At 23.9% G+C, this 144,179-nt stretch overlaps 5 protein-coding genes across 11 annotated transcripts; 4 read left to right on the forward strand and 1 right to left on the reverse strand.

Moving 5' to 3' along the window:
* The first annotated feature begins 3,162 nt into the window (after nt 1-3,162).
* On the forward strand, nt 3,163-14,563 carry LOC122507761 (Hermansky-Pudlak syndrome 1 protein homolog). 2 transcript variants are annotated; one of them, XM_043620642.1, is made up of 8 exons: nt 3,163-3,549; nt 4,862-5,127; nt 6,374-6,837; nt 9,603-10,230; nt 10,813-10,957; nt 13,907-14,020; nt 14,152-14,237; nt 14,325-14,563. In XM_043620642.1, exons 1-8 carry the CDS (start codon nt 3,430-3,432, stop codon nt 14,500-14,502), a joined length of 2,001 nt encoding a protein of 666 aa, XP_043476577.1. In that variant the 5' UTR covers nt 3,163-3,429; the 3' UTR covers nt 14,503-14,563. The 2 variants fall into 2 exon arrangements, with proteins under 2 accessions (XP_043476577.1, XP_043476578.1); XM_043620643.1 differs by having other exon boundaries at nt 10,837-10,957.
* A 761-nt stretch (nt 14,564-15,324) lies between these two features.
* Nucleotides 15,325-20,007, reverse strand: LOC122507763 (BRISC complex subunit FAM175B-like). The gene is made up of 6 exons (XM_043620648.1): nt 19,857-20,007; nt 19,182-19,272; nt 18,791-19,100; nt 18,487-18,624; nt 18,104-18,419; nt 15,325-15,790 (listed from the first exon to the last, which is right to left on the reverse strand). Exons 1-6 carry the CDS (start codon nt 19,980-19,982, stop codon nt 15,434-15,436), a joined length of 1,338 nt encoding a protein of 445 aa, XP_043476583.1. The 5' UTR covers nt 19,983-20,007; the 3' UTR covers nt 15,325-15,433.
* Nucleotides 20,008-22,611: 2,604 nt separating this feature from the next.
* On the forward strand, nt 22,612-75,785 carry LOC122507762 (hexokinase type 2). Of its 4 annotated transcripts, none has more exons than XM_043620645.1 (7): nt 22,612-22,851; nt 65,747-65,909; nt 68,286-68,641; nt 69,143-69,242; nt 71,235-71,589; nt 72,322-72,592; nt 75,032-75,785. In XM_043620645.1, the coding sequence occupies exons 1-7, from the start codon at nt 22,795-22,797 to the stop codon at nt 75,107-75,109; spliced, it is 1,380 nt and encodes a 459-aa protein (XP_043476580.1). In that variant the 5' UTR covers nt 22,612-22,794; the 3' UTR covers nt 75,110-75,785. The 4 variants fall into 4 exon arrangements, with proteins under 4 accessions (XP_043476580.1, XP_043476579.1, XP_043476582.1 ...); XM_043620644.1 differs by lacking the exon at nt 22,612-22,851 and adding an exon at nt 27,757-27,906; XM_043620647.1 differs by lacking the exon at nt 22,612-22,851 and adding an exon at nt 33,823-33,969.
* Nucleotides 75,786-75,992: 207 nt separating this feature from the next.
* Nucleotides 75,993-93,773, forward strand: LOC122507760 (FHF complex subunit HOOK interacting protein 2A-like). 3 transcript variants are annotated; one of them, XM_043620641.1, is made up of 7 exons: nt 75,993-77,330; nt 82,380-83,471; nt 85,942-86,392; nt 89,276-89,639; nt 89,726-90,226; nt 92,052-92,230; nt 93,646-93,773. In XM_043620641.1, the coding sequence occupies exons 1-6, from the start codon at nt 77,301-77,303 to the stop codon at nt 92,161-92,163; spliced, it is 2,550 nt and encodes an 849-aa protein (XP_043476576.1). In that variant the 5' UTR covers nt 75,993-77,300; the 3' UTR covers nt 92,164-92,230; nt 93,646-93,773. The 3 variants fall into 3 exon arrangements, with proteins under 3 accessions (XP_043476576.1, XP_043476573.1, XP_043476575.1); XM_043620638.1 differs by lacking the exon at nt 75,993-77,330 and adding an exon at nt 79,942-80,290; XM_043620640.1 differs by lacking the exons at nt 75,993-77,330; nt 93,646-93,773 and adding exons at nt 79,942-80,290; nt 92,672-92,793.
* On the forward strand, nt 92,721-95,955 carry LOC122507819 (DALR anticodon-binding domain-containing protein 3). Its single transcript, XM_043620741.1, has 5 exons — nt 92,721-92,996; nt 93,646-94,264; nt 94,885-95,018; nt 95,402-95,569; nt 95,836-95,955. Exons 1-5 carry the CDS (start codon nt 92,721-92,723, stop codon nt 95,953-95,955), a joined length of 1,317 nt encoding a protein of 438 aa, XP_043476676.1.
* Nucleotides 95,956-144,179: the final 48,224 nt, after the last annotated feature.

Consider the following 144,179-nt stretch of genomic DNA (forward strand, 5'->3'; position numbering starts at 1 on the left):
TATATTATTATATTCTATAGTTTAATTTACGCTCAATATTTCAGTAGTCAATTTTACCAAAAAAAATTTTATTGTAAAATAAATAATTAAAGATAATTATTCTAGAAATTGTGTTAAATTGAAAATGTCTACTAATTGAAAAGGCTACTAATTTCCATTTAAATTAAACTGAAATTTAATTTAATTTAATTGATTAAAATTAAATTAAACTGTCAATTTCTCGCAGCACATTTACTATAGCATACAGTTTGATATAAAAGATCCTAATAATGTGAAATTTGTCATCTTGTTGTAATATTTCAATTTAGTAAAAAGGAAAAAAGAAAAAAAAGAAATGGCCTACAGAACAAAATGAAAATCGAAAAATGAGGGGGAATATTTTTCTGCATACGGCCAAATAAATACGCAGGGGAAGCACAAAAATCAATAGCGTGTAAAATGAAAAAAAAATGTTCGTAACTTACAGGGTGCTTCGATAATATTTGTATCTCCAGGCGGTATAATGTTTCGAAAATCGATAATATTATTAATAATAATTAAAAAAAAAATTATTATATTGTTAAAATACCGAAAAATTTAGCATAGTTGCATAATTCAATCTATGCTATAAATAATGAATTAATAAACAAAAGCCGCCTGCAATTTAAAACTCCTTTTCGGATATTATATACGAAATATTAAAAATTACTTTTTATCTTTATTTTTGAGTTTATTCTCGTTACTAGATATATGGTATATTGTTTTTCATTAAAAAAAAAAAATGAAGTAAAAACTAACAAAAAAAAAAAATATGAAATATATTTGCGTTACTGTAAATTGTTTTACGACTTTTTTTATTGTTATCCTATATCCATTCCATAGACTATATATATATATATATTAAAAAAAGAACATTTTTAAATAATAAAAACAACTTTTAAATAGAATATAGCAATAATAAAACTGCGCCGTTTGTGGTTGTAGACACATTTTTTGTGGTTACAAATGTGGTCTTTTGTCATAAGACCGTTATGTAAAAATTCATAATATACAAATAATTTTTTCTAGAAAATACAATAATATTTATAAAGGAAGTTGAAAATTTAGAAATTTAAAATTTTAGTTGAGCAATTGCTTTATTACTTTTATGCTCGTATACTCCAAAAATTCGAAACGTTCAAATCAACGAAATATTTTATGAATTTTTTCGAAAATTACTGACTGTAATCGAAATTAAAAACATTAATTAAATAACTAAAAAATTTTAAATTATTTTTAATACATGACGCGACATTTAAAATTAGAAAAAAAATAATTTTCCTTCAATTGAAGTTCCGAATTTTGGAAATGTTTAATCGTTACTTAATTTTATCTACTAATTTTTTTAATTTAAAATAATTACTTCTATAATAATTTGTTTATAAAGAATATGAAAATCAAAGAGTAAAATTCAAATCATTACACAAATAATTTCTTTTTTCATTCAAATTAATATCTACAAAATAATTTTAACGCAGAAAAAAAATTATTTTTAGTAAATTTTAAATTCGAAACGTTAATGAATTTATTTAATTTAAACTTTTTCAAAAATTACTGGTTGCAATATTTATTTCAAACAAATTTTTTCAAAAATCACTAAAATTGTAATAAAAATCAAAAAATTAAATAATTTGAAATTTTTTAAATTATTATCCAATATGTGATTCGCAATATTATTGGGAAAATATTTGAAATTAAAAAAAAAAAAATTAATTAATTTCGTTCATTACAACATTTAAAACTTTGCAAACACATTGTCACTCAACTCTATTTATAAACAAAATTTCTTTTTTACTAAATTTGTTTTCAGTATTTTTACAAATTCTTAATAATTTATTTAAAATAATCAATTAACTATAATAATCTTCGTATTTAAATTTTTAGAAAATAAAGGAAAAAATTTTACTTAAAAAAATGTTCTGTTACATTTATTTACGAATTTCTTTAATTGTAAAATTATTCGAAAACATCAATAACTTTTTTTTTAATAAATATTTAATCAACAATATTTTTCCCTAGGAATTGAGAATTTAAAAAATTTCAAATTCAAATCTTTTTAAATTCAATATAACTTAAATAAGAATATTTTTATAAAACATGAAGATAGCGATTGTTCCGAGTCGAAGACTCGGAGTGATCGATTTCTTCATGTTTTATAAAAATTAAAGACGACCAAGTGATAAAAACATTTTTTTTTATATTATAAGAATATTATTACAGTAAATTTTTTTAGATTATTTTTTCAAATCAATTATTATTTTCTACAATTTGTAATTATTTTTTATGAAAATAATTGAATTACTTTTGACAAAAATTGATTATTTATAAAAATAATTGAATTATTGCGAAGAAATTTATAAAAAAAATTTGTAAATAATTGAATTCCTGATAAATTTTTATTATTTATGAAAATGATTAAATGTTTACGAACTATTTTTAGGAATTTAAAATTATTGATTTGAAAATAATTGAACTTTGGGGAAGAATTTTGTTATTTATAAAAATAATTAGAATTTTGACGAGAATTTTTTTTAAATTTGAAAGATAATTGAATTTTATGAGAAGAATTTTATCACTCTGGAAAATAATTTATTTTTTGCAATTATTTGTAATTTTTACAAAATTTGATTCTTTTAATGTTTTCACAAGAAAATTGAATTACAAATTTTTAAATTCTATTTTTTTTAAAATTGCTAGTACAATATTAATTAACATTATTTAAAATAATAAAAATAAATAAAAAATTATTAATGTATTTGTTTAAAATAATTGTTGCTCTAAACAATTTAAAATTTTTAAAAATAAATTTTTGTTTGACCATTTTTTTATTTTTTTTATAATTACAATAACTTAAATAATTAATTTATTTGTTTAAAATAATTGTTGCTATAAACAATTAAAAATTAAAAAAATGCGTTTTTTTTGAAAAATTTTTGTTTGCATAAAATAAATAAATAATTTTAAACAAAAAAATGTTTTTTCCGTAAATTTTTTTTTTCAACAAAAATTATTAAACAATAAATCAGTGAATCAGTGAACAAGTAGTGTCATCTGTCTGGTAAGAGTGTAATCAAAAATCCCCGATAAAATGTTCGATAAACTCCACCCAACTTTACCTGTCTGGCATTATACCACTAGTACAGCTTCGTTTTTCATTAAACAAGAAGCGCAAATGTGAATATTGTGAATATATATATGTATATATCTATATTTTGATATCATGAGTGACATTAATATTTATTCATTTCTTTTAAAATTATTTCTAAGCAGGAGATTATTAATAATGAAAGAAAGTAAATTTTAAAAGAAAAATACAATTATTAAATATACAAATACACGTCATACCATAGTCAAGAAAAAAAATATAACAATAATAATTATTCTTCATCGGCGAATGTAAATAAAACAACAATGAGAGGAATTTTGGTATTTGATCATCTTAACGATGTGCTTTTTTCAAAGTGTAATAAAAAATTTGTCAGGCACATTAAAAAATTGGCTAAAAGTCAAGGTCTTCTCAGTGAAAGTGAAGTAAGTGTTAATTTTTATTTTTTAATTAATATTGTAGGTTAATAAAATTTAATTATACCTATATAGAAAAGTCAAATGATTTATTGGATAACATTTTAATTTTAATTTTTTAATTTTATTTTATTTACATTTTAGAAGAAAATTCATTTTAATTTTCTTCTTCCAGAAGAAACTAAAAATATGCAACAACGATTTTGTTTATTATTATTAATTATTAATACTAATAATAATAAAAAAAAGTTGTTCGTTAAAATCGCTTTTTGTAATTAAGATTATAATAAAAAGCCCTAATAATTAATACTGATAATTAATCTTAATATTAATAATTAATAATTGTTTGTTGAATCCGCTTTTTGTAATTAAGTTTACAATGAAAAGGCCTAATAATTATTTTACTTTAGATAAAGTTAATTTAATCAAAACATTTGTTATTTATTTTTCATTATTTTTTCTATTTATTTTTTTATTCATGTTTTATTAATAAAAATAAAGTAGTAAAAATAATGTTAAAAAAAAGTGAAAAAATAAAGTTATATAAATAGAAATAAGTAAAAAAAATAAAAAATACTGATACATAGTATCGTATGTTAATTAGGTATAGTAAAAATCTTGACACAAAATGTAGTTTGCAAAAATAAAAATATATAAATACAATAATCAAACTGCAATATCTTAAAATTAAAAATTAATCTAACAAATCTGACAAATATGTTTTAATTTTAAACTTTTATCATCGATTGCAAAAATATTCAAAATACGTCAAAAAAATGTTTGCCAAACTGAAATTATTTAGAGCGATAAATGTTAAGAACGTATTTCATCAAGGAAAAATTAATATTAGTCATTCTTAACAATTTTTATCATTGCTTTGCATAATCAAGTACAATGTACATTTTTATTTTTTCTCTTTTTTTTGTAAATTTTCATGCGTGTCATTCGGACTTTTTTAATTATGTTTAGCAAAACTAATTTAATTACTTATTTTTACCTCAATATTTTCATTCTTTTATTCCAATATAGTACTCTAATTAATTAATTATACATATTATAATTAATTATTATACGTAAATATCTAATTAAATTGTTTATGATAATAATTGTTCCGATAATTAATAATTCCGATAATAAATATTAATTATTACCTATATTTATAATAATAGCATTTTTGACAATAATTAAAATAGCAAAATAATAATTATCATAATTATTATTATTTTTATTTAATTAAGTAATAATTAATTATTATAATGATTTTACTATTAAAGAATAATAATGATTATATTTAATAAATTAAAATTTGAACTTCTATCAGGATGAAGAGGAATCGGAGGATTCACCAAGTGCAAACATTGTCATGCAATTATTTTCTCCGATTGTGACATCGCAACATATAATGGCATCACAATTTGGAAATTCTTACACGTCAATGAAATGCGAAGACGGGACAAATATGGTTTTTGATGAATTTATGGGGAACACATTTATTTATATTTCTACCAAAGAAATAGATCTAATGAAGAGGACATTGGGAATTTGTATATCTATCATAAGACTCATTTGCGGACCTGATGTTTCTTCGTAAGTCATAAATACTTCCATTATAATCAAAATTAAAATATATAGTTCAATAGTTTCAGTACAAAACACAAATGACTTTTTTACCCCACCTCCGGGCTCGAACCAGTGAAAGTATTTAAAAATATGGAAGAAAAAAAATTATGGACCACTTATAGACCAATTACTGACAAAAATATAACCAGTCCGACTCAAAAAAGAGAAAGAGAATTCTTAAATTTAGAAGAAATAAATTTTTAATGACTATTTTCCAAAATTTTGATTGTCTGATGGCGTTCGGGTGGACCTGCTGCTACTTAAAAATTAAAATAAAATTCTGTATTCTTCAGGAGTGAGTAGAGCTCAGTCCCTACTAGAACTCAGGTGATTTTTGGATGATTAGAATACTTAAATTTAGAAGAAATAAATTTTTAATGGCTTTTTCCAAAATTTTAATTGTCTGATGGCGTTCGGGTGAGGGTGCTACTACTTAAAAATTAAAATAAAATTCTGTATTCTTCAGAATTGTTTAGATATCAGTCCCTACTAGAACTCAGGTGATTTTTGGATGATTAAAATACTTAAATTTAGAAGAAATAAATTTTTATTTTCGTATTTTCCAAATTTTGATTGTCTGATGGCGTTCGGGTGAGGGTGCTACTACTTAAAAATTAAAATAAAATTCTGTATTCTTCAGAATTGTTTAGATATCAGTCCCTACTAGAACTCAGGTGATTTTTGGATGATTAGAATACTTAAATTTAGAAGAAATAAATTTTTAATGGCTTTTTCCAAAATTTTAATTGTCTGATGGCGTTCGGGTGAGGGTGCTACTATTTAAAAATTAAAATAAAATTCTGTATTCTTCAGGAGTGAGTAGAGCTTAGTCCCTACTAGACCTCAGGTGATTTTTGGATGATTAGAATACTTAAATTTAGAAGAAATAAATTTTTATTTTCGTATTTTCCAAATTTTGATTGTCTGATGGCGTTCGGGTGAGGGTGCTACTACTTAAAAATTAAAATAAAATTCACTATTCTTCAGAATTGAGTAGAGCTTAGTCCCTACTAGACCTCAGGTGATTTTTGGATGATTAGAATTCTTAAATTTAGAAGAAATAAATTTTTAATGACTTTTTCCAAAATTTTGATTGTTTGATGGCGTTCGGGTGAGGGTGCTACTACTAAAAAATTTGAATAAACCTTGTTCGAGCCCTGCCATTTCTACTCTAATTAGTATTTAAAATTTTCATTTTCGTTCTTAATTTCAGACTAAAATCGAGTATACAAAAGGCAAATCTCGTATCATCACTTTTGGACGCTTGGATGCATTTACGAGAAATTGAACAGAGTTTTTTAACTGAGGCTGTGGAACAATTATCAGTGAATATTGATTTAGCATCATCGACTCTTAAAGTATTAACTGACGCGGCGGATAAACTTAAAGCGCAATTAGAATTTTCTAACGTTCATCTTTTAATATTGGTGGAACAAAAATTTGTATCATTATTCTCAAGTAAAAATGCTCAAGACTTAAATCCCTGCGATATTTTAATGATGATTCTAATGTGTTATGTGGCAAATAAAAGTGAATCGCCGGCAGAAAATAAGGAAACACAAGAGAGGGACATTTTATTACGACCAAATAGCTCAATTCCAAAAAATGAGGATCTCACATCAAGTTCATCGTCACTCCTATCGAATCCCACATCCGAAGATATTCAAAATCTATTCGGTATGAAAATATTTCACCATATAATAAACCAAAAGAATTTTTTTAAAGCTATAAAAACGTCTTTTGTTTCAAACTGTTTTTTTAAACAATTTAAATCATGGTTGTCATGAAAATTTAATTTTGTTTTTCCCTGACCATAAAGAATATTCTGATTCACTTTAAAAATTACTATAAAAAAATTATCTATTATATTTATTTACGAATTTCTTAAATTGTAAAATTATTCGAAAACAACCATAACTTCTTTTTTAAATAAATATTTAATCATTATTATTTTTCCATAGGACTTAAGATTCTCAAAAAATTTTAATTCAAACCTTTTGAAATTGAATTACAATTATAGAAATATTATTAGAAAACATGAAGATTTAGATCAATTTCTTCATATTTTATAATAATTAAAGGTGACTGAGTAATGAAATCATTATTTTATAATACAAGAAAATTGTTACTGTAACTTCATTAAAATAATTTTTATCATTTCAATTCAATTATTATTTTCTACAATTTATAACTAAAATTCTTCTAGAAATCAATTATTTTTAATCATTATTGAAAAAGTTCTTTGAAAATTTTCAAATTCATTTATTTACACTTTCATTTTACGAAATTTTATTTACTTGAAAATTCTTCAATTAATTATATCAGGAAATAAAAACTAAATTAAAAAAAATTCGATTAAACTTTTTTGAAAAAAAATTAATTCTACAGAATTGTTAGTTAAAAGTATGAAAAATTCAAATTTTCAAAGAAACCTTTTCAAAATTCAATTATTTCTAAAAATTCAGGGCATAATGCTTTTTTATTCAATTATTTATCTAAAATATTTAATGAAATGCAATTTTAAATCAATTTTTATTAGAAAATTCTACGAGAATTAAATATTATTCAAATATACAAAAATAAATAATTGATTGAGTAATTGAATGTTTCTTATAATTAAATTCTCATAAAAATGTTTATCAACAAATTTTTAAATAATTGAATTTGAATAAAATTGTATTTAAATTAAGTGAAATAATTTGAAATTCTGCCACAAGTTTTATTATGTATGAAAACAATTGAATTATTGCGAAGAAATTTATTAGAAATTTGTAAATAATTGAATTCTTATAAAATTTTTATTATTTATGAAAATAATTAAATATTTGCGTAGAATTTTATAGAAAGTTATCAAAAATCATTAAATTGAGGAAAATTTTTGAAAATAATTGAAATTTTGCCAAGAATTTTTTAAAAAATTTTGAAAATAATTAAATTTTGAAGAATTTTATTATCTTTAAAAATAATTGAAATTTTGAAAATAATTATTAAAAATTTTAAAAAATAATAGAATTTCTGCAAAGTATTTTATTAATTTTGAAAATAATTGAATTCTTGTGACGAATATTTTTATTTATGAAAATAATTGAATTTTGCAAAGAATTTTATTGAAATTCCTGAAACCTTTTTAAAATTAAATTATTAATAAAAATCCTTATAATAACAGTTTTAATATTTAATTATTATCTAAAATTTTAACTAAAATACATTCTTAAATAAATTTTTATTAGAAAATTTAATTATTTAAATTGAAAAATAAATAATTTATTCCATAATTGATTGTTTCTTAAAATTGAATTCAGGCAATAAATTTTATCAAAAATTTTTTAAATATTCGAAGAAGAAGAAGAAGAAATTCGATTAAAATTGTATAATAAATAATTAAAATCCTGCGATGAGTTTTATTTTATGAAAATAATTTAATGTTTGCGTAGAATTTTATTAATTTTTTTTTTTTTAAATAATTGAATTCTTTTGGAAAATTTTATTAAATTAGTAGGCATTCAAAATCATTAAATTAAGGAAAAATTTTGAAATTAAAATTCTTAAAACCTTTTCAAAATTAAATTATTAATGAAAATTCATACAATAACGGTTTTAATATTTAATTATTATTCAAAATGTTGCTAAGAATTTCATTAAAATTTTTGAATATAATTGAATTTTGGAGAAAAACTTTATTATTTATAAAGAAAATTGAAATTTTATCGAGAATTTTAAAGAATTTTTGAACATAATTGAATTTATGCGAAGAATTTTATTACTTTTGAAAATAATTGAATTTCTGTAAACTTTAGTAACTGCTCGTAAATTCATTTTTTTTTTTGTGTCTTTAACTAAAATTCTTTTTCTTCTTCTTCTAAAATTAATTAAATAAATATTGGAAAATTTAACTAATTTCAAAAGAATTTGAAATATTAAAATTTTTCAAAAATCTTGTAAGTTCTTTAAAATTTTTGAATTAAACTAATTAAAAATTGAAATTTTCTAAAATTTCAAATTGAAACCTTTAGAAGTTCATCTATTTATGAAAATTCGAGTGAAAATTATAAACGCATCTTTTTTAAAGTTCAATTAATTTTGAAATATTTAAGTAAAAATAATAAAATATTCATTAAATAATTGATGAGTAATAATTTTATGATGATATAGTTCTTCAAGGATTTAAGTTATTAAAAAATAAATTATTATCAGAAATAGAAAAATTTGAAGGTTTTTCATTAGAATTCGTGGTAATTTCATAATTTATGAGGCAAACAAAAAAGACACCAACATTCGGAATTTTCTTATGAATTTGAAAAATATAATTTTTTTCACTACTTTTAATAAAAATCCCTGACTTTAAGCATTTCTACTTTCCCTGTCTTTTCCTTGACCTATGGCAACTCTGTAAATAAAATAATATTTCGAAAAAATCACTAATTTTCTAAAAATATTCACAGGAGAATCAAGATATTCATCGATAAGTGAAGGACTTTATACCTTCGCCGAAGACGGTTTGTACAGTCAATTAGTTTTACTTGGATCAGATGAAAATTTCACAGCGAATGCAATTCATATTTCAAAATTATCGGAAGGTATTAATTTAGTGACAATTGTTGAGGTAATGAATTCGGGAATTTCCTGTGGATTGTATAATAGTTTTTATCATTTAAATATCATTAATAAGTTACAATTACAAAGGGATATGGATGATCTGAGATCGGCTGTGGAAAATTTAGAGACATCCATTAAAAAGACAATAGACGGGATCAAGAAGCATCGAGCATACATAAACAACGACATAGACATGTGTCAAAGACGTTTACAAGTGAAATGGGAATTTGTCCGCAAAAAGTATATAGATCTTTTTAAATCAAGAGATCCAGATTTCATTATTCAGATCGAGTCAAATATGTCAGGTTTCATTGAGACAATGAAGGAACTCTTTCGATTGACATGTTTCGATAGGAATTTATTGCGACAGGGTTTTGACGTGATAACAACCGTCAGTCGACTCGTCAGTCAAAAACTCAATGATTTCAGTGATTTTCTCAAAGTTAAGGCACTCAAGAATTTTAGTCTCGGATCATATCCTTTTCAAAATATGTTTATAATGTACCGTACATAATGTTTTTTTTTGCTAGCATTGTTTTTTGTTTGAGTTTTTAAATAAAAGATTCATTTTTCATTTATGAGTTTTTCTTTTATTTAAATTCTCAATTTTGTGTTATTTCTGAATCGTTATGAGTAACATTATTTTCAAAAATCGAATACATTTGTCAAGTTTACACAACATTTATAATGAACGATTTGGGAGAAAAAATAATTTTCTATTCAAATTTTTCCCATATGAAAATTCAGTTTTTCTGCAGATATCAAATTGAGACAAAAAAGATTTTTACAGTTTCTTAATCATGAAGTTAAAAAAGAAAAATTTGTAAACGAAAATATAATTTTGAGTTTAAACATTTTTTTTACAAACTTTGATGATAAATGTTGTAAACTTCACCAACGTAAAATCATTTAATGTTACCATGAGATTCAAGAAATTTTTTGTACATATTTATTTTGTATATACAACAATTTAGGTGATTTCCAAAAAATATGCCTGCTTGTGTAATTAATTGTACCGCTTGTTGAATATCTGTCCTTAATGTTTCAATTATATACGAGAACTTCCCTAACCATCAACAAATATTTGGAAGAATTTCCCGGACTGGTCCATTTTATTTACATCGATCGAACTAATCACCGACTAACAGCTCCGACTGTTGATTTTACAAATTCAGAAACTCTACAACTCACAACTACAAAGGTGAAGAAAAAATTTATTTAAAATTCAAAATTTTCTATTTTTTTTTTTAAATAATAATTAAATAAGAAAGAAAAATTTTTTATTTCAAAGTATTCTTCATGAATACCATCGAATTGTTTGCAAAGAATTTTATCAAAAAATTTGATAATAATAAAATTTCTTCGAAGGATTTTATTATTTAGTAAAATAATTGAATTCTCATGAAGAATTTTGTTATAATTTATTTTTAAATAATGGAGTTTCTTTAAGAATTTTAATTCAAATTTTTTTAAATAATTAAATTTTATGAACAATTTCTTTCAAGTTTTTAAAATATTCGTGTTTGTTAATAATGAAAATTAAAAATTTAAGAAAATAATTGAATTCTTCTGAAATTTTTTATAACGAATTATGAAAAAAATTGAATTCTTTCGTGAAATTGTTTTGAATGTAATTGAATTTTTGCAAAAGAATTTCACTATTTAGAAAATAAAATTGAATTGTTTTCCAAGGAATTATTAAAATTGTAGAAAATAATAAATTGTATTTGTTCGTAAAATGTTATTACAATTTTGTTTGAAAATAATTAAATTTTTGCAAAAAATGTTACTATTTAAGTATAAAAATAATTCTTAAGAAGAATTTTTCAAAAAACATTAAAAATTTTTAAAAAATTGAATTCTTTCCTACGATTTTAATAAAATTGTATTAAAAATAATTCAATTTTTGCAAAGAATTTTACTATTTATAAATATAATTGAATTTTTTCGAAGAATTTATTAAAATTTTAAAAAATAGTTCAATTCTTTTGAAATATTTTATGACGAGCTAGCTGTCGTACCCGTCTTCGACGAGTTTTAGTTTCTACCAATACATTTAAAAGTGTTTCTACCAATTTGGAAAATCAGAAAATAGCCGGGAATTTGATTTCACCGGAAAATTAATAATTAGTTACCATTAGCTATTTCGGTAGGAAAATATTACTATTTAAATTATCAAAATTTCGAAAGACCGAATTTCTTAAAATTCAACATTTTTTCGTATCTTTTATTGCATTTAGCTTCATTATTTTTAGGCTCTTCAAAAATGCTTTACTTATTCAATAGTCTCCACTCTTTGGTAAAAAATCTAAAATTATCAAAAATTCGAAAAAATTTAAAAAACGGAATTTCTTTAAATTCAACATTTTTTCTTCTTTTTTATGGCATTTGGCTTCATTATTTTTGGGCTCTTGGAAAATACTTTACTTATTCAATAGTCTCCACTTTTTGGTAAAAATTCTAAAATTAGCAAAAATTCAAAAAAACGAATTTCTTAAAATTCAACATTTTTTCTTCTCTTTTATGGCATTTGGCTTTATTATTTTTGTGCTCTTGAAAAATACTTTACTTATTTAATAGTCTCCACTTTTTGGTAAAAAATCTAAAATTATCAAAAATTCGAAAAAATTCAAAAATATGAATTTCTTAAAATTCAACATTTTTTCTTCTTTTTTATGGCATTTGGCTTCATTATTTTTGTGCTCTTGAAAAAAACTTTACTTATTTAATAGTCTCCACTTTTTGGTAAAAAATCTAAAAATAGATAATCTATAAATCTATAAATAGATAATTGTATTTTATTGAAATTTTTTATTAGAACAAGTTAGAAAAATATGAATTCTTTCGTGAATTGTTATGAATATAATTGAATTTTTGCAAAGAATTTTAATATTTATAAATACAATTTAATTATTTCGATGGATTTATTAAAATTTTAGAAAATAATTGAATTTTTTCGATAAATATTATTAAAAATTGAATTTTTTTGAAGAATTTACTAAAATTTTAGAAAATAATTGAATTTGTTTCAAATTTTTTATTATGTAGAATGAGTTCTGAAAAAAATTTAATTCTTTCGTGAATTGTTTTGAAAATAATTGAATTTTTGCAAAGAATTTTAATATATTTATAAATATAATTGAATTATTTCGAAGGATTTATTAAAATTTTAGAAAATAATTGAATTTGTTTGAAATTTTTTATTAGAACGAGTTCTGAAAAAAATTTAATTCTTTCGTGAATTGTTTTCAATATAAAATTGAATTTTGCAAAGAATTTCACTATTTAAAAAAATAATTGCATTTTTTCAAAGGATTTATTAAAATTTTAGAAAATAATTGTATTCGTTCGTGAAATGTTATTAAAATTTTGTTTCAAAATAATTTAATTATAATTTATTTATTAATTATAATTATAACAAAAATAATTGAATTCTTACAAAGAATGTTTTTATTTATGAAAATAGAAAAAAAAATGAAAAAAAATTTTATGAAAAAAAAAAAAATTTTAATAAAATTCTTCGCAAGAATTCAACAATTTTATTCTTGCGAAGAATTTTATTAAAATTTTTGAAATTAATAAACAAGAATAATTAATTACTAAATTAGTTAATAATATTGAATTTTTTTAATGTTTGAATCTGTAATTATTAAAAAATTCATATTTGAAAATAAAAATTTTTATAATTTGCATAATAAAATAATGATAAATTGAATATCACGTTCCACGCGCGTGACATTTGCTAATTAACAATAAAATTCCTAATTAGAAATAAAATTTGAAAGAAACATTAAAAATAAAAATAGATTCAATCTAAGATTTTATCTATTTTCAGAATTTTTCCACGCAGTTTTAAAATAATTCGGTCATCAATTTTCAAGACAAATCGCCAACAATATTTTTCCATTTATAGAATTTATTTTCCTCTTTCACTTGTACAATTATTACATTATTTATTTATCACAGAAAAAAGCCGAAATGATTGTGTTTGTTTTTTTTTCATTCCCAAAATTCACAGTTTCATCTCTAGTAATATTAATAGTAATTATATAATAATTATAATTATAGGACAATAAAAGACTGTTTTTTATTTTATACTTTATAAGAATGAACATATAGTTTATTAAAGATTTTTGAGAAATAATTTCAGATATGGACAATGATTGAAGAAAGCAGGATTCATTTACAAGAAGGTCATATGTCTGTAATGTGGAAAGACACGACTTTTAATTATGCCTACTTTTTATGGTTTGAAGACAGTTCGGTGAGTATCGTGACTTTTTATAGAACATTAAAAATATTTATTTTTTCCTCCACGGAAATAATGTAATAATATATTTTTAAATTTTAAATTTTAAAAAAAGGAATAATAATAATAATTTTTTCTTTTCCAAGGGTACACCACTTAAAAATAAAGAATATGTTAATCACATGATTTCGAATTTCGGTGTTCCTGGAATACTCTGCGGAGATTATTACAGGTTTGTTGAAAAAAATTTTTTCCCCTTCATTTTTTATATTTTATTAAAATACTAATTTAGATTAATTGTAATTCTATTGATTCATAGAAAAATAGCGAGTGCTTATTTTCCAAAAGTATCGCCAAATAGAATGAGGATTTATGAACTTTATTGTGTTCATCTTGGATTGGCAACTGCGTCTTGTGTTTTGGAACATTCGAGACGTTTAGCGGCAACAATTTGGGAAGTTACTGGTTTACCAAATAATCCCGTGGATATTATTTAAATTTTTTTTTTAATTATAGTGATCTGGTTTCAGTGCAAATTATTGCGACGAAGAAAAAGACTTTACATGACAAACGTTGTATTATAATAATTGTGTTGAGCAGTTCATTATTCACCGATTTATACAGTATTTATAAAAAGCATATCGTAACATAAAAATTTGTTTTTTTTAATGCTTCCTTGTTTCTTTCTTTCTTTTTTTTTTTTTTGAACTGATCTTACAAAAGAGAATATTTCCTATAAAGAAAAAATGTGTCGTGCCTACACTTTTCTTTGGTGTATTTGTGAAGTCTTAGAATATCAGACTCTTTTAAGTAATAAAATATCATTTACTCTTATATTGCTAGTAGAATTTCTTTCTTGTTTAGTAAAAGTTGATCCTGCAAGTACTTGGCGATTGCTTTTTAAGTATCGCTTTTTTTTGCAAGTATAAACACTTAAGTACAGAGAGCAACTATTCGTAATTTTTTTCTTTTCAAAGTTCTTTCAGAATATGTTTAGATAGCGTTTATATGCAGCTAAAATAAAATCAATCTTCTTTTGCACTTAGGAGTCAAGGCAAAGTTCCTATTATTATAGCAAATTAACAATCTTTAGATAACACTACACAGTAAAATTTGTGAATTCTTTCTTTTTTCTTTGAAAAATAATTAAACCTTTTTTTTTATTATTTTCTCTTTTGAAAATATCGATCGTCGTCGATAAAATAAGGATAAACTAATTATTAGGAACTATTCATTATTAACTTTCAAGATAATGAATTATTTACAATGGCATTTTTTTAGTGGAGATTATTTCCAGTAAAAAGAAAATGAAAACAAAATTAGTATATCTTTTGTTTCATTAAAAAAATAAAAAACAAAAAAACAAAATTGGAATGGCAAATAGTAACATTCTTGAACTTATTATTAATTTTCTGAATAACTTATTCGTCAAGGTGTTGGTTCTTTATTAACTAAGGGAAATGTCTCTTCCTGACTGTTTGAACCAAAATCGGCAATAGAATGACGTTCATTTCTTTTACCTGTATTTTTAGGAGAATTCGTCGTTTGTCTCTTTGACGTGGAATATTTTTCGTCCACACTACTTTTATTCACTGTTTTTAATCCTCTTCCCCGACCTTTTGTATTATCTGGCGAACTATTACTTGCGCTTCGAGCTATATCACTGTAACTAAATTCCGAGTACGAGTAACTTCGATTCTCCTTTGAAACTGGCGATTGACTTGGTCTTTCAAAACTCATTTTTTTCATCAGGTGTGGATTTTGGAATGTCGTATTTGACAATGGCTGAAATTAATGTTAAATTTAATAATTTAAAAAAAAAAAAATTAAAATTAATATACAACAATTTTATAGGCCTCGGATCGATCATTTTATTCTGAATAGTCACAAAAATTTTATTTTGTATTTTTCTAATTTTTCCCTGAATACATATTTCTCTTATTTCAATAGTAGCTTCAATTCTAAATTTGAGTAATATTCCATTATTTTTAAAAGACAAAATATTAAATTCATTTCAATAAAATTGAACTAAATTTACAGCTTTTAGAAAATTTCATAACAAATTACTTTTAGGAATTCAATTATCTTCAACAAATTTTAATCAAAAATTTTTTAAAAACCTAATTTTTTCAGAATTTCTTAAATCAATTATTCAAAATTTTAATAAATTTGTTAAATTTTATAATAAAATTGTTAAATAAATATGTAAATACTTTTACATTAATAATAATTAAGTTTTTAATATTTAAATACTTTGTATATTTAAATATATAGTAATATATTTTTCCACAAGTGTTGAAATTTAATAAAATTTCAATTTCAAACATTCTGAAATTTTATTCCTTCTAAAAATTAAAACTGTAATTCTTCTAAAATTTAATTACTTTATAGAATTTTAACTAAAATTATTGAAAAGTTTAAACATTTTTCAAATTAATATTTAAATGTAATTAAACTTCTACAGCAATTGAAATTTTCAAAAAAAATTTTAAGTTGAAACCTTCAGTAATTCAATTATATTTTTAAAAATTGCAAGTGTGACTTCTTCAAAATTCAATTATTTTCTAGAATTTTGAATTAAAATTATTAAATTATTAAAATTAAAATTATGTTATTTTTAATAAATTAGAGAAAGTTTTTTGAAAATTCATTTATTTAAAAAAAAGAATTTTTCACTTAAAATACGTCTAAAATTCAATTGTTTTTCAATTCAATTTTATGAAAATTCATTTATTCAAAAATTTCTCAATTGAATATATATTTAAAATTACTAGCTTTAAAAACTAATTTTAAAAAAATCAAAATTTTTTAAATGGTCCAGTTTTTTTTAGAATTTTTAATCAAAATTATTCAAAATTCAAATCTTTAAAAACTTAAATTTAAAAACCTTTTGAAACTTAATTATTTCTCAAATTGTTTAGTATAACTCTTCCAATATTCAATTATTTTGTAGAATCTTTAATTTCATTTCTTCTTAAAATCAATTATTTTTGAAAATTTCCAGAGAATTTAATTATGTAAAAAACAAAAAAGAAAGTTAATTTAAAGTAGAATTTAAAATTTAATTATTTACAATTTAATTTTACGAAATTTCGATGTTTCAAAAATTTTTCAATTTAGTAAAAATATTCCAAAAATTCAACAAAGTTCAAAAAAATTTGAATAAAAATTTTTCAAAAAAACTAACTTTTTTAGAAATAATTAAAATTATTTAAAATTCAAATCTCAAAAGAATTCAATTTGAAACTTTCAGAAATTTTTGTTATTTTTTTTCTGAAATTTGAAATTTTCGAATATAACTTTTTCGATATTCAATTATTTTGTAGAATTTTTAATTTCAATTCTTCGCAAAATCAATTATTTCTGAAAATTCTGAAAATTTTCAGAAATTTTTGCTTCACAATGTTTTTTTTCTTCAAGAAAAACAAAGATCACTTAAAATACAATTAAAATTTAATTATTTTCCATTCAATTTTACAAAATTTCGATTTTTCGACAATTTTATGATTCAACTAATTTCACTAATTAATAAATAAATAATTAATTAATTAATAAAACTAATAAATAAATAAATAAATAAATTTCAAAAATGTTTCAATTTAATTTTTTTTAAACTGAATTGTTCAGAATTTTTCAATTTAATTGTTTCTTAACATTTCTAATATAAATTTACGAAAAATCAATTATTTTTCAAAATTTATTTTATATATTTTCTCTGAATCAATTATTTTGAGTAATTGTCAAGAAGTTCTTCGAGAATTTATTTATTTAAATAAGAAAATTCAAGATTTTATAAAAATTTCAACTGCCATTCTGTTATCATCGAATTACATAAAAATATTTTAAAAAGTCTAAATTAAAAATAAATTTTTGACTATAGAGTTATTTTTTATTTATCACATTTTGAAGATCAAATTAAGTAGTATTTTATACCAAAAAAGTGGCATTTTTTGCAATATTTGGAAGAAAACTCGAAAAAGAAGCAGTTTATTAAAATACTTCGAGAAATGTCGCATTTTTATTAAATAATCGAAAAAAGTCATAATATCCAAGGCCTGTTGTTGTATTAAAATAATTATTTAGAAACAGTACACATACCACATGAGATGGAGAATCAGAATCAAATAAATCATCAGAGTGTGTAGATCGTGGTGAACCATGAATTTGAGCTGTAGTTGATATTTTTTCACTTTCTATACTGTGTTGCACTTCAGAAGCCTTTTCAATTTGTGTAATAAAATTTCTCAAATTTTTTTTCAACAATTTAGCTCGCAATAGATGAATTTCTTCCTGTAATTTTGAAACTTCTTCGTCAGATCGACAAACTTCTGATATCATTTCATGCAAATAGTCTTCCGATCTTTTTTCAATTATTGACACCATTTTCACACTCGATGTGTTATTTGGATTTAATCTAAAGGAAAACGAATAATTAATTCTCTGAAAAAGAAAGAAATTAAATTCTAAATTAATAAACGTACTTTAGTCCATCAACAAGTTTCGTAAAACAATTTGTTTCTCTGAGTCTTCTTTGTGGCACCGATTTATAATCAGATCCATCGAGACACGCAACATCATCACCCAAATTATTTACTCTCATTGCAACTGGACGATATGAACTGAAAAATTAACAAAAAATTCAATGAACTAGAAAATGATTTTAACTTAAACAGTTAAACGTTAAAACATAAATATAGTTTAACTGTCCAATTGTACAGTTAAAATCTAAATTTAAATTTCTTTAAATTAAGAATTTATTAGTTATTAAAATTTCAGGGAACTTACTCACGACAATATTGAAGACAAACGTGTCGGAACTTATGAGTACCTAAATTTGTCGTTATCGAAGAATTTAAAAGAAACATTATAAAATGTTCTTCGCGTGCACGTGTTAAATTCGAAAAAAACGACGCAAATTCTTTGTGTAATATTTTATCTTTCATTGTTGGTTGTAGGAAATTGTGTTTACGAAAATGAAACCAGCCGACTACACGTTTCTCCATATTTCTTACGACGGAATCCAATCTTTCTGGATGAATTCTTCCAACTCCATCTTTTATAATGTCTTTCGAACAAACCGTAACTGTCTCAATATCTATAATCAGTAAAATTTAATTCTAAATATCTAATAATAAAATATTAACAATATTAATTAAAAATGGATTTTTATACTCACTAATGTGATGCTCAGTTTTCTCTACTTGTCTCTCACAGTCCGTCACTTTTTTCGTAACAAATGTCAATACATTTCCAAGAAGCAATCCTATCTGTAATTATTTATCTTCGTTACAAAAAAAATCGATAATAAATCATTATTACGAAAAAAAACCGCAAAAAATAGAACATAACCTAACAGTTGTTCCTTATTTTATCAATTTTTCCCTTCTTCTCTCTCTTTCAATTAAACTTGTACATATTCTTACAAAAACTACCAACTTTTGATATTAAAATACAAAAATAAACCACGTATACAAAATTATTAGCATTGTTAATAATTAAAAGACATTTAAAGAGCCGTAAAAAAAGGTTATTCTGCAAATTCAAATATCGTCCAAAACTTTTTCAAAATTAGACCAATGGTCACATTTTCCATCATTCAATATTGTAAAATTACTCTTGACATTTTTCTCCGTTAATATTATTGATATTATTCTGCAAAAAATCAACTTTATCATTTTTTTTTCAGTGTATGTCACACTGACAAAATCCATAAAAGTCATTATAGGTTAGACGCAGAGAGGTTATGTTCACATTTTAAAATATGTCATTAATACCAAGATAGCTGACAAAAAATGCGCATACTTAATTATGTAGAAAGATAAAATTGAATAAGAAATTTTATAATAATTACCTGATCACCATTACTTCGTGCATTTTCGTACAAAAGCAAAGAAAGTGCAGGACCAGAAATAGTAACAAGTACACCAGCTTCCGCCATGTTGACAACTGCATTAACCTGCATTGTACACCAACACATTTACACCTATAATACGTTACACTTCATGTATATGAACTTTATGTCACTCACACCAACCAAACCACTAAAAATAATAAAGGCGCGAAACTTAAATCCGATTTATGGCTTTAATTAATTTAAAAGAGCAACGCTCAAAGTGTGATATGTACAATTTCTATATTATTAAATATTATTTATAATTATGTACAAATAACAGAAAATAATTATAATTAATAATTATTTGTTGAACTGAGTTTATAATTAGGTAAATAATAACAATAGAAAATAATAATAATAACAATAATTATTATTATTACTATTATTATTTAAATAATAATAACCACCGAAATAATAGAAAATACAAAATAATAATAACAGTAATAATGAAAATAATAATAATAATTGTTACATAATAGCAAAAAAATGTTGTTTTTTCAAACAAAAAAATAATTAGCATTACAAAAAAGAAGAATAACAAATAAAATTGTTACAATGAACTGACACATTTTTATTGTTAAAAAAAAGTAATGATTGTTTAATAAAAATTCATTAAATAATATTTAAATTGAAACGAAGATATAAAAGAATTTGTTACAAAAAAAAACTTTAATTATTTGCGATTTTAAAAATAAAATTAATAATTAAAATTACATTTAATTGGAAAAATAAGTTTATTCATTTAATTAAATAATATAATTTATTTTTTGGAAATAATTAAGTTTATACATTCAATAAATAATTGAACTTATTTATTTAAAAAATAAGATAATTTATTGAATTTTTTTATTTAGAAATAAACTTAATCGTTCAACAAATATTTAATTTAATTTGTTTAATAAGTAAATTTTGTTCCTACGATAAATAATTCAATTTATTTATTTACAAAATAAGTTTATTCATTTAATTAAATAATGAAATTTATTTACATAAAAAATGAACTTATTCATTAAATGTTAAATAATTTTCAGTATTTTCATAAAAATAAAATATTCTAAATTATTTTTTTAAGTATTCTTAATCAATAATAATAAAAAAAAATTGATAATTATTATTTTTTACAAGTGATTAATTATTATGAATAATAAATATTAATAAATTAATTTACATAGGTAATTATTATTTAAATATTTTAATATTTTGCTTCTGCTAATAAAAATTCAAGTTAAGTCGAAAAGTTATTTTTGAACTTTTTTATAACTTTATTTTTATAACACGTGTGCCATCTTTTTTAGAAAATAGCAGAATGTCTTCGAAAAATTACAAAAAAGTGAAATAATTTGTTAAAAAAATAAATTTCAATGTAATTTTGATTTGAATCATGTAATTTTTTATCGAACTAATAATTTTTATATATGCAACAAATACAATGAAAAAAAATGTATTTTCATATTTTATTACAAAATTAATTTTTTATTGTTTTCATTAATTTATAGTTTTGAGTCAATTAAAAAATATTCTTTAACATAGAAATAAAAATTATTTTACACAAAAGTCAATACCTATTTCTATAAATAATTTCACGACAGACAAGCAATTTATTATTTTAGTCAATGGTCAAATTTTTTTCCATCGAAAATATAATTATTATTCTGTGTAATAAACTAAAAAAAAATTTATTTAATTCAAGTAATTCATTCATATTGTAACCGTAGCGACAAAGATGTGCCTATCTTAATTTATAATTTTAATTTTTTAATTTTCTTTTTTTTCGTTCTGAAGAGGACAGCTGTGCTGCCGAAACGTAAAAAGAATTGAATTTCTTTTATTTTTATTTTCCTTGACTCAGAGTGATCGTTAAATTTCACTATTTATTATTAATTACTTGTCTATTATAAAAGAAATATTTACTTGAATCAAATAATTTTTCTTTAATTCTTTTATTTATTATTGGTTCAAATGCAATTTATTTGATTTAAAGAAAAATTAATTCAGTATTTGAAGCAAATTATTTATTTAAATAAAAATTATTTGATTCAAGTAAATATTTCTTTTATAATAAGCAAGTAATCGCTTATTTAAATCAAATACATTTTTTTCCTAAAATAATTTTAATTTAAATAATAAAAATAATTTAATAATTTTACAAAAATGAATTTGTTTCTCAATATGCGCGAAATTCTTAAATATGAAAATTAAAACGAAATAAAATAAACCTCCGAATGACTCAAAATTTGTAAGTCTTAATTAATTAATTGTCGAATGAATTAAAAAATATTATATGATAAAAATAAAAATTATTTTACCCAAAAATATTTTTACAAATAATGAAGAGTCAAAAAATTTAATATATTTGAGTCAAATTTTTTTCCACCGAAATAAAAATATTTTTCTAAACAATGGTTTCTAAAATAATAGTTGAAATAATACTTTGACAAAAATTAATTTTTCTATCAATATCATTACCGCAAAATTCTCAAATATAAAAATCCGAAAATTCAATAAAATAAACATCCGAACGAATCAAAAGTAAACGATGATAGATATGTTTTGGAGTTGAAATTAAACGATCAAAGAAACGAATGATTGACAAAATGGGGAAAAATAAAGCATGTTCATAAGAAGGTAACATGTACTATAATAGAGTTTGCTCTCCCAAAATACCTGGCAGACATACTACATTAGACTCGTATATTTCTAGCCAGTAAAGTTAGGATTGGCTGTCGGTTCTGTGATGTAAGCAAAGTGTCTTTAGTAATTCGCAATAGAAGTCATCAACGAGAAGGTGTCCAAGATAACTTTTTTTTCCAAATTCATTGCAAATATTGTTTTTTCCTCTTCAAGAAAGAAAGGATATTAAAAAAAAAAGAAAACATTTATCAATAATTATACAATAATGGAAAGTGAGGATTGGAACTATCTCGCTGAAAAATGGGACCACATAGCAGAACCGGTGAGTCAAAGCAATTTAATTTCAACAAAATATTCTACATTCTAATCGTCTTCAAAAGCGTAGCGAGGAATAATAACAGATTTCTTTTAACCCTGACACAAATTATTTCAATCAAAATTTTGCGATCAGAACCACCAATCTGTCAATTAATTATCATAAGTTTTTTCCGGTATTTTTATAAATAAATAAACAATTAAATAAATGAGTAAATAAATGACTAAATAAACAATTAAATAAATAAGTAAATAAACTGAATAACTAAATAAAAAACTAAATAAACAATTAAATGAACAACTAATTAAATAATTAAATTAATAACTAAACAAATAACTAACTAAATAAACAAATAACTAAATAAATAAACAAATAATTAAATAAATAAATGGACAATTAAATAAATAACTAAATAATTAAATAAATAACTAAGTAAATAACTAAATGAACACGGAAACGAAACTTCACCTGTAACAGCGAAAAGTATCTTTAGAATAGCGAAATTATTAATTGAAATAATTAAAATTTGCATTAATTATATAATTTTTACTACCATATTATGATGATTCAAATTGAATTAATGATAATTTTGGAAATAAGGTAACTAATAAATGTTAATAGAAATATTAATTACGAATTTGACACTTAATAAAAAATAAAAAATTGTTATTGATTAATGTTGCAATTAATTTAATGTGATTAATATTATAATTAACATTCTAATTAATGTGGATTGTCATATATTGTGATTAATATTTTCCCTAAATTTGAATGATTAAATTACTAATTTGAATTAGTGACTGACTTTTTGCCTTTGAATTACTAAATTTTACTAATAAATTGTAATTTCTATTTATTAGTAAAATTTATTAATTCATAAGTAAAAAGGCAGTCATTAATTTAAATTAGTAAACATTTTTACTAATTCAAATTTAGAAACTTGTAATTAATGTCCTAATTAATATTATAATTAATATCCTAATAAATATTATAATTAATATCGTAATTAATATTGTAATTAATATATTCATTAATATTGTGATTAATATTCCAATTAATAATCTAATTAATATTGTGATAAGTATGATAAGTATGAATATTCGAATTAATATTCTAATTAGTATTTTAATTAATTAATATTGTAATTAACATTCTATTTAATGTTATAATTAATATTCGAATTAATGTGGATTATCATAAATATTGCGATTATTTTTGTGATTAACGTTCTAATTAATATATTAATTAATATTGCGATTAATATATAGTAATTTATATTATGTCACTTATAGTAATTAATATTCTAATTAATATACTAATTAATATTCTGATTAATATGGTAACAAATAATTAGTATAATTAATATACTAATTACTACTATGATTAATAGTAATCAAAATTCAAATTAATATTGATAAAAACTACAAAGTAATCAGTAAAAGAATATTACTATTGTCAATGACAAAAAATTTTCACTAACTTTTTCTTTAAATACAATGTATACAGAACTGTTGACATTGTTAAAAAGGCTATTTAAGAAACATTTCTACTCTTCCTATTTGTTAATGTCAAAACAGCTTCCGCGGAGCATATCAAACCGCGTGGTGTGTATGTATGCGTACTTTCGATGATCTTGATTCACGAAAACGTCACGAAGGTCATGGTCAAAACGTCTATACAAATGAGTCACAGAAACAAGTTGAGAGTAGAAAAAAAAATAAAGCAAAGTTCATTTGAGTGCTAGTGTATGGTCAGTTATCTATTTAAAAAGAAAACCATGTTAATAGTTAAAGAATTTTAAAAATCAATTTTTTATTTTATAATTAATTATATAAAATCGCAAAAGTTTTTGATAATTTTCGCAAAAAAATATTAATAATTTCTCATTTTTTAAATTTTTTTTTCTCTCTTTTTTTCTGTATCCGTATTACAATCAATAGGGGATAAGAGAGTACGCTGATAATTATTTAATTGTCAGCCACGACAGAAAGTGAGAAAAAAAGAAGCGTGATCTCATTTTTGTGCTTTCATTATTATAATGATTATTTCATTATCAATATTTTTCTGAATAAATTTATATTTCTATTTATAATAGATATATATCTCTATTTATTTCTTCAATTTATCGATAGTGGATGATTCAAATGATTTAAACTGATTTGTATGATAATATTGATAACAATAGTAATAATGATAATAATAATAAAAAAATACACTGAGAAAATAATATATTTGACTCAAACATAATCTTTGCTATACAGTCAACTAAAAATTATTTTTGAATTAAACATAATAATTTTGATTCAAAAAAATTACGTTTAATTCAAACATATTTTTTCTGTAAATAATAAATAATTAAAAGAAATATAATAATAATAATAATAATAATAATAATAAACCATACAGAAACGAAACTTTACCTGAAACAGCGAAAAGTTTCTCTAGAATAGAGAAACTATTAACTGAAGCAATTAAAAATTTCGCTAATATAATAAAATTTTGTAGTTGTTTCAGGTAAAAAATTGTTTCCGAGTAAAATAATCAAAATAATAATTATAAAAATATTGATATTAAAAAATAAGTAAAGTATAAATAAAACTGATATTTAATATGAAAATATTTACCACACTTGAGCAAATAATTTAATAAATAAAAATAATTGATCGAAGAAAAAAATTTAACCTAATAAAATATTCTACGCACTCTACTAACTTTTTTTTCTTTTTTCTTTTGCGTGTGTGTGATAGAAATACACTTTTTTCACAATAAGAACACACGTGTTAATTGAAAGAGAGGATACGTCACAAATTATATTTATAGTTAAGGGTGTATATGTATAACTGTCACGTGACATTTTCACGTGGGCGATTGTGATGAATTTCAAGAAATTAGTCTTATTAAGGGCGTAATACACAAACGAAATAATAAAATACGTGTTCTATATGTTTAACAATTAGAATAATATGTCGATTCATTTCTTTTTGAATCAAATAAAAATTCAAAAGCAAAGCAAAAAAAAAAAAAAAAATCTAAAGGAAACCCACATTGAATTCTTTAGCCAAGAGTAATAAATTTAGTTCACAGTAATAAATTTATTTAAAATATACTATATAAACATAAACAAAAGGTATTTTTACTGTATATATAATAAACAACAACATCCGGATTTCTTCCAAAAACACGTGGCCAATATTTTTTTTCTACAGTAAAAAACCATAATAAGTTTATTTTCAAAAATAAACAGCGACTTGTTAAAAACCGCAAAATGAAAATTATTAAAAATTAATAATAAATATTTATCTGTAAAATAAAATTAATATTTAAAAAGTTAAATTTATTGAAAATTCCATTCAACATTTTTTTGTGAGGTTTATTTTATTTTTGAGATTAAAAATTAAACTGAAAAAAGACAAATTTTGACACTAATAAACTATAATTATTTATTTAAATAATATATTTATTTAAAAGAATATTTTTATTTAAAAAATATATTTAAGTAATATATTCATTTAAACAATTAATTGTTTTAAACATTATTTTTATTTTAAGAATATATTTGTTTAAGCATTTATATTCATTTCAAAAATATATTAATTTCAGCAATATTATTATTTATAAAAATTCCAAAAAGCTTAAAAAAATTTCGACTAGAAAAATAAATAAATAAATAAATAAAAATTTCAAATTATCAAAATATAATTAACACTAGTAATTAAAGATTAAAATAAATTTCAACTAAAGAAATGACGATTAAAATTTTTTTATTCTACTCACGCAAAAAAATAAATAAATAAAAATTCCAAATTCTCAAAATTGTACTTAGATATAATTGATACTTTATTAATTAGAGATTAAAATAAATTTCAACTAAATAATTATTTCAATTTTTTGAAAATTTACATTTTTCCCCAGAATAAAAAATGTCACGTTTAATAAATGTTTGAAAATATGATAAAAGAAGATCCGCTATAATAAACTTTTCATTTTATGTTCCTGCAATAACTGTTCATTAAACGCTTTTATCACTTTATGGTTAAAATCTACTTGCAAACATAAATCAATTTTTAATTTAATCTAATTCCCTTTCAAGCGAATTAATTAAAAAATTAATAAAAAATAAAAGAAAAATTTCCCAAAAGCAAATACGCAAAAAAAATAATAATATACAATATACACCAAAAAAAGAACTAAATTCTAAAGCAAAAAAACATTTTATAAAAAAAAAACTTTAAAAAAACATCTTTTTACATAAAAAAAATAAGTCTAGTGATGATTATTCTCAACCTATATAAATGTTATCAAAACATTAATTTTCATTAGACCATAACAATGAAATCGAAAGACGTAAATCGTAAAAAACTTTCACATGAGATAGTAAAGGATGACACATATACAATCTGCGTGTCCTTTTCCTTCTCATTCTTTTTTACGATTTATGCGACTTTTGATATCATAGTGCCGAGGACAAATATCTCAATAATTTTCAATCATTTATTTAAATCACATTTGTAAGAAGTACGTCATTAAAAGAAATATTGAAAAATATATAAGAATTGCATTTCCATATATATCGAAATATGTGGGTTTCGGTTCGATAGCATAATCTTTGACCAATGAAATGCTTTCAAGCACACTGGGTCATTCTTATTGTTGATTTCTTCATAAATATTCAGCTTTAAAAAGAATATATTCGCAATTCTTTTCCATAATCTGCTTTAAGAGAGCAGGACTTGCAAATCACATTGGTGAAAATTTATTTTAATTAAATTTTACTTAATAACTATTATTAATTAATAATTGATTATTATTAATTATTAATATATAATAAATTATATAAATTAAAATTTAATTCAAATATAAAAAATTATTTTATAACACTATCTACTTTTTGCAAATTAAAAAATTATAGTGAATAGGAAACAAAATTTTTATAATTCTAAAGGTGAAAGTGATTTAAAAATAAATAAAATGCAATGCAAATTAATGTGTTACACTAAAAATGATTACCATCAGCTTCCAAAGTTAAATGGAAAAAAGCAATTACCGTCGGTGAAATCTCAGGTATTTTTCTTTTAATTTTTGGATTTTAAATTAATCGAAGAGGATATCCATTTAATCTCTGTTAATAGTAAAAATTGCCTTCAGTGATTCACAATTGAACTTCAACTATCCTTGAACTTGACCTTTTCATTGGAAATTATCTTTCTCCCGTTCATGTATTACTTTATTGCACGAAACTTCCTGGATCTTTTTGAATTCAAGTTTTCTTCGTTTGTTTTTTCGTTTTCTCTTCTTCCTTTAAAGTTTAATTAGATTCCTTCTTTTTAAAAAGCGTAATTCCAGTTGCAAAAAAACATAAAAATCTTGTTTTATTTCTAAAAATCTAATTTTGTTCATAAAAACTTAGTTTTAGTTATGAAGAACGTAATTTTATTTAAACCTACTTTTATTTATATAAATCCTATTTTATTTATAAAAGAGTATGTATTTTTTTGCAAAAACCTATTTTAATTAATAAACAGTTTATTTTATTTATGAAAAACTATTTTTATGTATGAAAATCTAATTTTATTTATAAAAAAATAATTTTAATTACAAAAAACTAATGTTATTTCCAAACACGAAAAATTTAATTATTAAAATTCCCGAAAAAAAATTAAAACTTTGAATTAATTCGTCAAATTACAAAATTGTTTAACAAAAAACACACGAGATTGTCAAGTAAACAAAAATATCCTTAACCTTCAGTAAAAACCTAAGAAAAGAAACTTGCAAAATTTGCTTTCTCTGTTCACAAAAAAAAAATTTGGTAAATATTCTGAAAATTTCTCTCTTATTTATACTAATAATAATCAATAAAAATTATTCTTCTGATCACTTATTAAAAAGTTTAAATGATTTAAACTAACCAAAAATTGTTTATAAAATTTTATATTACGAAATTTCTTACACAATCTTCTGAAGATAATTTTTCATTTAGTAAAAAAATAATTTGCTTTTTAGTAAATTTAATAAAACTTGAGATTTTTTTCAGAAATTGAAGATTTTATTATCTGAAAGTCAAATTTTGAGAAATGTCTTCCACTTCCCCTGTTCCATCCAAGGCAATTTCAAGTCAAATTTACATACAAATATATTATTAATCTTTTAATTGATAATTTATTGATAATACTTTTTTATTAACATTAATTTCAAAAAATCAGTTTCTTTCGCTCGTTTTGTTTCATTCGAAATAAATTTTTCTTTCAAATAAAAAGACGATTTTTTATTCAAAGAAAATTTCTTTCATTTAGATTATTTTTCTTTGATTTAAGCAAATTTTCTTTGAATAAAAAAAAAGAATTAATTTTCAACCGAAGAAATAAGTCAAAGAAAATGATTTCTTTAAATCAACAAAAAATTTCTTCAGGGTGCAATATTTCTACTAATCAAATATTTTAATTCACTATTAAATTATTAAATTAATAATTATTAATAATAATTAAATATATCAATAGTAAAAATTATTCCAATTTTATACTATTTTCTATATTTATTTATTTATTCATAATTAGCTAATTTCTTCTAATAATCAGTTACTTTCTATTAAAACAATTAGTTAATTTCTACTAATAATCAGTTACTTTCTATTAACAATTAGTTAATTTTTACTAATAATCAGTTACTTTCTATTAACAATTAGTTAATTTTTTACTAATAATTAGTTAATTTCTATTAACGATTCATTATTTTTTTTCTAATAATTAGTTACTTTCTACATATAATTAGTTATAGTTTACTAATTATTGAAACAAAAATTTGATCAATAAATAATTACTTATTTTTAACTAATTCTAATTTATAGAGCAAAGAGTGTGGATCTGATAACCAATTAATTAGTGAGGATTTTACTAATTTTTAGTAGAAAACTAATAATATTAAATAAAATATTCATTAATAATTAAAAGCAGTAAAGTTTTAAATTTTGTTGAATTTTTGTATTGTTTATTACAATAGATTTTAATTTTAATCATTTTGAATAAATTTCAAGTAATAAATATTTTACTATCAAATCAGTATTTTACTACTATTAAATTAGTAGTTTTCTACTAAAAAATAGTAAATAGTTTACTATTTAATTGCTAAAAGAATGAACACTTTTTAATTAGTAAACAGCAATTATAATCCAGTTTTATAGAGACTACAAACTACATAAATCGAAAATCAAAATTCTTTTCCATTTCATTTAAAAAAAAAAAAATAGGAAAATATTTCGATTTTCAAAAAAATTGTAATCTAACCAATTCCAAATAACGGATTTTCAAACATTCCCTCTCCACCCCCATATATAATTGTGGCTCCCGAAAATATGTAAATACAGTTGAAAAAACTAGAAATTCCAGAAATTTCTTTGAGAAAAAAAAACCGGAAATACTGGTTATTTCAAACAAAACTATCGGTTCCGATTGAGAAGAAAAAAAAAGTGTTGAATGAGCAACATAGAAATTCCAGTTCTATCAGCCTTTTTCTTTTTTCTCCATATGAATCATAAATCATTAAAGAAAATTTAATCAAATTGAATGACTTATGAAATTTGTGTAATACCATTATGTGAATGTTTAAGTTTATCAATTCTTTTTTTTTTCTTTTTTTTATCAACAAAACATATTTTGCAAGTTCATCGCATTTTTCAAAGTAAACTATATATTGCGCAGGCCATGTTACATTTATATAGATAAAGTTTTGTTATTTAAAAGAAAAATATGTTTATATTGACGATAAGCCAGTTAACTAATCATTGTAAGGTAGAATCGCAGGAAAAAAAAATATTAAAATATATAATCTTTTGACGTCACCTACTCTTACAAAGTCGTATTGAATACTGAAATATCCGGCAGTCATTTTACGTATTTGCGGAGTGATATTGACCTAGCAATGAACGCACGCGCACCGTGAATCCTTCGTAAAATATTTAAAAAAACTGTCATATTCCACGAGCCAAATTGAATAAATTGAAATTCTTCTCAATATGACATTTTTTTAGTCAAAATTTATTTATTTTTATTTATATAATGTAATTTTTTTCTATGAGAAAAAAATGCAGCGATGAAAATAGCAAAACAAATTGATACTAATTAAATTAATTAATACTAATTAATATTACAAAAACTAAGAATTAAAAAAACTATTTTTCTGTTCCTATAAAAAATTATTCCAATCGAAAAAAAAATTTAGACACGTTTAAAAAATTCTGAACTCGAAGGAATGAAATATATTTCCAATATAAATATTTTCTCATAAATTTAGAACTGAAATAAAAAACAAAAATCTGATTAAACATTTTGAAACCTTATAAATAATTTTTTAATGGGTGACTATTGAGTCACGAATTAAAAAATTATTTATAGTTTCAAAATTTTTATAAGAAAATGAAAAAAAAGTAAAAATAATTAATTTATTACCTATTTCTATAAAAGATTATTTAAATAAAACATCATAAACGATATCACATAAAATAAACCCAAAAAAATTATAAACTTTTTTTTAATTTCGATTTAAAATAAAAGTTTGAAAATCCAATTTAATGAAATCTAATTTTCTCTTTTTGGTTTTAATTTTAAATTTTGATTTTCTCTAATTATGTAATATTACTAAACTAATTTTAATTTTGAAATTATTTAATTTATTTTAATTCCGTAATTACTTAATTTACTATAGTTTTAATATTTTTTTTTTCATTCAATTTTATTTAATTTTGTAACTATTTCATGAATTTTAATTCTATAATTATTTTACTTTAATTTTGTCACATACAATTTGATTTTCCAATCCCAAAATTAATTGTCCTAAATCGTTTTCCAATAAAATTTTTATTTTACCCTAAAAAATTATCCTAATGGAGAGCATCAAAATAAAATTTCCATATGGAAAAACACGGAGACGATGCGGTGCGTTCGCAAACAAATTTATTGTCAGGAAATAATTTAATTGCATACAAATACGCAAGTAAATTTACAATTTAATATCATGGATTAAATTAAAGTCTTTCTCAATATTCAGAATTTTAAAAAGAAAATCCTGATAAATTCTAAGAATCCATAAATGCTGATAATCCGCAAATCCCTATATATAAGAATAAAATTCCATTTTCCATCATGCGAAATTGAAATTCAGATATGATTAATTTCCCTTCAAGAGGGGAATTCAATAAGAAAATTATAAAATTAAAATGTAGGGAATGATTTACGTATATGCACTGGAAAAAATCTACTTTTAATTCAAATAAACGATTACTTGACTGTTATCAAATAAATATTTGTCTGTATCAAATAATTATTTCAGTTAATAGTATTTTAATTAGTATTAATATTTGATATATTATTATTATTTTTATTATTATTATTATTATTATTATTATTATTATTATTATTTAATAATTTATTTGACAATTATTTAAGTGAATTAAATGAAATTTGGCTCATGTACAAAAATTGTAAGTTCAAATAAAATTTATTTGATTTAAATAAAAATTGTTAGATTCAACTAAATATTTATATTTGATAATAGACAAGTAATCGGATATTTGAATCAAATTAATTTCCCTTTCAATATGCATGTAATACAAAAAAAAAATTGTTTTTCTCCACAGATTAGATGAAAGTAAATTTTCTAGAAAAATCTGGTTCAATTTTTTTTTCCCATTCCCATATTTACGTAATAAATTTTTCCCACTGTTAAACGAAAATACTCTCTATCATAGTTCATTTAACCCTTTGCGACACTGCAGCAATTTTTCTTGTTTTCTTTTTCAATAATATTTAAAAAAGAGATAAAAGTTGCTTCAGTAAAGGGTGAAAAACAAAAAAAGAGAGGATGCATAAGACAACGTAATAAATGACGTAACAACCGATTAAAAATGTGTCTCTATAATTTTTTATCGAAAATTACAAAGTGTAAATAAAAGGAAAAAAAATCTAAACAGAAAAAGTATATTTAGAGCAAGAAAATAGTTTTTTTTAAATATTTGTAACAAAATAAAAAATATATAAAATGAATCAAAAAAAATAATAATAAAAAAAAAAAATTTATTTATTCGAAATTTACGGGCAAAATTTGTGCCAAATACTAATTATTATTTATTTATTTAATTATTCATTATTATTATTATTTAAGGGCATTTGAACAATTATGACGTCACAGTTTTAGAACACATGCTTTGCACAAACTGTGACGTCATCATGGTTAAAATACGCTTAGAAAAAAAAATAAAAAAAAATAGAAAAATAAATAAAATAGAAAAAATATATAAAAATTATTCGATTCGAATTACTCTTTCAAATTTTATTGTTCTTTTAAAAAATATTATTTCTGTTTAAAAGAATATTTTTATCAGAAAAAATATCATTAATATTTATAAGAATATTTTTACATAGAAAAAATGTTATTTTATTTGTTTTTAATTTATAACCCCGTTGAAATTAAAAATAAATAAATAAAAATTTCTATTTTTGAAATATATTATTTCAATTTAAAAAATATTTCCATTTAGAAAAAAATATGTGAAAAAGAAACCTTTTCTTGAAAACGCATCACATATTTAATATTTAAACAAAAATTATTATTTAAAGAAAACATTTCCATAAAAAAATATAAAAAATATTTTTATATTTAAAAAAAATTTTTTTTTAAATTTTTCTAGTTTATTTAAATAAGTTTTTTCAGTATTTACATCCAATATTATGCCAAAAATATCTCAGCAAAAAAAAATTACGAAATGTACAATAATCCAAACCAGTATTTCTAGTTAATAAAACAAAAATTTCTAAAATAGTTAACCTTCTCTAAAACGACACCGGGCAAGTCACTTTTTTTGTAACTATTTTACTTCGGATTATTTCCTTTCGTTTTCTCCCCACGTCTATACTCGTTTGTCACTATTCGCGAGAGTCGTGCGGTTATTTTAGTTACATTCTTAGAGCGAACCTTATACTCTTTTTATTGTTCTAAGCGTGTAGACACGTGGTTACTTTATAGAAAACTGTAAAAAAATTATTATTCGTCACAAAATAGTGTGTTTTCTTGTGTTTCCATATCTAGTGTACTATTATTTATTACAAAATGAAGTGCCCAACGCCAGAAATGCTCGTAAGTTTCTTCATATATCGAACAAGAAAAAAAAACTAATCTCTCAAAAACTGATGAAAGCTCAAAAAATCCACCAATTTCAAACTGAATGGAAAATGAAAAATCCACGTAGGAGAAGCTCGAATATGGTTTTTTAATCAACGACTTTGAAGAAAGAATATTTTTTCATTCAAACTTTATGTAAAAAAAAATTGTAACAATATTTTATAATTTGAAAATAAAATTTCTTATTTTGAAAAATAATTTTTTTTTTTTGTAAAAAGTATTTTTTCTCCCAATCGTTGATCATAATAACGTTGCGAACTTTACGTAAAAATTAAATAAATAAAAAATACAGTAAATTAATGGCCTTGATAAATTTAAAAAAAATAATGTTAATATTTTACGAAAATAAAGAAGATAACGTTTAGATTTTTTTTAATTTTTACAATTTTTTGATAAAGAGTAAAAAAAATAAACCGAAATTCATAAGTATTAACTCTAAATTTAAATTAATAAAAATGTCTATTAATTTGAATTAGTGCAACTGACTTTTTGCTTTTGAGTTAGTAAATCTTATTAATAAATTAATAGAAATTACTGTATATTCGTAAAATTTACTAATTCAAAAGCAAAATGTTTACTAATAAATTGTAATTTCTACTAATTGAATAAATAAATAAATAAATATATAAATAATATATATATATAAATAAAATAAATAAATAAATAAATTGTAATTTCTACTAATTTATTAGTAAAATTTACTAATTCAAAAGCAAAAAGTCAGTCACTTGTATTTAAAATTAGTAAACATTTTTACAAATTCAAATTTGGAGAGAATAATATTTTAGTAATACTCTCAAAATTGAAATTAGTAAAAATAGACCCACTGAATCAAATTAATATAAATATTCCCTATAATTTTTAGTAGAATATTTTATTTATTTATTTAGAACTAACGGGCTTACAAAAAAAATATTTTATTTTTTTCTAAACAAAATTGTACCGTCAATAAATAAAAATGTTATTTAGTTTAGCAGTTACCTACAATTTTTTTTAATAAACTTTCAGTGAAAAATGACTAAAAATTATTGGAAAATGGAAATTCGCAATACTGACCAATTTAGAACAACTCATAAAATTAAAATGGTATGGAAATTATTTTTAAAAATAAACTACATTTGCAACTGATAGACGACAAATGAATATAATATAAAAATAATTAAATACCATCGTAACAATCCGTTTTTCCCAACAATTAAAAAAAAAATATTTCCTTCTTATATTTTGAAAATCAAATAACACTCTCTGTAATCGACCTTATTATTTTTCCCTCCTGAAATGAAAATAAATTCCTAAAAATATTCCCGAGTTAAATGACCTGCAGTTTTATGTTCAAATTACGTATTCGAAAATCTTAAAAAGCCTCTCTCGTGCACATTGTTAATTCATTTCCAAATAAATTTTCCACAGAATTCGAATTACTTTTTATTGAAAAAAAAAAAATTGCAATTGGAATTTCTATTTTGATTTTATTAATTTTTTCAAATTTTCAAAATTAGAAAACTTTTTTCAATGATAAGAAATTAATATTATCGAAAAAAGGAAATAAATTTGTTGTAAATTAAAAAAAATTACCATTTTTTCTACTCAATATTTACCGTTAAAAAAATTAAAATCTAAGACTAATTCTAAAGCACGAGTATTAGGTCTGGTATATATTAATATTAATCACATGGTGTTTTTAAAAACAGTTCATTCAACTCCCAAATGTAAATCACGTGTGTAATTTGACTTTCGCATTTTTACGTCACTGACACGAATAATATTATTTTAAATAAAACTTACATAGAATAGAAATCACAGGTATAAATGGCACGCACAATTAATAAAAAAAAAAAATTTCCGAGAAAAAGAATAATTAAAAAAAGCTTTTCACTTTTACAAGGAATTTTTAATTGCGCTTTAATTTATAATAATAATTTTGAATTATATAATTATATAAATAACAATCATTCATAACAATTATTATAATATTATTCATAACAACATTAAATAATAATTATAATTCACAATCATTTAAAAATGATAATTATTTTAATATTATTGTTAAAAAATTAATTATTAACTCTCTAAATTTGAATAAGTAAAAATGTTTACTAATTTGAATTAGTGACTGACTTTTTGCTTTTGAAATAGTAAACTTTACTAATAAATTAGTAGAAATTACTATTTATTAGTAAAATTTTACTGATAAATTTAAAATTATAATAATAAACAAAACTAATAATTTTAAAATTTACTAATACATTATAGTAGAAATTTCTGTTTATTAGTAAAATTTACTAATTCACAAGCAAAAAAGTAAGTCACTAATTCAAATTAATAAGCATTTTTACTCAATCAAATTTACAGAGAAAATATAATTTTTAGAAATAAAAAAAAATTCTTTCACAATACTTGTAGCAGTTTAGTAATAACATTAGCAAATAATTTTTTTTTAAAGAAAAATAATGTTCGTTAAAGAAAAGTAGATTATTCAATTGAAAAATTGGCGAATTAAAAAAATTGGAACAAAGCTGTTTTTTACGTAAACAATCGCTTATTATGATGAAGGAAAAGAATACGATTTTAAAACGTAAAAAACAAAATTTTATATACATAATTCAATGCAAAATTTTATGAAAAGTATACAAATTCTTTAAACATGACCTCTTCTCTTTTGTTTTCATTCAATAAAATTACACATTCCTTTTTGAATCTGTAATAATTAAATACCGAGAATTTTACTAATATTCGACTACCTATATATGTATTATACTTATTTTTGAAATGAATTATTAAAATATTGTGTACACTAAAAAATTCATACTTTTATTATTAAAATTACATATTAAAAATATTATTTTTAAATTAAAATCTGTTTCAAAGTTTCTAAACAAAAATTCCGTAAAAATGAATCATCTTTAAAAGTTTTAATATTTCCTCTATATTAAAAATTCGGTTCTTAATTATTTTGTAGTAAAAAGCCCTTAATAGTTATTAAGGGAGTGTTAAAGTCGATTTAATTTTTCCACTGAAGTTTTGTGTAAAAATGGCATCGACGGCCTTTTTTTATTACAAAAATAATTAAAAGCTATTACTTCAGTTACAGAAAAATTTCCTTTTTTTTTTGTTTCAATAAAAAAAATTGAATAAGAAATGTATTTTTCAGTTTATAGATAATTTTATGAAAAAAAATGTAACAAAGTAACTTTTCTTTTAATTGATCAAAAGTTATTTCTTATTTTCTTCAGTTTTTTAAACATGGTTAACGTCCCTTGAAGAGGATATGTTTTTTTATCCAATCTCGTCATTCTTTTTCGAATACAGTGGTTCATTTATTCAAGTATACGGAAAAAAATAAATATTCAGTTTTATAAAAAATTAAAAATATTTTGTACAATTCAGGAAGAAAATGCTATTAATGCAATTAATAATGTTATTATTAATTTATTATTAATTTGTGAAACTTTTATTCTTTATGAAAATAATGGAATTATTGCGAAGAAATTTATAAAAACTTTGTAAATAATTGAATTATTGTGAAATTTTTATTGGTAGGTGGTCACTTTTTCTAAAAAATATTTTCTAATCCTTTTTGTCTCAAAAAGCGATTTTAATGAAATCTGTTTTCTAAAAAAAGTTTTTCTATCAAGTTTTCATTCTTAAAAAAAAATTTGTCTAAGAAGTTATGATTTCTAATATTTATTTTCCTAAAATTTGTAAAATTCCATTATTTTCATAAAAGTTAGAAAATTGTTAAAAACCTAAGATTAAGAAATAAAAATTATTTTGCATATTTTCTGTTTCTCAATCACAATTTTATTTACAAAATTATAAGTTTCTTTTTGAAAAAGAAGACAAAAATTTTATAAAATTACTATTTTTTATCACAATTTGTTTTTCTTGTAAAAAAAAATAATAATTTGTATCATTTTTATATTAAAATTTTTCAAAATTAATTTATTGATAAAACACCTTTTTAGAAAATTTTAAATAACTTGAGGAAAAAATCCCTATAATTTCTATTTGTTAAATACGATTTTTAACTACTTTATTTTAAAGTTTCGTTAAAAAATTTGCATAATGTCTATTTTTTACTAAAATTTTTTAACAAAATCTCAAGTATTTTTTTTAAAGAATTAAAAAAATTTTCGTAAATTTTATTTTTTAATCACATACCTATATTGATCGTCATTACAAAAATTGAATATTGTTAAAAAAAAAGATTTTGAAAATTACCTTTATTAGAAAAAAGAAAATTAGAAAAAAATTTTTTAGAAATTCACTATTCTTAGAAAAAAAATTTGTAGAAAATAAAAAATTAGAAAATACGTTCTAGAAAAACTGTACCTCAACCATTTTTATTATATACATGAAAACAATTAGATATTTGCGTAGAATTTTATCAAAAATTTTTTTAAACAATTAAATTCTTTTGGAAAATTTTATTAAAATCGTAGATATTGAAAATCATTGAATTGAGAAAATTTTTTGAAAATAATTGAAATTATGCCAAAAGTTTTATTAAATTTTTTGAAAATAATTGAATTTTAGAGAATTTTTATTATTTATAATGATAATTAAACTAATTCAGATTAGAGAACACTTAAAATTTTTTAGAAATCACTTAACATTTTTCTTATACAAAAACCAAAAAATTTCTTTGCAATTTGTTTTCCAAGAAAAAAAAATATTGTAATTTCCATGTTTACTGTCTTTAAACAATCAAATAACATTTAAATTTAATAATTGAAAAATATTTTTCACTGTAAAAATGACATGGCAAAAATATGTCTTTTTTTGTCATTTAAGTATAAAATTCTTTGTTTTCTCTCAAGAAAATAAAGAATATTGTAATATGCAACAATTTTGTGGAGCCTTTATGGCGCATATAAGCCACGTGACTTATTTTGTATATAACACACGCGGATCATTCAATCGAGTCACATGTATGTGCAATATTTTTCACAGTCAACAAATGTTTATGAATGTATGTATGTATATATATATACTCAAAACAAGATCAACCAAGTTATATAATATACATTGCTCGGTGTAAATCAATTCGTGCACTCTGTATAGTAAATTTAAACGTAACTTGAGTTTCAATGCGCAGTTAGAAATGTATGCAAAATAAATTATCGATTTTCTTTTGCAATCAATGGCTTCGATTTTATCATTATTTTAATATTTGCCTTATTTACGTTTATTTATTCCCTCCAAGTGTGCATAGAAATTATCAAAAATACCCAACATTAGGTTCGTGTTATGATGGAGAAAAAATTATATGTTCCTAATTTCCGAATATATTTTTAACTTCTTTTTAAAATTAGAATATGTACTTATTGATTAAATTCTTTCACTAGAAAAAAATTTATTTCATTCAAATAAGTTAATAATAAAATTGTATTAAATAATATTATTTAATTCAAATCTTATTTAATTTAATTTAATTTAATAATTTAAATTAAATTATTCTAATTCAAATAAGTGATAACTTGACTGTTTTCATTTAAATATTTACTGGAATCAAGTAATTTTCATACTTAAATCAAATAAATTTTATTTGAACTGACAATTTCAGTATTTGAAATAAATACTATTTAACTGATTTATAAAAAAATTATTTGAGTCAAGTAAATATTTATATTTGGTAATAGAAACTTAATCGTTTAATTAAATAAAATAAATTTTTTGTTCAGTAGAAAATTTGATATATTATAATTATCCTTCAAAGGAAGAATCCAATTTTTTAAGTGGACTTTAGAAAAAATTCACAAGAGCAAAAAAAATATTCCAAAAAGCAAAAATTGATAAGTATTTTAATTGTGTAATTCACTGCTGAAAAATTAATTTTCAACGAATTAAGAGCGCTCTTAACTGATGACGAGAAGTTGAAAATTGAAAGTGCAATATTGACATGTCTTTGGGACCTTTTATCATCTCATCTCTTGCTCTTTATTCTTTGTAAAGTAGAGCAAGTAACATAACTTTGCACTTTGCAAGAACCAATACTCGCACGTGGAGTTTAGACACATATTATATGTGCATAGGTATTATTATAAAAACAAATATATAGATACACTATGTTAATAAAATTTATACTATAAAAAAATGGAATAATCGACTCACCAATAATTGCCCTCCACGAATTACGAACACCTGAAACAATAAATTATTATTAATTACAATAAATTTTTATTTAAGTTATAAATATTTTCTTCTGGACTTAAAATGAAAAAATTGTTTATTTATAAATAATAATTTACGTACAGAGAAATGTTTTATTTGAATTACTAATTAATTAGTCTAGAGTAGAAGGGGGTAATGTAGTGCACTGGCTTTACTGACTAAACGAATGAATTGAATTACTTGCCGTTAAAATATGGTAGGGTTAAGGTATCAATTTATAGTAATGTATATCATTTTGGCTTTATTGTGCCTCTTCTAAAAGAAGTTGTGGCGTCACTTCAAAAACACTAGATTTCGAAACCATATTTCCGTTTTTTTAGTGACTTGAAGAAAATGTAAGGCTCGTTAAAAAAGTATCGGGTAAGTGCTTTTTCCATGTAAAATTTACTTCTGAACACAAATTTAGTATTGTTTTGATGTTTAATTTTGTTTTTATTGAGATATTGAAGTCAACGTGAAAAAAGTGCTTGGGGGCATTGTAGTGCACGGGGTTGGGGACAATGTAGTGCAATTATACAGAGTACCACAAATATGCATTATTTAACCATGTTTTCTTTTTGCAAATTTTTGCAGTTTTCTTTCAGTTTTATCTAACACAGGACCAAAGAAATCTGTAGTTTATAGTACTGTCCACCAGATGAGATGAGATGATACCATGCAAAGTCTCGTCTCGTGGGCATCACTACTAGTTTATAGTTTTTTGAGTTTCTTATGTTCCTAATATTATATCTAATAAAATAAAATCGTTTACAATATATTCTCTGCTTTCTATTTCACTAATAAAGTGGTGCACTACATTGCCCCACAAATTTTAGAATGTCGAAAAACAGTGCCTTCAGTTTTTTAGATATAGAAAAGCTCCATCTACATTTACAAAAAAATAATGTACACCATAAATGTAGCTAGAAGCATTGTCTTTCCAACGAGTCCTTATTGATCAAAATTGGTTGAAAATTGCGACCACAGGAGTCTTCGAAAGAAAAGTGCACTACATTACCCCCTTCTACTCTACTAATCAATTAATTATAATTATTATTTTCTAAAAAATATAACTTTTTGGTAGAAATATTTATTTAATATTTATTTATATAAATATTTATTTATCAAATAAATTTATATTCGGCTGTGAAATAAATCCTAAATTCAGGGCTCGAACCAGTGAAACTATTCAAAAATACGGACTTTACGGACCAAAAATGAAAAATTATGGACCCATTACTGACAAAAATATAACCAGTCTGAGTCAAATAAAAGAACATTTTACTTAAAACTAAAAATTAAATTTTTCTTTATGTTTCTTTATGTTTTATAATAATTAAAGATGACCGAGTGATAAAATCATTTACAATTCAATTCTTTTTTAAATCGATTATATTTAATAATTTTCGAAAAAGTTCTTTGACAATTTTCAAATCCACTTCTTTAAAATATTCAATTTTGCGAAATTTACATTATTCGTAAATTCTTCAATTAAATAAATATTAGAAAATAAAAACTTAAAATAACATTTAGAAAATTCAAATAAACTTTTACAAAAAAATTAATTTAAAAATTCAATTATTTTTAAAAATTCACACTATATTGCTTTTAATATTCAATTATTATCTAAAATTTTAACTGAAATTAATTTTTAAATAAATTTTTATTACAAAATTCTACTAGAATTCAATTATTTAAATACAAAAATAAATAATTTATTTAATAATTGAATGTTTCTTAAAATTCAAATTCTCATAAAGAATTTTATCAATAAATTTTTAAATAATTGAATTCTATCAACGAATTTTAATAAAATTTTTAAGAATAATTACATTTTTCGAGAAATTTGATTAAAATTGTATTAAAAATAATTGAAATTCTGCAATGAGTTTTATTATTTGTGAAAGTAATTGAATCCCTATAAGAAGAATTTTACGACTTTTGAACAATATTTAATTTTTGCGAAGAAAATTATTGCTTTTGAAAATAATTGAATTTTTGCAATAATTTGTAACTTTAACAAAATTTAATTTTTTTTCGTGTTTTTAACTAAACATCTTCTATAAATCCATTATTTTTAATAATTTTTGAAAAAGTTCTTTAAAAATTTTCAAATTTATTTCTTTACAATTCAATTTCCCAAAATTTCAATTATTCATAAATTCTTCAATTAAATATATAATCCTTATTAATAAAATCAGATGTCTGTCTGTACATTGCTTAAAACTTCAAAATGTTAACATGATTAGTTATTATGGACATCAGAGATTCCAAAAATGTTCTTAAAAAATTTAATGTATGTATGTATGTATGTATGTATGTATGTATGTATGTATGTATGTTTGTCTGTCACAAAAACTTTGTACCCCAATCACACAAAAACATGTGAATCGATTTAAGTCCAACTTGGTAGGTTATTAGGTATTGACCCAAGGAAGGTTTATAAATTTACAGATTTAAAAAATATTAATTAGAACGGGAGATATTCAATTTTTTCAAAAAATTCAAAAAATCGAAAATTTCAAAATTTTTTATTTTTCATGGATTGCTTTTGAAGTTTATATACTTGAGTATTATATGTTATTTAGTCACATTATAGCATAACTTTGCAAAAAATAAAGTCCTATAACTAATATGTAAGTATAAAAATGTTTTCAAAAAATCGAAAATTTCAAAATTTTACATTTTTTTATGGATTGCTTTTAAACTTTCTATATTTGAGTATTACATGTTATTTGGTCACATTTTAGCATAATTTTTCAAAAAATACTATTCTACAACTAAGATGTAAATATAAAAATATTTTCAAAAACTTGAAAAATGGAAAATTTCCAAATTTCACAATTTTTAATGGATAGCTTTTAAACTTTCTAAAAATGAATATTATATGTTATTTAGTCAGATTTTATCATAATTTTGCAAAAAATACTATCCTACAAGAAATATAAAAAAATTTTCAATATATCAAAAAATCGATACTAATTACTATATGAAGTATAATTCAGTAGTATTTTTGGAGTCTCTGATTAATATTTTGATGTCAAAATAGTGCAATTCAAAATTATTTATCAAATCAATCTAATATTTTCAAGAAGTTCAGAAATATTGAAAATGGAAATTTTTTATGATTAAAATGATTTCGCAGGATGTCAAGAATTGTAAGTCACCTGTGATACAATACAAGCATATTATGCCACTAGGCAAAAACTTACATGTTAAAACGTTTTTTCATTTTAACTCTAGATTTAACTTTAAGAGATGTTTTGAGCAATGTAAAGACAAAAGTTAACACGGTGTCTATTTTTGTTTAACAAAATTCCCTGCTTTGTCCAAACTTTTCACGGTTTATCTCTTTTTTGTCAAATTTAAATTTACTTGATTTTATCCATAAATAAATCTACAAATGGCTATAAAAATTTACTTATTTTATGAAAATACTGTTTCTTAAGTTCATATAAATATAGATTGTATTACTTGCTGTCGTACAGTTTTCTGTTTATACTAATACATTTAACTGGGTATCTACCAAACGGGAAAAACTGTAAAAAGCTGGGAATATGCCGAACCGGGAATTTTCCTATCAAATTAAGAAAAAGTTTCATTATATTAATTCGCTTTTAAAAAATTGCTTTTTACTTCAATTTTTATTGATGTATAATATTTATGAAAACAGACCCGAGTCAAAATTTAAGCCCTACTTTCAGCCTAAAATTTAGGTCTTATGTTAGGTTTTAGCAGTCGTAACGTAGGGTCTACTTGCGATACAATTAGTTCACGGAGAGAAATTTATAGTAGTGGGTAACATAATTGTGGTTAGGGTGACCATCTTTAATGCTACGTATACAGACAGCTATCTAGATAGTCACCGTTACCATCAATATCATCAGGAGTAACATCTTGGTAGTACGGGGTAGCATAACTATATTTTTTTTAGCATCTGTGATGGTTGGCAGTAGCATAATGATAGTATCGTGTAACATCATCTTTTTAACATCAAAATCTGACTATCCATTTCTCTCAGTGTTCCAATTAGACTCTACTATAACTCCAAAAACTGTATGGAAAATTTAATTTTTTTAATACATTAATTAAAGTACTACAAATTGATAAATATTGTTCTCTGCATTTGAATTGGTTAAAATAACTAATTTGATAACAAAAAGTCAATCACTGATTCAAATAGTAATATTTTCCTACTAAAATAGCTATAATGGTAACTAATTATTTTTTTCCGGTCAAATTAAATTCCCTAGCTATTTCCTGATTTTCCAGATTGGTAGAAACTTAAATGTATTGGTAGAAACTAAAACCCGTCGAAGACGGGTACGACAGCTAGTAGAAAATAAAAACTTTAAATAATTTAAACAAAAATTTGCAATTAAAGTTTCTCAAAAAAAAATTAATTCCACAGAATTGTTAGTTAAAAATATGAAAAATTCAAATTTTCAAAAATTTTTATCTGAAACCTTTGCAAAATTCAATTATTTCTAAAAATTTACTCTCTAATGCTTTTAAAATTCAATTACAATTTAAAATTTTAATTGAAATCCATTTTTAAATACAAAAATATAAATTTATTGAATAATTGCATGTTTCTTAAAATTGAATTTTCATAAAGAATTTTATCTATAAATTTTTAAATAAAAGAATTCTTTTGACGAATTTTAATAAAATTTTTAGGAATTTTTTTGAAGAATTCGATTAAAATTATTGTATTAAAAATAATTATTGAAATTCTGCAATGAGTTTTATAATTTATGAAAATAATTGAATTCCTAAAAAGAAATTTATTATGTGAAAATAATTGATTTCCTAAAAAGAATTTTATTATTTACGAAAATAATTGAATCCCCGTAAAAATTTTATTATTTTATGAAAATAATTGAATGATTCTCAAGATATTTAGAAAAAAATTTGTAAATAACGAAATTCCTGTGTAATTTTTATTATTTTTTGAAAATAATTAAAATTTGTGTAGAATTTTTATTAAATTTTAATTTAAATATTTGAATTTCAGAGAAGAATTTAATTATTTCTAAAGATGATAGAAATTTTGATGAGAATTTTTAAAAATTGTTGAACATAATATATCGTACAATTTACCAACTTTTCATTCTTTTTTAATCAAATTAAGAACTTTACGGATCTCTTTTCAAAAAACGGACTTTTACGGATTTCAAGCAAAGTTACGGATTTTTACGGGATTTACGGAGCTAGTTCGAGCACTGTAAATTCAAATTAGTAAAAATGTTTACTAATTTGAATTGGTGACTGAATTTCTGCTTCTGAATTAATAAATTTTACTAATAAATTAGAGAAATTACAATTTATTAGTAAAATTTACTAATTCAATAACAAAAAGTCACTGAATTAAAATTAGTAAACATTTTTACCAATTCAAATTTGGAGAGAATGCAATTTTTCTCTGGGTAGGATATAATAATAATAGCACATACTTATTAAAAAATTAAAAATTTTTTAAGAATTTTTTCTTTAAAAAGCAATTTTCTTTTGCTGAAAATAAAAATTATTATCTTGAATAATACATACATACAAAAAATAGCAGCATTAGAAAATAATAGATGCAAAATACTTCATATAAATAAATATTATGTTTTAAAAAAACTTTTTAAGCGAATTATTTCACATGTAATATAAAATGATATATGACAGGAAGATTGTTATATGCATAGTAAATTTTCATACAATTTTATCTTTTTCATAATAATCTCTTACTATAAAGTTTGTCTCCTAAATTGCATTTGATTCAAACAATACTGCAGAGTATGTAATATTATGTAGGCAATATAAGTATGTAGTTTATATTTTAAATTTATTTTTATACCACAAAATTATACTCTCTAAATCGGAATTAGTGAAAAATCATCAAACTTTACTTCAAACTAGTATAAGAATTTTCACTAATCTGTAGGAAAAATCTACTATTTCATTCAGTGATTATATTTTGCTTCCTCACAGAGAAAATATTAGTTAAGTAATTAGTAAATATTAGTATAAGTAAAATTTAATTTAAATTAGTAGACGTCGTTTTCCTAATTCAGATTTAAAAAGTCATAATAGTAATAATAATAAACAATAATAATAAAAATAACGGTTATAACAATAAGTAGAATTAACGTTAATATTAAAGATCAGTTTTTATTGAGTCAATAAAAATCAACATCTTAAATATATTAACGTAATCATGACATAGTTTTAAGGTTAACAATAATAAAAAATAGATATATAGCGTCACTATAGACCTCACAATCGTGAAAAGTTCAAATCCTCGACCGAGATATTGCAATAATCTAATAATTTATTGTATAATAGGAGAATAAAGTTTCTTGACCCGATCAACAAACCATGTGACATATGACAAATTGCATTCTTTACATGTAGATACGATATCTATTCAGTTCTTATTTTACAAAGTTTATATTTTTTATTTAACATTGTTATTATTTTTATTCTTATATTTTCATTTTTATTTTCATTTTCATTATCAATATCATTATTATTATATTTATTATTATTATTATTACTATCATTGTTGTTATTATTTTTATTTTTATCAGCATTAAAATTATTGTTTATTATTATTTATTATAATTGTTGTTTTATACTATTATTATATTTCATTTATTTGAACATTCATAACTTTATGACGAGCAAGAAAATTGATTGTACAAAGACCTGTTTGAATTTGAATCGAAACACTTTTTCAAAAACTCTTTGTATACTTTTATGAACTTGATAAAATTCAATAATTCCAGGATTAACAAATATATATACAAGTCATTTAAATTTTACAATAGATTAAATTTATCAGGATATTTGAATTCGAAATAAAAATATTGGTAATAAAAATCTCATCAAATAGTGTTAAATCCTTTTGTTAAATATACTTAATACTTTAAGAAGCTTTTCGATTGCATCATATATTATATCTACCTGGTTGTATCTATTAGTCAAATTTTACATTAATTCTATATGACGTTTATTAGAGTTGAATTAATTTATAAGGATTTTATAATATTCGATAAATTGTTATAAAGTTTTGTTTAATAATAGTTCATGAAACCAATTTTCATTAATATGTATTAATTGCGGTAAAACGGTAAGAAGTAACTATTATCATATCACTTCGAAGAATATATGAAATTTGAAACTATATATAGACTGCGAGAAGAATGTTGATTAACAAGTAATTTGATCGAAACGTCATTTTTCTATGAATTGCATTTTTGTTTTTGAATGTTTTATTTTTATCCTTTTAATTCTCTATGCAATATCAATGTTATACAAATTGACAGAATCTTTGCAAATTTTGCAAATTTTTATATATAAAGCAAAAAGGCAATTCAGATTTAGAGAACATTATCATTTGTTTTTATATTTCTGCATTTTTCAATTTTTGCATTTTCGAATTCTTGAATTTTTATACTTTTGTTTTTTTAAATTTGTGTATTTTAGTATTTTCGTACTTCTATATTTTTGTACTTTTTTTATTCAAGATTTCATTCAAATTCAAAGAATCCCTATATGAAAAAATTTATGCGCAAAATACAAAATATAGGAAGCAATTTTTCAAAAATACAGTTCTCTCATAATCAGCAGATTAATCTTTGAAAGTAAAAGAAAAATATCTACAATATATTTTATTCTTTCTTTCCCTGTTTCAAAGAACACATAATCCTATAGAGTCATCAATCATATTAAATATTAAATACAACGTATATATATATAAACTCTCTCGATATAATTAGATGATACTCTAGGGCTTATCATTTCCTTTCTTTAATAAAAGTTTCTTTAAAAAGAAAAAAGAAAATCGAACCAAAATCAGTCTGTCTTTGCACTGATTTTTGGGATTAAAGTAATCGATAAATCCCGGCAATTAAATGATAAGAGTCATTACACAAATACAATAAAATCACAGAATGTGAATCCCTTAATTTTTATCACAAGAACTTAATTCCGTTTTAGATGCATTTTATTTCACTTTTTTTATAGGAAATTAATTCCCTCTTTATAAATCTAAATTCTTTTGTGAAAAAATTGTTCGGTAAAAAAGTGGTATTACCAGAAAAAATTTTTTGAATGTATCATTTAATATATATCAGTAATACAATAATAAAAATTATATTAATAAATAAGTGCAAGTAAAAATAAAGTATACAAAATATTTATTAAAATGAAAGCAGAAATTTTAAATTCTATATGCATATCTCCAGCTTTATTATTAAAGTATTTAACAAAATAAAAGTGTCGTTTAACTTATTGAAATGTTTGTATAAGTTGTCTTTTATTCTCGACACAATAGAGACTTCAACACCCACTAAGAATATAGTGGAGCGTCTTTATACCAATCGTAGTTAAACATTTATAGCAACTAATACTCGAGTACAATGCCCCTAATTCAGAAACCTTTTTTTTTTAAATTTTTCTCTACAAAATCTACAAAATTTTCTATACAATACAATAAAAATTTTGTTAAACTTAGAAAACAATTTGTTTAATCCAAAAATAAACAGTCAAAGAGTCAAAAAAACTATGTTCAATCAAACATACTTTGCGCCTGAAAACTTAATAGTCGAATTAAATCTGTTATATGAGTTATTGAATCAAACCTATCATGTTTAACTCAAACATAATTTTTAGTTGAGTGTATATCAAAGATTTGTTTCATTCAAACATATTCGTATTGTTTTCTCAATGGTACAAATTATTTAGATATTTATACTTCTATTATAGCTACACGTTAATGAAGTATTTCGAAATTTAAGTATAAATTTAACTGTATTTAGTCACAGGGAGAAGAAGAAGCAGAAGTCTATTTTTCAATGGAACCGTAAATAACGGATGTTGGCATATATAGCGAAATACGTTGGTGACGTCAAACTGTCTACCTATACAGATGACGTTATTTTCTGCAGACCCATTGTAGACCATGCCTTAAAGTCCAAAATATATGAGTGCGTGAGTGAAATCACGCGGACTCTGAACTACAATTATGTATAAAAGGCACAAGTTTATTCTTGGAAACTAATTTTTGGCGCAATAAAAATCATGACACAGTAAATTCTCAAAATATCCTTTTTAGGATCCCACTTCCCCTATTCTTCTATATTATCGTATTTTTGCTATAAAGAAACTCTTATATCATCTAAATTACTCTCGAAATTAATTTAAGTCCTAAAGAAATTGACATAATCTGCTAAATTATAGCCACAGTTTAAGAAGAAAGTAGTCTTCTTAAAGCTAAAATTTTAGCAACAGAAATGGTAACATTTCTTCTGTAAATAATTAGATTTCGAAACAATTGGAATAATTCAGTTCTATTCAATTTTTGTTTCATAGAATTTAAACAAAAAATTCTTTACGAAAATTTTGAAAATTATCCGTAGAGAATTAAAAAGTACATTATCTTTGGATGACTTTGACAAAGTCCAAAGGCGGAGATACAATCTTGTAAATACTGTAATCGTAAATCAACGGTTTTTCCATGAAATGCGCGCAATTCTCTCTTTTCCTTATTTCATTTATTAATACCATTTCAAAGTATATTAAAAAGAAGCTTACTCATCATATTACCGGAGAATGTAACAATAATTAATATGAGCAAAACAAAAGGATAATTAATGCCAAAACATTTCAATGTAAAGATATTTTCTGTCAAATGATAATTTTCTGCAACAATAATTATACTGTATAGAGAAAAAGTAGCTTTAACTAAAGCAGCGATAAGTTTCTCTAGAATACCGCAAGTCCCAACTGAAAATTTCACTAATACAGTAAAATTTGCAGCAGTTCCAGTTAAACTAAAAATACCAGGACTTTTTCATTATTTGCTTAATCAGCACAATAAAAATTTAAATTGTACAGCTGCAATACTATATTTTTAGAAAAAAACTAATTATTTCAGAAAGAAAGCCAATTATTGATAATATTTTCTGGAAAGTTCTAGAAAGGATCAGAAAGAGAACCGTTGAAAGGCTCTCTCGTATGCTATGCTATATAATATGCAAGCAAGGACGTACGGGAGTTGGGAAGCGAAATGACGTCAGAGGAGGGATCGACCGTTCGAGCCCCCAGAAAACAGCCAATGAGAATGTACCCTCGTATACCTTCTCGCTGGTGTACAAAGTTCGATTCGTTACGTCACTCTTAGAAAATGCTTTCTCGCGACATGAGCGCAATTTTTTTTTCAAACTCATTTTATTAATTTTTTTTTTATTTATAATTTCCAACAACACTCTTGCTAATCTCACTGACCTTAATAGAATGTTGACGCAACAATCACTAAATAATCGATTCTTATCAGACACATTTTTTTTACCCTTTCCGATCAAGCACACTTTATTAATGACGTTCACATTCATAAATTTTTAACCTTCCACGAAAAGTGATGTTTAATAACAAAACTGATATCAATTACTTCCAATATCAAGAACAAAAGGAGAATTATTTTAGATATTAAAAGTTAAAATACAACCAAACATATGAAAATGTTTCTCTTATTTCTAAAAGTTCGGAAATTAATCTCTAAAACCAGAAATCGACTGTAAAAAGTGGTCGACGAATTCAGAGAACTTTTAGACAAGAAAATAGAATCTTTTCCTGTAAATATCTCAAGATGTGCCTCTTAACACGTATTTAACTTGAGACTGCCTCTTAAAGGACACATGTCTACTGAAGATGTCATCTTAAGGAGCAATCTTTCTGAAGAAGCTAAAGATCTTTCTTAAAATCATAAATTTTTGATAAACCGTATTCATTCAGCCAGACGTAGTTATTTGAGTCATAATAAATACCAATAATATGATCACGATGATGATAACAGACTGTAAGATAGATTATCTTCCATAGTCATGAGATTTATGTTAAGATTTATCTTAAGCTTCAGAAGAACAACTTTAATTTAACATCTTTAATTTTTTAATCTTATTTCATCATAAGATTCAGAAGAACATTTTAATTTTAATTTTTTAATCTCAATTCACCGTGAAATTTATCAGAAAATTAATGTAGTGTATAGTTTTAGACCCACTATTCAATTATTCCGTATAATTACTTCATCTATGATGCAACAGTAGCAAGGATACGAAATAGCGAATTTCTGCTTCAACTGAACAACTCTATGTCGTCATGGTTGTTTCCTGGTGGGGTATAAAGGCGCACACGGTGAACCTGCCTTATCACCATCAAGGTTGGAGGGATGAAAATATTGAGGGTGGGAATTCTGCTTCCCACGAACTCGCGAATTTCATCATATATCCCATAGGATGATGCAAACTGCAAACACTTTCTAAGTAGAACAATACACTGTGAAAGTTGCATGATCCAAAATTTGCACACTATAATATTGTAAAATTTGTACTTTACAAGAATTCAAATAAATTATAATCTCTATCATTATGTTCTGAACTTAAGGTATCTAAAGTAATCTGTAGATAAGCGGTCTGTGTACTTTTGTGTTAAATATAAAGGACAAATATGCGATGCTGTATATGTTGCATGCTTGAAAAACTGTATAAGGATTCGAATTAAAAAATTAAATTCAAATTGAAATGAAAGATGATTTAAGTTATACAGTATGAATATTCTTGATTTCTGTGAGTGATGCAACATCATAAATGTAACAGAACATCAAAGAATTATCTTCATCTAATTTTTCGTCCACAAATACATCAAACACGTAAATATTCAAACGTCTTGAAAAATTGAATCAAAAATATTTAAACGTCTCAAGAACTCGAATTAAAAATATTTACACATCTTAAAAGATTGAATCAAGAATATGCAGACGTCTCAAGAAACTGAATTAAAAATATTCAAACGTCTTAAAAAACCGAATCAAAAATATTCGAACGTCTTAAAAATTGAATCAATAGAAACATGCAGACGTCTTAAGAAACTGAATCAAAAATACCCAAATATCTCAGAAAACCGAGTAAAAAATTTTCAAAAAAGTCTTAAAAAATCGATTCAAAAATATCCAAACAAAATATTAACTTTTCCCAAAAAATCATCCTTATCTCAAAAGAAGAAAAAAAACTTGTTATACATATTATAGGTCACACACGACTGTTTTTGAAGTCTTTAAAGTATATATAATTAGTATTGGATCGCTTTCAAAATAGTAATGAACGAATAAACTTGAACTGTATACAGTGCTTATGTCATAAAAATAAAGCCATAGGATCAATAATGCGCCAAGGGTCATTTTTAAAATAATTATTTCTTCTAAAAAAGACATGTGCAGCAAAAAAATGCAAATTAGTGAATATATTCAACGAAAAATTCAAATCTAGTTTATACCAAATATTGAGATATATACTCACATCCTACAAATCTAGCAATGGGATATGTTGTTTGAGCTATTTATAGAGTGGTTTCGGATGAATACCAGATTCGAAGTGACCTAAAATTGGAGCACTTACTCGTGCTCTTTTCTTCCAATAAATAAAGAAATCCTGCATGAACTTTACTTCTATATGTATATACAAATATGCCCTGAATTTCAAAATTGAAAGTCAAAAATCTTTCGATTCGAAAGAGTTTTAAGAAAGAGAAAATTTTAATATTGTCGCATTGAAAATTTTTGCAGAGAAAAAAATATAGAATAACTTATTCATAAGGTAGTAAATATCCTGTCTGGAATTTTTGCGCATTTTGAGTCAACTTTTACCATTTTCTGAGTAAATTTTGCTATACGTTCGAAATGCAGTTTTAGGATTGCCACAAAAATTTAATTTTCTCTTATTCTGACTTTTCTCTTATTTCCAGACAGAATTTTAACTTTTCCCTAAACTCTATAAAAAAAAATTAGAAGTATGTATGTAGTTCAATTATGAAAAAGGATAATTTTTAGAAGCAAGAATTTAATTTAAAACTTTAAGGGTTTCCATCTATTTTGAAAATATAATTACTTAGGTACTGTAGCTAACTTCTCTCGATTATTTTTCAAGAAAATTGTTTCAAAAAATAAAATTACTTTCAATACATATAGGATTTTAGGAAATTTCAATTACTTGTTCATAAAAATTCAATTATCTTTGAAAGAAAGTAGAATAAAAATATTTTAGATACAATTACCCAGTGTTAAAAATCATAATTAAACTTTTTGATCATTTGTGTTAATTTTTGTTATTTTCGGAGTAAATTTTCATCACAATTCTTCCAGGGATATAAAATTGAGAAGAAAAACGTAACAAAATTGTTACAATTCAACTTTTTGATACGTTTTTTTGTCTGAATTTGATATCCTAAAAAAACTCTGATACAGAAACTTAAACAAAATCCCTAAGAGACAAATAGTAAAAACAAGCTTCCAACTGAATTTAAAAATCAAAAACAGTATCAAAAGTAGCATAAAATATTCGTAATAATTGCAAATAGTTGCACATGATTTATTTACAAATACTTGTGTTTTTGAACTTTTGAATAAAAAGCGTTATAAATGTGCACTAACACAATTTTACTTATTCTCACAAAAAAATTTTCTACAAATATTAATTATAAAAAAAGTTTTCGAGGGATAAAATGGTGGTTTAATTCCTCCACTTGAGAACGCCAAGGTCACCACCAGATGGCAGTAAACATTTCAAGAAAGGACTGAGCTGCCATCTGGCGGTGACCTTGGCGTTCTCAAGTGGAGAGTAGCACCTCCATATTGAATCTCAAGCTGTTCGTCAAAATTCGCAATTTTATAATTATATTTTATCAAGTTTAGAGAGTTTGTCAATTAATACAAACGGATTTCAATTTCTAATTTACTTTTATTTAAGAGTAATGGTGGCATGTGGATGAACTAAAAAATCCCTTTAGTAAGAAAAGGATGGACATATCTTGGTCCTTTCTTACTATTGAAATTTTTTAGTTAGTCCACATGCTACCAGGACGATCCGGCAAGTGTCCTGGTGGCATGTGGACTAACTAAAAAAATTAAAAAAACCTACGTGAATCATCTTAGGGTAAATTCAGGAGAAGAAATGCTTAAAAATACAAAAAACTATTCTAAAAACTAAAGATATTCGACTTCCAAAAATATTGCAATCTAAATCAGGTCTTAAACAAAGATTTAAATGGTTCTTAGTGGCTTTTATGGTTCTTTAAATCAAGACCTGTCTGTCTTTCTTTACAAGACAATCATTTTTTTTACCAAAATATATATATATATACACTATTCCAAAAAATCTCCCGAGGAATTTCGCAGACAGACGAAAGATTTTGGCAGAATGGTGCAATGATTATCGGGCAAGAAAACTTTTGGAGAGATGCAGGAATGCCACGTGACCTCGTTGCCCTTGGGACGACAGGCGAGCCTCCTTCTCCTGGTTGTAGCGCATTCACCGATAAAACGTGGAAATCAGCGAGTACGCTGAGAGGGAAAGGGGATTGGCGGGGAATGGAGAGGGACACAGAGCCAAGAGGAAGCCAAACAACCTTGATGGAAGAGGGAACTACCCATACTTTCCAGTCCACACACTCCACCTCCACTTTCCTCCACCATTTAGCTACCCCCGACTTGGAAGTATGCACCCCACCAGCTCTCCAATTCCATGTCATGGAGGTGCGCGTGGAGAAGGCGCCTTCAACTTTAGTCTCAATATAAAACTGGATTGGTACGCACGCAACAGCGCATAGAGACGCCAAGTTTCATAGAGACGATTTTCCAACACACGTACCAAACATTTTCTCTCTCTCCCAAAAAGTGTCCAAGTTACAAAAGTGAAAAATAAATAAGTGCTCTAACTAAACAAAAAGTGAACTACTATTTTTCCTCTACTGTAAACAAAAAAAGAAAATTTATTCAACAATGAAGATGTCACCAACAGTAAATACAAGTGATTTAATTAAACCGGAGGTGAGAAAATGAAAAATTTTCAATTTTTTACTTTGGAAAATTTCGGAGTAATTAGGACAAAAGTGGGAGAATAATTAAATGACAATTGTTTTTTTTTTTTGAATGATGACAATTGAGCATGCCTCGTGTGCGCTTTTGCGCGAGCCATGAGGCGCTAGATTAAAAAGAATAGTCAAGTATCGACGTATGAGGGAAAATGAAGAGAGTGGGAATATCAATGTTTCAAACAAAGTTACGTGTACTTTTACGTAATGTTTGAAGCCACTATCGAACGTGTGTTGTCGTTTCTTCTTTTTCTTCTTCTTCCTTTTTTTCTTTCCGCAAAGAGAATAAATGAGTTGATAAAATATGTTCAATTACTGTATACGTCACGCAGTTTTGCCGGTCTCCCAGTTGGATATGAGAAAGAGAAAGAGAGAAATACACAAACCAGGTGCTTGAATCGATTCCTTATACTCGTGCACGAGTCACGAGGGCATCGGTTGCTTTTAAACCCGGCTTTTATTCACCTTAGTGTCACACACCCCTTAACCTTGAATAACACAGACTCCACCCAGATTTTCGATGATCATTCTTTAAAATTTCCCTTTTGGCAATACAAATCGTGTGCCTATTATGGTTATTGAGGTCCCTATAGCTACTTAAATGGGAAGTGAACTCCAAAAAAAGAGGAAATCAATATTAAGCGTTCGGTTATTTTATTCATCCAGATATTAATCTCACGAAAATGTTTCATTTTTGAAGAAAAGTACTGATTTTTATAAGTACCAAATATTTCGTTGTTGAAATAAACTTTTTGCTCTAGTTGTTAACAATTTTTCTAATTAAAGTAAATTTGGTTCTAAAGTAGGTAAATTTGTAATTACAGCACTACATCAAGAATTTGATTAACTTAACCGAAAATTTGGTGGACTAAACTACTTTTTGCTTAACTGCTCTTTTCTTGAGTTGAACCAAAAAACTGGTTAATTAATAACTTTGCTTAACTCAATTGGAGAAAATCTAGAGTTATCTAAAAAGGATATTTGACAAAACAAAATAATTAGTTACCCAAAACATTTGGTAAAATCAAACAAATATTTCATTGAACAAAACCTAATAATTCGTTAAATAACTCCAATTCATCCAAAAATGACCAAAGAATTTATTGACTCAATTGTAGATTCTATTTTCAAAACAATTAATTAACACAATGCAACAATTGGTTACCTTAACGACTTGCTTAATTCAACTACAGATTTTATAGAAAAAAATCAAATGCAGGGCTCGAACCAGTAAAAGTATTTACAAATACGGACATTACGGACCAAAAATGAAAAATTACGGACCAATTACTGACAAAAATATAACCAGTCCGAGTCAAATAAAAGAACATTTTACTTAAAACTACAAATTTTTTTTTCATACCTATAAAACATGAAGATATTGATAACTCCGAGTCTTCGACTCGGAGTGATCGATTTCTTCATGTTTTATAATAATTAAAGATGACCGAGTGATAAAATCATTTACAATTCAATTATTATTTACAAGAATTTTTAACTAAAATTCTTCTTTAAATCGATTATTTTTAATAATTTTCGAAATAGTTATTTGACAATTTTCAAATCAATTTGTTTGCAATATTCAGTTTTATGAAATTTCACTTATTCGTAAATTCTTCAATTATGTAAATAAATATTAGAAAATAAAAACTTCAAATAATATTAAACAAATTCAATTAAACTTTTACAAACAAATTAATTTCAAAATTCAATTAATTTTAAAAATTTAAGCTATATTGCTTTTAATATTCGATTATTATCTAAAATTTTAACTAAAATTAATTGTTCTGAAATGAAAATCAATTTTTATTAGAAAATTCTACTAGAATTCAATTATTTAAATACAAAAATAAATAATTTATTGAATAATTGAATTCAATTCCCATAAAGAATCGGTAAAATCGGTTCTTTAAAAATTTTCAAATTTATTTGTTTACAATAAAATTTTACAAAATTTCAATTATTCGTAAAGTTTGCAATTTAATTTATTATTAGAAAATAAAATTTTTATATAATTTAAAAAAAAATCCGCAATTAAAGTTTCTCAAAAAATATTAATTCCACAGAATTGTTAGTTAAAAATATGAAAAATTCAAATTTTCAAAAATTGTAATCTAAAACCTTTGCAAAATTGAATTATTTCTAAAAATTTACTGTCTAATGCTTTTAAAATTCAATTAAAATCTAAAATTTTAACTGAAATCCATTTTTAAATCAATGTTTATGAGAAAATTCTACTAGAATTCAATTATTTAAATACAAAAATATCAATTTATTGAATAATTGCAAGTTTCTTTAAATTGGATTCTCATAAAGAATTTTATCTATAAATTTTTAAATAACAGAATTCTTTCAACGAATTTTAATAAAATTTTCAAGAATAATTACATTTTTGAGGAATTCGATTGAAATTTTAATAAAAATAATTGAAATTCTACAATGAGTTTTATAATTTATGAAAATAATTGTATCCCCGTAAAAATTTTATTATTTATGAAAATAATTGAATGACTGCGAAGAAATTTATAAAAAAATTTGTAAATAATGAAATTCCTGTGAAATTTTTATTATTTTTTGAAAATAATTAAAAGTTTGTGTAGAATTTTATTAAATTTTTATTTAAATAATTTTTTGATTTTATTAACCATTGACTTTATTGAAAAGAACTAGTCTCTAAAAATAACCAAATAATTAGTTAACTAAATCAAATTATTGGATAATTTAACCATTTGTTCTACTGAACTGTAGATTTCATTGCGACAAAACGAAATAATTAATTAACTAAATAAAATAATTGGATAACTAAACTATTTGCGGTGAATTTAATTGTAGATTCAGTTAAGAAAACCAAATAATTAACTAATCAATTGATTTGCTTAACAATCTGTAAATTTCATTTCAAAACAAAATAATTGGTTAACTGAACCATTTGCTTAACTAAACTGTAGACTTTATTGAAGAAAATCAAACAATTGGTTAACCAAATCGTGACCAAATCAAACAATTGCCAAACTTAACCGCAGATACGACAGGCCAAGCCAAATATAATTAGTTATCTAAACCATTTGGTCAACTCAACCTTTCATTTAATTGAAAAAAAACTTTTTTGGACAAAAAATTTACTACCTAATCAAATTCGTTAATTTAATGCAATGATTAATTTAAAACACAACTAATTCTTGAGTGTAATAGTAAAATCTAACTTTAATCTAACATCTAAGTTTTATACACTTACAACAAGAGCAATCAGTTATTTCAAATGAATACACACTTTTATATCTTCAATGAAAAAGCATTTAAAAATTTTTGAAAACCAAAATTTCCAATTATTCATAAACTTAGGCACTTGATTCTGATAAGAAACGGAAGTAAAATACAATGATTTTAATTATTTGTAAAAATAGGCAAAGTAAATATTCCATCTTCCTAAGGTAATTGTACGAAAAAGCGATATGATGTCAAAGAGTATAATTATTGCACAATAACTAATTGCGCACATTTCTATATATATACACCTACAACAATCATTATATTATGTACGACAGAACATTGAGTGAATGTCCCCTCTCTTTACTTTTTCTACATAAAAGCAAAAAATATTCCGCACAAATTTTTGACACAATCTTAAATATGGAAATTGAGAAAAAAAAATGTTTAATAATTACTATTTATGAATTCAGTTTTTTATTTTTAAAGTCCAAAGAAATTATATGTTCGGAAATAATTGGAATATTAATATATAATAATTATAAATTATGAATAATTATGAATTATAAATTATAAATCATTATGAATTATAAGTAATTACAAACAATTATAAATTATAAATAATTACGAATTACAAATAATTATGAATTATAAATAATTATGAATTAAAAAATAATTATAAATTATACAGGGAAAAAAATTCACTTGGAACAAGTAAAAATTTCAAAGTTATAATAAATTCCATATCGACATCCACTGAACATTAATGTTAACAATTGTAAAACTTTTCAAGTCAGTGGAGCTTAGCAAACACTATTATATATTGTGACAACAGTATTGAGGTACATCACGCTAACAATGTTTAATTAGAGTACTCTGACATCTGACAATAAATAGAGTTTCAATACTTTCTAATTGAATTTCACTCTGCATTGAAAAATAAAAAACGTAATTTTACAATTTTTTTTTTTTACTTTTTTTGAAAACTGTTGAAAATTTTAATTAACTACTCTCTAAATCTGAATTAGTAGTTTTCTACTAGAATGAATATTTTTTTTATTTAACTATGAAAAATAACTTAAGCACAAATAAAAAAAAGTGGCATCCACATAGATACTTAATTTATTCTTTTTGAAACTATCAAGGAAAGAAAATAATTAAATTAAGTGTTAAAATAATTCAATAATGTTAAAATTATTTATTAATTATTAAATTTAACAAATCAAATTTAATGATAATTTAATTTATTTTGTCAACTAAATAAAAATGAATGTTGTGACCATATAAAAAATTGTGATTCCAATTTGGCAAAATGGATGACTTTATAAAGATAATTCCCACATAAAAAGTAAAAATAAAATATTTCGAGAAATAAATTCTTTTTTTTTTTTTGCTAAAGTAAATTACTTATTTTAAGTTAAATGTCAGAGCGCAAAATTATTTTTAGTTTTCTGAGTCTCGCGATATCAATGTAGTGTCTACTATACCTCTATTGTTATCGCGAAAGCAATGATTACAAAATTTACTCTCTTTCCCATTCTTATAACTTTTCAAACATATAACGACACTGAAATTTTATTTTAACGGTCAATTTTAATCTCTTTTCATATCTCAAAAAAAAGGATCAAAGACCTTTCTCAGAAATAAGATTATACTTCATTCTTTGAAATCGAATATAGTTTACTACTTGAACAGAATCAGTAAAAATCTCATAAGTGTCAATTTTAAATAGTTGCGAATTGTCCAAACGAATCGGGAATAAAGTACGAATAAATTATTCAATATTCATTTCGTCTTTTTCTATTCAAAAAATAATTTTAATTTAATTTTTAAAATTTCTTTAAAAATTAAATTTTTAAATATTTTTGTATAATATGCGACGAGCCAAAAGAACCTTAAAATCTAATAAAATTAACACTACGCTTCTTTTAGCAGATGCTAAATATTTATATATTCATTAAAAAAAAAAATTTTTTATCGATACCCACAATCGTTCAAAATCACTTTTTGTTATATAAATATAAGCGAAAAATATAAATTTTACATAACAAAAATTCTTTATATAAAAAGCTTATCTTTTCTTTTATTGCCATACACTATTCTACCGAATCTATTTTCTGCTTTTTGTTATAGTTTGTAAATGTCTTTTTAAAATTACATATACATGTAAACATATATGCTACAAAAAAAACCAAAAACAATTTAAATAAAAATTCTTATTTGTAATTGTTAATTTAAAAATGAGAACGAATTTACGAGTCTTACAATTTTTTGCAGAAGCTATTTGCAATTTGATAGAAAAATAAAGAAATAAAAATATTGATTTATTAATTTATTAAATAATTAATTAATTATCCAGTCATAATAATATTCTTTTACTAATAAGCTATTTTTATTATTTTTAATAGTTTTTTACTATTTTCTTTACTATTTATATTTTTTACTAATATTGTTAATGAATATTTTATTAATTTTTCTTGCACGGAGAAAAATGGAAAACTAATGATAATTACACTTATTTGGTTAAAAAAGACATTATTTGATTCAAAAACTGTTTATTTGTTTCAAAGAAATGTTTTTTTCAAATTAAAGAACTATTTCTTTGACCTTAAATCAATTATAAAATTTTCTTGATTTAATGAACAAATTTTTTGGATTCAAAAATATTTATTTAATTGAAATCTATTTATTTATTTCAAGGAAATTTTCCTTTTTCAATTAAAAAATTATTTCTTTGAACCTGTAGCAAAGAATAAATTTTTTTGATTTAAAGAACAAATTAATTGAATTCAAAGAAAATCTTTGTAAAATCTTTGTAAAAAAAAATTATTATAAATTGGAAGAAATAGTCAAATAGAAATTAATAACAAAATATTTTTATTAGTTTGACATCAAGCTAAATAATTAGTAAATATATCTATCAGATAATTTTAACAAGAAAATATTTTCTATGAAATTCGTTATTTTTCACTAATTGAAATTTAGAGTCGTTTTGTTTTCTTATCTTTCGAGAAATACATATATGAAAATAAAAAATGTCACTCAAAATACATCTACTGCAATTGTTTCGAAGTAATATTTTTTTTCTCCTCTATTCATAGTGTAAAAACATAACAACGTATTTTGTAATTAACATTTTTGCATGAAAAACCTGTTTTTATTACAAAAACAGAAATGAAGTCGCGTGGAACGTAGAATTCACTATAGAGAATGCTCAATGTACAGCACGAGGTACTCGTTTTAATGAACACGTAAAAAAATGAAAGTAAATTATCAATTTTTTTAATTTCAATAATATAGGTAGTTCAAATTTCAAAAACTGACCACAAAAATAATAACAAAATTTTCTACAAATTCTGTATCAATTTGAAAATTAACTTTTTACGACGAAAACGAAAATTTATTTGATTCATATAACCGACGACGAGTTGTCTATTATTTAATTAATATTTATACTTGATTCAAATAATTTTTATTTACGTCAATTAATTTGCTTCAAATACTGAATTTATTGCATCAAAAACTAAAATTTTTGGTTCTAATAAAATTTATTTGAATTCAGTAAAAATTAATTTAATTCAAGTAAATATTATTTGATTCAAATAAATATTCATTTTGATAATCGAAAAGTTATCGATCATTTGAATCAAATAAGTTTTTCTTTCAGTGTATTATAAGAAATAATAATCTAAATTAATGTAAATAAAATAGTTTTGTTAAAATAATTTTTCGTTAGAATAATTATTCATTAAAAAAAGATAATAATAATAATAATAATAATAATTATTTATTTATTAAAGAATAATAATAATTATTATTATTTATTTATTTATTAAAGAATAACCATAATTTTTTGTTAGAATAATTTTTCGTTAAAAAAAGTTTTTTTTCAATGTCTAAAAACAATGGAGAAATTAAAAAATTGTCGAAAATTGGAAATGAAAAGTAAAATTATATAAAAGCAAAATTTATTTGAAGTATCAATTTCTTCAAGATTCTAATGACACGAACAATTTACACAAATACGTTATGTGAACCGCATGTGCTTCAGCTTTATCGTTCATTCATGTAAATTCTATCGCACAGTTTGCGGGTGTGTCAATGACGTCAGAGAAAATCAATGGCAAGTATACAGCCTGAGAAACGGAAGATGCGAATATGATGACAAGGACATGACTTTGAACTATATAGAACATTATAAAAATACTCATTTTTATTTTTTCAATAAATATTAAATATCGAATATAAATTTAAATAAATGTCCTATATTTATATCAACCTTTCTAAAAATCTCTATTTTGACTTTTATTTATTTTTTTTAATTTTATTTTATTAATTTCTTTCCATCACTAAATTTAATTCAAGTTCAAATTAACACTTAATGAAAGAAATTTTCGTTAAAAGAAAAATAAAATACTTTAATTGTCCAAGTAAGCATTAAAAATAGACGCAATCATTGTCCCATTTATTGAACGATTGTGGAATCGCAATACATAGTTTATAGGAAAAAAAAGACGCACTTAAGAGAATGGAACGTTAAGTGGTAATTAAAAATAATTCACGCAATTCTATGAATTTCTTGACTAATCATTGTTATTGAAAGAAAGCCCAATTTTTTTATCGATTAAACGGAAATAATTTTTTTATATATTCGAATATTAAAGAAGCTAATTTATTCCATATAAAAAGAAATCTAAACTTGAAAAATGTTTGTTTTTCTCGAATTTGTGTTTAATTTTTTTTTTCTTTGTAATTTTCTTATAAAACGGAAACATAAATTACCGATTATGATATAAAGAAGCGTAGTGATAATTTTTATCGAGAAAAGTTTAATAATATGAAAAAAAATATTAGTTGTTTTGCTTACAGTTCTTTCTAATTCCAATTTATTGTAAATTACAGTGGAAAAAAATTTATTTGATTCAAAAAACTGATTATTATATTGAAATTGAATATTAACATCTAGTATTAAATAAATATTTACTTGAATTAAATAATTTTTACTTAAATCAAGTAAATTTTATTTGAACTAAAAATTTTAGTATTTGATGCAATAATTTCAGTATTTGAAGCAAATTAATTGACTTAAATAAACATTATTTGATTCAAGTAAATGTTTAATTGACAATAGACAAGTTAACGTTTATTTGAATCTAATAAATTCTTTTTTCAGTATTTTTTTTCTACAAAATTTTTATTTGAGTCCTCAAGTTTCCATTTTTAATTTCGATTCAGTTCAGAAAAAAGACAGTGACCTACATTAAATTTAAATTTTCTTCACGAAACATAATTTATACTTTGATTAAAAAAGTTCATTCACAGTTTTGTGTACAAATTCGCAATACCTCACAGCAAGTTAGAACCATTATTCACCCAGAAAAAAATTTATTTCAAACAAATATGATTTATTTGAGTTAAAAAAATTTTTTTGTCTCACCTACTAAATTATTTCTTTCTTTTAAATATTATTCAAATAATTTCTATTTAATAATCGTAAGAAAATTAAAAAATCAAAAAAATAATCGAATAAAGTAATAAAAATAAAAAATCGAAAAAATAATCGAATAAAATTATAAAAATAAAAAATCGAAATAATAATCGAATAAAAATAAAAAATAGTCGAATAAAATTATTTCATACAAATAAATTTTTATTTGTATCAAACGAAATTTATTCGAAACAAATAAAAAGTTCAGTAGACTCTGATTCAAACGTATGTTTTTTCTGCCTGTTACCTAACTCTTATTACGATAATTGCAATATATTTCTATTATTCAAAAACCACTCACCATTTATTCCAAAAAATTCCAAAATTCCAAAAATTTGCAGAATTGATCAAAGAAATGAAAATCTGGAACAAAAACGAAAAAAAAATTAAATTAGTATCGAAATACGTAAAAATTAATAAAATGAAATGACGAAATAAATTTATGATCGCATTGAACTGTTATATTGAGTAAATAACAGTAGTTTGATAAAAATATTCAACAGGCAAAATAAAAGGAAAGAATTAAGGAAAACTAATTTTTAAAATCGATAAAAAGAAAGATTACAATATTGTCTAAGCTCATTAACATAGATATTCAAAGTTTACTCTGGGGAAACATTATAACCAGTAGCCATAGGAAAAACTGGTTTTCATGAATAAAATGAGTATATAGCGCGAATCTCATGTTCATTCCACCAATTTCCAAGAATTCGATCACGTTTATCATAAAGCACGTGACTTATTACAAGATGAATCATAAATACTATTTCGTAAATTGATTGTCATTAAGAAATTTTATGTTAATTTCAAAGTAACATTAAAAATTCGCCAATTTTATTCTTTCAATGTAAATTATGTTTTATCAATTTTATCCAATTTTTTTTTTTATTAAACTATTTCAATTTTTTATTATTTAATAAACAATTTTATTTTCATGTTTTTATTTATTATTTAAAACTGTTTTTATTTCCATAATTTTATTTACTATTTATAAACTATTTGACTTTCATTTTTTATTTTCTTTTTTTTTGTTCACTATTTTCAAACTATTTCATTTATTTATTATATACAAACTATTGAAATATAATTTCAATAATATAAAATATCAAAAACTGTAAATGAATTCTTAAAAGAAATTGAACGAATTGAAATTTGAGAATCGATAACATTAAAAAAGAATTGCAACATAAATGATTTACTTTTTTCATTTTTCTTTTCAAAAAATTAATGTTTTAAACCTTCACTGAAATAAAAATAAAATATTTTTCTCTAAACCATTTGCCTTGAGGTGTGTTTCCTGTTATAAATGTACAAAAGTTTTAGAAACTTTGTCTTGTATTATTTCCTTGACATGAAAAAGTATTTAATACTATTTTGTATACTCAAAAAACTAAAAATAAATTATTAAAGATTATTTTTAGTTACAATATACAAACATGAATAAAATATTCAAAAACTTTTATTTTAAATAACTAAATAAATTGTAAGTTTAACATTTAACTATTTGTTTTTAATACAAAAATTATTTCAATACACAAGTTATTTATTTACATCAAATTATTTAATTCCAATTCACACGAAATTTTTCTAATTCAAAAAAAAAATTATTTGCGTCTACTAAATATTTCTATTTGAGAACAGCCAAGTACAAATAGAATTGAACAAAATATTTTCCCTTTCACAATGAGAAAATCCAGATAATACACTCAAATCTCCTTAGAAAATGAAGTAAAGCTAGAGATGAACTTTGTGAATCTGTATTCTTCGAAACATGACCGGATGTTACTTCTTAAAAAGCAGATAATACTCATAGCCACTGACATTTTAAGGAATCTATTACCAAGAAAAAAAACAGTATTTAAAATATTCCACAAAAAAAGAAAGAAAGAAAAAGATGATCTAATTTAAATGAAAGTCTCTATGGAGTAAAATGTGGAGTAACCATTAATATTATTTTTTTACTTTCAGATAAGGGAGATCTGTAAAGATCTAATCTTGACTGATAAACAATGTCGGAAAATTATGGAAAACCTGACAGAGGACATAAATAAGGGATTGTCAAAGGATAGGCATGATGAAGCTGTTGTCAAATGTTATACAACTTATGTTCAAGACCTTCCCAATGGCACAGGTGAGTTTTTCTTTTCTCACCATGAAAAATATTATTCATCTTCATGTGATCAAAAAACGGAATTATTAATTTTCGTAATTAGTTATTCAGCTTAAAAAAATTTCTTTGAAAAAAAAATAAATCTTTATCACCAAAAGAATTAGTTATTTTTTCCACTGAAAGAAATTACAGGGTTGCCACGCTTTTGCTCTTTTCAAATTCCCTGACTTTTCCAGGTTTTTAAAACGAAAATTATTCAAAAACGTCAATAACTTCATTTTTAAATAAATATTTAATTATTGTTTTTTTTATAGAAATTAAGATATTCAAAAATTTGAAATTCAATAACTAAGAATATTATTATAAAACATGAAGATATCGATCACTCCGAGTCTTCGACTCGGAGTAATCGCTTTCTTCATGTTTTATAATAATTAAAACTTGCTACTTTGTTACTGTAACTTCTTCAAAAATTATTTTCATTATTACGATTATTCATTTCTAGAATTCTTAACTAAAATTATTCTTCTTTAAGTCGATTTTTTTAAATAATTTTTGAAAAAGTTCTTTGTGAATTTTCAAATTATTTTGTTTAAAATTTAATTTTACGAAATTTCGATTATTCTGACATTTTTCAATTAAATATATTAGAAATTAAAAACTTCAAATAATTAAAAAAAAATCCATTAAACTTATTGAGAAAAATTAATTCTATAGAATTCTTAATTAAAAGTATGAAAAGTTCAAAGATTTTAATTTGAAATTCATTTTTAAATCAATATTTATATTAGAATATTCTACGATAATTAAATTATTTAACTATAAAAATAAATATTTTATTAAACAATTGAATGTTTCTTAAAATTGAATTATCTTGACAAATTTTAATAAAATTTTTAAGAATAATTGCATTTTTCGAGAAATTTGATGAAAATTGTATTAAAAATAATTGAAAAATTTTGCCAAGAATTTTATTAAAAGTTTTGAAAATAATTGAATTTTGGAAAAAAAAATTTATTATTTATAAAGATAATTGAAATTTTGACGATAATTTTTTTAAACTTTAGACCATAATAATTGAATTTCTACGAAGAATTTTATTACTTTTGAAAATAATTGAATTGTTACGCAAAGAATTGCATTAAAACTTTTAAAAATAATTTTATTTTTTAAAGAAATTTAATTCAAAATTCATTGAAAATAACACTTAAATTCTAATAAATAAATTGTAGCAAAAGTTATTAAAATAATTAAATTTCTTTGATAAATTTTAATAAAATTTTTAAGAATAATAACTTTTTTCCAGGAATTCTATTAAAATTATATTAAAAATAATTGAAATTCAGCATTGAGTTTTATTATTTATGAAAATAATTGAATAATTTATGAAAATAATTTGTAAATAATTGAATTTCTGTGAAATTTTTATTATTTATGAAAATAATTAAATGTTTGCGTAGAATTTTATTAAAATTCCTGAAAACAATAGAATTTCTGGGAAGAATTTTAATATTTATCTAGACAATTGATTTCTTTTTAAGAATTGCGTTAAAATTTTGTAAATAATATTAAATACAATATTAAAAAATTCAACTAATTTCAACAGAATTGAAATTAAAATTGTATTAAAAATAATTGAAACTCTGTGAAATTTTAATTATTTATCGACATAATTAAATGTTTGCTTAGAATTTTATTAAAATAGTAAATATTTAAAATCATTGAATTAAGGAAAATTTTTGTTAATAATTAAAATTTTCACAAGAATTTTATTAAAAATTTTTGAAAATAATTGAATTTTGAAGAAAAATTTTTTTATTTATTAAGGTAATAATTGGCATTTTTTCGAGATTTTTTTTGTAAATTTTGAAAATAATTGAATTTCTGAGAAGAACTTTACTACTTTTGAAAATAATTGAATTTCTGCAATCATTATTTGTAACTGCTTCAAAATCCAATTTGTTTGAGTGTTTTTAACTGAAATTCTTCTATAAATCCATTATTTTTAATAATCAATTAAACATATATTACAAAATTTAACTGATTTCAGATGAATTTTAGTTAAAAATTTTTTTTAAATCTAAGTTTTTTTATATTTCTAATTAAATTCATTCAAAACTGAAATTTTACAAAATTTTAAATCAAAATCTTTTAAAGTTAATCTACTTATGAAAATAGTAGTCGCAATTCTTTTAAAATTGAATTAATTTTGAAATATTTAAGCGAAATTAAATTTCTAGAATAAACACAGTAACTTTAAAAAACAACAATTTTCCAGGATTTCGATCAAAATTCCGACTTTTTCAGGTTTTTTCAAAGTTTATAAAATTCCCTGACATTTCCTGGAAGCAAAATTCCAAAAAAAATTTGATTTTCGAATTTGATTTTTCTTTACAGAAAAGGGTAACTTCCTAGCCTTGGACTTGGGTGGAACAAATTTCCGAGTACTTTTGATCACACTAGACGGACAAAATTTCGATATGAAGAGTAAAATTTACGCCATACCACAGAGCCTAATGTTGGGAACTGGTACTCAGTTGTTTGATCACATCGCACAGTGTTTGGCACTTTTCGTTAAGGATCTCAAACTTGAGAATGAAGTTCTACCTCTTGGATTTACATTTAGTTTTCCATTGGTGCAAGAGGGCCTCACAGAAGGAAGACTCGTGAGGTGGACAAAGGGTTTTAATTGCAGTGGAGTCGTTGGCGAGGATGTTGTCGCTCTACTAGAAGCGGCCATCGAAAGGAGAAATGTAAGCAAATTAATTATTACAAATTTTTTTTCTATAACGAAGAAATTAATTACATTCTAACTCTAACTCTAACTCTAACTCTAACTCTAACTCTAACTCTAACTCTAACTCTAACTCTAACTCTAACTCTAACTCTAATTTTAACTCTAACTCTATTTCTAAATCTAATTTTAACTCTAACTCTATTTCTAAATTACACTCTTAAATCTGAACCAGAGAAAATTTTACTGATTTTAATTCAGTGGACAAGTTTTCTTTAATTACTCAGTGAAATTTCATTGTGAGAATTAGTAAAAACTACTGATTCTGAGTAAAATTCCACTGATTTAGAAAAAAAGTCGTCCACTGAAATTAGAAAATTTTCATTGATTCAGATTTAGAGTGTATTACGAACAAATTACGTAGTAATTAACGTTAATTATCGTAATTAGCAGTAAATTTTTTCTAACCAATAATTTTCTGATAAAAGAGATTTTCAACTTTCTTTATTTTATCCCTCAGGATGTCAAGATTGACGTTTGTGCCATTTTGAACGACACCACTGGTACCTTAATGTCCTGTGCTTGGAAAAACAAAAATTGTCGCATTGGACTTATTCTTGGTAAAGAAATAATTTTTCTTATCAAAAGTTTTCCTATCGAAATTCAAACAATTTGATAATTTTCACACTCGAGTTTTACATCCACTCAATAATTAAAATATAATGAAAGAACTTTTCAATCTCGAACATTTGAATTTCAATATTATTATATTATATGTTCAAGTAATTTTAATCCAAAAATACTGAAATAATTCATGATATCCAAACATACATTGAAAAAAAAAAAAAATTTTGATCCAAATAATCCTTTATTTGACAAATGTTTATCAAATAAATATTTATTTGAATCCAATAAAATCCAATAATATTTACTTTCAAACAATATTTACACTACTGGAAAGAAATTTAATTGATTCAAATAACCGATTAATTGTCTATTGCCAAATAAATATTTATTTGAATCAAATAATTTGTCATTAATTCAAATAAATTGTATTAAAACCAATAATTTAAGTATTTAAAGTAAATTAATCGATTTAAATAAAAATTTTTTGATTTAACATGGACAGAAAATTTTATTTGTAATAACGATAAATTTCGCTAGAATAGCGAAAGTTTTAACTGAAATAATTAAAAATTTTGCTAATACAATGAAAATTGTAGTTGTTCCAGCAAAATTTTTTTTTTCGTGAATTAAATATTTAATTGATAATAGTCAAGTAATCGGTTATTTGAATCAAATAAATTTGTGTTTTCAGTGTACTATTCAAATAATTTTTATTGAAATCAAATACATTTTTTTAAACCAATTTCAGTATTCAAAACAAATACTATTTAATTGGCTTAAACAAAAGTTATTTCATATAAATAAATAAATAGTTATTTGCTAAATAGATTTATTTGAATCAAATAATAATAAAACTCGAATCAAAAAATTTTCAATTAAATCAAATAAATTGTATTTGAACAGTTAATTATTTCCCTAAAATTCTTAACGTTTAAATAAACGAAATTTATTATTATTAATTAAAATAAAAAAATTAAATTAAATTAAACTTAAATAATTTTATTAATTAAATTTATTATTATTAATTTATTATTATTTTTTTTATTTATTTTTCTTCAAATCAAAATTGTATTGCAACAATATTGCGTCACGTATTAAGAAAGTAAATTACAATGATTCTAAAAGTTTAATTTTGTATTTGCTTTTACGACGGTTAGTAATTTTTTGAAAATATTTATATTAGCACAAGACTCCGTTCATTTGAATAATTTGGAACTTGTGAATCCTTAATAATAATTTCAGTATTTAAAGAAAATAATATTTAATTGACGCAAATAAAAGTTACTTGAAACAATTAAATATTTCTTTGATAGTAAAAAATTTTTGTTTATCTTTTATTTTTATTTTGATATTGGTAATATGATTTAAATCCAAAAAACTCAATTTTTATTTCTAAATTGTTATTGAACCAATAATTTTATTCCCCTAAAATTCTGAACGTTCAAATAAACAAAATTTATTTATTTCTTCTTCGAATAAAAAATTTTATTGCAATAATATTACATCACGTATTGAAAAAACAAATCATAATGATTCTAAATGTTTAATTGTGCTTTTTCTTAAAGTCAGTAATTTTTTTAAATATTCATTTTGGAGCAAAATTCTGTTCATTTGAACGTTCAAAATTTGTAGATACTTCGGTAGATACTTCGGTATTTAAAGCAAATACTATTTATTTGACTGAAATGTAAGTTACTTGATAAAAATAAATATTTGATTGATAAAAGTAAATATTTAATCAATAGCAATAAATATTTATTTAATAGAAATAAGTACTTGATTGATATAAATAAAAATTTGATTGATGGAAATAAATATTTGATTGATAGAAATCAAAATTTCATTGATAGAAATAAATATTTGATTGACAGAAATAAATAATTATTTGATAATAGACGAATAATCGCTTATTTCAATTAAATAAATTTCCTCTCACCGCAATGGAAATGAAGTAATAACTAACGACAATTGTTTATTTATTATAGGAACCGGAAGCAACGCCTGTTACGTGGAGAAGACACAAAATACAAAACGTGCAATGCCTGGAAAATACTCACAGAACAAACCAGACATGCTAGTAAATATGGAATGGGGTGCATTTGGCGAGAGGAATACTCTCGACTTTTGTCTCACCGAATTCGACAGGGATGTTGATCAGAATTCAATTAATCCCGGAAAACAAATTTTCGAGAAAATGATCTCTGGCATGTATATGGGAGAATTGGCCAGATTAGTTCTAGAAAAACTCGTCAACAATGGTCTTCTATTCGGTGGAAAATGTCCCAGTGAACTCAGAAAACGGGGACAATTCTTCACTAAATACGTATCAGAAATTGAAAAGTGAGTATTTTTTTAAGTAATTAAAAATTTATTCTTTATTTTCTAATTACTTGATTTACTAAGTACTCCTAATTTTAAAACTAAATACTAATTCTTCAAAATACAGTGAAACCTGTCGAAATACAACTCGATTTTTGAAAATTTTTATTACAGTAAACAGTCCTTGAAAAATTGTTTTATAATTTAATTTTGTATTTTTACAATATTCTGGAACTAAGTGAAAATAATTCTTCTTAGACATTTTTGAATACAAAAAAATTTTTTAAATACAGTTGCATTCCGACAGGTTCGACTGTACGAAAATAAAAAAATCGTAGTTGAATTTACAATTAAATAAAGGGGAAAATACTATCACTGAAAAAAATTTATTTGATTCAAATAAACAATTACTTATCTACTTTCCTACTTTTTAACGTTTTTAACCAAAAGTCTCAGAAAAATATTGTTTTATTCTTTTTGGTTTCGTGAAAAAAAATATTTTTCGACGCTCAGCGTCGATGCCCACTTCAAGGGTCTTTTACTTGAATCAAATAATTTTTTTTCAATCAAACAAAATTGTATTTGAAGCAAATACCATTGAATTGACTTAAATGAAAATTATTTGCTACAAATTAAAAATATTTGATACAAATAAATATTTATTTTAGAATTGTTTATTGGAATCAAATAAATGTTGTTTTCAGTAATAAGTAAATTTTCAAAATACTAAAGTGGAAAATTTTTAATTTTTAGCGACCCGAAGGGAAAATACACCAACTGCCGGGAGGTTTTAGCGGAAATTGGAGTTAGAAATGCCAGTGATCAAGACTGTGAGAATGTGAGATATGTTTGTTCGGTTGTATCAAGGAGAGCGGCACATCTTGCAAGTTCGGGAACAGCTGCCGTTCTTAATAAAATAGGAGAAGAAAATGTTACCGTCGGTGTTGACGGTTCCGTTTACAGATTTCATCCTCACTTCCACGATCTCATGACGGAGAAAATTAGCCAATTACAAAACCATAAGGTACTATTATTTTTTTCACCGCAATTAATAATAGAAACAACAACGAAACAAATTCAAATATTTTTTTAAATTATTAAATATTTTTTTTTCATTATATTATTAAAAAAAGAAATATCGAATTTTCAAAAATTTCCAGACAGTCAATTTTTAACATTATTTTTTATCAAGTTCAGAAAATGTACAATAAATTCTGTAAATTTGAATTAGTTTTTTACTAAAACAATTTTTTTACTCAAACAAATTTACTAATTTGAATAATTAGTCTCTGAATTTATGCTTTTTAATTAGTAAATTTTACTAATAAAAATAATAATCTCTACTAATTTATAAGTAAAATTTTCTAATTCAGAAGCAAAAAAAGTCACTAATTGAAATTTGTAAATATTTTTATTAATTCAAATTTAGAGAGTTGATTATAAATTTTCTGGACTTAATCAAAAATAATGTTAAAAATTGACTGTCTGGAAATTTTTGAAAATTCGAGATTTCTTTTTCTAATTTAGTAATTTCTACTAATTTATAAGTAAAGTTTACCAATTCAAAAGCAAAAAGTCAATTTTCTTGAAGAAAAGATTTTCTATTTTAATTTATGTACTTTTTCCCAACATTTTTTTTGCATTGTTTTATGCTCCAAAAATTCGGAACGTTCAAATGAATGAAATGCTTTTTCAATATAAATATTTTCAAAAATTATTAACAGCAGTGGAAATTAGAATTGCAAATTAAACAAATTTCAATTTTTATCAATTATTTTTTAATAACTGAAACAATATTAATTATATAATAGAATTTGAAATTGAAAAGAAGAAAAATAAATTTTGTTCTCTTTGAACGTTAAGAACTTATGTCTCTCATGTTTTGAACGTTCTAATGAATCAAATTTATTTATTTCATTTTCAAAATCAATTTTTATTGTAATAATAATAGGCCTTTATTTAAAAAATAATTTATGTTTCAAAATATTTAATTTATGTTTTTCATTGTTTATTTAGTGAGTAATGTATAAAAATATTTATATTGAAAACATTTTGTTCGTTTAAATGTTCAGAATTTTTTTAACAAAAAAACTTTGAGAACACCAATGTTTCTTGATCAACAAAAAAGAAAATTGAATTCAACAAAAAAAAAATTGTTTTTCTTTAAGCGAAAATTTAAACAAATTGCAGGGTTGACAGAATTTTAGGGAAATCAGGGAAAAATCAGGAAATTTTATCAAAAGTACTGGAAAAAGTATTACATTTTTAGAATTGTATAAAAAATTAAAATTAAATTTAAACTTAATTTAAGGAAAAAGTCAGCAAATTTTATCAAAAGTACTGGAAAAGTATTAAATTTTTAGAATTATATAAAAACTTTTGGTCTTAGGTGTCCACTAACTTTTGGAAATATTAAAAACAATTAATTCTTGAATTTTTTATCTATTCACCTCATACACTGAAAAAAAAATTTATTTGATTCAAATAGAAGATTACTTGTCTATTATCAAAAAAATATTTACTTGAATAAAATAATTTTTATTTAATTTAAGTCAATTAATTTGCTTCAAATACCGAAATTATTGGTTCAAATACAATAATTATTTGATTTAAGCAAAAATTATTTTATTCAAGTAAATATTTATTAGATAATAGTCAAGTAATTTATTATTTAAATTAAAAAAATTTTTGGTTCAGTGTATAAATTAAAATAAACAAATATAATAAATAAATAAATTGAAATGTCCATTAATTTTAATTGAAAAATTAAAATTTTCTATTTCTAACTGTATAATTATGAACTTTACAGAATATAAAATTGAATTTGTTTCAGGTAACTTAATTCTTTAAACTTTCATAAAATTATTATTCATGAATTAATTAGGGAAAAAATTTACTTAAAAATTCAAAACATAATTGAATTTTGCAATTTATGTTCGTAATTTTTATAAATAATTGAATTTCAGACAGTTCTATAAATTGAATGTTTTGAAAATTTTAATTCCTGCAAACAAAATTTTTTTTAAATAAAATAACCGATTACATACTTGTTTATTATAAAATAAATATTTACTTCAATCAAATAATTTTGATTTAAATAAAAATTTTTTGATTCCAGTAAATATTTAATTGATAATAATTAAGTAAACTGTTATTTGAATCAAATAAATTTGGTTTCAAATTTAGTTTGAAAAAAATTATTAATTTTTCGAATATTTTCACAATTTTTAATATTCTATCTGAAAATCAGGGGAAAATAAACTGAAATTTTTGTGGCAACCCTCGTTTGTAAATTTACAAATGAATTTACTTTTGCTTAAGCAAAAGAAATTTAAATAGAAATTTTTACATAAATATATAATAAATTATTTTCGAATATCTTCAAAGTAGAAAAATATTTCATCAATCAAATAATAAATAACACGCGATAAAAATGAAAATAAAAAAAATATTTTCTTTTCAGTTCGACCTGATGCTTTCCGAAGACGGTAGTGGTCGTGGTGCAGCACTTGTCGCTGCGGTAGCATCACAAAAACGGTGAAGATAACAACGGAGCCATATTATCCACATTAGAATAAAATTAAATGTATAATTAAATACAAATTGATACACTGTTGTACATATAGCACAAAAGAAATTCGTAGCCAATGCGGGCTAGTCCCAATTAAATAGCTGATTGTAAATTAAAATTTACTATATATAAATTACTATATATAAATAATATAAACACGACCTCGAATCTATTTCGACTAATTCAAAAAATCTGCTTTGTTCGATTCAATTAACGAAAATTGATCGAAAATCGCGTTCTCAATATTTTTGAAGGTCCTCGACACAATTTATTAACTATTTTGTGCTCTCAACCTTCAAATATTTACATGTTTCGTGTTCTTTTAACTATTTTGATACGAATCGTGGGTGTAAAAAAAAAACAAAAACCAACGCAATCTCGCACTATTATAAAATAATAATTTATTAAATAATTATTATAGAATCAACGAAAGTATCACCACATAATATTATAAAAATTATATTAGTGATTTTCTGCAAAAACATTTTGGGCAATAAATACTGCCGCGAGAGCACTACAAAAGAAAAAGAAAAAAAAGAGCAGTGCTCTTTAATTGCTTTGCAAAAATAAAATTCTTTTTGTAAATTATATATATTATATAATAGCGCGCAATTAAAACGATTTATTCTACTATATAGAAAAAAAAGTGAAAATGGAATCGAAAACAAATTTTTAAAAAAGACATTGCCTATTTGTACAGCTAAAAATCAACATCTATTTATGAGAAATGATTTTTTTATTGTTAAATAATAATATAATAATACAATAACTATTATTATAATTATTATTGTTTCTAGTTTCGAACGTTCAAATGAACATTTTTATTTTATTTTTAAATTCTATTTACAAAATACTCTTTTTTACCTAACTGTTTTCTAAAAATGTAGTTTTTAACTAAATGTTGAATAAATAAATTTTGTTCTTTTAAATTTTCATTAATTTTTCAAACTCTTTGAGTAAAAAGAATATTTCCTTCATTTGAGCATTCGAAACTTTAGGAAAGTTTACTATTCAATAACGCGCGTAAATTGAAACGAAAAATTGTTTCATTTATATAGGAAAAAGAAAATAATAGTCGAGGCAGATATTATTAATATAAAAAAGATATAAATATATATATATTTAAGCATTATAAGTAAAATAGACAGTTACGCAGTCTACTTGAAATTTTTAGGACTTGGACGATTGAACTTCTTTATTTTCTTTCTTCTTGGATTAATTCCAAGAAACAAGTTCGATCAAACTTCCGGGTGCGATTTAAATTTATTGGAGATTATTGTGTGTAAATAGAAGGAATGTGTGACAGATTGTTTGATGTCAAAAATTTGAAGTATTATTTACCTCAAAAAAATTAAAAAAAAAAAAAAAAATAGAAATTGTGAAATTCAGAAAACAAAAATAAATGAGTCAATTTGAATGAATGTATATTACTTGCAAGAGGACGATGAAAAATTTCACTTTAATTTTGAAGAATATTGCATATATAGATCTTATAAAAATTGAATGAACAAAGATTTATTCGAACGTACAAAGATTTATTCAATTTCCTTAATTCCTTTCCGTTTTTCAAACGATTTTTAAAATCAACGAATTTCTCGAATTTTATATTCGAAAAGTCGAATTAAAAAAAAAATTGATGACTCGACTAGTTTGGTGGCCTACAGGTGTTTTTATCTCATTTCTCTTCTTCTCATATTTTATGTGAGAATATCAAAAGGAAAAGTTCTATTTGGCAAAAGGAAGAAATATTTTTTTGCTTCTGAAAATTCATAAATTCGTTCAAAAATATAATCTCGAGATTCCAGAATTAAAAAGATGAGAGAAAAAAAGGAAAAAAGACGTAAATCGAATGAATGTAAATGAAATTAGAAAGTTTCGAATACTAGTCAACAGATCTGATAAGTTTTAACTAAAAATACAATTAGGCACATCCAACGTGACTTTATAATGAGTATAAACTAAGAAAGGAGAGGGAATCGCTCGCAGTAAAGGGACGATAAACTCGACGTTTACTACATTCTTCATTATTGTCATTCAGATAAGATGAAGTACAAGTTAAGTGAAGAAAATATCAGTGAAGAAGCTCAAGATAATATTACAAATATTCTGTTATTCTCAATTTCTACGTTCTTCCACAAAACAATAATTTTTCCCTTTCATCATGTTTCGTCGTTTGCGTAAATTTAAGCGGGTGAGTACACCTTGAAAAGTAGACAATAATTCTCTGGGGGAAAAAGAAAAAAGAAACCCGAAAGAAGACGTTCTTTTATTACTGTCCATAGAGCATTAAAAATCGTACGTCTTCAAAAAAAAAGAAGAAATTTTGCTTCTAGAATTTCAAAACAGACTTGGTATTATTACGCAAAAAATATATTATTATAATGGAGAATTGAAGAAGGTACAAAAACTTCTATTTTATACAAAGAGTCATATGTACTCAAAGAGATAAGAATTATATACAGGTGCTACAAGATATACCGATTAAATACTTTCGACGATATAAAAAATTATTTTTCTTCTTTTTTTTTTAAAAAAAAACTTCATCATTATGATATTCATCACGTTTTATACATTTAAGACTATAAATGTTGTTAATTATGTACACGTTGAGAATGCAAAATAAAATTTATCAAAATCCAATATCAGAAACTTTGATAATTTACAGCAGGAATAAAAAATTTTCTTTACACCTTATATACATAACAAAAAATTATGTAAAAATTCTTAATCTCAAATTCAGTATTAAAAATTTGAATTTTACATTTTTCTTTCAATAATAGTTTTACTGAAAAATTATTAAAAACTCGGCGTAAAAAATTATGTCAGAAAAGTAATAATAAAACATTACTGTAAAAATATAGGAAAATTACTGTATAATAATAATAATAATAATAATAATAATAATAATAATAATAATAATAATAATAATAATAATAATAATAATAATAATAATAATAATAATAATAATAATAAATAATAAAAAGAATAATAATAAAAGTAATAATAACAGGCCTTGGATAGTTCGGCTTTTTCGAATTTTTTCCACTATTTTCAGAAAAGGTCCATTTTTATCGAATTATTTTCAAAAAATGCAACTTTTTAAACTTTTCTTCCAAATATTGCAACAAATTCCAACTTTTTTGGAACAAAATGCTAATTTACTTTGATTTTTACAGTGTACAAAATAATAAATTATAGTAAAATTTTTCAAAATTGTTTTTTGATTAATTTTTCTATAAATAAAGTTTTGAAATAGATTATTAAAAAGTTTTTAAATAATAGATATTTTGTATAGAATTTTATTAAAAATATTTCATTATGTTAAGTATTTCATAAAAATTTTTGATAATCAAATTTTCAAATATTTTAGTTGTAAATTTTTATTGCAAAGTTTTAAAACAATTGAATTCTCAAAAATTATAATAAAAAAATCAAAATGAAAATTTCTTAAAAAAATATATATTAAGAAATTATTTTAAAAAAGTAATTCTTAAAATTATTTTATTATAATTTTTTAAAATTAAATTATTTTAAATAATTTTTCAATTACATATTTCAAAAATTCAAAATATCTACAAAAAATTACATTAAAATTTTTCTAATAATCTAATCTTTTAGAATTATTATTAAAATTTTTAAGAAAACAAAATTATTTTCAAATTTTTTAATTAAAATTCTTTAACAAAAATGATTAGTTTTTTAAATTGTCTGAAAATTCTGTTAAGAAATTTAATTCCTATCTGAAAAAAACCTATTTAAATTTTTTATTTCAACGCAAAATTATTTAATTTTTGAATAATTGAATTAAAAAATTAGTGAAAGTCAGAAAAAAGCAAAATTGTTTTTTCTTGACAATAACTGAATAAAATATAGGACATTTAAAATTTTTTTTTGAATCTTTAATGAATTAAAGCGACTGTTTTTTGGTTTTAAAGTAGATCCGAAGTTTGTAATAGTAATAAAAAGAATAATTGCAAAAATAATAAAAATAAAAACAATAATAATAAATTTAATAAATAACTATATAATTTTAATAAAAAATGAAAAAACTAATATTTCAAATCAATATTTACATAACATAGTCGATAATTACATAAAAGTTAGAATTGTACAATCCTATAAAGCAATTTTAAAATAATTTGCATATTGGCACCTTTTCAAAGGTTACGCATAAATAAAACGATAAAAAGATTTTTAAACGAGTCTTGTTATGAAGAAATAACTTAAATATAAATCTATATAATTATTTAAATAAATAAATAGAAAATAAATATTGCTAATGGTATAAATAATAATCAAATACCTATTTCGAATTTCTTTAAATATTTTTTTCTAAATTCTACTATCATTGCTATTATTCTATTTCATTTACATTCTGATTCATATTTAAATTTCAACTTTTTTTTATCGATTTTGAAACATATATCTGTTTTATCATACGAATTTCAAAACAGCTCTATCTAGAATACCTTGAAAAAAATTTTGAACTAAATCACAATCGATTACTCTCGATACATCGACACTACAATATCGTTCTCGAATTTTCAAAAACTAATTAATAAATATAGAAAAAATGGATTAAAAAAATTAAAAATGATGTTTTTTTCAATTCAATAAAGTGCAAACAGAATTCTAAGTTAGAAAAAAAGAAAAATTCAACAAAAATAGTTTTCAATTTTCCTCAAAATTCAACAATGTCAAACCTTCATTTACCGCCATTTCAAGTATCGATTCTAATCGATCTGTCGAATGAAGAAATATCGAATTATATCTCTCTTGATAAAAAAAATAAAGGAAAAAAAAATAATAATACATTACCCACAATGTTCAGACAGAATCGACAAAATGTCAATGTTTAATTTGTTATAATTAGTTTCTTTCAAGTTTTTATCATATATATATATCACCTGTGATATTATTTATTAACGTGTTACACATACATAGAGAGGAAACGAGAAAGAGAAACGCTCAAAGTAATTAAAAAGTGAAAGAAAATTAAAAACAAAATAATGAAGTCATTTGTTGAATTTTTGCACCTACTGGTTTGCTCTAATTTTATAGAAAAATAAGTTACCAATTCTTCAACACTATAACTAATATTGTAAAATGATTAGCAGTCTTCAAGTTGCTTTAAAAAATGCTATTGACGTGGTGAGTGATGTCATTTCATTATGTCATTAAATAAAAACAAAACTAGCTATTTTATTTTACTTTATTTATTTAGAAGTAAAAATTTTATTTGAACGTTAATAGTGAAACGCTACCGTGTAATCAATTCAAAACAATTGTTTTTCAAGGTTTCGATATTCTAAGCAGAATTTAGCAATAACGATAAGAGTAAAAATAATAGTAATTAAAATTTTTACTATTGATATTGTTTATCTTATTATTATTACTATTATTGTTACTGTTACTATTATTATTATTCTTAAAATTAAAATTATAAATATTAATACGAAATTAGTAATAACGATGAAAGTAGAAATAATAATTGAAATTTTGCCTAATTTCTACTGTTTAGAAATAAAATATAAAATTAAAATATTATTCTTTTACTATTATTATTATTAGTAATATTATTATTATGAATAATTATAGTTTCGTAGGAATTAAATAATAACAAGAAGCAACTAAAAAGATGAAATAATAATTGTTTCTTTATTATTATTGTTCTTTTCGTCATTATTTTTTAACAATTAAATTTTTATTCGTTTCATTATATTTTTTATAATTTGCATTTTCAAGTGTTTTTTAATTTTCAAATTTTATATGTTCTACATTTTTTCGATATTCATCATCGTTCTCATTGTCATTTACATTTATCTGTCGATTATCATTCGTATTTTATTTTCCATTCATGTATTTATGTGTAAACACTTTTTTGTAAATAAACACTTTATTTTCTATTTCATTTGTCTTTTTGTTTTTATCCTATGTCATTTTAAACTAAAAAGAAAAGCATTTTTTATTTTTCCATTCATTCTATAATTTGTCATTATTTTTAAAAATTATTTTTTTTAATTTCTGTAAATTAAAGCATCAAACTAAAGTTATTTAATTTTTATTTTTTTTTATCTCAAGCATATTAAAATTAAAAGAAAAGCATTTTTTATTTTTTCCCCTTATTTGATAATTTGTCTTTTCATTTTCAATTTATTTTTTTCTATTTCTGAAAATTAAAGAATCCTGTCATCAAATTAAAAAGAAAAACATTTTTTATTTTTCCGTTCATTCGACAATTTGCCTTATTCTCAATACATTTTTTTTATTTTAATAATCCTGTCATTAAATTAAAAAGAAACCAATTTTTCATTTTTCCGTTCATTCGACAAATTTGTCTTGATTTTCAATATTTTTTTTTTCAATTTCTGTAAATTAAAGAATTTACGAAAACAAAACTCGTTAAAAATATTTTCATCGCGAAATAATAAGTTTAATTTTGTACAAATTACTTTTATACTTTAACTTTGAAATTCTAAACGATTTTCCTAAAGATTCAAATATTCAAATGACCACGATTTTCTTATATTTCCTTAAAATTTGAATTTTGTTAGGAAATATATTTTTGACAATTTAGAAAATTAATTCTTTTCTGTAAATGTTGAATTTATTTTATTTTTAATTTTAATCCAGTAATTATTGAAAATATTCTTTCATTTGAACGTTCAAAACCTTGGGAAAATTTTTATACTAAAATAAATAGAAACCTTGTAAATGATTACGAATTTCATATTTATTTTTCGTTGTCTTTCTTTCTTTGGAAAAGAAAGAAAAATGATCGATTTAAAGCTTTTTAGTAATATTTTTAAGAAATGTTAAGAAATTATCTCCAGTTTTGAAGGTTCAAGTGAAAGAAATTATTTATTTTTATTTCAAATTCAAATCATATTTAAATTTGCATCACGTCTTAGGAAATAATTAATTATAAAAAATTAATAAATAGATTTACAATTGAAATAATTACTTTTTGAAATTCAATTTAAAAATTTGTATCGAATTGGTTTCGATTTCTACTAAAGTGAGTAATTTTCGAAAATAATTACGCATTGTCAAAAATTTCATTCATTTGAACGCTCCAAATTTTTGTAATTTTTGAGAAATGTTAATTTAATTAAAAATTTTTGTTTTCAAATTTTTAAATTCAATTTAAAATCAAGAATTCAAAGGAAAAATTTGCAATTCATTCAAAACATGAAAAATCTAATCTTCATAAACTTCCTGTGACCTTAATAAATTACAGATAGTTCCACCGGCAACACCGTTTCAAGATTTCACTTATCATTGGAAGCAGCTCATGAATTTTTATGCGGATCATTTAACCGACACTAAAGTACCAATAGAATCGACAGGAATTCCACATCATTTAAATAGACTCCTGGAAATATTAATTCTCGAGGAGAAAACAAGAGAAGAGCCAGGCTCATGTTTGGAATATTTAATACAACACAAACTTCTCGATTTATTAGCAACATTAGCATGTGCCGAATCACCACCAGGAATGAGATTAGTCAGTCTCGCATTTTTTCGCAAACTATTAACAAGATCAAAATTCCCCCTTCTACATCATTCAGCAGTATTTATACCCATTCAAAGACTGATAGAAATTTGTGATGGTAATTTAGCCTCGCCAATTGAAAGTGAAGAAATTCAATTTCTCCTTGCACTTTGTTTTTTAATCTGCAAATATCCACACTGTACAAGTCTTGTCAATGAATCGAGCAATATTCGTAAGGAGAGTACAACAATTCACAATAATGAAACCGATAGAAATAAAATACAAAATATTACCTACGTTCCCGATAGGCGATGTAGTAATACAAATCCCCTATTTAAACCACTGAATACCCAAGCGATAACACTGGTGAATCCTGATTTATTTTCTGCCACTAGTGGAGCACGTTTGGTTCGTTATAAGAGAATCTCGAGAAATATTGAGAAGAATACACAGGAAACATTGGAGCACAGAAGAAATGATACACAAAATATTCCCACATGTTCGAATATATCTAGTCAATCGAATGAATCGCCGGAAAATATTTCACAATCATCGAGTCCAACTTCACAAAAATGTAGTTTCGACACGATTGGAAATAATTGTGATAGTCAAGATAATGAGAATTCAAGTAATGTACCTGATGATATAGAAGCAGCTTCTTGTGATATTGTAAACACTATTATAAATGACATCGAGAATGTCAAAATAAATTCTGACTCTAGGAGAAAGCATTCCCGTGAAGAGAACACTAATGTAGATAATTCTTTGAGTGATTTAGAAAATTCAAGTTCTAAGTGTCTACTTATTGACGCCCTCAAAAGTTACATTAACAGTGCTGTGAGTATTTTTCAAACAAAGTTGCTAGCAAAATTTTATTTTAATTATCCCTGACTTTTTTCCTGTTTTTCACATTTTCCCTAAACTTCTAAGGATTATTTTGTTCCACTCCAAAATTAATTAGACACACAAAAAAATTATGACCCTAAAGATAATCCACAAGTTTTAAAAGTTCAAACGAAATGAGGTCGAAGTCCGCAAAGTTTTTAAAAACGAAAAATTAAAAAAGAATTCTTAAAGTTTTTTTTAAGTTATCTTCAATTCAAAATAATTTTTAATATTCATGTTCGTAATTTTTCAGAACTGAATTGTTACTTAAAAGACAATTGTTCGAAAAATGAATCTAAAGCCAAAATAAAATAAATTTTCGAATTATTATTTTATTTTCGTTTTTAAAAACATTGTGAATATTTTCTAGGTTGACATAGGTCAAGGAAATTATAGAATTCAAGGGAAATAAAATTGGTCAAGGGAATCAGAGAAATGTCAGGGAATTTTACTAAAAGTACTGGAAAAATCATTAGATTTCTAGAATTGATAAAAAAAATTCTACTTTTTGGTGTTCAGAAACTTATTAAAATATTAGAAATATTTATAAAACTGAAGTTACGAACATTTATGTCAATGAAATTAAATATAAAAGTTTTTAATTTTTCAATAACTATCGTCTTTCCCGCATTGATTGGATTGAAAATCTCTTTACGATACAATGGGAATAATAATTAAGTTCCTTTTACAAAAAATTTTATGCTTCTTAGTCTTAAAAAAATTTCGTTTTGCCATAATAAAAAAATTTGGTAACTTTAGTTTCATAAATATTTAATTCTTCTTGAATTTTTTTTCGCTTTCAAATTTCTTCTTTTAAATAAATATTTAATTATTATTTTTCCACAAGAATTAAAACTCAAAAATTTTAAATTCAAAACGTTTTCAAATTTAATTATTTATTAAAACTGCAAACGAAATTCTTCTAAAATTCAATTATTTTATGAATTATGAAGTGAAATAATAAAATAATATAATATGATAAAAATAATTTTACGAAATTTTTTTAAGAATTAAATTATTTTAAATAAATTCAATTTTATATTCTGTTAAGTTCAATTATTGCCAGAAATTGAAATCAGGAATTTTAATACAAAATTTTTAATTTTTTTCTATTTCTGATAATAATTCAATTATACAGAATCTGAAATTAAATTTATTTTAAACGATTCAAGTCTTAAAAAATTTTCATAAAACTATTATTTATAAATTCTTCAGAGAATAATTTTACTTAAAAGTTTAAGAAATAATTGAGTTTTGAATGATTTCTGTTTGTAAATTTCTAGGAATAATTGAATTTCAATAGGTTCTAAATTTGAAATTTTTAAAAATTTTTAATTCTTATAGCAAAATAATAGGTAATATTGATTAAATATTTATTTTAAAAATTATTTTTTCAAAGGAAACAAAATTTTTAGAAATCTAAAACCATCTGAAATTTAATTAATTATAAAAATTGCGAATTCAATTATTTTTATTCGGAAATTTTAAGTAATTAAAAATTATTGTTCATAAATTATTTAACAAACAATTATTTGTTAAATAATTTTTGAACAATAATTTTATGAAAGAACTATAAAAATTAAAGTATTTGAAATTTAAATTAAATTCTACAGTCGGTAAAATTCAATTACTATTAGAATCTGAAATAAATTTAACGATTTAATTAAAATTTGTCTGAATTTCCAAATTTGTGAGATGAACAAACCAATTTAAGAAGAATGAAAGAATTTTACTATTTTCAATTATTGCTAGACACCAAAAAACAGAATTTTTTTACCAATTCTAGAAATGTATGTAATACTTTTTTCCAGTATTTCTGATAGTTTCTTGATTTTTTGCTGATTTCCCTGATTAATTGAAGATCCCAATCAAAAAACCGGTTGTAATCTTTTCAAGCTGAAAATCATTGTTATATCAAAAATAAAAAAGTTTTAAATCAAAAAAAGTTTAAAGTTTATAAAGTTTTTCGACGTTGGTGAAGTTCACAACGTTTATAACCAACAATTTATAAGAAAAAATTGTTATTAATTTATGGTTTAAAATGTTTTACATACTTTTTTGGTCAATAATTCAAAAAATAAAAATTTGAAAACAAAAAATGATGTTTTTCTCGTTAAAAAATATTTTTCTTTCTTTAAACGTTGTAAATTTCACTGACGTAATTTTTGAAAAAACATTTTTGTAATCTTTATACAAATACGAAATATTTACAAAGAAATTGAAATTTTAAACTTTTTTTTTATTCAGAGATCGAAAATCTTGAGTCTTAAAAAATTACCACCAGTTCTTTGATCCGGACCATCAATTTTACTTTTCCCGACTTTTTCCCATAATTTCCCGATTTTCTCGATCTGTGGCAACTCTGTCCAATTAATCCTCAATTTCTCAAAATCATCAATTTAAAAATTGTCTAAATTTTCAGGACAACACAGTGAGAATAAGAGCATGCGAGGGAATTATGGTATTGGCGTCTTTGGAAGAAACGTCCTTCATTAATTCGATAGCTCAAAGTGATCTTCCACTAGTTCTATCGAAACGTCTAGAAATTCTCTTCAATGCCATACCGGCCCACGTATTTCCCAATGAAATCGATGACGTCGAAGTAACCTGGGGTTTGGATTCACCACTTCTAACCAGTGAGAAAAAATTCCCCGGATGTCGTCGTGTGGCAGCATTTTTCATGTGGCTCGATTTTTGTGATCAATTGATAAAGGAGGCGCATCCAAAAATTGCTGAAATTGTCGCTAAAACAATAAGAATCGAATTTTTCGAAACAATTGTAACGCCTGCTCTCTCCGAGCATCATGTCGTGCTGGTGACATCCTTAATTACAAAATGCTTCAAGGAAATCACGTCCCTCTATTTAAGTCGTGGTAAATATTTAAATTAATATTACTGCTATATTCAGGGCTCGAAACAGTGAAAGTATTTAAAAATACGGATTTTATGGACCAAAAAAATGAAAAATTACGGACCAATTACTGACAAAAATATAATCAGTCCAAGTCAAATAAAAGAACATTTTTCTTAAAACTACAAATTAGATTTTTCATAACTATAAAACATGAAGATATCGATAACTCCAAGTCTTCGACTGAGAGTGATCGATTTCTTCATGTTTTATAACAATTAAAAATGATCGAGTGATAAAATCATGAACAATTCAATTAATATTTACAAGAATTTTTAACTAAAATTCTTCTTTAAATCGATTATTTTTAATAATTTTCGAAAAAGTTCTTTGACAATTTTCAAATCCATTTGTTTACAATATTCAATTTTACGAAATTTCAATTATTCGTAAAATCTTCAATTAATTAAATATTAGAAAATAAAAACTTGAAATAATTTTTAAAAATTTCGATTAAACTTTTTCAAAAAAATTAATTTCAAAATTCAATTATTTTAAAAAATTCACGCTATATTGCTTTTAATATTCAATTATTATCTAAAATTTTATCTAAAATTAATTTTTAAATCAATTTTTATTAGAAAATTCTACTAGACTTCAATTATTTAAATACAAAAATAAATAATTTATTGAATAATTAAATGTTTCTTAAAATTCAATTCCCATTACGAATCGTTATCGACAAATTTTCAAATGATTGAATTATATCAACGAATTTTAATAAAACTTTTTTAAAAAATTACATTTTTCGAGAATTTCTATTAAACTTGTATTAAAAATAATTGAAATTCTCCAATCAATTTTATTATTTGTAAAAATAATTGAATCCCTAAGAAGAATTTTATTAGTTTTTAACAATATTTTTTTTACAAAATTTCAATTATTCGTAAATTCTTCAATTAAATAAATATTAGAAAAGAAAAACTTAAAGTAATATTAAAAAAATTCAAGTAAACTTTTTTAAAAAAAATATTTTGAACTTCAAAAATTTTAAATTTTAATTGAATTTCAAAATTCAATTATTTATAAAAATTCACGCTATATTGCTTTTAATATTCAATTATTATCTAAAATCGATTTTTAAATCAATTTTTATTAGAAAATTCTACTAGAATTCAATTATTTAAATACAAAACTAGATATTTTATTAGATAATTAAATGTTTCTTAAAATTTAATTCTCTTAAAGAATCGTTATCAACAAATTTTCAAATAATTGAATTATATCAACGAATTTTAATAAATTTTTTAAAAATAATTACATTATTCGAGAAATTCAATTAAAATTGTAGGTATTAAAAAGTAATTAAAATTCCATACTGAGTTTTATTTTTTGTGAAAATAATTGAAACTCTAAGAAGAATTTATTAGTTTTGAACAAAATTTTTTTTACAAAATTTTAATTATTCGTAAATTCTTTAACAATTAAATATATATTAGAAAATAAAAGTTTTAAATAATTCCAAAAAACATCAGGAATTAAAGTTTATCAAAAAAATAAATTCCACAGAATTGTTAGTTAAAAATATGAAAAATCAAATTTTTAAAAAGTTTAATCTGAAACCTTTTCAAAATTCAATTATTTCTAAAAATTTACGTTCTAATGCTTTTAAAATTCAATTATAATCTAAAATCTTAACTATGAAATTCATTTTTAAATCAATGTTCATAAGAAAATTCTACTAAAATCCAATTATTTAAATACAAAAATATCAATTTATTGAATAATTGCATGTTTCTTAAAATTGAATCTCATAAAGAATTTTATCTATAAATTTTTAAATAACTGAATTCTTTTGACGAATTTTAATAAAATTTTTAAGAATATTTTCTAGGAATTTGATTAAAATTTTATTAAAAATAATTAAAATTCTGGAATGAGTTTTATATTATTTATGAAAATAATTAAATTCCTAAAAAGAATTTTATTATTTACGAAAATAATTGAATCCCCGTAAAAATTGTATTATTTATGAAAGTAATGGAATGATTGCGAAGAAATTTATAAAATATTTGTAAATAAAGAAATTCCTGTAAAATTTTTTATTATTTTTTGAAAATAATTAAAAGTTTGTGTAGAATTTTATTAAATTTTTTTTTAAATAATTGAATTCTTTAGGAAAATTTTTGAAAATAATTGAATTTCAGAGAAGAATTTAATTATTACTAAAGATAATTGAATTTTTTATGAGAATTTGAAAAAATTTTTGAACATAATTGAATTTCTGCGAAGAATTTTTTTACTTTTGAAAGTAATTGAATTTCTGCAATAATATGTAATTTCTCTAAAATTATCCAAATTAGAACTTTTCATCCTTTTTGAATCAAATTACGGACTTTACGGACCTTTTAAAAAAAACGGACTTTTACAGACTTGAATCAAATTTACGGACTCAGTTCGAGCTCTGTATACTCCTTAATATTTTCCTCAGCAAGAACTAAAAGTACCAAATTCCTCTTATTTATTTTTATTAAATTGTCTTATTAATCACGTCCCTCTATTTAAATCCTGGTAAATATTTTTCTGCTACATTCCGCAATATTTTCCTCAGCAAAAACTAAAAGTAAAAGATTAACATTATTAGTTTTTCTTAGTCGATTTTTTTAGTAATTACCTATGTCTGCAATATTCTGCAAAATTCCTCTGAAAAAACTAAAAGAAAAAGATTTCTATTTTTTATCAATTACTTCCCTCTATTTAAATCGTGGTAAATATTGACTGCATTCTGCAATATCCTTCAGCAAAAGCTAAAAGTAAAAGTTTTCTATTAGTTTTGTTGTTGTTGTTGTAAATTTGAGTCTAAAATTATAACTTATCCGAACTACTAATTAAAATTCCTTTACAGAATTGAGTTTTTGGCTGGTTGGACAACACAGAAATCCCGATATTCCGAATGTTTGGTCATGGCCAGTATTGCATAGATTAATTGACAATTGCTGCACGGACAGTGATGACTTGACAGTAGAGACATTGAAATTATTCGAGGAGATGATTGAGAAAAGAGACGAGCATATACTACATTGTCTTGTATTAACGTACTTAACGAATCGAGGATACTATGATAATAGTGCCGCGGATAGTGCAATTGCTTCTTGGAGTGATGAAGAGGACGAGCGAGAGAGAGAAAAGAAGAGTGCACTCGATTTATCAAGTGGAATAAATCATAGTCGAACTCTGGCACCGAGCAATATTCACAGAATTCTCAATTGGTAATTTATTCTCCTAACGAGATAGAATTTTAATTTCATCACAAAGTATTCCGAATTCTGATTTTTCTTTTTTTTTTTGCTTTTAGCTTCTTGTCTTTGATACCGAGACAACTACAAACGGATTTCGAGGCGAATCGATACGAGCGTTACATGCTTGATTGGGAAAAGCAATATTCATTAGTATTTGCAGATTGTGCTCTATTTGCCTGGCCTTTGGAAGCAGTGACTGTGGACGATTCTGCAAGTTCTGATTCGCGACCAGAAGCTGATCATTGTTCGACTAGATTTTATATGGGCCCATTTTTATCAATGCTTTTGGAGAAAGTCAGCAATATTCCTAATCAAAAACACGATATCAATTTACAGTTAACTATTGTGATATCTAAATTAGCACTCTTACCTCATCCATATTTACACGAGTTTCTTTTGAATCCACTGATACCATTGACAATTGGAAAACGAAGTTTGTTTATTTGCCTACAAAGAGTTGTCAAGCACTTGATGAGTGAAGTGCAAAAAACTCCTAATTACAAGCAACTTCTCAAAGAGACTAGACACAGACTGTTTGAAGATACCACCATCGATCCGTACGTATCATAATCAACAGGGTTGTTACAAAAATTTAATTTTGTTTTTCCCTGACTTCTCCCTGATTTCCAGATAAAATTTTCCCTTTTTTCTTGACCCTAAAGAATATTCTGATTCACTCTAAAAATTATTAGATACTCAAAAAAATGTTCTATTAGATTTATTTACAAATTTCTTTAATTAAGAATATTGTTACTGTAATTTCTTCAAAATTATTTTTATCCCTTTATAATTCAATGATTATTTTCTATCATTTTTAACTAAAGTTCTTCTTTAAATCAATTATTTTTAATCATTTTTGATAAAGTTCTTTTGAGAATTTTCAAATTAATTTGTTTATAATTCCATTTTACGAAATTTTGATTATTCGGAAATTCTTCAATTTAATATACATTAGACAATGAAAAGTTGAAATAATATTAAAAAATTTTGACTAAGCTATTTGAAAAAAATTAGTTTCATAGAATTTTTAACTTAAAGTATGAAAAATTTAGATTTTCAAAGATTTTAATTTGAAATCTTCTCCAAAATTCAATTATAATCCAAAACTTTAAGTTAAATTAATTTTTAAATCAATTTTTATTAGAAAATTCTACGAGAATCCAATTATTTAAATACAAAAATAAATAATTTATTGAATAATTCAATGTTTCTTAAAATCTAATTCTCATAAAGAATTTGATTAACAAATCTTTAAATAATTGAATTCTTTCGGCGAATTTTAATAAAAATTTTAAGAATAATTATATTTTTTGAGGAATTCCGATTAGAATTGTATTAAAAATAATTGAAATTCTGCAATTAATTTTATTATTTATGAAAATAATTGAATTATTGCAAAGAATTTCATAAAAAAAAGTTCCAAACGATTGACTTTTACAGAAAAAATTATGCAAATTCTGTTTTTAATAATTGAATGCCTGTGAAATTTTTATTATTTCAGAAAATAATTGAATATTTTCTAAATATTGTTTTTAAATAATTAAATTCTTTTAGGAAATTTTAATAAATTTATAAACATACAAATTATTGAATTAAGAAAAATTTTTTAAAACAATTTGATATTGTTATTTATGAAAATGATTGAGTTTCTCCGAATGATTTTATTATTTATGAAAATAATTGAATCCCTAAAACGAATTTTAAAATTTATAAATATAATCAAATTACTGCGAAGAATTTAGTGCCAAATATTAAAACATTTGGAATTTTCGAAAAAATTTATGCAAATTCTGTTTTGAATAATTAAATTCATGTAAAATTTTTATTTTTTTGGACATAATTTAATGTTTTTGTAGAATTTTATAAAAAATTTTGTTTAATAATCGAATTCTTTTGGAAAATTTGATTAAAATAGTAGAATATTGAAAATTATTGAATTAGGAAAGTTTTCTTAAATAATTGAAATTTTGCCATAAATTTTTGAAAATAATTGAATTTTGCAATGAATTTTATTAAAATTCCTGAAAATAATTGAATTTTGTTGAAGAATTTCGCTATTCATTTATAATGATAATTGAAATGATGACAAATTTTTTTAGATTTTTCAAAAATAATTGAATTTCGGTGAAGAATTTTATTAAATTTGAAAATAATTGAATTCTTGTGATGAATTTTAATAAAATTCCTGAATATAAATTAATTTTGGTAAAGAATTTTCCTATTTATAAAGTTAATTGAAATGTTGACGAGAATTTTTTAAAAAAATTTTGAAAATAATTGATTTTCTAGAAAGAATTTTGATATTTATTAATAATAATAAAAAAATTACTGAAGACATTAAGTTTTTGTTTAATAAAAAAATCATATTTATTCTTTTTCCAGGGCCAAAGAAAATATTCTATTTGAAAGTGTGATTATAATGGAAGAATTCTGCAAAGAACTTGCAGCTATAGCCTATGTCAAATATCATCATTCCTTGCCAATCAAATGTTGACTTAATGTTAAATATAGTTAGTATTAAAAATATACCTATAACGAAGAATATTTTAGTCTAAGAACTTGTAAGTATTTCACAATTTTACTTAGAAATTGTAATAAGCATTTCATTGTAATCTTTCATAAAAAGATCATATAGATATTTTTCATAATAGAAATTATAAAGTAAGATTTAAAAGAAAATTACACATTTTTGTGCACAATTTCGTTACTGTAAATAAAAACTTAAAAATCTAAACCGCAAGTAACAATACTTTCGATTTTTAATATATACCTTGCGTTTGATTGTTTGTTTAAAACCAAAAAGGTTTAAAAACATCAAAACAAGAACAAAAAAGTGAGGTTATCTATAATAACGAAAATTGCCAATTCATTGAAAAATGAATAAAATAGTAATAAATTTACCTTGTTGAACTTTTTAAACATGTATAATGTAATTCAATATCCATATTTAAAATCCTGATAATTGACAAAACTGACAAAACGAAAACAATCTCGTCTTTGAGGTTAGGTTTCTAGTTTTCTACTTTAGCCACAAAGTGCGTGTAGCTCCAGATGGAAAATTCAATAAATTGTCATGTAAATGAACTGGCGAGGAATATATTCAATGAATTAACTAATTTAGACAGAAATACTTTTAGTATTATTAGAATAAACTGTGAAAAATTGTCAAAGAACGGAGAACTATGTTTTCTCACCAACCGTCAGGTCTGGAATGCCTGCGTTCCAAAAGGCATCGACAATTTGCCACCAAAAGGTATTTTAGAATACTATGTGAAAAATAAAAATGCAAATGGAAATTGTTCAACATATGATGAAATTGTACAAAAAGTGAGTAATTTTTGTCTAAATTGTTATAAATAAATTAGCAAAAATATCGTATCAAGAGGAAAATACTAGAGTGACATAACCTCATTTTTTCGGAGCGAATCGAACAAATTCATCAAATTTAACACTTTCAAGCCTTTCAAGCAAAAGATTATTAAAAGCATTTCAATCTTCTAAAAAAGTAAATTTAAGGTAATTGATTTAAATATATAAATGACAATTGTACTATTTTTTACCTTTCAAAAGAATTTAAAGCTTTGAACTTTTGTGTCGCAACTCTTGCACACAAGGTTAGTTTCCTGGTTTTTCCGATTTTCCAAAAAGTATTTTCAAAATTGTTTTCTACAAAAATTTTAAGTCTATGTAAACATAATGAATTTGTTCAACTATTTTTTAGCTTAAAAATTAAAGTATTTGTTCTGATAAATTTAGAAGGAACGAAAATATCAATGAAAATGAAAATAATCTGTAGAATTAATCAACTTGTGAATAAATATTATATTTATTCACAAGTTGATTAATTCTACAGATTATTTTCACGAGAAAAAATTCATAGCACAAAGAAAAGTATAAAATTTGTTTGCTTATTTAAAATAACTTTAAAAATCCAAATAATACACTGACATTTTACTAATTATTTTTCCTTTTCCAGGCCTTCAGTTTACTAGAAGCAAAATCCCAAGAATGGTCTCTACAAATAAATTCCTTTTCCCTACAAAACGAAAGATTATGTCTATTTCTAAACAGAACACAAGCATTATCATTGGCAATAAAAAATGCCATAAACAATGGTTTTTTATATGGTCAAAAGGCATTGGGTGACGAAAGTTATACATTCCGAATTCAAGTCGACGATGAATCAGAATTATCTAATCAACGATTGTATTTTTTGAAGGAATTTTTCGAAAATATTTTAAAACTACAAGGATATAGAATTTCCACGGAGAAAAGTGATAACAATTATATTTTAACGACAAAATCCGAGGGTATTATTAAGGAAAATTATAAAAAAATCGTCTGCGGTGTTGTTAAAAATCCAGAAAATAAATCCAAAGAGAAATGTACAACGTGGAATTCCTATTTGACTGGTAAAAAGGAAGAATTAAAAAAATTGAATTCTCACAAATACCAGAATGACGATAAGGAGGAAGACGATGAGGAGAATATAAAACAAATTGCAACGATAGGAGTGAAATTTGCATTTTTATCAGTGAAACCTAGTCGTTGTGTACTTTTGAAAAAATTCCAAACTTCGGATGATACAATGAAAGGTATTTTTTCATTTTACTGATAATATAAAATTTGAAGTCTGGAAAAATACTGAACGTTCACATAAGTTTATTTATTAGTCAATAAATAATTAAGAATATTTTCGAATAATTTCAAATTAAAAAAATTGTTTTTAACTGGAAACAGATTTTTTTTGTCATGGAAAGTTTAAATATTGATTAAATAAATATTACGACATTTAAATTTTAAATTAAACTCTTGAATAAGAATATGAATTTTAATACTAATTTTCGCAATTAATAATATTAATTCCTCTTATTTTATATAATAATTTCGTCATAAAATATTTCTAACAAAATAGAAAATTTGAAATTGAAAACAAATGCACGTTTCTAAAATTTCCAACGTTCAAATAATATTTTTTTACTTCTCTTAATTTAAAAAAAAAATATGTTTTATATTAATTAAATTTTGGTAGTAATTTCTAAAAATATTTAAGCGGAAAAAAATCATTCACTTGAATGTTAAAAACTTTAGAAAAATACCTACAAATACGAATTTTTAACAAAGTGGATGAAACAGAAAATTTTTAACATGAACGTTCAGAATATTCAGGAACAACAATTTTTTTCTAATCTACAATTTCAATATTATTTTTCAGAGGCAGCTTTTATTCTCTACAATACTGCAAGAATAAAGGCAATTTTAAATAAATACGAAGAGAAAGTTATCGATGCAAAATATCCAAAACTTCTAAACATCGACGATATTGATTTTTCCTGCCTTTCTCAAGAGGTGACAATTTTTTAATATTAATATAACGAAAAAAATTTACATAAACACTGCACTGAACAAAATTTATTTAATTCAAATAACCGCTTACTTGTCTATTATCAAATAAATATAATATCAAATAATTTTGATTTAAATCAAATTATTTCAATCAATAATTTCAATATTTAAAGCAAATACTATTTAATTGATTTAAATGAAAATTATTTGATATTATATTTATTTGATAATAGACAAATAATCGGTTTTAATATATAAATATTTTTGAATTTTAATCATATAAATATTTTTTTAGTGTATTTGTAATTCAATTAAATCAATTAAATTAATGATTTAATTTAATGAAAATTTATTTTAATCAATTAAATAATTTTTCATTTTTGCAGGAAGAATGGGAATTAGTTTTTAATTATATTCTACAATATCCTGAGATGGTGATGGGCTGTGTTAAACAAAAACCATCTTTAGAAGCGTGTCCACAATATATTTGCTCCTTTTTGAGCAGACTTTGTCAACATTTTAGTGTGTATTATAGACGAAGTCGTGTTCTAGTTGTAAGTATCGAATAATTTATAAAAATATTATTTCAGATGATTTTTTATTTAAAAAACTTTGGTTTGCAACTATTTTTTACGCCAAGGGAATTTTGTTCTCAAAATCAAAACAGTCAGTAAGTAAATTATTTTTCTGTGATATGAATTCAAAAAAAAATTCTTTTCCTGTAATTTTCAAATTTAGACCAAGTTTTTTAAGCAACAATCATCTCAAAAAAATTTCACTCCAAATTTCAAAATTCTAATAAAACTAAAATTTTTTTCAGGACGGCTATAGTCATTTAATGCCAACGGTGATGGCGAGAATTTATTTACTACGAAGTTTACTTATTGTTTTAGAAAATTCACTGTCTATTTTTGGCATAACTCCTATGTCAAAAATGTAGAATTGCCTTCGTAAAAATAGAAATGTAAATTTATCTATTTTACCCTTTATAAAGGGTAAATTTTTTTTCATATTGAAAAAAGGTCCATTTACATAAAATTTATATATTTTTTTTACGCGATTTATAGAGATAAAAAAAGATTATTGCAATTATAAAAAAAAATTCTCGTAGTCATATATTTTGTTTCAAAATTATAAAGAAAAAAAAATGTAAACGTCAAATCTATTTAAAAAACCAATAAATTGCGAATACTAAAAAAAATAATGATTCAATAGAAAATTTATAATTACATGTTTTTTAATTCTGGTGACTAGCTGTCTGTTTCGCCAGCATTAAAAAGACTTCTTATCGCAACTGATAACATTGCGAATTAATTCATCGCGCTATGTATAGTTCGGTTTATACATGTTTTCATGAATTTAAAATCACAATATTTATGAGTCGTCTGCCAGGCAGACATTCTTTGCCTGTCGCATCGAAAAAAAAACTTAAGTTCATTCTTTTGTCGAGCGAAAAAATTCTATATAGTCTATAATAATGTACTTTAATTAATGAATTTTTCCTCTTAAAGGAAAATAAAATTCTCAAGTTTCCTTTTGAATGGAAAACTCATTAAAGAAGAATAATCTATTTATAAATATTGAAAAAGAAAAAATATTTCCTTGCAAGAATACAAAAAGAGGAATTTAATCAATTATAAGTGCAGATAAATTAAAAAAGTGACGACTAATTACAACACAGTACGAAAATGAAATAGAAAGAAAAAATGTCTAATACCGCTCGTAATTCTTGTGCAACAGATAAGAAATTTCTTTACTTTTAAAAAAATGTTTAAAATTTAAAAACTAAATAGTCTCACTTTTTGGAATTGTTCAAAAAAGTTATAAAAAATGTAGTTTAATTTTTCAGAAATTGAGAAATATTCGAAAAGAGAGAAAAGCAATAATTTTTTCTCTAGAAACAATATTGAATAGAACAGAATTTTGTTCAATTTAAATAAATAAATTACCTGTAACGAGAACTTAATTGAGATTTTCCATCTTTCCTTTTTCCCTCAATGCCACATCCGGTGAATAAGTCAACATTTAATTGTCTACCTTTGACAAAAAAGATTTATCAAAATTAGTTTACATTTATTTCTCTTCTAATTTTTGAAACATTGTATAAAATTGCGAAATACTGTCCAGGAACAACAAAATCGGAAAATTTTAGGTTATATTTCATGCAGTTTAGAAATTTTATATATGTATATAGATATATATTTGCATGTGTATAAAATAAGAATAACGGAAAATTGTTAAGAAACAAATAATTAGAAAAAGGTGTGAAAATAAAGATATACTTACAATTTGATCAAAAAATATTCATTGCCTCTTCTCATTGTCATAAATTAGCGAAATTTCGCTTCCAATAATTAAAATCCTACACACTTGTTAGTCTATATGAACGTTGTGAACATGTGAACAAATACGGGACAAAATTTAACAATGACTTTCCCTCCGAAAAAACAAAATAAAAACCATAACCTCAAAATGTTTATACCAAAAAAACACGTTGTGAAGCAAATTTATATCGTTATAAAAAACAATTTACATAGTTTATTTTCAAAGCACGTTTATACCGAAATCAAAGAGTTATAGAATTTGAGACAAGCAAAACAATGGCAAACGAATGTAATAAGAGGCAGCTGTTTGTTTTGTTTTCAAGCATGAGATTCACGTGACACGGTCACGGCCGGCGCTGGTGGCGCCACCAACGGCAATAAAGAAACGAGCATTTCTATTGGTTAATGCAATGCACTCGCGCACTGGACAACCAATCAGCGTTTGGTTTACTGGCAATTCTCACTGCTTCCACAGTGCAGTCGTTTGACTGGTTTGACATCGATAAATGCGTGAGAGTGTTCGCGAAGTGCGGAGGTGTAGGTTGTTGTTCGTCGTAGTCGTCGGCTTGTCGGCTCGTCGTCGTCGGTTACTTTTTCATCTAATTATTATTTAATTATCATAATAGTCAAGTGTTCAAGTGTAGTTTTAACAAAACGGCTCTTGCCTTTTTATAATTTCAACCTTGTAAACCAGGCAAGGTTACGCTACTCCTGTCGCTCTGCGTTCGATGACCGAATGTAAAAGGAGAACCTTTCCCGTGTAAAATATCGAGCTCGCTTCTAAATTGCCAAGCCAAGGCTCGCAGAATTTATAAATTCTATATCCCGAACCTGAATCTGAGATCGTGCTACTAAGAAAACACGGGGGATATATTTTTTTTTTTGTAATATATATTCGTGTGTATAATAACATCTACCCCGTGCTTCTTGACGTTTACTCACACATTTTTCCATCGAATGCAGTTGAACGCGCACGCAGCCACGCGCACACACGTTTCCTACGCATACAAAGACCACTAGACCAGTCGGCGAGCACGCAGTCGAACGGTCGCCTGACTTCTGTAGACCTGTTTTTTTCTCCGCGCTTAAATCACGCGTTTCTCTGATCTCCGAGTTTGGTGCGAGTATTTTATTGCTCTGTATATTTTAGTGTTTCGTGGAGGTGATTTCAGTGATATCGTGTTCTCCTGTGTGTGTTTGTGTGTGTAAAAGAGCCACACGCGTATTTTCAGGTTAAAGAGCCCAGTAGTCCTCAAGTGTGGTTTTTATAACAATAAGAGTTCAGTCCCCCAATCTACATTAAAGAGAGAAAAATAAAATCACCATCATCAACTTGTGTTCGAAGCTAAAAAATTCTCAATTTCCAAAGTCCTGTGCGCAACAACAATCACGCGCCTCTGACGCAAGCCCGACGGACGGCGGTGTATTCCCATTCCAGGTGTCCAATTAGTAAATTAGGGGACGAAAATTGCTCTCGCTGACCCGGTAATCAAGGTTAAACTCGCGTAACGGTGAGACCCCCCCCCTGACCAACTATAACCTCAAAGAAAGAACAAAGGCGCATATTGTTTCTGCTTTGGAGTATAGTAGTTCTTTTTCCATGAGTACATAAATTGGAGTTGGAGTGACGGGAGAAAAAGCTAAAGGCACACGAGAAAAAGAGAGAGGGAGAGTGAGATCGAGTTTTTTGTTTGCGGCGTAGAAACCAACGAGTGAGCGCGCGCGCGGTGTAACGTCACAAATTTGAAAAAAAAAGAAAATAAATAAATTGAAAAAAGAGGTGGGGACTTTTCAAAAAAGGCGCGAAAAGAACCCCGTGAACAAATGTCACGCAAGGTGCAATAAAAAGGAGAGGAATAAAAAACACACCACTTCGTGACACGTGCAATTTTCTTCCAATCCAATCCCAACTAGTCAGGGAAAGAAAATCAATGTCAATTTCATGTTGAAGTGGGTTATAGTCACGCGTTTGCAAGTAATGTATAATTGTGTGCGTAAGCATCCCCTAAAATCGTCGGTCGTCGAATCGCTTGGCAGGCGTGGAGTAGCCGTGTTCTCTGGTGATTACATTTAAAAAGTGTTTCATTTCTGTCAAAAATAGTTTTTGGTTTCGTGATACGTGATCAGTGAAAACGTGCAAGAAAAAAAAAAGTGGTGGAACAGTGAAAAAAAGAAAGAAACAAACAAAATTTTGTTTTTCAACGACGAAAAATTGTGGAGAAGAAGAAGACAAAGAACGTACTGTCAAGAAGAAGAGAGAAAAAAAGTTTTAAATTGGAAAATTTACAAGTATCCTTGAAGTGTGCGTGGGATAAATTAGTGTGCGTAATTGCTTCATTATTACAACTGAGGAAGGAAAAAAATCAACTCTCTTGTCCAAATTGTAACGCACAATAATAACAACAACAACAAGAAACAAAACAAGTTAAATTGTGATTGATTTCGAGTCCTCAATTTTTGAGCGCTTCCACATTTATCCAGAGTAGTTACAAGGGGGCTTGTAGAGGGAAAGGAAAATTTACTACAAATCAGGAAAATATGAGCATTGCTGCCCTTCTGCAAGCCGCTGAGTACATTGAACGAAGGGAACGAGGTAAGTTTTCGCCATGTGCGACGAGTGTATGCGCATGTGTAATTATGAACATACGTGTGTCTGAAACGCCGACAACTTTGGTATAAAAGGGGCGATGTAAAACCTTCTCAAACCACATTCTTTCGCATAAACTCTTTTCTCTTCACATCTTAAATATCCTTGCGGAGAGTAAAATTTTTTATTATCCATTTTCGGGGAGAAAATAAATATATATCAAAAAATTGAGATGAAAATTTTTATTTTCAAAAATTGTTTTTAAAGTGTACTACCCTTCTCTTGTTGTTGAGAGGTAGTACTTTAACACGTGACCTGTTTTCATGCCTGATACACGGTACAAGTTTTTAAGCCTGTTGATGTTGAACTGAGAAGTTTTTTTATTCAATCTGATTCTCAATTTTTTCTTCTTCTTCTTGATGTTAATTTTTATTACACTCTGACTTTCTCATTTCATCATTAGGATATTGTATTTAATATACGTTTCTAGCTGTTACTAAGGGAAGGCATTGTCCCCCAAGCACGCAAAAACAACAGTTGGCCTGGGTGTATTACTTACATGTATTATGAATTCCCACGCAATGCATAATATTATAAACTGAACTCTATAGTGCCACATGCAAACAACAAATCAACAACAAAATGATAGTTAAAACTTTGCGCACCAATGTTGACATTTGTTTTTGGCATTGTAACTTGATTGTTTTGCGGTGTATAAAGTTATAGTGTTGCGGTCATTTTGGGAATTTAATCCCAAATGAGATTATCCGAGATTCGTCAGTGCAGTGATACATAAAATCCTGAAGAGATGATAATTCAGATGCTATGTTGACCAAGATTTCGAGTTAATCCGAATCGGATAAGAAGCAAGAAGAGAGAAATAGAGATAGAGGATTAAACATATGGTCTGAAATAATACACTGAAGAGGAATTCTTATTTTAAGACAGTCAATTGATTTTCTAATTTCATTTTTAGTGCGCATTTATCTTGAATTTAACATAGGGGTTAAAGTTAAATTATTACCTAAATACAAATATTTTATTTTTATTTACATATTTGAGATTAAATTAGGATTTACTTTCTTTCACTTTATATTATTTTCTTTATATTATTATTCTTCATTATTATTCAAATCAACATAGTTGCTATTCAACTGCAATCTTATCTTAAAATAAGTTTTTTTATTACTAGCTCTAAAGTTTCTAAAGTTCAAAAAAAACCATATTTTTTTCGCTGTTTAAATATTTAAAAAAAAACTGCCATACTAAAGACGAAAACTGCGAATTAAACACTTCTTCTGAATTGAATCGAAATTTATATTCAATTATCGAATTAATTCTCAAAAATCAAGTTACAATCAAGTTACAATGCCAAAAGTAAATTCATTTTTTTGTGTACAAAATAATATGTCCCTGAAGTTAGCGTCGTCGCTTAGCGTCGAAAACTATTTTTTTTTGGAGTTCTTAGAGACGAAAATGTCATTAATTTCACTTTCTACTTTTACCACACAAAATAAAAATAAGTTCAGAGCAATTTTTTAACCTTAAACTATAAAAAAATAGTTTTATTCTTTTCATTTTTGCAAAAAAATATCTTTTTTTAACGCTTAGCGCCGACATACGGAAAAGATTATAAAATAAAGTTTACTCTTTGCAAAATAGAACCTAAATTGCCTGAAACCTACGCAAATTTTATTCTTTTGGGATTTACTGTAAGCAAATTATATTTTAATAATAATTTTTACTAAAACTATATTAAAATAAATAATGAAAGTTGTCAGAAATAGTAAAAAATAGGTTTTAGAAATTCGAAACGTTCAAATTGGGGAAATCTTTTTCTTTTAAACATGAATAATTTGAAAAATAACTAACTGCATAAAAAATCAAAAACTAGTTTAACTATTTGAAACTAGGAATTATTCGTTTAATATGTCACGCTATTCATAGTAATAAGATTTGAATTTGAAAATTGATTTTGAAATTTGTTTCGTTCATTTAAACATTAAAAACTTTTGAGAACATTATTTCCGTAAAGTTTTGATCGTTGAAATGAACGAAAATTTCAATTTAAATATTGTTATAAATTTACTAACTAATATGGAAAATAATTTAAATTAATTAATGTTCCAAAAGTTAGCGTCGACGCACAGCATCGAAAACTATTTTCTTATTAGGGTTTTTAGAGTGAAAACAGCACTAATTTTACTTCTTTCATTCACTTCGGAAGTTAAAAATGAGTTCAGGGCACTTTTTTTTAACCAAAAACCTTTTAAAAATTGTTTCATTTTTGCGAAGAATTCATTTTCGACGCGCTGAGCGTTGACACTAATTTCAGAAACCTTTAAAAAAGAACTATTTTGAGTGAAACCGAAAAGAATCAGACAATTAGTTCAAAGGTTTCAGGTTAGAAAAGTGCCCTGAACAATTTTTGACTTACTTGGTGAATTAAAGAATCGAAATTAGTGCCATTTTCATCTCTAAAAACTCTAAATAATAGTTTTCGACGCTGAAGGTCGACGATGGATTTAGGAACATAAAAATTGATTTAATATTAATTTCAATGCACAATGCACAAAGAATGCAAATGTTCCTAAAGTTTGCATCGACGTTCAGCAACAAAAACTACTTTTTGGGATTTTTAGAGTAAAAAATGTCAATCTAAGCGTAGACGCTATAACTTCAGGAAAAGCAGTAACAGTTTTGACAGATATTTTCTATTTAGAAAGCACTAAAAGAAACTCAAAACAATTTCTTCCATTATAAATTTTTATCTCATAGAATTCATTTTTTTCATTACTAAAAAAAAATGTCACTATCAGGGGAACTTTTGTTTTCTAATGTCAGGGAAATGTCAAGGAAAGTGTGAAAAATTGTTTCTTTAAAAAGGCATACACATAACATGAGCAGGAGGACACAAAAAGAAATCGAGAACCTTGAATGAACATTTGAACGTTGTGAATATAAAATATGACGAAATATCCTCTAATGTAATCATGAAATTTAAATGAAGAATGAAAAAGTGATGCTACTTGAAAGCTAATTGACATGTGTAATTTGAGAAAATATATACTGAACTAACTTTACTACGCAGTAATATTTGAAATCGTCACCACCAATCTGGCGATGGTGATAAATATACCGCATTATGTTTTGAGATAATTAGCAAAGTGCATTAACGAAGCATTTTAACTTACAAAGAGAGTTAAGATACACGCCAGTTACAAACAAAGTAATCAAACACATTCTCATTAATCACATACCATATATATATATATATAAGCATGTGAACTATAAGCATATAATCATTAATGCAAGAAAGTGAATAATATTCTCGAATTACAAAGTATATGTGGAATATTTAAAAAATCTGTAGTTAAATTTCTTTTTTTTCGCGAGAGAGAAGTCATTTAAAATTCATTTAACTATCTCCCGCATGAGGTAATCTCTGTTTACTGAAAAGTGATCTATTAAAGACTTATCTTTGCCTCCCTCTCTCTCTCTCCCTTTCTGTCGATTTGTATTCAAGTGTAATCTAATCAATAAGCATTGTGTTGTATTTTTTTTTATCTTTCTCAATACACTTGGTATCAGTCATCTTAATGCTAGATTTGATGACAAAAATACTCTCTCTTTTTTTTCTCTCCATCTTCTTTTATATTGATAGTTACAAAGATCATCAGCAAATTTTTGTTTTAAACAAAAGAAATAATTTATATGATAACTTGACAATAATATATTGGACATAAACTTTCTGGAAATCTTGAGAGTACGACATTAATGGTTTTCCCGTAATATTTAGTTGCAGCAACTAGACGCCCACTTGATGATAATAGCTATAATAAAATCAGTAGAGTTGATAGTTGAATCTACCTTTATAAAGCTATTCGTAATTGTTGGATAAGTTTAAACATTTACATCATTTGAGAGAACTTTTTTTTTCACTAATCTCATTTTTAGTCGAAAAACTATTAAATGTTTTTTTTTGCATAAAAAGTTTGTGGAAATGCAACAAAAAGCAATTATGATGGACAGTATAAAATATTACTACTCAATTCTCTCTCTAGTGTAATAAAATTAGCATTACAAAATATGTTACCTATATTTATATATATAGGAGATTTAACTATCTAGTTGACGTAACATGATCTTTAAACAGATGTTGACTCACGAGTTGATAGTTATTTTTTGGCACTTTTAACCATCATTAATATTCTAAAAACAAAAATAAATAATTATCAATATTTTTCGATAAAAATAAATTCTTTTCTTTTCGATTTTTTGTTTATAAGAATGATTTTAATGTCCCTTAAGTTGGCGTTGGAAATTATTTTTTAGGGTTTTCAAAGATGAATAAATACTAATAGTTTTACTTCTTTTATTTACCTTTAAAGTTAAAAATAAGTTCAGGGAACTTTTTCAACCTAAAAACTTTGGGTCCTTGAAGTTCACGACGAAGCTCATCATCAAAAACTAATTTTTTGGGGTTTTTAGTGATAAAAATAGTACTAATTTTATTGTTTCCATTCACTTTGAATTCGAAAACATTTTCTTTGCAGTTTCAATCAAAAATTTTTCCGAAAAAAAACCAACTTTTGTTGGAAATTGTTTTTGACGCACAGCGTCGACGCTAACTTTGGTGCCCTGAATATAATATTAAAAGCAATAGGAGAAAAAAAATTCGTAACAAGAATGAAAAATCGTAATGGAAATTTGTTATTCTATGAACCAAAACATAATTACAAGAGGAAATGTTCATTTAAACAGTTTCAAAATAGTTTGACCTTGATTTGATCATTAGGCGCTCAATAATGTAAGAGCACCGGAAATTCAAAAGTAAACAAAGTAATTATAGTAAATATAAATTTGAAATCGCGAGATGATTTGTAAGAAGTGCTTTAGTTTTTTGGTATTAATGCGCAATATGTTTTATCAATAAAAAAGTTTTTGATTCTTGAGCATCATCCTTTTGCTGTATACAACAGTTTAACGTAAATGGAAAAATTCTTCTTTTTTTTCAAGTTTTCGTAAGTTCACCTTAGCGTGAATTATTCCTGAGCTCATATGTTGTTGATGCGAGCGTCCCCGGAACGATGATCTCATTTTATCACTCCACTTACTGCGCTGCGCCATGTCAAGTCAAGCGATACATATATGCGAGCACGTACACGACGTGGCATTACTTTCTGTCCAAACTATAAGCATCTCTGTTGCTGTTTTATGACTTTTTTTCTCTGAAAAAAGAAGACCACGAGTTCTGTTTTTTTTTCATGTATAGATTTTAATCTTTAATTATTATTTATTCGCGTTCGTGTGTCGAAACATTCACATATTTTGTGTATTGTAATTAATTTTGAATCAATTTTTGTGTTCGTATGAAGTTAGCGTCGATGGTTAGCGTCAATAATCGAAAATTGATGTATAGAGATGGAAATGTCATTAATTTCCATTCTTTCATTCAGCTAGGAAGTTAAAATAATGTTCAAGGCACTTTTCACCTTTTAATCTTTAACCATTTTTAACATTTGACTTTGTTTGATTCTTTTCGATTTAGTGAAAAATTTGTTTACGATGAAGCGTCGACGTTAACTTCAAGGATCTCAATATTTAACGTTAGATAAGCTCGAACAAACTTTTGCTCTTTAAAACCAAGAAAAAATTGACAATTTTTTTTAGTAAATTAGTAAATTAGTAAAGTTTATAATTACAAATATTTATACATTTAAGAAACCATAATTTTACATTTACACGTGGAGGATTAACCAAAAAAAAAAATTTTATTTTTGCAGAAGCTGAACATGGCTACGCTTCGACAATGCCGATACCTGATGACTTGCGATCATCCAGTAAGAGGTCAAAAACGAAAAAATCTCAGGGCAGCAGGTTAGTATTCATTTATTCCTAAATCTTCTCTTTTCTAATTCAAATACAATCACACATTGAATTCTATTCAAATTTTGAAAGTTTCAAATAAGAGATTCAGGTTATGTATTTATTTCCTTTTTTTTGAAATAAAAAACTCTGTCTCTCTCTCTCTCTCTCGTGATGTTTGAATTATATTTCAGGTGGTTAAATTTTAATCTATTCTGTTGGGGACTTTTAAATGTAAATGATCTGCTTTATGGTGTGGGATTAGTTTGAGTTCTATGAATAATGATGTTTACAGCTACCGTTTCGTCATTTGAGTTTATCTTTAGATCTATAGAAACCTAACTTCTCGTACATAATATATTACCATTAAAGGAAAAGTCACAAATTTCTGCTCGTTTCAGATAGTTTAGTTCGTAAATCCCATTATACCTTAATGCACTTTATTCTCTGATTGATTATATGTTGGTATACTGGTCGCTTCTAATTGTTGCTGTAATCGTTCAAGAGATCAACTGTAGTGGGTAGTTTTATTAGGTCTCTTTATAGTTTATATACATCCCCGAAATACGCAGTTAAAAATAATTAGTGCTGCTCGGATTCCAATTTCAAGTTTGATTTCTGTGACGATATCATAGAAAATGCATAAAAGTATTTAAAGGATCGTTTTATGGTTGTAAATGTTTGAGAACACTTTTTTTCACCTTTCTTCAGTCCTTTGGTCAATTATTTGTTCCTAAAATTTAATTAAAATCAGTACATTTCTACTAATTATCAATAAAAAATAATAATTAGCAGGCTTCGCACTCATCTACTAAAACCTACAATTTACTACTTTTTCTACGTTATGCTACTATTTATGTACTTTTTTAAGATTTTAGCCACTAAAAACTACTATTTCTGTTTTTTTCTTAAATTTACACTATACTTTAAATTCGCTAATATACTAGAAATCAAAAAAACTATTCTCAAAAAATATAATCAAATTCTTTAAAAGGATTCAATTATTTTCAAATAATATTCGAAATTCAATTGTTTTTAATATCTAGCATTTTCATAAAATATAGCAAAAGAATTCAATTATTTAAAAAAAAATTGATAAAATTTAATTATTTTTATAAATAATAAAATTTCTACAGGAATTCATTTAATTTAGAATAGCATTTTAAAAAAAATTTCAAAAAAATCAATTATAATTAACAAAATTTTTATACAATTCTTCACAATAATTCAATTACTTTCAATAATAATAACATTTTTCATAGAAATTCAACTTTTAAAAAAAAAATTTTGAAAATTCTAAGCAAGAATTTAATTATTTTCATAAATAATAAAACTCATCGAAGAATTTCAATTATTTTTAACTTATTTCTAAATTAATTAATCGAAAAAATCAATTATTTTCACTAATAAAGTTTTCCACAAGAATTTAATTATTTTAAAATAAAATGTTCATAATATTTATTATATTTCGAAAAAATTAATTATTTAAAAGAATGTTTATAAAATTTTGCACAGAAATTCAATTCTTATTAAACTTTTTAATAAAATTTTTCGCAATAATTTAATTTATTATTTTTATAAATAAAATTCTTTTCAGGAATTCAATTATTTTTGAAAATTTTAATAAAATTCGTTGTGTAAGAAATCAATTATTTTCATAAATAATAAAATTCATCGCAGGATTTCAATTATTTTTAATATAATTTTATAGGAATTGCTCAAAAAATGTAATTATTCTTAAAAATTTCATTTCATTCCCTCGAAAAAATCAATTATTTAAAAAAATTTTTGAAAAATTTTTTTGGAAGAATTCAATTATTTTCAATTATTTTAAATAGAATTTCCAAACAGAATTCAATTAATTAAAAAACTGTTTGTAAAAATCTTCGTAAGAATTCAATTCTTTTCATGAGTAATAAACATTTATCAGAAATTGAATTATTTAAATTAGAATTTGCTTAAAATTATTTAAGAAAACTGGTTTCATTTGTGGCCTTTGGTCCATAAAAGGCCACAAATGAAACCAGTTTTCTTATTTATAAAAATTAAGGTCCAAAAAATTAATCTGTTAAAATTATTTATAAATTTTAATACAATTCTTCACAGGATTTCAATTATTTTTGAAAATTTTAATAAAATTCCTTTCAACTATTTAATTATTTTCATTTTCATAAATAATAAAATTCATCGCAGGATTTTAATTATTTTTATTATAATTTTACAGGAATTGATAAAAAAATGTAATTATTCTTAAAAATTTCATTTCATTTCCTCGAAAAAATCAATTGTTTAAAAAAATTTTTGAAAAATTTTTTTGGAAGAATTCAATTATTTACAAAAATATTTTAATTTTTCACAGGAATTTAATTATTTTCAAATATTTTAATAAAATTGTTCGAATAAAATCAATTACCTATTTTAAATAGAATTTTAATTACATTTTTTTGAAATAATTCAATTATTCTTTTAGATTTTAATAAAATTCTTTCCAAGAATTAAATTATTTACATAGATAATTCTTCGAAAGAATTCAATTATTAAAGGTAAATAACAAAATTTATTATTCCCATAAATTTAATTATATTGTGACAGTTTAACAAAATTCTTTGCAAAATTCAATTATTTTCATAAATAACAATATTTATCACAAGAATTCAATTATTTTTAAAAGTAATAAATGTTTTCTTGGAATTAAAATTATTTTAAAAAATTCTAATAAAATTGTTCGCAAGAATTCAATTATTTTCATAAATCATAAAATGCTTTTTAGAAATTCAATTATTTTTAAAAACATTTAATAAAATTCCACACAGACATTCAATTATTCTCAAAAAATTTAATAGACTTCTTTGTAAAATTTAATTATTTTTAAAAACTTTTCGCAATTTAATGATTTTCAATATCTAGGTACTATTTTCATAAAATTTCCAAACAGAATTCAATTATTTAAAAAATTTTTTGTAAAAATCTTCGTAAGAATTCAATTCTTTTCATGAGTAATAAACATTTTTCAGAAATTCAATTATTTAATTTAGAATTTACATAAAATTAGTTGAAAGAAATCAATTATTTAAAAATTTTAATAAAATACTTCACAAGAATTAAATTATTTTTATAAATATTTAAATTCTTTGATGAATAATGAAATTCGTTGCAGGAATTTAATTTATTAGCAAGATAAGAAAGAAGTAAATATTTTTGATGAAAATTAGGAAAAAGTCAGAAAAATAAAATATAGAATGGAATTTTTGTCAGTTTTGTCAAGTGTCTAAAACGAGTATTTTTGGTCGTCAAGTTTAATTTTTCGATAACTACTTTTTTTAGTTTGAAAGCTATACTTTTTTTAAATTAATGATCGAGTGCGAAGTCTGAATTAGAGAATGCAGTGATTCCTGGGTAGAAAATATATTTTTTGAAAATAAATAATTCCCAGTGGAATGTTGAATACACAATTTAATTTAAAATACTCTTTAGCCCTCATTTTTCTGAACCCCATTTCCAGAAAGTACAAATAATAAATCCGTAATACCTATACGAAAGTGTGTATTCTATACGTATGTGTCCACAACAAAAGTATTCACGCGCGAAAATTATTACACTGGTTTACGAGCGAAACGACGTTTCCTCCCTACTTTAATGTTTCTCCTCCATGGGGCCGACTGTCAAACGTTTATTATCAGACATTTCGCAGCCCGGAGCAGCTGGTCATTGGAAGAATACAATTACTTAACCTTTTGTTGAACGCAATTATTTCCAGTTTTCAAATCACATTTTCAAATTCGTCACTGACGACACTAATACTGTACAAGACAAATAAATTTCTCTTTGACTTCGATTTCATGACAGACACGCGGGTTAATGATATTTAAAAGAAATATTAATTCAGTGCCAAATTAGTTTTTTCTTTAAATTCTAATTGAAGAAATAGATTACTCTTCTTTCTTCTTACTTCTTCTTCTTCTACTCTTCTACTCTTCTCCTTGTTTTGTAATAATATTTTGTATTTTTAGTCATTAATACGTTAAATTTGATAATTAATACGTTGAGAATTATTATTTTTTTTGTCTGATAATATTTTTAGTGATTAAATTCGATTGGAATAATTTTTTTACTAACTTTTATTTGTCTCTTTTTTTGTTTCAGGACAACTCATAACGAGCTGGAGAAAAACAGGTAAGTGCCTCTCTTTTATGCTCATAGTCAAATGGCGTAAAGATAATCGAGACGGTCATTACCGCAACTCTTTTATCGACCCACAGGGATATTTATGTAGAACTCCTTTCTTATTCTGCTTTGCATTAGTAAAGCCTCCTCCTCCCCCGTCCGGAAGAACGTCTTCACGTTTTACCAACAAATATTTTATTGCCAACCACATTCCTTAAGTTGAGAATAATCTTGAAAAAGTTAGATCTTTATACTTTTATCATAAAACCATCCACATAATGTTTGCTTTTCAGTTTGTTTCCTAATACCTGCTATTCAAGAATTCATATTTGATTTCTTTTCTTTCTTTCGAAAGTTTCTTTTCTTTTTCAATTTTTACTTTGGGAAACTTATTGAATTAATAATATGTATAGTTTTGGTATAGAGACTATGGTATGGAATATAATGTGGGTCTTAATGGAAAAAGACTTTCTTTTTCTTTATTTTTCGAAACTTTTGTTTTTTGTCACGCTAACTTTATGGATCTAATTTATAATAAATTAAATATTTACTTAGTTGATAATTAAAAAAATGTAGTAAAAATTGAAAATGCAGAGTTGCTACGCAACCTGGAAAACCTGGAAATGGCAGAGAATTTTAAAAGCCTTGAAAAAATCTGGAAAAGTCAGGGAATTTTGATCGAAATCCAGGAAAATTTCTAAAGTTATATTTTTTATTCTTGAAATCTAATTTCACTTAAATATTTCAAAATTAATTCAATTTTAAAAGAATTGCGATTACTGTTTTCATAAGTAGATGAACTTTAAAAGATTTTGATTTCAAATTTTGTAAAATTTTAATTTTAAATGAATTTAATTAGAAATATTTAAAACCTTGGATTTAAAAAAAAATTTGAAAACTAAAATTCTTCTGAAATTAGTTAAATTTTTTAATATATGTTTAATTGATAATTAAAAATAATGGATTTATAGAAAAATTTTAGTTAAAAACATTAAAACAAATTGAATTTTGAAGCAATTACAAATGATTGCAGAAAAAAATCAATTAAAAATTAAATTTTTATTTATTTTTTATTTATTTATTTTTTTATTATATTTAATTCAATTATTTTCAAAAATTGTAATAAAGTTCTTTGTAAAATTTTAATTATTTTCAAAAAATTTCCTCAATTCAATGATTTTTAATATCTACTACTTCAATAAAAATTCCTAAAAGAAGTTAAGAAACATTTTAATAAAATTCTACGCAAACATTTTATTATTTTAATTATTTTCATAAAAATAAAACTCAATGCTAAATTTCAATTATTTTTAATACAATTTTAGTAGAATTCCACGAAAAAAGTTATTATTCTTAAAAATTTTAATAAAATTTATCAAAGTTTAATTATTAATTTATTTATTAGAATTTAAGTATCATTTTCAATACATTTTTATTCAAATTTTTCTAAAGAATAAAATTATTTTCAAAAATTTTAATGAAATTCTTTTTTGACAATTCAATTTTTTTCAAAATAATTTTAATAAAATTCTTCGCAGAAATCCAATTATATTTTAAAATTTACAAAAATTCTCGTCAAAATTTCAATTATCTTTTTAAATAATAAATTTTTTCTCTGAAATTCAATTATTTGCAAAACTTTTAATAAAATTCTTGGCAAAATTTTAATTATTTTAAAAAACTTACCTCAATTCAATGATTTTTAATATCTTCTACTTTAATAAAAATTCCTAAAAGAATTTAATTAGTTAAGAAAAATTTTAACAAAATTCTACGTATATATTTAATTATTTTCGTAAATAATGAAAATTTCACAGGAATTCAATTATTTACAAAGTATTTTCATATATTATTCAATGATTTTCATAAATAATAACATTTTACACAGGGATTCAATTATTTTCATAAACAATAAAACTGAATGCTGAATTTTAATTATTTTTAATCCAATTTTAATGGAATTCCTGGAAAAAAGTTATTATTCTTAAAAATTTTATTAAAATTTATCAAAAAAATTTAATTATTTTAATAACATTTGCTACAATTTATTTATTAGAATTTAAGTATTATTTTCAATACATTTTTAATTAAATTCCTTTAATAAAGAATAATATTATTTTCAAAAATTTTAATTAATAAATTATTTGCATAACAAATTAATTCTTTTTAAAATAATTTTAATAAAATTATGTTAAATTATGTTATATAATTATGTTTAAAAATTTACAAAAATTCTCGTCAAAATTTCAATTATCTTTATAAATAATATTTTTCTCTGAAATTCAATTATTTTCAAAACTTTTAATAAAATTCTTGCAGAATTTTTCAATTATTTTTAATACAATTTTCATCAAATTTTTCGAAAAATGCAATTATTCTTAAAAATTTCATTAAAATTTGTTGAAAGAATTTAATTATTTAAAAATTTGTTGATAAAATTCTTTATGAAAATTCAATTTTAAGAAACATTCAATTGTTTAATAAAATATTTATTTTTCTAGTTAAATAATTAAATTCTCGTGAAATTTTCTAATAAATATTGATTTAAAAATAAATTTTAAATTAAAATCATTAAAAATTGGAACTTTTCATTCTTTTAATAAAGTATTCTATAGAATTAATTTTTCTCAATAAGTTTAATAGAATTTTTAAAAATTATTTGAAGTTTTTAATTTCAAATATATTTATTTGAAGAATGTCAGAATAATCGAAATTTCGTAAAATTAAATTGTAAACAAAAGAATTTAAAAATTCACAAAAACTTTTTCAAAAATTATTTTAAAAAAATTGACTTAGAGAAGAATATTTTAGTTGAAAATTCTAGAAATGAATAGTCGTAATGATGAAAATAATTTTTGAACAAGTTACAGTAACAAAGTAGTAAGTTTTAATTATTATAAAATATCTTAATTTCTATAAAAAAATTATGATTAAATTTTTATTTAAAAATCATGTTATTGATGTTTTCGAATAATTTTCGTTTTAAAAACCTGTAAAAATTCCGTTTTTAAACCTGGAAAACCTGTAAAAGTCAGGGAATTTGAAAAGTGCAAAAGCGTGGAATTTAAATTTTTAATTATTCAAGGTCTTACTTTTTGAAAATGAAAAGAGAACAAAAAAAAAAAACGATTGCTTGAAAGTTCAGAATACCTACTTTAATAGAGCTAACATTTAATTCCATGTATAATTTTTGCACAATGAGAGTAAAACGAAAAAGTAGAAATAAAAAAAAAAAAAATAAGTACATAATAATTCACGTTGAAAATGCAAGAATGATGTGAAATAAAACGATATAAACTTGAAGTGTGTAGGCAATGGCAGTAGGGGTTAATTATATCGTAGTTGGTGATCTTGAGTGCAACCCTATTCTCTGTTGAGAGATCAGAAAACTTTGGAACAGAATGGAACACAATAGAGCGAGGCACTCTGGTGAACCGGATCTGTTCCAAGGGTGCCTGTACTAACCCCGATTGTTGAGGTGATTTATAAGTCGCGAACCGCGGCCATGCACACCGCCCTCTTCCGTTAGTGGTGCTTTAACCTCTATACATTGAAACGGGCCTTGAAGTAAAATACAATTGTAGCCACGCACACGTGCCTCGACAAAAATATCCCCTCCCCCATCTTTCTATGCTTTTTGCACACCTATCCTTTTTTTTTTCTTTTTGCCGAGTATAAAATGTATACAATCTCATGGAATCGTATATATACATATGTACACAATATGAGAGTGTGTGTTTCCTTAAGTACGCTATAGAGTCGTTAAGATTCAACACGATTGTTTCTTAAAATCGTCAATAGCGTGTAGTTGGCCTCTTTCCCCGAGAGCGATAAAGTAACTGAAACTTTCAACACAAAGAGCTTTTATTTTAAGCCATTGTTATTCACAATGCTCAATGATACTATATATTGAAAAAAAAGGAGAGTACATTGAGGGAACCGAACGCTTTAACGGTATTCTATTTAATATTTTTCTTTTTCTCTTATTCTGAGTGCAGGAAATAAAAACCGAGAAAATTACTCGGACGAAAAGTAGAAATCTTGCGCTAAAATAATTACACTTGTAAATTTTGGTAGTGAAGATTTTTTTTCTTTTAAGTTCCTGAAGTTAGCGTCAACACTCAGCGTGGGAAATGTCACTAATTTCAGAGATCTTTCATTTTAACATTCTAAAGGGACATATAATTTCATATATTGACGGTAAAATTGAAAATAACCGGTATTTGATTACGCACATAATACACTGTTTTATTTCTCTCTTTTTTATTTTGAGGGAACATTTTAATTATTTTTGCACAAAAGTTTCGAATTGAAAATATTAATTAATTTTTAATGAAAATTATCGATGTAGTAGCTGTAACATTTTGCGAGCCGTCACTTGTGTCAAGAAGAGAGTAGTATGGTGAGATGTGAAACGTTCGATGTGAAAATAATTATGAAATCATTCGAAAATTCCACGCTTTGTTTATTATCGTTTATGTAAAGTTGAAATGCGGTCAGACAAGTGCAATAGCGTGAATATTTCACTGAATATAAGCTGTCGATTTTCGTGGTAAAATTTCTATTTTATTCCAGTATGTTGGACGAGTAATAATATTCAATGTTCCTTCATCTATATATTTCTGTCGTAATGCACATACACGTTTTTGCTTGTTGTCAGTGTTTTATTTTATTTTTTTTGTGATTCTATTTTGCATGTCTGTGCAATTACTGGAATGTTTAATTATGAATTGATAGTGAATAATTATCAAGGATAGTAGAATTTTGTTTTTGTGAATAAATGAATAGATGGTAAATTTTTTGGCTAATTTTTTACTAGTGGTTGTCGAAGTGGATTTTGGGAAATTTTTAGTGTCGAAAAGGACTTGGGAAATTGGTTCCGTTTGAAGTGGAATTGATTCAAAGTATATACGCGATGGTGTTATTCGTTTTGGGATGAAAATTTCGTTTTCGGAGGAAAAAAATGGTGAGAGAAAAAAGAGAGGCAGTGAAAACGATGCATACGTCGTCGTGCACTTCGAAGGACTTCGTCGTGCGGAGTCTATTGATTTTTTTCGGTGTCGAGGAGGGGTTGCGTGCCCTACTCCGGTCATGACAAACCGAACGAAGTAAAAGCAGACACCCGTTATATCGAATAGTGATTCTATATTGTAGGTACGCGAATACGTAGCCACCCATACATGCTCGTGTTATGTAACCCAAACGCAACCTCTCTGGGTAACGCACAGCCCACGCCACACGATGCTTTCATGACACACGATTTCGCTTCGTTCATAGTGTAACCTGGACTATAAAACTACACACTGGTTATTTTCGATGCCAGATTCGCTTTATCTCCACAAATGCATTATCGCATTACGCGATCGTATTTGTATTTGTCGAGCCAGTTTTGCACTTGCATCTCGGCGAAAAAAAGCTTTAAATCTCGCGAAAAAAAAAATTTATTTTTGTGAACAGGTTCAAAATTAGGATAATAGTTTGGTAGAAAATATGTTTGGATTTATGTTTCATTTCATTCTTTTTATTTTCTGTTTGCAAGTATTCTCTGAATTTGAATCAGTCAAAGTTTTAAGTGATTTGAATCAGTAACTGTTCTCTTACTCTCTAAATTTGAAGCAGTTAAAAATCACTGACTAACCATTAGTGCTAACTATAACTAACTAACCATTGCTTCTGCAAACAGTAAAAAATAACTCATTTTCAGTGAAATAATGACTGATATCAGTAAAATTAGTTAAATCTGAATATACTTGAAACAGTCTAAAAATAGATTAAAAGTTCTTCCTGAAGTTAGCGTTGACGCTGCGCAACGAAAATTATTTTTTGGGGGTTTTTTGAGATGAAAATGTCACTAATTTTCCTTCAGTCACTCACTTCAGGTGGTAAAAATAGTTTCAGTTCACTTTTTCAACTTGAAACCTTCGAAAAATTCTTTTATTCTTTTAATTTTTGCGAAAAAAAAGTATTTTTCGACGCTGAGTCTTGACGCTAACTTCAGGAACCTCTGAAATATCAGTTATTTTTAACTGATTATCAGTTATGCTTTGATGACAATCAGCAATTTTTAACTAACTGATCAGTAGAAATATTACTGTTTGAATTAGTGACTGACTTTTTTCTTCCAAATTAGTTATTTTTAACTGATTTAAAAGCAAAAAGTCACTGATTGCCATGTTAAAACCATGATTTTTTAACTGATTCAAATTAAGAGAGTGCTCTCTAAATTTAAACTAGTAGAATTTATACTAATTCAATCAGTACATTTAGTTTTAACTAACAAATAAACTAATTGTTGCAAAATTACTGATCCAATCAGTAAACATACTGGTAGCCAAAAAAAACCCAAAATAGCCTTTAAATTTTACTAAGAAATTAGTAAATTTTTATGATGAATATGTCATGTTTTTGTATAACTGATTGAATGAGTAACCTTTATTTTTCTAATTGAATCAGTAAATTTCTACTATTTATCAGTAACTCAATCTTGACTATAGCAATTAGCAGATTCTACTGATAATTAGTCAAATTTTATTAATTCGAATTTAGAGAGTTAATCAGTAGAAATTTTAACTGATTTTTATTTGAAACTGTTCATTAAGGAATCCGTAAAGTTTGACTAATTATCAGTAGTATTTTACTAGTTGCAATAGTTTTTTTTTTATTAAGAAATTACAAAGTTGAAGTCCACAACGTTTATCAACGAAAAAAATTTATTTAATACATTCAAGTATTATTTTTAATTTAAAATTTAATTGTAAAATAATTATTATCAAAATGTAAATATCAATCTTTTTTTTCTAAATATTTTTGTGTCAATATTGTTGCGTATTTTTAATTAATTTACTAAGTAAACAATTTTTTTTCGTTGATCAACGTTGTGGACTTCAACTTGGTAGAAATTTAGTGATAATTAGCAGAAATATACTAATTAAAATAAAAAATTAAACTAAAGTAAAACTTACTAATTTAATCAATTGTATAAAAATATGACATGCACGGTCAAATTTATTATATTATAAGTTAATTTTTTAATTAAAAATAATTAACTGATTCATTAGTTTAAAAATTTACTGTCTTATGAGTGGAAAACATTTTTTATTGATGAATTAAGAAATTTTTATTGAATTAAAAGCAACAAGTCAGTCACTGATTATTATCAAATCAATTATAATTTTAACATAGTTGCAATTTGGTAGAAGAATTTGAGAAATTAGAAAACAGTCAGGGAATTATATTAAAAGTTCTAGAAAAATATTATTTTTACTCAAAATTCTTAGAAATTTCTGATTTTTGTTTTTTTTATTCTTGATAACCTCAGGGCTCGAACTAGGTCCGTAAATCCCGTAAAAGTCCGTAACTTTGCTTGAAGTCCGTAAAAGTCCGTTTTTTTGAAAAAAGGTCCGTAAAGTCCGTAATTCGATTGAAAAAGGTCCGTAAAGTACGTAAATTATACGATATAATTTGGATAATTTTAGAGAAATTACAAATGATTGAAGGAATTCAATTATTTTCAAAAGTAATAAAATTCTTCGCAAAAATTCAATTATGTTAAAATTTTTTTAAAAATTCTCGTCAAAATTTCAATTATCTTTACAAATAATTAAATTCTTCTTCGAAATATCAATTATTTTTAAAAATTTTAATAAAATTCTTGGAAAAATTTCAATTATTTTCAAAATTTTTCCTCAATTCAATGATTTTTAATAGATATCTATACTATATTCTAATAAAATTTTCCAAAGCATTCAATTATTTTTAAAAAAATCTAATAAAATTCTACACAAACCTTTAATTATTTTCATAAAATAATAAAAATTTCACAAGAATTTATGTATTTACAATTTTTTTTTATAAATTTCTTCGCAATATTCAATTATTTTCATAAATAATAAAATTTTTACAGGTATTTAATTTTTTTGGCAAATAATAAAATTCTTATTAGGAATTCAATTATTTTGATAAATATAAATAATAAAGCTAATTGCAGAATTTCAATTATTTTTAATACAATTTTAATCGAATTCCTCGAAAAATGTAATTATTCTTAAAAATTTTATTAAAATTTATCAAAGAAATTAAATTATTTTAATAACCTTTGCTACAATTTATTTATTAGAATTTAAATATTACTTTTAATAAATTTTTAATTGAATTTCTTTAAAGAATAAAATTATTGCATTCAAAATTTTTAATGCAATTCTTTGCGTAAATTATCAATTATCTTTATAAATAATAAAATTCTTCTCTAAAATTGAATTATTTTCAAAAAATTTAATAAATTTCTTGGCACAATTTCAATTATTTTCAAAAATTTTCCCTAATTTAATTATTTTTAATATATCTACTATTTTAATAAAATTTTGCAAAAGAATTCAATTTTAAGAAACATATGTAATTATTCAATAAATTGTTTTTTTTGTATTTAAATAATGAAATTCTCGTTGAATTTTCTCATAAACTATGATTTAAAAAAGGATTTCAGTTAAAATTTTAGCTTATAATTGAATATTAAAAGTATTAGAGCGTAAAGTTGTAGAAATAATTAAATTTTGAAAAGGTTTCAGATTCAAATCTTTAAAAATTTGAATTTTTCATATTTTTAACTAAGTAACAATTCTATGGAATTAATTTTTTTGAGAAATTTTAATTGCGAATTTTTTTTTATATTATTTGAAGTTTTTATTTTCTAATACATATTTAATTGAAGAATTTACAAATAATTTAAATTTCGTAAAATTGAATATTGTAAAGAAATGGATTTGAAAATTGTCAAAGAACTTTTTCGAAAATTATTAAAAATAATCGATTTTAAGAAGAAGTTTAGTTAAAAATTCTTGAAAATAATAATTGAATTGATAATGATTTTATCACTCTATCTTTAATTATTATAAAACATGAAGTAATCGATCGCTTCGTGTCGAAGACTCGTAGTTATCGATATCTTCATGTTTTTTAGTTATGAAAAAATCTAATTTATAGTTTTAACTAAATTTTCTTTTATATATTTTTGTCAGTAATTGGTCCGTAAATGGTCCGTAATTTTTCATTTTTGGTCCGTAAAGTCCGTATTTTTAAATACTTTCACTGGTTCGAGCCCTGTAACCTTGATTTATCAATAAAAAAAGAAGAAATCAAAGATTTTTTCTTATGTCTGAAATTAATTGAATTTTAAACAAATTTTAAGTGGATTTTTTTAAGTAAATTGAAATCTCGCAGAATTTTTTTAAATTTATTAGAAATAATAGATTTTGCAAAGAATTTTATAAATAAAGATTATAGAAAATAATGTAATTTTCAGAAAAGTTACAGTTACAGTTTCTACAGTAAGAAAAGCTATCCGTCAGTCATAGGAAAGTATGGGAATCGCATAAGTCTGTCTCACTCCCACTCATGGGATATGACTGACGTGGTAGGTTTTCGTACTGTATAAATAATTAAATTTCAGAAAGTTTTGAATTAAATTTTTTGATAATTTCAACTGTTGTGTAGAAAAAATATTTTTTAAAACTTGGGTTTTTGAACAATTTTTATTAAAAATTTTTTTAAGACAGATTTTTTAATATATCTTAATGACAAATTTTCGAATAATTGAATCTTGTTAAAATTTTATCCAGAAAATTTTTCAAGACCTTCAATTTCAAAAGTTTATATTTATTTACAAGATAAACGGTTGCTTACAAAAATTTTAAATTGTTAAATAAGTTTTTACAAAAAAGTTACAATGATATTGACATAGTTTTCTTAGGGTGTAAAGAACATCATCGAAAATTTTTAAATTACATCTCGAAATAATTGAATTTTTAAAAGAGTCACAACTAAATTTTTTTAAACTAATTATATTTGAAAAGTTTTTAAATTAAAAATTTCTAAAACAATTGAAGTTAAAAGGAATTTGTTGCAAAATTCTAAAAAGAAAATTAAATTTTTCAAAAATTTTAATTTAATCTTTTGAAGAGAATTGAATTTTCGAAAAAATTAATTTAAAAACTTTGAAATAATTCAAATTAGCTAATTTTATCGAAAATAATTAAAAATCTTTAAAAATAATGAAGTTTTAAAAGAATTTTTTTTTAGATTTGGAAGAGGGGAAAAAAGGGAAGAAAAGGGAAGAGTATAAAAATTTTTTTGAAAGAGTCGAAATTATTTATGCGTTAATCAGTTTTTTACTTTGTTATTTATTATCAGTTTTCATTTAAGCTAAAAATTATTATCGGACTTTTAGATAAAAAAGAAAAATTCTATCCGGAAACCAGGGAGAAGTGAAAATTAAACTAAAATTTTCGCGAGAACCGCGTAATATATATTTAAATTCCCTTTTAAAAATTGCAACAAAAAAAGAAGAAAATTTGATAAACTCGCTTTTCAGTATTTCCATTAACGTTGCGATAATTATAAAAAGTAATATACATTAAATGATAATGTAAACTAGTAAAGTTCCCTTCTTGAATAAAATAATCAAACATTCATCCGGCTATGTATATGTCGTGCACAGATCACGAGATTGCAGAACGGAGGACGATAATGGCTGCCATTTAATTAATTGCCTCAGTAACGACGCGACCGCGTAATGCGTTACATGAATTTGTATTCATTTGCACCGAGACCAATTCCTTAATCAAATAGCGTCCTAGTGCAATATTGAAAAATAAATTTAATTAAACAATTTTTTTTCTACCATTTCCTTCTCTATGTTCAATTCTCAATTAATAATAAATTAAAAAGTAATTCGCAATTTGTAATATAAATTAGAGGGAAATCTTAATTAATTGAAATTTAATAGTTTGAAATATAAATATGTCTATGTGAGTAAATTGTTGGGTTTTAGAGGAGAAAAAAATTTTTGCATTAATATGCACATAGATTATGTATCTATATACTCGTTTCTAGAGTTTTTTTCTATTTTTATTAATTGATGTTTCATATATAATCTTTGTTAATTGATATTGCTTGGGGAATTTATAAAACGAGAAAAAGTTTATTTGCGGCGTTTATATATAGGTTTAAATATTTGGTTTAGTCTCTGAATTAGTAAGGATCTTGATTGATTTGCGGCTTGTTTTATTAATTAGTTGGCATTTCATTTTTCTGTTAAGAGATAATGGAGAATGAAGTCTGATGTTTTTTGGATAGACAATTTTTGGTAATGGTAAAATTATGTCGACGCTCAGGGTCAAAAACTATTGTTTGTGGCCTTTAGAGATAAAAATGGCTCTAATTTCACTGAATTTGGGAATTAAACCATTAGGCAATTTGATATTCTTAGAAAAACTGTGAGTACTTAGAAGAAGAAGTAGTAGTAGTAGAAAAAGGCGAAAAAAGGGAAAGAAAGGAAAAAATGAAGAAGAGAGAAAAAAAGAATCCGATACAAAAACAATACCAAATAAAAATTGTCATCATTCGCCAACAGAATCAAGAAGAAAGCTCCGACAAATTAAAACTACAGCTGCTCTCTCATGCCGCGAGCCAGCGGAAGAATATAAGAAAGCTCATAAAAGAAAATAGTTCTAAAGAAAACTATAACCACTATTCTCAACTTTCAATATTTTATTTTACAAAACTTGGGACATTTTCGCTTAGCATAATTCGCTTCTCTTCCACTTCTTCTTCGTCTTCTTGCTTTTTATTTTTTTTCCTGTATTTTTTTTCTGTTCCAAGAGTTTTGCTTAACAGTGAAAAGTAATCCACGAGATTAAGGTATAGGGGAAGGAATGGGATGCTTTCTTTAATAACAGACTAGGTGTTCTGAGAAATAATGAATTCGAGAAGCCAACAAGACAAAGGAACGTTGCAGGCATGACACAAAGACAAGCAGCGGCAGCAGCAGCAGCATAGCAGGGGGATGCGCATATAGTCTATAAAGTTATAGAGTCTCCTTCGTAATTCTAGTTCTAGATTCTCGTCACCTCGTTAAGGTGACAATACTGCAATTATGTAGATATCGACAGAACGCAAATCGTTCCCACTGGAAGTGACAGCGCAACTATCTAAAGTGGATCTTGCTGATGCAGCTGGCATGTACGCGTACAGTGTACCAGGTACGTGTCAGACGGCAGTTACAACTCTAATTACACTGAGCCTTATACAGAAAAATAGAAACGAGAAGAATCACTCTTCAAGAGACTACTTTCACGAGATTTTTAATTTCCTGACCTAATAGAGAGGCAAAAAACTACAATTTAAAACTTAAGACCCTAAAAGTCTATATTCTCACACGGAAAGTCATTTTATTTCCAAATTTAATAAACACATTATTAAACCTGAGCTATTCGATGACTGCTACAAAATATTTTGTAGCAGTATCTATACTTTTTCCACTACTACTTCAGGGTTGCTACGCTTTTGCTCTTTTCCAATTCCCTGACTTTTCCAGGTTTTCCAGGTTAAAAAACGGAATTTATCCATTTAAAACGAAAATTATTCGAAAACATCAATAACATCATTTTTAAATAAATATTTAATCATTATTTTTTTATAGAAATTAAGATAGTCAAAAATTTGAAATTCAATAACTAAGAATATTATTATAAAACATGAAGATAGCGATAACTCCGAGTCTTCGACTCGGAGTGATCGCTTTCTTCATGTTTTATAATAATTACAACTTGCTACTATGTTACTGTAATTTCTTCAAAAATTATTTTCATTATTACGATTATTCATTTCTAGAATTTTTAACTCAAATTTTTCTTTAAGTCAATTTTTTTAAATAACTTTTTAAAAAGTTCTTTGTGAATTTTCAAATTCTTTTGCTTACAATTTAATATTACGAAATTTCGATTATTCTGACATTCTTCAATTAAATATATTGGAAATTAAAAACTTTAAATTATTTAAAAAAATTCCATTAAACTTATTGAGAAAAATTAATTCTATAGAATTCTTAATTAAAAGTATGAAAAGTTCAAATTTTCAAAGATTCTAATTTGAAATTCATTTTTAAATCAATATTTATTAGAAAATTCTGCAAGAATTCAAATATTTAACTATAAAAATAAATATTTAATTAAACAATTGAATGTTTCTTAAAATTGAATTTTCTTAAAGAATTTTAGTTAACAAATTTTTCACAATTAAATTCTCTTGACAAATTTTAATAAAAATTTTAAGAATAATTGCATTTTTCGAGAAATTTGATAAAAATTGTATTAAAATAATTGAAATTATGCCAAGAATTTTATAAAAAGTTTTTAAAATAATTGAATTTCGAAGAGAAATGTTATTACTTATAAAGATAATTGATATTTTGACGAGAATTTTTGTAAATTTTTAAACATAATTGGATTTCGGCGAAGAATTTTATTAAAATTATTTTGAAAAAATTGAATTGTTACGCAAAGAATTTCATTAAAATTTTTAAAAATAATTTTATTCTTTAAAGCAATTTAATTAAAAATATATTGAAAATAATACTTAAATTCTAATAAATAAATTGTAGCAAAGATTATTAAAATAATTAAATTTATTTAATAAATTTTAATAAAATTTTTAAGAATAATAACTTATTTTTCGAGGAATTCCATTAAAATTGTATTAAAAATAATTGAAATTTTGCATTGAGTTTTATTATTTTTAAAAATAATTGAATCCCTGTAAAAAATGTTATTATTTATAAAAATAATTGAATAATATATAAAAATAATTTGTAAATAATGGAATTCCTGTGAAATTTATTTATTATTTATGAAAATAATTAAATGTTTGCGTAATAGACTTTTATTAAAAAATTTTTTAACTAATTGAATTCTTTTAGGAATTTTTATTAAAGTAGTAGAATATTTAAATAATATTAAAAATCATTGAATTGATGAAAGGGTTTAAAAATAATTAAAATTTTTGAAAATAATTGAATTTCTGCAATCCTATGTAATTGCTTCAAAATTCAATTTATCTTAGAGTTTTTTAGTTTTTTCTAACTTATTGGAATTTTTGAACATTTGAATTGTTGTGCAAAGAAATATTTAAATGTTTTTATTTAAAAATGACTAAAATTTTGAATAATTTAAATATTGTAAATTATGAAAAATTTATTTTTGAAAAATTAAGTTTCCAAGTTTTTTTTCAAGATATTTGTATTTCTGCCACAAATAAAAAATTCTTCTCAAGAATTCAATTATTTTTAAAAATTTTATTAAAATTCCTTGCAAGAATTCAATTATTTTTATAAATAATAAAACTCATCGCAGGATTTCAATTATTTTTAATACAATTGTAAATTAATTCCTCGAAAATGAAATTATTTTTTAATTTTTGTTTTTAAATAATTGAAGTCTCTTAAAAATTTTTATTTTTTTTAAATTACTAAAGTTTTGAATAATTTCATTTAAAAATTTTAACAAAAAAATAATTATTTAATTTTAGAACCATTGCAGTTGTAATTCTTAAAAATATCTAGTTAAATTTCATAGAGGTCTTAATTTTATTGAAATGATTAAAAATATTTTAATTCCTGTGAAAAAATAAATAATTATTTAAATATTTATTTAACAAAAATTATTCAAATTTTGAATGTTATTAAATTTAGAAATTATGTTAGTCTTTAGTCTTTTGAAAAATTGTAATTAGAATTTTTTGAAGATAATTAAATTTCCAATTATTTGAGAATTTTGTCAAATTTAAATGAAATAAATTTTATATTTTAAAGAATGTAATTAGAATTTGCCAAAAGACTAAAATCTAACATAATTTTTAAATTTAATTACATTCAAAATTTGAATTAATTCAAAATTTTTGTATTTTATTTTTATTATATTAGGTATAAGGAAATCAGAATGAAAGTATGTTTTATTTAAATCGTACATAGAGATCTTTAAATTCAGTAGTTGTAATTTTGTTTGTAGTTTTATTTTCTGTTAAAAATTCCCTTTTTGTTTGAGATTACGTCAAGGTGTTGAACCCTCTTAAATGTATATTTTTCAAGAAGAAAAAAAATTTGGTCTCTCCCTGTAATATTTACAGATTTAGCATTTATTTGCATTGTATAATTTTAACTTTGAAATATGAATTCAAATGAAAATTGTGAATTTTCAAATGAAGAAAAGTATATTATATACTTGAATTCTCTTATTCCCTTTTATATATACCAATTCCGTGGCGAATGGCTATAATATATATTTGAAGAAATGAAATATTGGACGTGAATGATATTTCTCCATTGATATCTATCCTTGAAAATGATAGAATTATATAAACTGCAAATGCAAGCCAGGTGTTCAAGATCTGCCATGATAGCTATGTAATGATAGCTTTGAACTGAAATGACTAGTCTACACCACTAGAGAAATTGTCAATATCAATCAGCTTGCTGCTGATAGCTGAATCATGAAACTGGATCATCGTAGTCTATGTAATTCAACTCGATATTAATTATTGTTACGCCTATATAGCTAGGTAATATTTGACTGATTGCTTGATTTTGTTTGAGTTTCCATTTTCATGTCCAGATGAATTACATTAATCACGCTAATTAATGTTAAATAAAGAGGACGAGGAGGAAGAGGGAGAAAAAGATTATTTCATACATTCATTGAATTACTTAGGATTGAAATTACCTACGTTTATATTTTGACGTTTAATTGAAATTTTCGCTTAACATTTTGTTGCGGGGATTGGGAAGTGTATTGTTTCAAATTTCGTGAATTAATTATCCAATCACGTGTGTTCTCTCTCTCTCTCCTTTTTTTGAAAGTACTTTATACTATTTCTCTTGTTTCCTATCTATTCTGGTGCCTTGCTATCTACCACTATAAGCTCCACCTCCAAAATCGATTACTCTCCCTGAAGCCTTTAATCTTTCCGAACTGCCAGCTGGCATTCTTCTAGCAAACGATGTAAATCCTACTCTTTTACTCTTATTTTTTTTCCTTCCTTTTCTTTTATACTTTTATCCAGATAGAAAAACATTTCCTCTCTTTCTCTTTTGCGAATGTGTTTCCAAGTTTGGGTGTTTTGTAATTATTTTTTTTCTTGTTTTTTTGCAATGCGAAATTTTCCTTTTCTTTTTTTTCTGTGTTTCTTATTTTTCTTGAAGATATCTGGCACGTTTCGCCTAGTTGGAAGCATCTGTGTTTTTTCAATCGTTTATTCTATACAAGCACTTCCGGTAAATAGGTATTTTCGAAGCGTGATCACGACGTGGAAGCGATAGCCTGAGGATGTCGATGCTCCGTCAGCAATTTTTTTTTCTTCTTCTTCTTTTTCTTTTCATTGCACTTACTTTGTTACCTTGCCTCTTAGGACTGAACGGATTTTGGGCATTCCTTCTAAATTACACTAAATTGTTGTTATTTTCGAAAAGTATCTAAAATAACAGGATAAACCTTTTAAGAAAATTATTTGTTTGGATAACGTCTCTATTTTTCAGTAGTACGACATACTTTCAAGAAATTCTCCGATAATTTTGTAGATATTTTTAGTTTCGTAGTATTTTGTTTTTATGTCCCTAAAGTTCTGAAAGTTCAAGTAAATTTAATAAATTTAATAAATTTAATAATTAAAATTTAAAAAAAGAATAATTATAGTTTTCAAATGTAAAATTTATCTGAATTGATAAGAATAAAGAAAAGTTACTATAAATTTTTTAAAAGTTTTTGTACCTAGAAAGTGTAAAGCTTGAAACTTGTGTTGAATTATTTATAGAGTTTTTTTATTTGAAATTATATCCATTTTATAAGTATTCCTTTTGTCTTGAAAACTAAAGAACTTGATTTTTAAATATAAATATTTCACCTCTCGCGTATACTGCATTGGAGTTTTTTTCTCCATTTTTAAACCAGTAATTGCATTATATATTTGTGTATAAAACAGCTATAACTGATACAGTCATTAATTTTAAATAAGAGCCAGGCTATATTCAAAGTGCACACACCAGCTCTCAACGTGTAATTCTCTTTTTTTTTTTTTTTTTTTTTTTTTTTTAATAACGGCAGTAATTACCACCTGGTGATCAATATTGTGAAGATAGATTTCATTTCAAAACTTGTTATATGGCAATATTAAGGATTAATGTATCGTTGGTCCAGCGGCAATTTGTTTTCTAAATTAAAAACAATTCGATTTCATTTTTTATTGAGTGGGGATTTATTCTCTTTTTTTCTTTGAAGAAGGGAAAAATTATTAAGTGCGTGAAGTTGGGGTCGAAAACTAACAAGACCTCTATGGTATGTTACAAATTTAGGAAAAATTAGACAATCGCGGTTTATTTATATATTATTTATTTAATCATTGATTAACTTTTAATCGGTATTGGTGAAACTGGCCTTAATGGCCAGTTTCACCAATACCGATTAAAAGTTAATCAATGATTAAATCCCCAATCAACCAATCATGAGTCGTTAAACTAGTTTTAATAATTGATTAACTTTTAATTGAGGTTGATGGAATTAACCCTCAAAATTTTATTATAAATAATTGTAGAATTACGAATATTGACGAACATCTTGAGATTCAAAATGGAGATTCTCCACCTGCGAACGCCAAGGTCACCGCTAGATGGCAGTTTAAGTCCTTCTTGGAATTTTTACTGCCATCTGGTGGTGACCTTGGCGTTCTCAAGTGGAGAAATTCATTTTCAGGATGACCACATGTCAGTAAAGTCAGGGAAATGTCAGGAAAAAAATTGTTTGTCAGGGAAATTAAGAAAATTGAGACTAAAATTTAAAATAATTGAGGACTCGGATCGAAGAACCGACGCTTTGCAATGTTTTGTGCGTTTACAAGCGTCGGTTCTTCGATCCGAGCCCTCAATTCTCTTTTTAAAATATTTTGTTACAATTTTTGAAAATCAACTTTTGAAGAATTTTAATTGCAAATTTTGAAAATAATTCAATTATTATAAGTCTTAAAAAGGAAATTTATCAAAAATTCAATTACAACCAAAAAAACAATAACAATAATTTTTTACATTTTGGAGAAAAAAATTATGTTCACAATTTTAATTAAAATTCAATTATTTTCAAAAACTTACATTAAAATATTTTTAAAAACTATAATTCTTAGAATTGTTTTTTCATAATTTTTTAAGATTTAATTATCTTCGAAACAAAGTGAATAAAAATTTATGAAAATTTACTTTTTAAGACTTATTAAAATTTTGGAGAAATCATGATCATATTTATTATTAAAATTCTTCAAAAATTTGATTATTTTTATTTATATTTCACAAAAATACAATTATTTTAAAAAATTTTTTACCAAATTTCAATTGTTTGGAAATTTTTCAATTGTGTATAATTGAAAAACTATTATCTTTGAAAAATTGTTTAGAAATGTTTTTAAAAAATTAATTGTAAGAATTTTATTATTATAATTTTTTGAAAATACCTATTATACTTTAATAACTTAAGAAAAAAAACATGAACCGTTACAATTATTATAAAAAATTGAATTTTTTTTATTTTAATATTTGAATTCTCGAAGAAGTTTTAGAAAATTATTAAAAATAATTAATTTAGAGATGAACTTTAGTTGAAAAATGATCCTCAAGTTTTGAACGTTCAAATGAACGAAATATTTTTTGTTGAAAATATTTTTATGAATTACTAATCACAAAAAAATTTACAAACTGATATTTCACGTTTAGAAACTCAGTAATTAATTTTATTGGATAGAGACGCAAAATAATTGCAATAAAAATTTAATTTATTGAAGAAATAAATAAATTTCGTTCATTTGAACGTTCAGAACTTTAGGATTTTTGAAAATTGTAAAAAATAATTGTATTCAGGAAGGGTTATAATTGTAATTTTTTAGAAATTGAGCCTCCCAATTCAAGAACTCGCCCGACGCTCGGATGAACACTCTAACGCCAGTCAAACGTTAAGAAAAGTTACAAAAATTAAAATTTGAAATTTTGATTTTTCAGAAGCACTACCTTGTAGGAAATTGAATAGCGCATCTTTTTTTCCTTTGAATTTTTTTCGTAGGATGAATATTGTCGGAAATAATGACGAAAAATGGTAAAATTTTGTTTTTCAAATTTCATTGCTTTTTAAAACATAAATCATCGTATCTTCGACAATTATTGTCGAATTGACTTCAAATTTGGTATGCAAGTCTATTTGGGTTCTGGGAAAACGATAAAATGTTCAGAATGTAAAAATTTCCTAATTGTTCACTAATTTGTTAATGTAAATAAAGGCTTGTCAATTTTAGGTTAACTTACCTTCGTCGATTTACATTAACAAATTAGTGAACAATTAGGAAATTTTTACATTCTGAACATTTTATCGTTTTCCCAGAACCCAAATAGACTTGCATACCAAATTTGAAGTCAATTCGACAATAATTGTCGAAGATACGATGATTTATGTTTTAAAAAGCAATGAAATTTGAAAAACAAAATTTTACCATTTTTCGTCATTATTTCCGACAATATTCATCCTACGAAAAAAATTCAAAGGAAAAAAAGATGCGCTATTCAATTTCCTACAAGGTAGTGCTTCTGAAAAATCAAAATTTCAAATTTTAATTTTTGTAACTTTTCTTAACGTTTGACTGGCGTTAGAGTGTTCATCCGAGCGTCGGGCGAGTTCTTGAATTGGGAGGCTCAATTATTAAATTTCAATATAATTTTACTTATTTTTCGTAAACTTTTATATTTTCCTGTAGAAAGAATTTTGTCAGGGAAAATAATTTTAATATCAGTAAATTGTCAGGGAAATTGATAAATTGAAACTTGTGACAACCCTGATTTAATCCCTCAAAAACTATATTTTATTTCTGAATTCAGTCAGAGACCTAGATTTCTAAATTATTTGTTATAAATAGTTGTATAAATTATTATTTAGTACGAAGATTAATATACACGAAGAAAAATATAAAGAAAGTTATAAAAGTTACCAGAAATGTTTTACTATAAAAGTAGTAAAAGTTACTTTATATTTTTCTCCGTGTAATTAATATTTATTAATATCAATTGCTGAATAGTAATTATTATTTGTTTCTATTTTAAACTTTTTGATAATAATTCTAATTTTAAATATTCTTTCTTCTTTCTGTTTTAGGTGAGTCAACACGTTACGTTTCTCGTCGAGTTCATTTCGTAAGTCGAAACTATGATTATATATTTTAAGTAAAACGTAATTACCAAAGCAATAATTAAAAAATTCAGATTCGTTTATTAAATACGAAAAATATCCCTTTCGCAGTATTTTTATTGAATCGATAAATTAATTAAATTGAAAGTAAATAATGTTTTGCAAAATATCCCTTCAAATATTTATAGAAGATATACATTGCAATTTTTAAGCAATGTAGTCTAATTTAGATCATCATTAATTTTTTTCGTAATTTGTGATCACTTTTTTAAGTCCAAAATCTTTGGAAAAATTCTTTTCGGTTTTGTGAAGAAAAAAACTTTTTTCGACAGTCAACGTCGACAGCAAATTGTCAGGGAGATAAATAATTGAAATTGACATTAAAAATCCATGAAACCAATAGTTTCGTGCTGCCTTGAGATATTCAGTTTCAATTCCTGAAACCTTTGGTAGGATTGTTGTCGTTTTGTTTTTATTAATAGTCGCGTGGAAAATGGTCTCTTTCTCTCTGTCTCTCGAAATGTCCTGCTTCGCTGGAAAAGGTAACGGATTCGAAAGACGGAGTTGTAACAGCGAAAATTGAGCCTCGAGCAGGACCGTAGGCGACCAGGGACGTTTCCTGGTCCATTTGAAATGCATTGAATTTTTAAGCGTTTCCCTTTGTACTGTTTCATGCGCTACTACACTTCACTCTCTCACTCACTCTCTCTCTCTCTCGTCCTCTCTCCAAGGCTTACCTAGGATCTTGCTTAGGCTCAGGGTCGATATGATTTTCCTGAGTGAAGAGGTTCTTTAGTAGTTTTCTTTTGTTCAAAGAAACAGTTCAAACATCAAGCTTAAAATGAATCTAAAATGAATTTTACAGTATGGAAAAGGATCATTAAACTTTACCATATTCTTTCCTCTACGGTTTCTCTAGAGCTTTTTGTTATTTCCTTCTTTTTCTGAATTTTTGAGATCTAGGTCGTTTCTCCGATTGTTTGTTTTGTGGATTTTTTACATCCAATTTCGTGCATGTAATTCTCGAATAAAAATCTGGATTTATTAACCAAGTTTTTAAGTTCTTTTTACCGCAAAAATGTTTGGACAAAAAGGCAACATTGCAGGAAGAAATATAGAAATCAAAATTTTCGCAGCAACACTGATTTAGAATTGTCTACCAACGCCGTACTACGTTCTTAAAATGTTCTAAAGTCCCGGGTTTCCGTTATATGAGGGAAGTAGACTTGAAGCTTACAGGAAGGAAGAGCTGTAAGGTCTGAGGATTTTGGGGTTGGTTTTGAGTTGAGACGACTTAAGAAGTTAAGGTGGCTAGGGAAGTACATAAATACAGAATGGCCAGGAGATCCTTCTTCCTTCCTTGAAAGCTTAATCTTGGTCAGCTGGATTTTCCAAGTCGTAACTGTGCACCAGTGATAATAGAATCTTCCTGAATATGCGACCTTTCCGCGTAGAGTCGTCCAAACTGCCATAAACTTTACATAGATTGGGTTTTAGAGGTCCTAAGTAGAACAGATGTTTCATGAATCATATATGCTTCTGGTAAAACGAACCAATTTTTTTTTCTCTTTCAACTAGTGGATCGAAATAGTCGAAATGGTCAATCGAAATAGTTGACATACTCGAATGGCCAATCGGAGTAGTCGAATAGCCATAATCGAATGGTGAAAAAAATTGTTAATGTAAAAATTGAACGGCTCCTCTCTACTCAATGTGTGTGTATATATATGTTGTGAATAGCATCAATCGAGAGGAGAGCCACTGATCACTACACATTTGTACTAACTCTAGTTGGCTGCTTCACTCGAGGTCATTGCTCCCTTTCCACGATTACAATTTCAAAACCGTTTTCAAATGGTAATCGGTTTTCTCCATGAAACTCATGAAATACAATGGCAACAGTGCTTCCGTTTGTTTTCCAACAAAACTTTGATCCTTTTACTGAGTATAATGGAACGAATCGAAATTCGCGCAGAATAACATTACGCAGAAAACCAGGAGGCGAACTCTTTCATTAACCAACGATCTCTATCGTTATAATTACACTTTTGTTGACAATTGTGGAAGTTTTGTTGATTTTTTTTACCATAGAAGGGGACTTTTTTTCTAATACATTTAAGAAAAGGACAGGCACTACTGAAGTGTAGTATAGAAAATAAATGTGGTGAATTTGTCCTTAACCTTGAGAAGAGTATCTTGTACGTAGAGAATGCATCTCTTGCGCTTGCGTTCTCACCTTGTCTTTCTTCAGCGTTTATCTTTCTCTCTTTAGCTTATTCTTTGTCTTCGTTCGAGGTTGTCGTTACTTTTTCTTCTTTTTCCTTCTTCCTTTTCGTCCTTTTTTTCTTCCCTTTCTTCCTTCTCTTCCCTTGTTTCTTTTTCCCTTTTTTTAAGGGTTGACCGAGGTCAGGAAAATCAGGAAATTCAGGGCAAGGTCATAGGAAAAGTATAATTGTCCAGGGAAATTAGGTAAAAGTCAGGGAAAGTAGAATTGGTTTATTTTGAATAACTTAATTCCATTGGAGAACTGCCATTAAGTCAATTACTTATAAATCATTTAAATAAGTATTTTTTTTGAAAAAGTTTAATTTCAATTCTGTTGAAATTACTTTCAATTTTAAAAGTGTTAACGTATTTCTTTGAAAAAATTCAATTATTTTTTATAAATAACAAAATTCTTCCCCGAAATTCAAATATATTCAGGAATTTTAATAAAATTCCTTGGAAAATTCAATGATTTTCATAAATAACCATATTCATCACGTGAATTCAATTATTTTCAAATTTAATAAAATTGCTTCGCAAAAATTCAATTATTTTTGAAAAATCTAAAAAAAATTTGTCGTCAACATTTAAATTATCTTTATAAATGAATAGCAAAATTCTTTGACAAAATTCAATTATTTTCAGGAATTTTAATAAAATTCATTGCAAAATTCAATTATTTTCATAAATACTAATATTCATCACAAGAATTCAATTATTTTCAAAAGCAATAAAATTCAATTATTTTCAAAAATTTTACTTAATTCAATGATTTTCAATATTCTACTATTATAAAAAAATTTCTCAAAAGAATTCAATTATTAAACAAAAATTTTGATAATCCGAAAAAAAATTGTTTTAAAATTTGTCATTACATTCTTCACAGTAATTCAATTATTTTCAAAAGTAATAAAATTTTTGACAAAATTTCAACTATTTTCAAAAAATTTCCTTAATTCAATAATTTGTATATATATTATTTTAATAAAAATTTCCAAAAGAATTCAATTATTTAAAAACAATTTTGACAAAATTCTACATGAATATTCAATTATTTTCTAAAATAATGAAAATCTCACAGGAATTCAATTATCAAAAATAGAATTTTGCATAATTTTTTCGTGAAAAAAGTCAATTTGTTTGAAACATTTTTTTTTAAATTCTTCTCAATAATTCAATTATTTTTATAAATAATAAAACTTATTGTAGAATTTCAATTATTTTTGATACGCTTATAATCGAATTCCCCGAAAAATATAATTATTCTTTAAAATTTTATTAAAAGTGTCCGAAAGAATTTAATTATTTAAAGATTTGTTAATTAAGTTTTTTATGAAAATTAAGTTTTAAGAAACTTTGAATTATTCAATATATTATTTATTTTTGTATTTAAATAATTGAATTCTCGTAGAATTTTCTAATAAACATTGATTTAAAAATTAATTTCAGTCAAACTTTTAGATGATAATTGAATTTTGTACAATTTGAAAATTCTCAAAAATAACGATGATTAAATTTTTATTTAAAAAGGAAGTTATTGATGTTTTTGAATAATTTTACAATTAAAGAATTATATTAAAAAATTATGATTAACAAATAAATTTTGTTTATTATATACTTTTTTCTATAACAAATTTCGTCTGACTGATCTCAATTATGCAAATTTTTCTTCTTTTTATTTATAAAAAATAGAAAATTGTTAATTCACAAAAAATTGTAATTAAGAAATAGGAAATGTACCCATTTTATACATAATTTATATTTCTCAATAACAATATTGTTAAGAAACTCATTCTTTTCTTTTGGAAAAGAAACATTACATATTTTATTCTACTTGTCAATTACATATTTTAATTGAAAATTAAATTGAAACTTTTTAAATTTTTAGAAAATAAAGGAAAAAATTTTACTCAAAAAAAATGTTCCGTTATTTACGAATTTCTTTAATTGTAAAATTATTCGAAAACATCAATAACGTTTTTTAAAATAAATATTTAAATATTATTTTTCCGTAGGAAATAAAATTTTTCAAAACATTCAAATTCAAATCTTTTTAAATTCAATAACTTATAAGAATATCTCTCTTTTTTTATAATAATTAATCATTTTAATTAAATTATTATTTTATATAAATTTAAACTAAAATTCCTCTTTAAATAAATTATTTTCAATAATTTTTGAAACAGTTTTCTGAGAATTTCTAAATCGATTGAATAATTGAAATTCTGCGATGAGTTTTATTATTTATGAAAAAAATTGTAGTCTTAAAAAAAATTTATTATTCAGGGAAATAATTAAATTCCTCAAAAGAATTTTATTATTTATGAAAATAATTAAAAGTTTGCGTAATATTTTTGGGAATTTGAAATTGATTTGAAAATGATTGAACTTAGGGAAGAATTTTGTTATTTATAAAAATAATTGGGATTTTGACGAGCATTTTTTTTTTGATTTTGAAAGATAATTGAATTTTATGAGAAGAATTTTATTACTCTTGAAAATAATTGAATTTCTCCAATTATTTGTAATTTTTCCAAAATTGGTTTTTTTTAGTGTTTTCAACAAAAATTTGAATTACAAATTTTTAATTTCTATTATTTTTAAAATTGCTAATTTTATCCTAAAAAGTTAGCCGCGCGATTTAGCGTGCGAATTGTTGCTAGTTAAATTATTAAAAATCAAAAGAAAATTCTGAATTTTAGTATCCAGCGAACTTGGAAAATTATTGATAGTAAAATAAATTCTTCTTAAATTTTGCTTGTATGCCATAATCTCTAAAAATTTTTGTGGCAAACCTGTTTTTCCTTTTTTATTTATTATTATTATTGTATTTTTTTTCCTTTTTTTTATTATTTTATTTTTTTTTCTTATTTTTCCTTTTCTCTTTTTTTTCCTTTTTTTCTTTTAACTCTTTTTTAAACTCTTTTCTTTATACATACGCTTGTAGTCGCGTCTATTCCTCTAGTTTTCTTATATACCTTTCTCGTTCTTGTCTGCTCTCTTATCTTTCGCTTGCTTTCGCTGTTTTACAAGTACAAAGGCAAAGATGCGAGCAACATACACAGTCTCATTTTCTCGTTGCATTACAGGTCGTTTCAGAGTAGATATATGGGCATCTTCGCCTACGAACCTTCTACAGGGCTTTATTGCGATATATCTCGTTCTCTTCTTTCTCTCTCTCTCTCTCTCTTTCTCTCTTATTCCCTTGGTTTCTTTAGTTGTTTCCACACTTTTCTTCTCTCGCAGGGGGGATTCTTCTTTTACTTTTTCTTCTTTTTTATATACGAATAACTGCACGAATTTCTACTGGCATTGACAAGTTACGCGAAGCTTTTCTCATGTATCAAGGGCTACATTAAAATATACTGAGCCCATTTTTACACACTGGGAAAATGGGTAAGACTTCACGACATCAAAAATTGTACTTTGCACTTTATGTCCATTGTCTGCTTCTCTTTCATTCCTTACAATATAAAATACGTAATCCTCTCGTAAAAGGAATTTGTTTATTGTACAATAAACTGTCAGTTTGCATTATTCTGAAGAAAAGGAGTTAATCTCGAGAGATTTTATTTCAGATTTATTTTTACATTTTTTTGAAATCGAAAAACAGGGTTGATCTGTTTAAGAATATGGTAATCAGGAAAAATTTATACTTGTGTCTAAAAATAGAAAATCATGTTTCAAAAAAGTATTCTCCCCCTTTGTTTTTAAGTTATTTTACTTAGTATTATTAATACAATTGAAAGAAAACGGGAGAGGGAAGATTTTTTTTATATACTTAATTATATTCGTGGAAAATTTTCAAATAGTGCCAAAATTACTTCTGCAGAAGATATAACTTATCAATTTCACTGCGTTGAGTATATCGTGCGAAAACTTGTAACTAAAACGATAAATGAGAGAAAACAAATAATGTGCCAAATGCTTTTCTCTCTCACTCTCTCGAAGTATAGTGGAAAATAACAGCTAACGCTTCTGGCTTACATTTCGAAATTTTCCAAGCCACTTCATGTGTTATTTAATGCTGCAAAATGTAATTTTTAGGTCATAGAGAGTTGATTTAGAATAGCAAATGTTCAAACTAAAGTGGAAATGTAATTTCGTTGTGTAGTATTAATTTCCGGAATCTCTTCACATTTTTGATCAGACAATTAAGCATTGTCTTTTTTTTTGTTTTTGTCGGATATTCGTTTGAAGGATGTGAATGAATAAAAGTTAAAATCGGACAATGAATTTCTATTTTCTTTTTTTTTTGGGTACATTTTGCCCTTTATCGAGTGCCTGGATCTGATCCAGAAACAGCAGCCAGCGATATCAGCAACCTGTAGATGTAAATGACAGCTCTTCGACTCTCAAAAGCTGCAAGAAAACTAAAGTAAGGACTTGGCAAAGAGGCACGAATTATATTGCTGATTCTTTTCTGTGTGTTGTTGAGGCCAGTCAATCTTTTTCGATCTTCTAATGGGAAAAGAATTTCTTCCTTCCCAATAACGGATACTAGTTGTTTTTTCCTCTCTCTTTCTGTACACTGAATTTGTAAGTTTACTGCTTCCTATATTTAGAGGAGTTTTTTATTGCTGGATTATTTAGTTTTACTGGTGTATTGTATAATTTTAGTGTTTTATTATATAGAGTTTCGCTGGTGTGTTATAGTTTCGGCGTTTATTATATTTTCTCTGTTGTATTATTGTTTTACTGTTGTATTATATTTTTACTGTTGTATTACAATTTTATTGCAAGGATCACAGGTAGTCTTCTTATTTTCCTAATCTCTATTTTTTCCTCTTTGCCCCATTTTTGTCGCCTTCAATTAATACAATTTTTCTGAACTACCAGAAATCATGCACCTTTTTCTATTTTTTTTTTTTTTTTTAAGAAAAACTTATAAAAACTCTCATTTTTTGTGACCTAAAAAATTTTGTTTGTTTTGAAAAAACCTGGAAAAGTTAGGGAAATTTGATCGAAATCCTGGAAAATTGTTGTTTTCTAAAGTCATTGTGTTTATTCTTGAAGTCTAATTTCACATAAATATTTCTAAATTAATTCCATTTTAAAAGAATTGCGATTACTATTTTCATAAGTAGATGAACTTTAAAAGATTTTCATTTAAATTTTGTAAAATTTCAATTTTAAATGAATTTAATTAGAAATATAAAAAAACCTAGATTAAAAAAAAATTTTTTAAACTACTAAAATTCTTATCAAATTAGTTAAATTTTTTAATTTATTTAATTTATTATTAAAAATAATGGATTTATAGAAAATTTTTTGTTAAAAACACTAAAACAAATTGAATTTTAAAGCAATTACAAATGATTGCAGAAATTTAATTATTTTCAAAAGTTGTAAAATTTCTTCTCAGAAATTCAATTATTTTCAAAAATTTTCATAAAATTTTTGTTAAAATTTCAATTATTTTCAAAAACTTTCCTCAATTAAATGATTTTTAACATCTACAACTTTAATAAAAATTCTTAAAAGAATTCAATTATTTAGAAAAAATTTTAATAAAATTCTACGCAAACATTTCATTATTTTCATAAATAATGAAAATTTCACTGGAGTTCAATTGTTTACAAAGTATTTTTATATATTATTCAATTATTTTCATAAATAATAACATTTTTTACAGGGATTCAATTATTTTCACAAATATTTATGAAAATTCAATGCTGAATTTCAATTATTTTTAATACAATTTTAATGGGATTCCTCGAAAAAAGTTATTATTCTTAAAAATGTTATTAAAATTTTTTAAAGAAATTTAATTATTTTAATAACCTTTGCTACAATTTATTTATTGGAATTTAAGTAATATTTTCAATACATTTTTAATTAAATTTCTTTAAAGAATAAAATTATTTTCAAAAATTTTAATGCAATTCTTTGCGTAACAATTCAATTTTTTTCAAAATAATTTTAATAAAATTCTTCGCAGAAATCCAATTATGTTTAAAAATTTACAAAAATTCTCGTCAAAATTTCAATTACCTATCTTTATAAATAATAACATTTTTCTCCGAAATTCAATTATTTTCAAAACTTTTAATAAAATTCTTGTCAGAATTTCAATTATTTTTAATACAATTTTCATCAAATTTCTCGAAAATTGGAATTATTCTTAAAAAATTTTATTAAAATTTGTCAAGAGAATTCAATTATTTAAAAATTTGTTGATAAAATTCTTTATGAAAATTCAATTTTAAGAAACACTCAATTGTTTAATAAAATATTTATTTTTATGGTTAAATAATTGAACTCTCGTAGAATTTTCTAATAAATGTTGATTTAAAAATGAATTTCAAATTTAAATGTTTGAAAATTTGAACTTTTCATATTTTTAATTAAGATAATTCTGTAGAATTAGTTTTTTTTAATAAGTGAAAATGGATTTTTTTTAAAAATTATTTGAAGTTTTTAATTTTTAATATATTTAATTGAAAAATATCAGAATAATTGAAATTTCGTAAAATTAAATTGTAATGAAAAGAATTTAAAAATTCACAAAGAACTTTTTTAAAAATTATTTTAAAAAAATTGACTTAAAGAAGAATTTTAGTTGAAAATTCTAGAAATGAATAATCGTAATAATGAAAATAATTTTTAAAGAAGTTACAATAACAAAGTAGCTAGTTTTGGTTATTATATGTTATTGAATTTCGAATTTTTGAATATCTTAATTTCTATAAAAAAATAATGATTAAATATTTATTTAAAAATGAAGTTGTTGATGTTTTCGAATAATTTTCGTTTTAAAAACCTGGAGAAATTCCGTTTTTTAACCTGGAAAATCTGGGAAAGTCAGGGAATTTGAAAAGAGCACAAACGTGGCAACCCTGATGCGCCTTTTTCTCTTTTTTTTTTAAAGAAAAATTTACAAAAACTCTCATTTTTTTGTAACCTAGAAAATTTTGTTGTTATGCTACAGAAACAAATTTCTTCTTCTTTAAATATATTTTTAAGTTTCAAAAAGCTAAGTTTTTTCCAAAGTTTGCTTTTTTCAAAAAGCAAACTGAAAAATTTAGGTTTATAAAAATATATTCTTAATAATTTCGTTTCGTTCATTCGCACCATCAGAATTTTTTTTGGAACATTTTCGCACTACAGTTTTACAGTGCCATTATACATTTTTACTGCTGTCATTTAAATTATTTCGAAGAGGAAATATTCTCCTTTTTATTGCAGCTAAATAGACTTGAAAAATTTACTATTCGTTTGGTATAATGGAAGAAATGAGATTTACTACTCTATTTGTGGACTCAAGAAATTATAATTGTGAGTAGTAGTTGGTTGGAATAGTTTTACTTTTTATTTTTTTTGAAAGTCATTTTAAATATACATAGCGATTGTTGCGTTTTTTTTCTTCTCTTTTTTTTTGGGGGGGGGAGGGATATTCATGAAACACTTGTTACTTCCTAATGATTTATCGTTCATTATCTCTCTTTCGGTCTCGAAGCTTTATGCAGATACATAGCTATTGATTATGTAGAAGAAACTGGTACTAACCTCTTACCTTGTAAGTAGATATAGCATTTAAACGACCGACCATGACCACTTCAATAGCATCCGTCAGTTATCGACTTTATTGTTGCACCACATTCATTGATATCAATTGCGAACGATAAAGACATTCGGAAATTTTGTTTTTTAACGGAAAGAAGCACTTTTATGCTTATTAAATTGAAGCTATATTGACTTATAATGTCGGTAGAGTTTTGAACGTTAAAAATTGTTAAAATAGTTAAATAGTTAAATAGTTAAATAGTTAAATAGTTAAATAGTAAAAATAGTAAAAGTAGTTAAAACAGTTTTAATTTTAAATTAATTTTTCCTTCTTAAAATGGAATATTTAAAATACACAGTGTATTTTGTAATGTTATTCGGATATTAGATTCTGTTTTTCCCGTTTAGTTTGAGAAAATACGATATACGATTCTAATTTTTCGATCTAGTGTAGATTTATACACCCCTGACTGATTCGATCCGCCTCTTCGGTGTTTCGTTGAGAAGCCACATTCGCAAGCTGATTTTTCCGCACCCTGAACACCAAGTACTTTAGCAATGATGATGCCGGAATCGCTTTCCTTCTTCCTTTCCCTTATCGCTTCCAGTAAGTTAATGCAGTCGACACCACCTAGAGAGGTGCTTATTACCAGTCAAATATTGCAAATCGAAAAAATCAATTCCCACCTTATTTATTTCCACTGCTAACTTCATTTCGTCATTAGATTTCAATATTGAGGGAAAAAAAAATTCTCTTTTATCGTTATTATACATCTTCAGAAGAAGAAAATATTCCGAATATTAAGGTAAAATTTCTTCTCATTTTCAGAAACTTTTTTATTTACATTTGGGTAAAATTTCTTTGCCTTTATAAGTAAATAGAATATGTTCGGTAATTTTTTGTTGTTGTTTCAGATTTGCCTTTTTATTTAATTTCCGTTCTGTTTTTCTCTACTTTTTCTTGTAACTAATAAAGAGGAAAATCTTTGAACGATTTAATGTTTCATTTGTGTGGGTTGGCAACGGTTTTCTCTTCTCGTAGTGTTGAGTTCAAGTATTAGGGACGACAGACCCTTCGGCTCTCCCTTGCCAGTTCCATTGCCAGTTCGAAGCTCGTTCACCTTGAGTTCTCGAGGGCAGCGATTCTCAATCTCATTCGGTTTATTATTAAATACAAAAAACGTGGAAATATTGTAGAAAATTCTCAATATTTTTTTTGACAATTTTTATCTAAAATTAACCAAATTGAAATAATTGGAGTTTCGTACATTTTTTTTTCGGTAATTTGCAAATATTGAATGCTCTTTTGTTTCGGGAAAGAGAAAATTTTCCAAGTTTACTCTATTTGCTCCCCTTTTTTGAGAACCAGAAGTTAATGACCTCTTTTTGGTTCTCTGTTAAATTTCGGGGTTTATAAATGAATAGCAAAGTGTAAAAATCAATGAGTGTTTTTGTGTTATTGATGAAATGAAATTTGTCCCTTTAAATTTTTATTCTATTGATTTCTTGGACTAGAAAGAATTTGATCTTATTTAAAGGTTTAAATAAACGATAATTTTTTTGTTATCTTACCAAAATTTGAATTTTGTAATAAAAATAATATTTTCTGAAATTACGGAAGTAATTCGTAACTCAATAATTGTTTGATTCTTTATTTATTATGGTAATAAAGTAATTTTTGAAAATATTTAAATAGGGAAAAATGTAGTTCATCTCTTGGTCGATTATGTAACTTCTTTTTTTCTTTGATTTTCATTTTCACTTTCATTTTGATAGATATTTATTTTCTCTTTCATTTCGTTTGTTTTTTATATTAAATTTCATTTTTTCTTTCTGTTTGATAGATTTTTATTTTTACTTTCATTTCGTTTGATTTTTATATTAAATTTCATTTTCTCTTTCTCTTCGATAGATTTTTATTTTTATTTTCACTTTCATTTAAAATGACAATAAAAATCTATCTAAGTGAAAAAGCGATAGTGAAATTGAAAATCTATCAAAGTGAAAAGGAAAGTCTAAAGAAAAATCGTATATAATGAAAACGAAAGGGAAAATGAAAGTAAAAGTAAAAATAAAAATGTAACAGAATAAAAATGAAAATAAAAATCTCTCAAAGCGACAGTAAAAATAAAAATATAACAGAATAAAAATTAAAATAAAAGTAATAATAAAAATTTACAAAAGTAAATTTAAAAGTAAAAATAAAAATCTCTCAAAATGAAGGTAGAAATGAATGTGAAAGTGAAAATTACTAAAAATTAAATTAATTTTTTTTAATTATTTGAATTTTTAAGGAGCAATTTTAGTATATTTTTTAAATAATTGATTTTTTTCAAAGAATTTTGTATTAAAAGTTTCGTAAATAATTGAATTCGTATAAATAAATTTGCTCAAAATTATGAAAAATCATTTATTTCTTTTGGAAAATTTACTCGAAAATTTACTAAATAATTGAATTGTTTTGAAAAAATTTAATAAAATAGTAAATATTAAGAATAATTGAATTCTTGTAAAAAATTTTTTGAACTTTTTTAAAAATAAATTCTTGCGATAAAGTTTATTAAAATTTAAAAAAATAATTTAAATTATTTCGAGGAATTTAATTAAAATTGTATTCAAATTTCTCTTGCTATGAATTTTACTATTTATGGAAATAATTAAATTTTTTAGAGGAATTCAATAAAAATTGCAATGAAAATAATTGAATTCTTTTAAACAAATTTATCAACAATTTTTAAAATAAATTATTTATTTCAAAGTGTTTTATTAAAATATTTTAAATAACTGAATTTCTGTGAATATTTCATTATTTAAGAAAATAATTGAATTTTTGCGAAGATTTTTACTATATTTATGGAAATAATTAAATTCTTTAGAGGAATTCAATAAAAATTGAAATGAAAATACTTGAATTCTTTTAAACAAATTTTATTAAATTTTTTGATAATCATTGATTTATTTCGAAGTGTATTATTAAAATAGTTAAAATAATTTTGCGAAGAATTTTACTATTTATGGAAATAATTGAATTCTTGAAACGAATTTTATTAAAATTTTTAAAAATAATTGAATTCTAACGAAGAATTTTATTTTTTGTGAAAATAATTGATTTAGTTCCAAGAGTTTCATGAAACAAATATTAAATAACTTTCGATTTACATCGAAAAATTTTATCAAAATTGTATTTAAAATAATATTCAATTCCTGTAAAACTTTTAATATTTAGAAAAGTAATTGAATTTCTGTGAAAAATTTTACGGTAAATTTTTTTTAATAATAAATCTTTAATAATTTTAAAGTGAAAAGAAAAATCTGTCAAAGTAAAATTGAAAATGTAAATGAAAGTAATAAAATTTATTAGAGTGATAGTGAAAATGAAAGTGAAAATGAAATTACATAACCGACTTCTTGAACGTTCAAACGGTTAAAAATTTTCGAACGAATTTGTTTGCCTCTGCCAGTAAAGTTAAATTTTTTTTTTTTTTATTTAAAAAATAGAGATGAGCGTTAATTTTCCAGTATTTTCAGTAATTTTCCTTTCTCCTTTTTCCTTTTTTTCAGACGTGAAACCGATAGTCTTAATTTTCAAACAAACGAACAAAATTTGAAATGAAAGAAATCAGAGAGTCAGAAGAAGAAAAATTGTAATTAAAACGAGAGCACGTTCTTGCCAAGCCTCAATTCCAGTATCAAGTTGCAGCAGGTCTGAAAATGATATCTGCATGCCTCTACCCTTTCATTATTCGATCTTTTTTTTCCAACCTTCTTTGTCACTTCCTTCTTTCCTCGTCCAAACATCACAATTTTTTTCTCCTTTTTTTTTGTTATTAGCCAACACGTGTCAATTTTTTTTGTCGTCTGTGTTCATTAACCCCCAAAAAAAAGAAGAAAAAAAAAACGGAAAAATCTGTAGTGTAAAAGAGAAAAAATTTTTTTTTTTACTCAACAACTCTATTTTTCTTGATTAGGTTTTATGACAAAACTTTTTCATCCAATATTTTATTGCCTCATGTTTTATTCATTTCGTTATCTATTATAGTTTAAACTTTCTTTAAAAGTTCGTGCAAAAAATGATTACTTTTACAACTTTAGTTATTATTTTCTAAAACAATTTAGGAGCGAAACCAGTCATGCATTTTTCATCACGTTTAACACGCGAGCATTGTTCTCTATTTTTTTTCTTTTTTTCTCCAAAGATTGTGTATATTCTTCTAATTTTAAGTTAACAATATTTCACGTAAGATATTGTTTAACTTTTGGAGAAAGAAGGAAAGAGAAAATAAATAAATAAATAAATATAGTTGTAATTAAAAAAAAAATGCGTGATTGCATGTTATATTTCGCTTGTAGGAAGCAGTCTTATTGTTGGCAACTCGTTTTGTTTGGAATTTAAATAAATTTTGCCAACAAGGTCATG

The sequence above is a fragment of the Leptopilina heterotoma genome, unplaced genomic scaffold, assembly GCF_015476425.1.
Source record: "Leptopilina heterotoma isolate Lh14 unplaced genomic scaffold, ASM1547642v1 Lhet_51, whole genome shotgun sequence".
In the NCBI taxonomy this organism is placed as follows: Eukaryota; Metazoa; Arthropoda; class Insecta; order Hymenoptera; family Figitidae; genus Leptopilina; species Leptopilina heterotoma.

Coding starts and splice junctions, on each gene's coding strand:
- LOC122507761 (XM_043620642.1), top strand. CDS start 3,430: ATGAGAGGAATTTTGGTATTTGATCATCTTAACGATGTGCTTTTTTCA. Junction 10,958..13,906: donor TACAACTCACAACTACAAAG/GTGAAGAAAAAA, acceptor AAATAATTTCAG/ATATGGACAATGATTGAAGA. Junction 14,238..14,324: donor CTCTGCGGAGATTATTACAG/GTTTGTTGAAAA, acceptor ATTGATTCATAG/AAAAATAGCGAGTGCTTATT.
- LOC122507763 (XM_043620648.1), bottom strand. CDS start 19,982: ATGTGTTGGTGTACAATGCAGGTTAATGCAGTTGTCAACATGGCGGAA. Junction 19,273..19,856: donor CACGAAGTAATGGTGATCAG/GTAATTATTATA, acceptor AAATAATTACAG/ATAGGATTGCTTCTTGGAAA. Junction 15,791..18,103: donor CTGATTCTCCATCTCATGTG/GTATGTGTACTG, acceptor CATTAATTTCAG/CCATTGTCAAATACGACATT.
- LOC122507762 (XM_043620644.1), top strand. CDS start 27,814: ATGCAATGCAAATTAATGTGTTACACTAAAAATGATTACCATCAGCTT. Junction 68,642..69,142: donor CGGCCATCGAAAGGAGAAAT/GTAAGCAAATTA, acceptor TTTATCCCTCAG/GATGTCAAGATTGACGTTTG. Junction 69,243..71,234: donor TCGCATTGGACTTATTCTTG/GTAAAGAAATAA, acceptor TATTTATTATAG/GAACCGGAAGCAACGCCTGT.
- LOC122507760 (XM_043620638.1), top strand. CDS start 80,246: ATGATTAGCAGTCTTCAAGTTGCTTTAAAAAATGCTATTGACGTG. Junction 86,393..89,275: donor GTCCCTCTATTTAAGTCGTG/GTAAATATTTAA, acceptor ATTCCTTTACAG/AATTGAGTTTTTGGCTGGTT. Junction 89,640..89,725: donor ATTCACAGAATTCTCAATTG/GTAATTTATTCT, acceptor TTTTGCTTTTAG/CTTCTTGTCTTTGATACCGA.
- LOC122507819 (XM_043620741.1), top strand. CDS start 92,721: ATGGAAAATTCAATAAATTGTCATGTAAATGAACTGGCGAGGAATATA. Junction 92,997..93,645: donor ATGATGAAATTGTACAAAAA/GTGAGTAATTTT, acceptor TTCCTTTTCCAG/GCCTTCAGTTTACTAGAAGC. Junction 95,570..95,835: donor GACGAAGTCGTGTTCTAGTT/GTAAGTATCGAA, acceptor AATTTTTTTCAG/GACGGCTATAGTCATTTAAT.